The sequence below is a fragment of the Lacerta agilis genome, chromosome 9 (genome assembly GCF_009819535.1).
Source record: "Lacerta agilis isolate rLacAgi1 chromosome 9, rLacAgi1.pri, whole genome shotgun sequence".
Classification (NCBI taxonomy): domain Eukaryota; kingdom Metazoa; phylum Chordata; class Lepidosauria; order Squamata; family Lacertidae; genus Lacerta; species Lacerta agilis.
Genome location: NC_046320.1, coordinates 33,731,580 through 33,875,758, shown reverse-complemented (window position 1 = coordinate 33,875,758; position 144,179 = coordinate 33,731,580). Strand labels below are relative to the sequence as shown.

Below are 144,179 nucleotides of genomic sequence, written 5' to 3'. Positions count from 1 at the left end.
CCATGGGAATGCTTGTTCTGCACTGAACCTGGAACCTCTAGCCAACCTCCCATCATCCCACCATTTTGACTCTCCATTTCCATTAGAAAAACCATGCAGCATATGGATCACACAGAGCTCATAGGAACATAGGAAGAAGCTGCCTTATACCGAGTCAGTCATTGGTCCATCTAGCTCAGTACACCAACTAGCAGTGACTCACACAGTGACACATAGGATTTCTCAGCCCTACCCGATGTTAGGGATTGAAGCTAGGGCCATCTGCACAACAGATGATCTAACTCTTGTCCTGTAAGTAGCTAAGCAAGAAATAAAACTATGGAGAGAAGGAGGGGAGGGAGAACAAGGGAGAGCAAGAGCAAAAGCGAGAGCGCAATGCAGAATCACTAGCTTGGTGATAAACACAGCATTGGTAACATACCAGCTATTTTTACCTAACTTGGTTTCCATCTCCATAGCAACTTAGTGCCTCGCCTACACTAATGTATCCTCCAGATTTCCTAATGTAAGAATTGCAGTTTTGTTACATTCTGCTACATAGTCAGCACATGAAAAAAAAAAACACATTAGAGAACTCTTGCCTGGCTATTTTCCCTTAAAGGCTTCAATTCCCTTAAAGGCTTTTCCCTTAAAGCCATGTTCTCTTCTGCAAGTTCAGTCACCTGGTTCTTCAAACACAACTCATTAAACCACAGACTATAAAACCTCTGAAGGATTCAGAACTAAAGTTGGTCTCAGAGGTCCGTGCATGCACTTGTAAAGGATGGCAACGCATCAGTAAGATTTTGGGAGTGGCCTAAGCAAAGTAAAAAGGCAAGAGGTACCGAAAAGCCCTTGCCAAAACCCCAGAGTTGCTGCCATAGACATTTCCATTGTAAAACTATAACAGTATTCCTCACATCCCCTGTTAAGTTCGCAGGCAGGGAACGACATAAACTGTAGCCTTTCTGTAGCTAGCTATACATTCAAAAATTATTTCTTCTGTAATAGTAGACCCCTGCCTTCCCTTGCATCTGGACACATTTTAAAAAATTGCAGCTGAGAAACAGTCACTAATACAGACAACCGTCTCCCAGGATATCAATCCTAGACCTGCAAGTCTATGCAAGTAAAGATGGGGGCATGAATCAAGGGTGCCATATTGACTTCTCTAGTTACTGCAGAGTGTAATACCACTTGCATGGCAAATGTGAATCACAGGATGTTGGCTGCATATTTCGGAGCTGGAAAGGGGAAATTCTATGAAGTTCAGACAAACAAACAAATAAATAAATGGCATGGGAAATCTGTTGTACGAAGCAGGTTTTCCAACTTAAGGAGGAGTGATATTGTAACCCAGACCTGCACAATATTGTGACCCACCAAACTAAGCACAGCTCATTCGCAATTCATGTATTGTGAAGGTTTATCAAAATCCTGGAAGCTCACAATTTGGGATGGGAGAGAAATTCATTTCCATTTGAATTTATAGATAAATCTATGTCATCCACACTTTCAAATCAATATGCAAACTGAAACAGCCATCTTTGGAAATCCACACATACTGTCTCTGAATTTTGCAATGTAATTCTTGTGCCAAGAAATATGTACAAAATGCAGATGCCAGGGTTAGGTATGCATACAAAAAGTATGTATTCATGAAAAACGGTATTCAAATATGCACTATATCAGGTGAAATTGTTTTGCAAACTTTTGTAGATTAGGCAAAATTGCACACAAAGATGCGTACTATATATTGGGAGAAAATCGCATCAAAATACTGATGAATTTTCATGCAGACTTAGTTTTTAAAAATAAAATAAAATCACAAACTGATGTAGAAATATGGAGTGGGAAAATGAGAAACTGGGAAATATTGAAATTGACAGATTCACCCATCCCTTGTCACAATACAAAGCTGGCAGGGCCAGCCCAAGACATGCAGGAAGGGGAAAATAATCACCGATATGACCTATAGCTTGTACTGTGGGATACACAAATATAAGACTATAAGAAGAGCCCTGCTGGATCAGGTCAAAAGCCCATGTAATTCCATATCCTAGTCAACCAGTGGCCAACCAGATGCCTAAGGGAAGCTTGCAAGCAGGGCTGAGTGCAATAGCATTCTCCCCACTTGTGACTCCCAGCAATTGGCATTCAGGAACATAATGCCTCTCATAGTGGAGGGAGAACATAGCCATTGTGGCTAGAAGTCATTGATAGCCCTATCCTCCACTGATTTGTCCAATCCGCTTTTAAAGCTATCCAAGTTGGTGCCATCATTACATCTTCTGGATGCAAATTCCATTGTGTAGCTGTGCGGAGTGTGAAGCAGTACTGTCTCTTGTCTGTCCTGAATCTTCCAACATTCAGCTTCACTGCATGCCCTCAGGGTCTAGTATTGTGGGAGAGGGAGGGAAAACGTCTCCCTATCCATTTTCTCTACACCATGCGCAACCTTCCACACGTCTATCATTTCCTTCCTTACTCGTCTTTTTTTCTGAACTAAAAACCAACAAACATGTGCTGTGACCCAGTAGAAGCCAAGGTGGGACTCTCCAAATATTATTGGACTCCCAGCCTGCATGATCACTGGTCAGGAATGAGGAGAGACTGTCTCCGATAGCATCTAAAGAGTGCCAGGTTGGTTACCCCTGTTGTAACCATTCCTCAGAGGAGAGTGGTTCCAGTCCCTTGATCACTTTGGTTCCTCTCTTTTGAACCTTTTCCTGTTCTACAACATCCTTTTTAAGGTAAAGTGACCAGAATAGTACACACAGTATTACAGCACTTAAAAACAACAACAACCTCTACCTCAATCTTCCTTTGGCCCCTGGTAATTATGTTAAATATCAGGATATGAAAGCAAGCTGTGAACAAATGAAGTTAAATCTGATCCAGGGCATGCAATAAAACTGAATACTTCAGCAAGGACAGGGTTTCTCCTTGTCCTTTGCCCAAACATTAATCATAATGATGACGTCCAATTTTAAGTGGGGGGGGGGAGAGAGCATCATAAACACGTTGCTTGCCGGCGGCCACTGCTTCTTTTTTTAAAGGCGGCACTCTGACTACGCTTATCAGCATGTGGCGATTGCTAGAGTAACATGGTAAATGGAATCAATGGAGCTTCCCCTTCTGTCTGGGCCAAGTTCCCAGCCTCTGTTGGTATAAGACCAATTACGGAGTGAGCAAACACAATGAGGCTGAAAGTCAGTCAGATGCTCTTTCATACTAAGTATATTTCAGATGAAGGCAACTCTGCATATGAGCTCGTTCCTTAGCTAGCATTGCTGCAGTACTTTTGCCAGCAAAAACAAGGGTTAAAGTTCTGCTTCTCACTCGTCTGCAGAGGATGTGAACAGAGGCAATGTCTCTAAGAGAGCTTAAGATGTTTTGTTAGCCCTCGTCCAACAGGGCGTGTTCACATGTTACGCTGAACACAGATGCAAGCTGTTTCTACACACATACAAGTGTTTGTGTGATGGAAGGTACACGTGGTGATTTGCAGAGCTCAGTTGCTATGTACGCAGACTGGACAGTCGTTGAACATTAACGGGTGGATAACTGTCCATGAGTACAGCTCAACTAGTAGGTACATAAGACAGTACATTTGTCAAGTGTAATGTGTGAACATCCCTACAGCCAACTCTCTTCACAGGTTCAAAACCCTGCACAGCGCATTTGACTAGAGAGGATCACAAGGCAAGAGGATCTAGTGTGGCAATGAAGACTCTGCCATAGTTAATACCTTCCAATCTAAAAGTAATCACAGCTTGGAGCAAAACCTGCTGTTGAGCAAGTGGGTGGCTCTTCTACTCATTAATGGTGGCACTCAATTTCTGCCACTCCCCCTACCCCACAAAGTGCTACATCCCATACTGTCCCCCCAAAGTTCCCAAATATTAAGGAATGGAATTCAGGAATAGGGCCACGGGGTACTGCAGAGGAAGAGGAACTTGCTTGCAATTCCTTTGGATCCAACCTATTAGCTATTCCCAACTCTTGCCACCAGCTGTTTTTTTCTGACAACATTTGTGTTTCAACACCGCCAAAGAAACCTGCTTCTTCACCATTTCAGTGACTTGCTCTGTTTGTGGATAAAGAGACCTTTGCCAAATCAAGTCCATGTTGCAGAACATAGAACTACAAATAATAAAATACTCTGCATGTCAGGAATCTGATTGTGCCTTGGCATTCCTATCGTGTACAGCTTATTTTATTATTTGCTTTTAATTCCTCCATGTTAATTCCACTTTTCCGCCCCAGTGGCCCTCAGGATGGCTTCCCTCACATTTACACACACCCCATAGTTCTCCCCACACACCCATCATTTCCCTAATTATACATTTCACCATTAATAGAAAGCCCTCCTTTAGAGTGGAATCTTTTCCTTCCTTACGAATGAGTGGCTCTGCTAAGTAAAAGCATCAAACCTGGATGCTGGAATAGACCTGGGGAGAAGCAGGTTCAGACTTCTACTCAGTTTGACACTCCTTAGGTAACCTCAGGACAGCCCCCGTCTCTCAGCCTAACCCAGCACCCACAGGTTGCTGTGAGGAAGCAGCAAGATAAAAGAAAATATATAATGTATAAAAACTCCTGCTTTCATATTTCCTCAGGCTGAGATCCAAAGAACCATGTAACTAGTTCTGTTCATCTAAGGTTTGGACATTTTTATAGCTACGAAAACAATTTCCCCCATGCGCTCTCTTCTTTTAAAACGTAGAGGTTTGGGGCCAACCAACCAACCAACCAAATAAAGCCCCAAACAGATCTTTGACTCCTGGACCTATTCCACCCAAAGTATACATATATTAGAAACCTTTATTCTTATCTTTGCCACCGCTCACAATCCAGGCTCAGCAAACACAGATGGCTGAGGAACTGGATCTATGCACTTGCTGCAAGTTTGTCTCCCTTAATACATACCTATTTGTTCATCCTCCTCCACTGCCCCAGCCCCCCCCCCCCCCGCTTGGGATGAAGGGCCTTCATTCAACCAACATCACATGTGAGCTCAGGGACAAAAGCAGCAAGTTTGCAACTGACATTACGAATTATGGTTTGTTTGCTTTGCAAGTCAGAACTATGGGAGACTTCCCTCTCTTGCAGCCCCCATGCCTTTATAAATTTTGATCTGTCAACAGTAATGAATCTTGGGGGGGGAGTTGTCAGGAGTCAGCTTTCCCTTCTAATAATGCAGACGTGTCACAGAACAATGTGAATTAATTCTCTTGATTTAGAAAGGTTCACAATTCATTTGGGCAACTGCAAACAGAGTGCATTTTGTTAGCCTGTCAAATGTGAAAAGAACTTCAGGCAGGAGAGGGGTAAGGGGGGGAGCAAGGGGGAAGGCGAGCGAAAGTTGCTTTATATGAGCTTCCTAAGTGCATCTCTGAAAAAAAGGCTTCCACCAAATGAATGACAGCTTTGAGGAGCTTATTTTGTGAGATGTTAACATGGCAGCAAATTTGTCTTTATATATCACATCGGTGCTGAGGCAGGCTGAAACGGAGACATTGTGTGGAGATGTCAGCCCCAAAGCTGGATTTCAACAGACAGAGAAAGTCACTGGGTACAAATGTTTGTGTAACTTCACCTGGAAATACATTTGCTGAATAAGAGAGAACTGAAGAGTCCAAATGAGAATTTATTGATTATCTCATGTGCTTGATTTTCTTGATTTATATGTACTCATTTGTGAGGGAGTTTTGTATATATTGCTTTTCTATCACAGAGATGTGGGGGTCCAAGAGAGCTTGGTGAATAAAGCTAACTGACAGCTCAATCCTACGCATACTCAGAAAGAAATCCCATTGAGTTCAGTGAGGCTTAGCCCCAGGCTAAGTGAGTACAGGAGAAGAAGAAGAAGAAGAAGAAGAAGAAGAAGAAGAAGAAGAGGAGGAGGAGGAGGAGGAGGAGGAGGAGGAGTTTGGATTTGATATCCCGATTTTCACTACCTGAAGGAGTCTCAAAGTGGCTAACATTCTCCTTTCCCTTCCTCCCCCACAACAAACACTCTGTGAGGTGTGTGGGGCTGAGAGACTTCAAAGAAGTGTGACTAGCCCAAGGTCACCCAGCAGCTGCATGTGGAGGAGCGGAGATGCGAACCCGGTTCCCCAGATAACGAGTCTACCGCTCTTAACCACTACACCACACTGGCTCTCAGGTTTGCTTCTGACCCCAAAATAACAATAGTCTATTTCCACTTCGCCACAAAAGATTCTCCAACACAAGGCCCATTAGATAACATTGGAATAACTCCATTCATTTGAGTGGGACTTGTGTTGCGTGGATAAAGTCCACAGTAACTATTGTTGGTTAAAAGGGGATGCTTCAAAACCAGAACATTTCTGGGGAAAGTGGTGAGCTGTGGCTGTCCCGCATTCTGATCTCATCTATAGCTAAGAAACTGCCTGTCGAGAAATAACCAAAATGAAAACTGGCTATTCACTTCCTCCTGCTCATTGCATAACAACAGCTCTTCATGTCTGGAACATCACCAAAGACAGAACACGAGAATGAGAAAGGGAAAAAGAAAGAGAAACTCAGTCTGACAATCTAGAATAATCATGCAGACAGAAAGCAATGCTTCCTAACGTTAGGCTAAGAGCTGTCCACAAGGGGCCTGCAGTCAATCATCTGTGTGATCACACTATCCAGGATCCCTAAAATGGATTACCTCATTCCTTCTGAAAGCTCTGCAGCAGTAAAAGCTCTCACTAAAAATAACATATGCATAATGTGCCTTCTATGCTCTGCTAACCTGAATATCTCTCGGAAGCAAGCAAAGAAACCACATCGCTGCTCCGAGAAATCTATTGACACTCTCGTAGGGTCTGCCACTGGGAAAGCTTACAAAATGTAGATAAACCAGAGACTGTTATTTTATCTGCTTTCTGCAGCCTGCTGCCAGTGAATTTTTATTTTATTTTTTCCTTTACTCGTCTTTTAATGCCGGTAACAGATTTTGTATGAAATAAAGTAACGATTGCTCTAGGTCAAAAATAGAACATAAACAGCAAGCCTGTTTTAGCATTGATTCATTAAAAATGCAGTGCTACCTTTTCTGGCTATCACTACCATACTGTGCTATATTACATTATTCGGACTGAAACTTCTGCCCAAGCCATAGTTTAGCGCAAGTGTGGCCTATGAGATACATATACCGAGGTGGTTCTATTTTGGTCTCATTTTCATTTCATTTCAGATTCCCCTAATATAAGCAGTCTTGAAGTTCAATGCCTAAAATATTCAGCATCTTTCCTTGGCACACTGAGAAACACACAAAAATGAGTTAAAAGCAAAGTCATCATTATATTTTTTCATTGTTTGAATTTTGGGGACTTTGCTACTCTTCCCCCCCTCCCCTTTTTCCCCTTTTCTCATTGATAGTAGGAATCGAGACTAGATAAAAATGGCTGATTGTCCTCTAGTCTGCCTGTGACAGAAAATGTCGGTGCTATGCATCTGTGATAACCAGTGGTGTTGGAAGATATCTAGCTTTTATCATATTAAGGGCCCCACAGTTCACCTTAGTCAGTCTGAAGAATTGCCTGATGTTTCTTAAATTAAACTCTGGGCACAAACCACCAGGCACTGCTGTTTCACATCTTCCATTAAATCCACAAGTTTGCCCACAGAAGTGAACAGATATTGCACAGCTCCATCAGGGACACTATCTTTGGCTCATAAAGTTTTCTAGTATAAAAAAAACCAAAATCCAATCAAGGCCTCCTGTCCAAAACCTGATGTGGTTTGCTATATCTGATGACAATTTCAAAGCTCTGCCACACTATCAATTTTCCCTTCTCATCACTTTCTGCAACTTTTTATATTAACTATGGATAATGAATCTAAATAAAAATACCCACCCCCTCTGCTTTACATTAATTACTATACAAGCAAAATTGGGGTCTCTCTCCTCCCACATTTTATATGCATGCTGGTACCTGGAATATTTATACATTCCAAAGAGGGAAAGTTTATCTGGAAACCTGAAATCCTATTTTCGCTTATCTGAAGGATTTTCTGTTTATCTTTTGACTCTACTCTTCAGGGTAATTGCACTGCATTTATTTCTGGTTACTGAACACACATGCCCAATAGTTGGGCTGGGGGTGGGGATAGGAATGCCCTGGGTTCCTATCCATTATGTAAACCAATTACCTTGTACAAATTCTGATTTCCTGCTTATTGTAGGCAAGGTCCGGTTCAGCCCCAGGATCCTGTCCAAATGGAAGGCAAACACTTCGCTCATGTCAAGAGGTCTCTTCATGAGGCCACAGTGCCCTTGGCTGCAAACACCTCCTATGGCTGACCTGTTAACCGTAGCAGCCCCCTCAAGTACCAAAAGTACTCCATACTGAGAAGGTGCCTCTTGTATATTCTCTATTTTGGAATCTGCCAGAAGACGCATACTTAAGATATCATCTTTGCTCAGCCAAGATGGTGGGCTTTCGCTGTACATCCTGATATTGCTCTCCAGAGCACTGGGCTGAACATTTGCTCCTCTTACCAGAGGTCTCCAATGTCTCTTGTCTTTCTTGGGTGTTTCTTTCTCTTTGAACTTCTCCTGGTGGTCCCTTGCTTTCTCTGGGACTGCTCCTGCTCTCCTCTTATTCATAGAATTATTAGTCCCATGAAGTGGCTTTTGGATCAAACTCTTCTCCTGGCCAGCGACAGCCAATGGGTCCTTATTTTCATGGTGCAAAGGTACTGCTTGTTTCTTCCTTCGCTTGGGCTTCACGGTGCCTCGGATGTTGGCAGGTTTGCTGCGCTTGGACCGCAGGGTGATATACACCACATTGGGCAGTGCTGAAGTATCATTTGTTCCTATCTGGGGTCTTTCCAGATCAGAAAGCAACAAGGTGCCATCCAATGGGATTTCGAGGGAAAGAGTCTGGGCAGCATCCTGGAGATTCTGGGAATTTGCTTTCGAGGGTCTCACTCTGTGCTGTGGGACAATGTGACCTACTTGGCTGACAAGGAACCCCAGATATATCACAAAGGCTGTGCCCAACAACAAATTCCTTCTGGTCCTTGGGCACCTGCCACTCCAGAGTCTCAGAAACTGGGGTGCGCACAGAGAGCAAATGAACCAGTTTAAAATTTGGCATGTCTGATCCAGGAAGCTCATTTCTCCAATGAATCAACATGATGAATGCCGCTTAGGAATTCACTGGTTGCCTGCTAGGATGATGATGATGATGATACATGCCTTCTAAATTATCGGATTTCTCCTCCTCTTTTTCCAGCTGTGTGTGTGTGTGTGTGTGTGGTGTACACACACACAAACACACACACACTGGAAATGCCCAAGGAATGTGAATGTTCAGTTGTAATTAATCTGACAGGCTGCCCCAACAAGCTGTTAAAATCTTATCTGCCACCACAGAGGGTGTGAGCTTTTTTTCAGAGAATGAATGGAGTCGGCTGTGTAAACACAGTTAACTGAGTCACAGTAGGAAAAGTCTGGGAGTCCCTTCTGGGCTGGCGCACAGCTAGAGAGGAGAGAATTATAAATACCATTTTATAGTCATCATCATTCACAGAGTTATTTTTAAATCCATGTAAATCTTTATATTTTAAACCTACAGCTAAGGAATATGTATACATATATACATATATTATGCACACCGAAAGGAAAAAGATATTAAAATGCCCCATATTATGTGTATCAAATTAATAGAAACCCATGAAAATACCCTTCTAAACACAGCACAAAATGAATTTATTATCCACAATAACTGAACATGCAATAACAATTGTGAAAAGGAGACATCTTTCCGTAACTCAGTGAAATCAGAGTTTCCTCTTCCCATGCTAATGATAGGGAAGATGTTTTATAAAACCATTTTTGCCTCCTATAATTATGCTGATGTTGCATTAGCTACCCTACCTTCCCCCAATCAGGCATGCTTACATTATTTTATAATTCTCTTAGGCCTAACTTGAGCTAGACATACCCGCCAACTATTAAAATGCTTCCTGGCCCAGCATTAAAGGTACATTGCTATTAATTGCATACATAGGTGGTGTCTCCAAAAATGGTATGGATGTATACACAAAACTATGATACTGCAAGTAACAACTGTAAGCTGTTTCTTGTTGCAGCAGATTGGTGTGAGTGCTCGCAAGACAACAGTTATATTGGCAATAAACAAATGTGTACAAGTCTGTGAACTTTATCACACAAGCACACACACCCCTTGCAGTGGAACAAGAAATCACTTATGTTCAATTATAATAAGTTCATTATTTTGAAAAAGCATCTTACCTACACAGCTTGTCTCAGTCTTTGTCTAGTAAAACTTCTTTTAAAAACACAAAAGAAACTGTGCTGATCCATGCAAAGAAGAATTTAAAAAAATCCAAAATCCACAGTTGGGCAGTATCTTTCTTAGGACCATCGAAGCTGTCACAAAATAGGGAGCAAGCTTTCAAGTTATCCAAACCTGTATTTCTGTGTTCAAAGTCCTGGAACACACGAGTCATACATGACTCTACAGCTCATGTTTGGGAGATTTCACTGCAAACTCTACAGACGTTCAGAATGCTCTGGCTGTACAGGGCGGCTGTTTCCAGATAACTGCTACACACTTACATGAACTTTTCGTCATTATTTGTTAAGCTATTTTAAATTCTGCATTGGAAAACCCCAGTGTGATGTCTTGTTTCCAAAAAGAACAGCCTTCTGTCTGTCTGTTTCTTTCTAACTCCTGGGAGCCCCCTAGTGCAAAAAACAGTTAAGAAATATATACCAACCCTCTTTACTGAGAAGAAACATCTGGGAAGTCTTGACAATTTACAGCAGCGCACCTCAGCATATCGAACTAGGCAGTCATTTCCACTGAACTGAGTGAGGCTAGCTGTGATTCATTCATTATATTGGGTCATCAATGCCTCAAGAAGATTGTAATCAAAAACGCATGACAGAAAGAGGCAAGAGGGAGGAGGTGATGAGGGTCACAGGAGAACAATATATGTTCAGTTCTTCAATTCAATCCATCCTAACCTTGAAGATGGGCACTAAAGGATTAAGCCAAAGATGGGGTAACAGCAGCCGTCCGAGTGTTGTTAGGCTCCATCAGTCCAAGCCAAGCAGGGACAAGTGTCAGCGATGGTGGAAGTTGTAGTCTAGCAATGCATGCAGGGCTATAGGTTCCCCATCTGTAGGTTAAACCAACACCACCCTGTTTGAGGAGAGTGTTGCAAGTTTCTGAGGCCCAGAGGAGGAGCCCACCTGCCATGACATAGCTTTTTTATTACTGATGCTCCGTAATGTTGTACACAGCCCTGGGATCTTTCGATAAAGAGTGGTATATACAATGAATAAATAATAATAATAATAATAATAATAATAAACTGAACTGGGGTGTGTGTGTGTGTGTGTGTGTGTGTGTGTGTGTGTGTGCTGTCTGAACAGCCCTCTAGTTGGTCTCTATGAAGAAAACCTGACTGAAGACATAAGATAAAATTCTTCAAACTGACAGGATTAATGGTGAGGTGTATTAACAACCTTGCATTAATCTTCTTAGCATATTTTTAATATTCCTCCCTGCTTGACAAAGTATTTTCTTTTCTGGTGAAAGATGCTCTGGAGGCTGCTTTAAAATGTTGATAACAAGAGCCGTACGGAGGAGCCAGAGTCCTGGTACTCTTCTTCCCTAAGTGGAGAAATTCACTTCTGACAAATCCCATAAGCTTCCCCCATGTATGAAATTCAACCTGATTACATTATGATCAGCCTCTGCTGCAATTTTCTGTTTTGATGAAAATGCAAAAAAAAAAAAAAAAGCTACTGATATTTTAGTGGGTGCTTTTGTACTCAAGTTTGTTTTAGGCCAGGCTTGGAATGAATTCATTCCGTTGAACAAAGAAGAAAATGTCTTGTGCCTTTTTAACAGCTGTATGGCTGGCACAAATTAAGCAGGGCAAGCCTTTTTCAGTATGGAAATACAATGATGAGCAAGCTTCCCCAGTTGACATTCTGTATGCCAGGCATCTAATTATAAGTCTGTGGCGTCTGATTTAATTTTGGGCCCTAAACTTCAGCTTGTACCATTCTGAATGACGGGGAAGATGACTGAGGACAGACTTTTTATGAAAAGGTTCATTTGGGTAAACTTGAACTAAACTAGTTCGCTTTCTAAAACAGCAAACTTGAACTGGTTTCCTTTCAAGTTAGATCAAAGGGTCAATTATACCGATGGGGATGAAGGTTTTTTTAAGGATACCTGAAAAGAAGTACAACTTCCCATCCCACCTTAAATACTGTAACCTGGTAACTGGAATCCATGTGAGAACTCCTTAACAGCTTCCTGCATGGTGTCAGTAACACTAGGAAAAGGCAATTGCCTGTATTCTTCATGCACAAGATGAAGCCCTGCTTTACCACCTCTTTGCTTCAAGATTACATGGTGGCCATACGGGTATGGGAACAGCAGGTTGGCGGCTGCAGGAGACCCAACCACCAACAAGTCAGAGGCGCTGCATGATTCCCAGTCATGAAAAATCAATCCTCTGTATATTTAAAACTACATGAAATAATAACAATAGAAAGCAACATCTCATCTAAACAGAATGCCCGCTAGTTGTAATCACTCTAGGACTGCAGAAACAAGTAGGGTGTTTTGTTGTTGTTTAGTCGTTCACTCGTGTCCGACTTTTTGTGACCCCATGGACCAGAGCATGCCAGGCACTCCTGTCTTCCACTGCCTCCCGCAGTTTGGTCAGACTCATGTTGGTAGCTTTGAGAACACTGTCCAACCATATTGTCATCTGTCGTCCCCTTCTCCTTGTGCCCTCCATCTTTCCCAACATCAGGGTCTTTTCCAGGGAGTCTGCTCTTCTCATGAGGTGGCCAAAGTATTGGAGCCTCAGCTTCAGGATCTGTCCTTCCAGTAAGCACTCAGGGCTGATTTCCTTCAGAATGGATAGGTTTGATCTTCTTGCAGTCCATGGGACTCTCAAGAGTCTCCTCCAGCACCATAATTCAAAAGCATCAATTCTTCGGCAATCAGCCTTCTTTATGGAAAATAAGGTCAGTTGCTCTAGACTGCATAAGGGAATGGAAGCAATGGTCTGGGAAGAAAGCTGCACTAGGCCTCCTCGTTCCTAATATTTTTAAACTGACCTGCACTGCAATCTCAGAAATCAGTCAAATTGTACTCTTTGGGGCTTACTTGCAGGGAACTGGATAAAGACTACAGCCCTAGTGTGAGTGGACTGTTATGGCATAAGCTTTCCAATGCCTAAATCTGTAAGCCTCAAGACTGTTGTTTTTGCTACTACCTGTACATTTCTTGCCAACTTGAGTCTGAGCATTGTTTCATCAGGACCGCCAGAGGGCAGTCAAGACATTCAATTATGATTTAGTTTCTTCAGAACCACAATAAATATGTAGCCATGCAATCCAACCACGACTGCTCAGAAGTAAATTCAACTGAACTGAGTGGAGTTAGGATTGCATAGGCCACTGTTTTGGAACAAAACCACAAATCTAGCCTACTGTACATCATCCTGGATCCAAAAGAGCAGTCGATTCATCCAGCCAGCCAGCGTAATCAAACTGTTCACCCGCACGAGATAACATTCCACATTCCAATGCAGCCGAGTTCTCATGTGCTACTTGCTTCCCCTATACCCACCTCTCTTGTCGCTACAGACACTGGAATTCCCTCTTCCTCATATCTATTAAAAGCACAGGAAATTGAAAAGCCTTGAAAGAACAGTACTCAGTTAACTGAGGTTCTGCCCCCCACCCACCAAAGCCTTCCCCTTGTAATGTCCCATTTTGGGGGGTACTTTTTACTCAAGATTTCCCCCCCCCAAAAAAAAGCTGAACAACTTTAGGGGGAGATCTCCTTTTTAAAAAGCTGATCAACTTTGGTGGATCCCATTTAAAAAGTTGAACAACTTGGGCAGATCCCCTAAAAAAAGCTTTAAAACTTTGGTGACACCCCCCTAACAAAAATTCTGGCTTCGTCCATGTTGCACCCCCTACTCTGTGGTGGCCTGCAGGTGACTCAAGGGGGATCACGAGTTGCTAAAAACAGCAGAACGTTGGAGACATCAGTGGTACCTTAGTTCTCAAACTTAATCCGTTCCGGAAGTCTGTTCCAAAAAACCAAAGCGTTCCAAAACCAAGGCACATTTTCCCATAGAAAGTAATGCAAAATAAATTAATCCATTCCAGACTTTTAAAAACAAACCCTAAAACAGCAATTTAACATGAATTTTACTATCTAACAAGACCATTAATCCATAAAATGAAAGCAATAAACAATGTACTGCAGTCACACAATCAATCAACCAGTAGCTGAACTGGGTTCCACACAGTCACAAAAACAAAACAAAAAAGCAGTAAAAACAAAAACACAAAATAAATAGCAAAAAAAAAGACAGACCTCAGCCAAACACTCAAAATGGAAGTGTGGTGCTCAGAACGGAAGTGTGGCACTCAAAATGGAGCACATTTGGCTTCTGAAAAAAGGAACACTTACTTCTGGGTTTGCAGTGTTTGGGTTCCAAGTTGTTTGAGTACCAAGGCGTTTGAGACCCAAGGTACCACTGCATACCAGACAAGTAGTCTTGCTTGCTGTTTGATAATCATAACCATCATCACCCCCTACCTCTCAATTTAGTTGCGGCGAGGGAACAAAAAGAAGAGGCCTACCTAGTCCCTCGTGGGCTGGGTTTGGCACAAATTTCTTCAAAAAAACAGAATGGGGTCAATAGCAGCAGAACTTGTGGATTTACCGATGCATGAACATAATGGCTTGGATCCTAACTTCCCTTCCAGAACAGAAGTGAGGTTTCCTACCTTCCCCTTTCTTCTGCAGCCCCTGAATATCTGTTTCTAGGGTAAGGGGATCATTAGTAATGGTGGATCATGATGCAGCAGGCTGAAAGTGGAGGGAAGTGTGTGATTCACTTCCAAGTAAACGTGATTAAGGGTCGGTTGAGAAGCACAGCTATAATGGCTGTTGCAATCACAAGAAAGGAAACTGACATGTTAGTAGAAGAATTTTGGGCAGAATATAGTCCCAGCTCAGTTGTAAGCAAGGTTAGGTAGAAGGGGTTCTAATAATAGAAAGACAATTCTAATTAATTGCAGGAAACCAAAGCTGTCAGAGGAAAGTTAAAAGAGGCGAATCGTTAAGGAAATCAAGGCTGGCTGACTCAAGTTTGAGTCAGCAAGACTGTCAAGAACATCTGACAGCGCTTTAAAAGTCACCTGAAGCTACAGACTGCAATGCAAAATGCCAAGTTCTTCTGTATTTTAAGAATTTCGGAATAAGCCTATTTCTGGGGGAAAGCCAAAGCCTCGGGAAAGAGCCATAGCTCAGTGGCTGCCACTTGTGCCTAAGAAAACATGACCATCCTTTTTTGGAGAAGAGTGTCCCCTGTCCTGTTTGGACTTCAAACAGGACGCCTTTTTTCACGTAGCTCATCCTCATTCTCAAAATTGCATGGGCAGAGGGTAGGGTGGGTTGTTGTCAGCCAGCTGCCTATAAAAGCAGGCCGGCTGAGCTGTTTGTGTTCAGTTCAGTTCCAGCTTAAGAATAAAGAGCTGCTTGGAGAAATCTCTGTGTCGTCTGCTTTGCCCACCCACTACTTAATAGGCAGAGGGTGCGTCACAGAGAGTGTGAGAGGGAGTTTGCAATTCACGGGCCTGTTACAGCTGAGTCTTGGGTTTTGCACAGGCAAGGGACAGCAGGTGGATCAGAGAGTGAGAGAGGGGATTTGCTGGGGCCTGTGCAGGAGAGAGGGTTTTTGCATGCACAGAGGGGGCAGAGTGGGTCAGACTCAGAGAGCGAGAGAGGGAGTTTGTCAAACCAATTCACATTACAAAGCCCAGCTATGCAGGTAATGTGCAATATTTTTCTTGCGGTTGTAAATCATAGTGCTTTTGTTGTTGTTTTCACTGAATAAGGCACTGCAAACCCCGTGTGCCACTGTAATGGATTGAAGCCATTTCTGCAAAAGGGAAAGTGATTTTCAGTCCCCCAATCCCCACCCCAACCTGTCCCACATATTTTGGCGGAAGCCTTCCCTCTATGAGACAAAACATTTCCCCTCATAGGCCTGGTCACAACCACTCTCCCACACAATTTATTGAATGAGCACCAACACATGATCCCCCCCCCAGGCGTAGCAAGGGGGGGTGAGGGGGCGGGCCGCCCCGAGTTCCATAATGGAGGGGGTGACAAATTACCAAGAAACAAAAAAAAAAAAATGATTTTTTTAAAAATTATTTTTTAATGCCTGCTCCGAAGGTCTTATTTTACTATACTAGGGATTATATAGCTATATATGAAATTTCATGCATATCGGTTAGTATCTTGACCCTCCTCCACCAAAATAGCTGTTCACTTGGCTGTTTTCCTATGTCATGAATGCTGAAATTTCAGTTCAGAGAACACTTACTGTTCCCAACCCTAACCCTGTGGAAAGCCATCTAATTAGACTTTAATTTGATTTTGAGATGTTTTTAGGAGGTAATTTAATTATTGTTTGATTTTATACCAATGTTATGTATCTGATGTTAGCCACCCTAAGCCCGACTTCGGCCGGGGAGGGCGGGATATAAATAAAAGTTTTTTATTATTACTTGTTATTATTCCTTTGTAAGAAAATATGAAATAACATAAAACAATTTTTGCGGGGGGGGGATCAATGGGGGGGTTGACACAAAATTTTCTGCACTGGGTACCACCTGACCTTCCCATGCCTGGGGGGGGGGCAATTTTTTTTTTTGCCCCCGGGTACCAATTTACAGTGATAAAGAATTGCTTGCACTACATATTTCAGTATGGTTGGATAGCCCAGGACACAGACACACCTGTCTGCTTATTTATCACCATCTAGAGATGCACATTTACATGAATCTTATCCATGCCTTGGCAGAACTGTCCATTTGGGGATACAGCTGCATGCATACCCCCGATATTATTGCACTGGATCTCATTACCTTAGAGACACCCAATGTCACATAGCTCACTGTTGGAGAAATTAGCCCCAATACGTTTCAATCTTTCCTTGTTTAATTAGATATATGCAGATTCCTGCCTGAAATCTTGGAGAGCAGGGGCAAGGCAGTGCAGACTAGACCTAGACGCTGCAGGGTCGTATGTTGTTTGACTGCAACTCCCATCATCCCCAGCCAGTTTACCTGGCGACCAAGAATGATGGGAAATGAAGTCCACCAAAATCTGGGGACTCCGTGTAGCAATATGGACCAATGATCTGACTTGGTATAAAGCTATCACCTGACTATGGCCCTATGTGTATTGCATCTAGCCCACAAAGGCTGATACATCTTTTAAGTCTTCAAGGGTGTGTGGATGTGTGGGTGCGCGCGCGTGGGTGTGGGTGTTTGTGTGTGTAAGCTGCAAGGGCACACACACGATTACCATTCAGGAATTTCTCTTCTGGTCGACTCCAAAAGAGGAAAACTTTTTAACAACCTTAGCAAGTCTGCCTTAAATAAAAGCCACGTCTTCCTCTTTCCCTTAGCTCCTAATCTCGTGATCACGACGAAGCGCACACGTGGCATTAAATCCATGGCACAGAAAAGAAGGGGGTGCAGAATTGGGTTTAAACCCAGCAGTTTCTCTCGCCCGCCGTCTCTCTTCGGCTTTCCAACGTACCCAAAACCCAAAACTGGCCGGCCAGCCTGCAAAACGTCTCCCAAATGAGCGTATCCCTGGAGGCACATAGTGGGAGGGAAGGTGGGTTGATCACATGAGGACAGGGTGGAGCTCCTCGTTCCCACCCGCAGTTTAGCGTTGACCAGGAAGCAGGATCCGCAAGGGAAGCTTTGTAAGCAAATTCAGGAGGCAGGTTTGCATTTCTGATTGAGAGCACTTGAGCAACTTCTCGGCGAAAGAGGCTGAAGGGCAGAGGAGCAAGTAGGAGCTAAATTCCTTCCGCGTTGCAGGTTTGCAAAGCAAGACTTGGGAGAAGGAGGACCCTGCGGCTGAACTACAGCTCCCATCATCCTTTGCCACCGGCCGTGCTACTGGGAACGGTGGGAGTTGGAGTCCGGCAAGGTCTGTAGGGCCGCGGCTGCCCCATCCCTCCTTTTGGGGGTGGTGAATGGTATAAAATCTGAGGATTTTAGTTCAGTGGCTACTGTGGTGGTTTGTTGTGTGGAAACAACAAATATCAGATTGGGGATTAAATGAAATGTTCTTGTCTAAATGAGTAGACACTGGTGGAACAACTCTGCATGCGAACAGGTTTTGAGACCTGCTCTTGCTCAGTCATGCAATTCACTCCCACAGCATTGACAGGTTTAAAAAAAAAATCGCATGTTTGGACAGGCTTTTCCTGACTCGCAATTTTATGATCACACACTGCTTTTTCATATTATGTATTTACTTTTTGTTTGTAATTTTATTACTGCAGTTTGTGCGAACCGCTTAGAGATTTTGTGGCACTGAGTGATGGCTTTCCACTCTCCATAGCGGCTATTTATTATTTCATTTTTGTGTGTCCGCAAAACACTGTAGCCCCTTTCAGACGTTATGAATGGGGGGGGTGGCATTGCATTGAGCTGCCCTCTCTCCCAGAGCCAGCTCCATATTTTAGGCAGCGCCATGCAAAGTGCCCCCTCCTGGTGTGTGTGTGTGCGGGGGGGGGGTCATTTGTCAGTAGTTCACGGCAAGCTTACCTGGCTTCACTTGGAGGCTTGATCTAACCACCCTTTAAATTCCCACAATGCCTCAGAATGATGCTAAGCTTGGGGCATTGTGGGAAATTCAAAGGGTGACTAAATACAGCTGCCTGATGTTCCATGGAGTAAACCCCCCCCCTTTTATGGGTGCTCAGAGCAGGGATCAGCAATTGGCCCTGCCAGCCCTCTGGAGCTCTGACAGGTGCCTGAGGGTTCATGTGCTGGCTCCAGCCCTCCCCTCCTGAATGCATTTGTTATAAGATGTTAATATTGCCCTCCATCTGTTTGTTTGTTTGTTCGTTTGTTTGTCTAAAGGTGAAAGCAGATCTGATCCCAACATTGCTGTGCCCATGGCACTGTCCCACCATGCAGAACTTCTGAAAGATGAGTCTGTGATGTGTACAACTGCATAAACTTAGGGTTAGGAACCCTGCACTTCTGCAGTTCATGGTGGCATGGAACGCCTGTGCACACACAACTGTCACTGTGTAGGCAATCACCATGATGTTCAATGCATGACAATCAGGAGTGAGACTGCCTGGTGCATCAATGTTGAGGACAAGACTGATGGGCAGAGTTCCACTAACCCCTGCATTCATTGAATATATGCAGTGTGTGTGTGTGTGTGTGTGTGTGTTAGAGAGGGAGAGAGAAGTTGTGTATTACCCTAAATATTAGTGTTAATTATATACTATATATACTATATATATATGAAACCTTCATATTATACATTGCTACAACTCATGCTGCACTTAGATTTATTGTTCAATATCCATAGTAACATGATACTGGAACACAGATCATAGAAGAATTCTAGAATGATTCTTGCATATAGCCATTGGGAATACTTTGCTGAAATGTGTTATTTGTTCAATTTATTTCTCTGGTTCCAGAGCTGCCAGAAACAGGATCCAAGTAGCTCCTTAAAGACTTCTGAGTCTCTCTTGAAGAACAGAGATGGACAGCTGGCAAGGAACCACCAGCCCTGTCAGCAGCAACGTGACAGATCTAACAATTGGTTTCACCTCCTCAGCAATAGCTGTCATCTTGTTTGGAACAAACTTTGTACCAGTTAAGAAATTTGACACTGGTGATGGTAAATGTTTGTGCTTAAACTGAATTGCTATTGTTATACATGGTACATGTTGCAAAATTTCCATACTCTTTAAAACAACAGCCACTTTATATTAGGTTGATGATAGAATCACAGAGTTGGAATATTTATATAACTAAATAAACATTGTTATAAATGGGATTTAGTATTTGACTAATCCTCTAAACAAGCTGAGTAGCTGGTGTTTTCTAGAAGTTATCACACCATCAGCTCAGTTGGTAGAGCATGAGACTCTTAATCTCAGGGTTGTGGGTTCAAGCCCCATGTTGGGCAAAAGATTCCTGCATTGCAGGTATGTGGAGAGTCAATGCAAATGAATTTCCCCTGCTTCTGTTTGCAACAGACGCCAAGCTTTTTTTATAAAATCCAACAAAGCATGCTTTGAATGTTGTTTTTCAGTAAACTACATGTTAAGGTAAACACATGGGTTAAAAAAAAAAAAAAAAAAAAAGCATGCTAAAGCTGGCCACATACGTTCTGAATGCAAAAATAGCCATGGGGCTCTGCACTAAAGTGGGGTCCTTTGCCAGTTTTCCAACTGAAAGTCCTACTCTCTACTGCTTGCTACTGATGGGCTGTGGAAGGTGCTGTTTATTAGCAGCCAGAGCCGTGAGTCAAGTGAAGAGTTCATTCTGGGTTATGAGTTCGAAATAAGGAAAACACATTTATTGCAATATATAGTTTGGTTCCCACAGTTCAGTGGTCTTGATACACTGAAGGGCCATCACTCAGGGGAAGGGCTGTAACTCAGGGATAGAGGGTCCCAGGTTCCATCTGTCAATGTCCAGGTTGTGTAGGGAGTGCCCTATACCTGAATGATTTCCCTCTATCTAAAGATTTGATTCAGTCTAAGGCAGCTTCCTATATTTCTGTGCTCTGCCTTATCATGTTCTCAGTCTATCCACATCTTTTTTTCTAATTAGGCCCTATCTACCTGCTTTTCCCTTAGATCAGTGTTTTTCAACCACTGTTCTGCGGCACACTAGTGTGCCGCGAGATGTTGCCTGGTGTGCCGTGGGAAAAATTGTGTTTATTTGATTCCTATTCAAGAGAATTACTTTATATATAGTCAATATAGGCACAGAGTTAAAAATTTTAACATTTTCTAATGGTGGTGTGCCTCGTGATTTTTTTCATAAAACAAGTGTGCCCTTGCCCAAAAAAGGTTGAAAAACACTGCCTTAGATTATTGTTCTTAATCTATTGCCCACTACTGTGCATTCTCTTCCCCACTTTCAGAGACCCCTTATAACTCAGTTTTCTGACTTCCGCTTCCATACTTTTCCATATTGTTGCCAAGGTGAGGTTTAACACCAGCCAAAGTGATGTTTTCCTTCTGTTTCTGACATCTTCATTTCCCAAATAGTTTGGAAACATTCCGTGATATTGCAGCTGCTCAGCCAAAGACGTCACCACCACCCCCAAATCTCCCAACGCTTCTTATGATGTAGACTAAAACTAAACAGCCATGACTGCAGAATGATCTGTTGTGCTTAATTATTCTTGGGTTTATTTGTTTTCTAGGAATGTTCTTCCAGTGGATTCTCTGTGCCGCTATCTGGATAGTTTCTTTGATTGTTAACCTTATTCAGAACAGCCCTAGATTTTGGCCTCTTGCCATGGTTGGCGGCTCTTTATGGGCTACAGGTATGGCTGAAATAATGCTTACCTTGTCACAATTTAACACCCATGCACATGTGAATCTATGCACCATTTGCAGATTACAGGAATGTTGTAAAATGCAATTGTTAATACTGAGACATATGCACATATTGGCGTCCTTCAAACACTTTTTGTCTTAAGGCAGGATGGGTGGGGCTTTAATGATAACAAGAACAATAGTAATGTTATTATTTATACCCCACTTTCCTGGCTGGGTTGCCACAGCCACTGTGGACGGCTTCCAACACATATACCGTATTTCCCGGCGTATAAGACGACTGGGCGTATAAGACGACCCCCAACCTTTCCAGTTAAAATATAGAGTTTGAGATATACTCGACCGCAGATTCTCCAGCCGGGGTATAAGATGACCCCCGACTTTTGAGAAGATTTTCCTGGATTAAAAAGTAGTCTTATACGCCAGAATATACAGTACTTTACAAGTATTTTTTATTACAAGAAAATAGAACACAGTTAACATTTGCTTTTCATTTTGAAGTAAAACCTGCACTGCCAGCTACTCTGCAGTGTAAACATGCCACTGATTTGACCTTAAGGTGTGCGTCGTGGTTTCAAATAAAAAGCAAGATACCAGGGCAACACTTCGGCAAAGCTTCGTAATAAGCAACGGGGGGGGGGGGATAACACTCCGCATATTACAAGCATATTAGCTCTGCCCACATCCACACCTTGGTTTGCATTCTGATCACCCTCCACAGGCTGAAAAGCGATATTCTGCAGCACAGCGCCACCTGTGCTCTGGGAGGCTTCCTGCACATTTTAGAATCGGGGGGGGGGGGACGACGACTCATGGAGGGTGATCAGAAGGGCAAAGCCAGAGCACTTGTCCTCATGCTCTCTTCCCACCTGTTTACTTAACATGACGAGAGAATGTCTGAAGAGGGCTATTAATTTTGTCTCACATCCATTGCTATGTAATTCAGCATGACGAGAATAATAAATGCTATTGCGTGGTAGAGTGCTTGATCCTACAAGGACTTTCAGGGTTCTTCCAGCTGTGATTTGTGTCTGTTCAGTAGTCATTTTTCCCCCTCTCTGAGATTTCATGTCAAATCACTTAAAGCAGGGGTCCCCAAACTAAGGCCCGGGGGCTGGATGCGGCCCAATTGCCTTCTAAATGCGGCCCGCGGATGGTCCGGGAATCAGCGTGTTTTTACATGAGTAGAATGTGTGCTTTTATTTAAAATGCATCTCTGGGTTATTTGTGGGGCATAGGAATTCGTTCATATTTTTTTTCAAAATATAGTCCCGCCCCCCACAAGGTCTGAGGGACAGCGGACCGGCCCCCTGCTGAAAAAGTTTGCTGACCCCTGACTTAAAGGCTGGTAGAGCTTTAGTATGACTGCTTCAGAAAATAGTGCCAAGTGTGGCATTCAGTTACTGTATTGAAAACACAGGGCTGACCCAGACTTAAGTCTGAATTCAACCCACGGGAAATATTTTAAGTATGTTCAGGAGACTGTAGTGATGTTGCTATGGGATTGTACTGGGCTAAAATCCCCACCTGCCAGCTGCAAAGTCATCAGTCACATGAAAGAGACCTTTGTGCATATGGGGTGCAGAGGTGCATATACATTTGTATGTATTAAGGCCTATTCTGTGAAGCAGGGGCATGGCCAAAAAGAGTAGTGGCAGATATGGCTGCTCAAGGTGGTTTCACAATCTCCAAACACATCGGGTGAATGTGTGGTGGAAGTAATTTGTACCTCCAGCATGTAAACATATGTGAGTACGAAGGAATGACAAATTGTTATCCTCCAGTTCCTTATATATGTTAAGTGGCATGTAATTTGAACAGTTAATGTACCGTACATAAGAGTTGGACACTGTGCACATTCACCAACCCTCATGGCAAATGTGCACATCATCCATCCACAGCGAGGGAATTGTGCGCAATTCCTGGTCAATATACAAAATCCTCAACGGGTTTCGGGAAACGTGTATATATCTTGGTTGAGTTTTGTACATTCTCTGGCCATGATGCATAATCTAGCGCACTAAATGTACAGTGGTACCTCGGGTTACAGACGCTTCAGGTTACAGACTCCGCTACCCCAGAAATAGTACCTCGGGTTAAGAACTTTGCTTCAGGATGAGAACAGAAATTGTGCTGCAGCGGCAGCAGGAGGCCCCATTAGCTGAAGTGGTACCTCAGGTTAAGAACAGTTTCAGGTTAAGAACAGACCTCCAGAACGAATTAAGTTCTTAACCCAAGGTACCACTGTAGTGATTTATTGTAGATTGTGCTTATTAGCAGTTGCATTAATAAAACTGATATAGAGCTACTGTAATAAGATTATACTCTATTAATAATCTGCTAATTTTGCTTTTGTTCTTTTCATACTGTGCAGGTAATATAACAGTTGTCCCCATTGTCAAAACCATTGGGTTGGGCCTTGGTCTCTTAATCTGGGCTTCTTTTAACTTGCTAACTGGCTGGGCAAGTTCAAGGTAAGCACCCTGCATACTTCACCTATAGTATGAGTCATCATTTATGTATTTGTAACATTTAATTAAAAACTACCATTAACAAGACCAATGTCATGACAAAAGCACACACACACCCCCACATACTTCATCGTAATATACAATCTTGCCCCAAAGATCAGGCTCAAAATATTGTCTGGATACTTCCATCCTGATGCAATTTCCTCCCTGATGTAATTTCTCAATATACATTCACAAGTTGACTTCAAGATGTTATTATGTGTATGTCAGATATAATGTCCGCTAGACCCTATAAATCATATGAGGATCCTTAATAGGTTGAATTAAATGTTTCCATGAGCAATTAATAGTTGCTTATATTTTTAAAGTGTTGTTAAAATTTTTGCAGTGTACAAGACTAGCCTCAACTACTAAATATTTTTCAAGACAGTATTTTTATTGTTCAGATGGTACATGAGATCGAGACATCTTTACTTCCAGGAATGGACTCGTTTATATTTTTATATACATCCTTTCAACATGTACAAGAACAAGTCAAACTGCAATGCTGTGACCCTGGGGGAAAAAATCAATGTTCTTTGCCAAGCTATCATCCCCTTGTACTTGTGATTGCCACACACAATTTATTTATGCAAGCTAGATAGCTTTCCCTGCACTTTTCTATGCCCATCTCATTTTGGAAACAATTTAAAAAGAGTTTTTAACCTTTCTGTTCACAGGTTTGGCTGGTTTGGGATTGACCCAGAAGAAGTAGCAAAACCAGCTTTAAACTACATTGGAGCTGGACTTTCAGTATTAAGGTATGCATAATCTAACTATATTTCTATTTTGAAACACTACTTATTCATATAAGAGTGTGTGGGTGCGGGTGCATATATGCAAGTGAATCAGAATTTAAAAACGACTGAGGCAAAGTGAAACTTTTATTCTTTTGAGTCTGCAGGTAAGCATGTGTGTTGAAGGCTGCAATTCCTAACCACATACTAGGTAGGAAGGAAGTCCCATTGGTCCAGTGGAATTTACTTCTCAGTAAATATGCATAGGATAGTACCATTTATGAAGCAATGTTGTCCCTCAGCCAGAGATATTAAAGGATAATGTCTTAACAAATGATTTTAAAAATCAGCAAAATGAAGTAAGGAAGACTAAATCATGTATGATTTAGCAGAGATTCCTGCAATGCAAGGGGTTGGATTAAATAATCACAATTCTATGATTCTTTAAGACACATGCATATATATACACAGAGAGAGAGAGAGAGAGAGCGCATTGGAAGCTGAATGGAATCCATTCCGGAAGCCTGTTCGACTTCCAAAACGTTCAGAAACCAAAGCGTGACTTCCAATTGGCTGCAGGAAGCTCCTGTAGCCAACCAGAAGCCCCGTCAGATGTTCGACTTCCAAAAATAGTTTGCAAACCGGAACACTCACTTCCAGGTTTTCGGCATTCAGGATCCAAAACATTCGAGAACTAAGCTGTCGAAAACCAGGGTACATCTGTGTGTGTGTGTATGTTTGTGTGTGTGTGTACTTACATGCATAAAATGCTACAACATGATGGTGTTTAGTTCATGATGATATTTCATTTGCAGTGCCATCCTGTTTCTTTTCATAAAAAGTGATGTTGAGAGCTCTTCTCCGTCATCTGAGAGCACCCCACTATTAAGACATGTAAGTTTTTGCTTTTGTTCATGGTACACTTCCGTACTAGAAAAAAAGCATTATAACACAGAACTTATTCCAACCGCTTCCTCTTTGTCGTAGCCCCTATGAGGCCTCCTACATTTTTTCACAACTGTAAAGGATATTGGAAAGAAGAGAAAGTACACTTATTTGTGCCCTCTAAGGTTAGGAAGCAAGGAAGATTTAGCAAGACAAACGTATCAGGATATAGCTTCCAATGTTGTTCAATTATCAGTTCAAAAATAAAAATAACTGGGGAGTTGAGAAATCTCTTTCCTTGGACATCCCAGTGTGTGTGAGTGCATTTACATGGTTTTCTGTGTTATCGGTGCATTTTTTTAATAGGGTTACTTACTTGTTTTTTAATATCTATATTTATTGTGTATTTTTGTACCTGCATTAATTTATGCTGTGAGCATCCTTGGGTCCTGTACTAGGAGAAAGCAGGGATGCTGTATTGTTTTAACACTCGATTGTGAGCCGCCCAGAGTGGCTGGGGATACTCAGCCAGATGGGCAGGGTACAAATAATAAATTATTATTATTATTATAAATTATTATAAAGAAAAGAAGAGCGATGAAATGAAATGAATAATATCCGCAGGGGCACCAGCTGCGAATTCTTTAGTTATCAGCTCCTATCAGCTTCTCATCCCCAAGTGAATGAGCATACCTAGCACAATCCAGGTCTGAATGTTTTCAGAAATATTAGCCTTAATAGCTTTCCTTTTCACCAACAGTCAATCAACAGCTCTGAACATAGCACTGAAAACAGGACTGATGCTTCATGGGTAGACCATCTTTCTCCATTGGGAAAGAGAATGATGTAAGTCGGCCTACCTGGCTTCCTGTTTCATGGTTCCTTTGGTGAACTTCACAAGGCAATAAAGACGACAAACTGTAACCATTCTGTGGCAGTGATGAGTGCTCCAGCATCTCTTTCAAGACAGCAATTTCTAGAAAACTACTGGCAGTTCTCCAGCATGTTTTCTGCTGCAGCCCTGCAAACCTTGTAGTGCAATGGGTGTCTTTGAGTTTGTAATATCTTAATCTTTCTTTCTTTTTCCTGGAAGAGGCTGCTCCCTGGCTGTGATAGCTGGAATGTTTTATGGCTCGAGTTTTGTGCCAGTGCTTTACATCAAGGACCACGGCAGAAGGAATGGAACTAAATATACTGGAGCAAGTCAGTTTGGTAAAGGCAGATGAATTGTTTCAATATCAAATCCAAACCAGCAAGAAATTTTGCTCATTCACGTTGTTTGTTTGTTTGTTTTTTTGTTTGTTATAAGTATTAATCACCTCATAATATAGTTTCTCTAGGTCATTGATGAGGCGTTTCTAGCTTGCAGGACTAATTTGGCCCATGACATGGTTTGGCCCAAGCCACAACCACCTGTCCATCACTTGATGTCATATGACATCAGGTGCCAGTCAGATAAAGTCATGGCAGCAAATTTAAAAGAAGGAATTAGGAGCACACTTTCCCAGCCCTAGGATACTGTGCCTTTAAAGCACAGTCTTTCCCTCAAAGAATTCTGGGAACTGTAGTTCACCCCTGACAGAGTTACTGTTCCCAGCAATCCTTAACAAACTGCAGTAGTTCATGCATTGGTGACATCAACATTGAATTACAGCAGTGCACTCTGTGTTGGGCTTCTCTTGCGCTTGACATGAGAACTGCGGTTAGTGCAGAATGCTAGTGCAGTTGCTGATTTCTTACTGGGTAAAGTTTTAAGTTGGTACTATTGTTATATCAAGCCATTAATGGCTTGGGACCCGTTTACTTGCAGAATCACCTTATCCCATACGTACCCACTCAAAGGTTTTGATCTGTGAAACTGTTACCTTCACTGTATTCTTTCCAGCGCTTACAGTCGTACCTCGGGAGTAGATCATCTTGCTAGACTAACGTTTTGGCTCCCGAATGCCGCAAACCCGGAAGTGATTGTTCCAGTTTGCGAACGTTCTTTGGAACCCGAAGGTCCATCGCAGCTTCCGCAGCTTCCAATTGGATGCAGGAGCTTCCAGCAGCCAATCGGAAGCCTTGGTTCCCGAATGCTTTGGAAGTCAAATGGACTTCCAGAACAGATTCTGTTTGACTTCCGAGGTACCACTGTACTTGAAAACCTTTTTCGTTTTGGCAAGCCTATCCAGACACCAGATGCACAGGTGTTGATGTGTTTACATATTTTCTACTGTTATTTTTAATTGCTTTAAAATGTTTTAGAATGGTTTTTAACTATTTCTGTTGATGCTTTTAATATTTGTTGTAAACCACAAAGAAATCATTTAGTTTAAATCAGTGAGACATTTAGTATAGTATTTACAGTCACGTTTACATCGCACATATACACTGAGCAAAGCCTCTTGATCAGCTAAAACTGGGGAAGGCGTTGAAGGCCTTATATGAACAAACGTGTGGCTAAGGTATGAGCAAGACCTTACCAGAAGTAATTGCTGCTTTTCTAGAATATTGTTAACTTCCTAAACATTTTCTACATATGCGTATGCCTCCCATTTTTGTTTCAGATTTAGATTACGTCTTTGCCCACTTCAGTGGCATCTTCCTTACAAGTACCATCTACTTCCTGATCTATTGTGTAGTAATGAAAAATAGACCTAAGGTTTATCCTGAAGCCATCATCCCAGGTAGAATTCTGAAATACATATGCATTGCAGATCACTATTAAACATACTTCGTTCTGTTGCTATTAGACAGATGTAGGCAATGTTTGAGTATGCCACTCTGGGTGCCTTCAAGAGTGCTGAGGTTTCTATCCTGCACACAGTCTTTAAGAGCCCTTTTATTTTTTAAAAAAACCGGAAGGTATTTTGGGAAGGTATTATATTAATAATGTAGTAGTGGCAAAGTAGCCAACACGGTGCTCTCTAGAAGTTGTTGAACGCCAACTCACATCATCTGGACAGCATCTGGAGAGCACTGCACTGGCTCCTCGTGAAAAGAAACCTGTTACATATGGAAGAATACATCTGATCAGCCCATTCAACAAAGAATATGTTTGCATTTGCAAGGATACATACAGCTGTGCCTGCATACAGAAGCAGGTGGGGCGTTTCTGCTGCAGGGAAAGATCAGTGCCCCACCGACTTAGTGCCCCTTAGCTCCTTGAGGGACACAAAGGCTAGTGTTACATAATGGCTTTCACCCCAGGCTAAAAATCAGGTAGTCCCTGCTTCGTATTCATTTCTGACATGAACTCCTGGCAAATTTATGGTGAGCTGTTCTCCTTCAGCCTCAGTTCTGCCCATTTACATTAACCATTACAGGATTGTTGTTAAGAATAGGAAAGTAGCCAGTGCAGGCTAAGAGCTTTGAGCCCTTGAAAGCCCTTTGCAAATGCTGCATGGCCTTAAGATTCGAGCTGGGCAATATATTGGTAATTTGTCTGAAACCCGTATGCCATTCAGATCGCAATGCCCGTTTCAGACATTTTGGGCTGGCAATACATCACACCAGCTCAAATTGCTTGCAGACGGCTCCTTCCTTGGAGGTTTTTAAGCAGAGGTTGGATGGCCATCTGTCATACATGATTTAGCTGATATTCCTGCGTGGCAGGGGGTTGGACTAGATCAGCAATCAGCAACCTTTTCCAGCCGTGGGTTGGTCAACCATGTGGTGGGCCGGACTATATGGGGGGGGGGGTGAACAAAATCCTATGCCCCACAAATAACCCAGAGATGCATTTTAAATAAAAGGACACATTCTACTCATGTAAAAACACGCTGATTCCTGGACCGTCCATGGGCCGGATTGAGAAGGCGATTGGGCCGCATCCAGCCCATGGTTCTTAGGTTGCCTATCCCTGTACTAGATGGCTCCCGGGGTCCCTTCCAAGTCTGTATTGCTATGATTTCTATGGGTAATAATATATGCTTATTTGTTGTCAGGATTTGTTTCTGGTGTATTGTGGGCGATCGCCACTTCCTGCTGGTTCCTAGCAAATCATTACCTCAGTGCTGTGGTCAGCTTTCCAATAATCACAGCGGTAAGTACCAAAGAAGGACCTGCTCATGAACTTAGGTTGCAAAGGGTGGGCTCTTTTGCATATCAAACCACATATACACCCCACTCCTGCCTTTTTGTGGAGGTTTCACGTACAATAGAGTGTCATGAAATTCTACTCAATATTGATCCAAAGCAGAACTCCGACGTATAGTTAGCAGATTTAAAAAAACAAAACAAAACAAAACCGTTGCAGGATTCCCAAAAAAATAGATCAGAGGCAATTATATTTCATCCAGCAGAGCTTTACTGCTACTGAAGGCAAATGAGCATAATGGTCACAAATCCAATACATTCAGGATTGGCACTGTCCATAAGAAATCCAGTCGCAGCACACCCAACTTAAACTTACAATAACTTGTAAAAAGTCTAAAACCTTAACACTATATACAGAACACCACATCAGAAGGAAAAGAGAGAGAAAGAGAAAGAGAAACCTAGGCTCCTTCTGGCCTTACTTTTATAGTAAGCATGACCTTGACTGAAACAGAACCAGTTTAAGCCAGCTGTTCTCAGTTTCTCTGAAGGAATAACCCAGACATCATGAACCTTCTGCTTGATTCTTTCACACAGAGAAGCTTCCAAACCCTCTTGAATTAATTGGAAAAGGAAAGATCTCTATACATCAGATCAATACTTTCCAACCTAAGAAATGCAAACTGACACAGAGGTGGGCAGACGTCAGGCTTGTGGGATCTACTTTTGCTTTTTACTGTAACCACAAGATCTGCCAATCAGGCATGGTGCAAAAGAATTCTGAGCCCTGGAATTTGGTTTGGGCACCAACTCTGAATAGCCTGAACCCATATAGCCTGAATATCTCGGTTGACTAGAGTGTGGTGCTGACAGTGCCAAGGTTGCAGGTTCAATCTCTGTACAGGACAGCTGCATATTCCTGCATTGCAGGGGGTTGGACTAGATGATCCTCAGGGTCCCTTCCAACACCTACAATTCTATAATCCTAACTGAACTGAGCCCCCACAAAAAATACACTCCTGGTTACACGCATTTTTCAATTTCAGTTGTATGATTTAGGGTTGGGGAAGTCATTTTGTTTCTGCCATTGTTAAATCATTAGCAGTCAGGAATCCTAATATATCTACTGCAAATCACCCAGAAATACACATCTGCCCTCTTCCAGCTCTGACATACAACAACCATTACGTTCCTCTCATTTGCCTTTTCTTTTAAGGGAATGTGCTTTCATCTCTCTAGCATCTGTTGCATTCTGCTTGACCATGCTCATTCTGATGGAAAGCAAGGTGGTCGGAATCTTCATGCTGTTAGAGAAGGCTCCCCGACCTGCACACCTATGAGGAACCCCTAAATGGGAAAGGAAGCAGTAGGCATTACTTTCTATGGGGAAGCGCGCCTTGGTTTTGGAATGCTTTGTTTTTGGAACAGACTTTCAGAACAGATTGTTGCTGTTGTTCAGTCGTTCAGTCATGTCCGACTCTTCGTGACCCCATGGACCAGAGCACGCCAGGCACCCCTATCCTCCACTGCCTCCCGCACTTTGGCCAAACTCATGCCAGTCGCTTCGAGAACCCTGTCCAACCATCTCATCCTCTGTTGTCCCCTTCTCCTTGTGCCCTCCATCTTTCCCAACATCAGGGTCTTTTCCAGGGAGTCTTCTCTTCTCATGAGGTGGCCAAAGTATTGGAGCCTCAACTTCAGGATCTGCCCTTCCAGTGAGCACTCAGGACTGATTTCTTTAAGGATGGATATGTTTGATCTTTTTGCAGTTCATGGGACTCTCAAGAGTCTCCTCTTCAGAACAGATTAAGTTTGAGAACAACACACAATTGTAACATAAAGTCTCCTTGCAGTGTTCCAACACACACTAGGCTCTGGCCAAGGGCAAATTGACTTCAAACACATGTGCATTTATACTTTAGATTGTGCTGAATCACTCTCACTTGCTTAGCTAGTTGCAGGTGCAGGAGAAACACACCCAGAATTAACCAGCACACCTAACTTAACCCCTTTTTGTCCCTTTTCTCTTCATTCATAAACCCTGGTACGTACATTACAGAACTCCTCAAAATAGCTCTCTCAAGCAAATACAGAGATGGGGGAGCTCAGAGAAGAGTGTGCTGTTTCATAGCCCATTGACCCCTTTAGGGATGAAGGAAAAGTTCAAAGCAGCCATTGAGAGGAACTGTGTTAGGGATTGTGTCAGGGGAGGGGCAAGCTGCTCTCTTTATTCTCCAACCCCCTCCCCAGTTGAGAAGAGGGAAGGGATAAAAAGTCCTTCCCTCCACAAGCACCACTTTTCATCATGGCAGTCTGCAGTTGCACCTGTCCTATTGACTTATAGGATGCAGTAAATTATAACAAGCTGCAGAGATGAGGATCACTCAGCACATATATCTTGTCCTTTTCCAGAAGGAGGAAATTGGAGATACTTCTGAGCCATTTTGAGATAAAATGTGCAGGGGCAGCTGAGGTCAAAGCTGGCAATAGAAAAGAAATTCCAATAAATTTTCTGGCTGCCGCACAGCAAGGTACTAAAAATAGGAACCTTTGTACTTCATTTATGGAAATGGATGTCTGGGATGAGCAGCAAGGTAACTAAGATTGGAAACACCTTGAAAAGCAGTGGGGAAATTGTGCTCTAGACATGGGCGGGGAGGCAGGGGGGAGAAGGAAAGCCACTTTCAGAGCAAAGCCTATTATAGATGTTGTGCATGGGCATCTTTCAGCCTGGATGTCTGTGACCCGGATGTCTGTTAAATGTGCAAAGAGTAACCTGGCAAGCTTGGAGTAAATCCACTTTAATTCAGTGGTGCTTGCATCTGAGTAGACATATATAGGATTGCAACTGTAAATGTGTCTTTGCATATAGAAAAAACAAAAAAATAAATAAATAAATTCCTGCCAGTAGCATCTTAGAGACCAACTAAATTTGTTCTTGGTGTGAGCTTTCGTGTGCATGCACACTTCTTCATATACATGCACACGAAAGCTCATACCAAGAACAAATTTAGTTGGTCTCTAAGGTGCTACTGGAAGGTATTTTTTATTTTATTTTGTTTTGACTATGGCAGACCAACACGGCTACCTACCTGTATTTGAATATAGAGTCATAGAACTGTAGAGTTGGAAGGGACCACGAGGGTCATCTAGCTCAACCCCCCTGCAAAGGAGCCTCCAGATTGTTTCTAGTATGGAATTCAGTTAAATATCAGCATAATCTGGTTTTGCCATTGCAGCTAATTTGGAGCTCTCGCCAAACAAACCCGCTCCCCCACTCAAAAAAGGGGGGGCTTTGTGATAAGAAAAGTGACAGAGAAGCATACTGGAAAATGTGGGATAACACTTGGTTGATGCAACATCCTCTATCCTCCCGACAACAAACAAATCCGAATGGATTCTCAATAAAACACAGGCATCTAACCTCCCTGCAAACATATCAGGATGATGGCTCAATAAAGCAGGTAATCTGGAAGTGCCCCCCAGAGGTTTGTTTTGTTTTTGCGGGATTGGCATGCCTTTTATTAAAGGCCATTATCTTCTCACATGCTTCCTTCTGTCGTCATCATGAGCAACAATTTAGCACACGGTTAGGTTTTAGTGAAGGAAAGATTGAATTTAAGTAAGATAATTGGGCTCTAGCAAATCCTCATGAACAAATGCTATTATGATTATTCATCGTGTATTAAACTTGTTCTCTAGGGTCCTGGCTTTATAGCTGCAATGTGGGGAGTCCTGGTATTTAAAGAAATAAAGGTAAGGGCTGCAACGTGTTCCTCTCATCTTTGATGTATCTGCATCTGAAAAATGACGCTTGGGAACTTCTAAGTAGCTGGGGGGAAAGAGGCAGGCAAATCTAGAGATTTCTTTCTTTCTTTCTCCCTAGTAATACTAGATCCCGAGGTCATCCATTGAAGCTGCAACGTTGGAGGTTCAGAATGATTCTTCCCACAGCACATAGATAAACTATGGTGTTTGCTGCTATGTGACCACCAACCATCATGGCTTAAAAAGACCCCATTTAGACAAATTTATGGTGGATAAGTCTTCTCATAGCTACTAGTTTTTTCGTGGCTACGTGCGTAACAAAATTCCCAGTGACAGCTTCCGCTAAGGAAAGGAATTTCCTTATGTTATGCATTTATATTATATTGTTTGTTGTGTTCTATGTTGTGAATCACCCTCTGGTCCTTTAAATGAAGGATGGCATATGCATTTTAAACATTAAAATAAATAAATCCAAGCTTTTGAGAAGGGCAGCTTGTAGTGAGGCAGCATACATACATACATACATACACTCACACACTAATACACCACTATTCTCCTTACTGGGACGTGGGTGTCGCTGTGGTCTAAACCACAGAACATAGGACTTACCAACCAGAAGGTCGGCGGTTTGAAACCCCGCGATGGGGTGAGCTCCCGTTGTTCGGTCCCAGCTTCTTCCCACCTAGCAGTTCAAAAGCACGTCAAGTGCAATTAGATAAATGGGTACCGCTTTGGCGGGAAGGTAAACAGCGTTTTTGTGCACTGCTCTGGTTCGCCAGAAGCAGCTTAGCCATGCTGGCCACATGATCCGGAAGCTGTCTGCGGACAAACGCCGGCTCCCTTGGCCTATAGAGCGAGATGAGTGCCACAACCCCAGAGTCGTCCGCGACTGGACCTACTGGTCAGGGGTACCTTTACCTTTACTTATTCTCCTTACTGGTTCCGGGTTTGAAAGAATAAACCCCCACCTGAAACACTGTGGGAGACTACTGGGAAATGTCCCCAAGAAGGACGTTGTGGCAGCATAATGGGGAGAGGCAAGGACCTCCTCCTCTGCACCCCTTTCCAGTGCTTCAGTTTTCCTAGAATGAGCAGCTGTTGGAATTTGTTGCCCCATGTCCGTGTATAACGTCTAGTCCTGTCTTTCCTTGCTGCATTGAACCAGCCTATTTTCCCTACATGGGTGTGTTTGTTTACATTCAGGAATGGCTCATCCAGTGGGGCAGAGACAAAGCAATAGTCTCCTGGCAGCAGCATTGCTACAACTCACCCAGCAAAGTTGGGTGGATGGGTATGTACCGGTAGGAGTGCCAGATGGGCTCTACCATTGTGCCCACCCAGTCCTGACCTTTCTGCCACCTTGATTCTCTACCTCTGGATGAGTGTCTGCAGCTGATACTGCTGCTGCTGCTGCGAGGCTGTTAGTGGCACTCCACCCTGCTGGATGAGCTGCCCCTCCACACGTTACTATCACATTTATATCTCACCCATGCTCCAAGGAGCTCAAGGCAGTATATGTTAGGCCGAGAGATAATGACTGGCCCACCAAGATCACTCTGTATAAGAAAGGGACCCAGGTGTCTGCAGTTCAAGTTCAACACTCAAACTGATGTTACATACTGTTTCATACAGGTAATTTGGCCAGATAAATTTGACTAAGCAAACATTATCTGACCGCTACCATTTGTATAATGTGTTCCGACAAACGCATATCTTACCATACAGTAAAGTTGTCGGTGTGCAGCATTTTGCAAATAATGCAATACCAAGTCTGACTCCTGGAAAATAATGCCACTTCTCTTTCTTCCCCCACATCCCAGGGGGGTAGTCTGAAGGTACATGAGGGCACCACCTTGCTGAAACCAGGCAGGTCTGGGTCTGGTGAGGCTGGGACCCCCTAGGAACCAGAGTAGGCCGTCTTGGAGGTCATAATGGTCGAAAGGCAAGATACAAATGTAATAACATTTGGAAAATAACAAATAATCCCTTTCTATGTCTATGCAGGGGCTGAAAAACTATCTGTTGCTTCTAATAGCATTTTGTGTTATTTTGGCTGGGTCGCTCTCGACAGCTTTTTCTAAAGTCTGAAGAACCACTGCCTGAACCAGCAGGTGGAGCTGTGGCTTAAGACACGAAAGAGAAGATAATTTTCTTGGATCACTAATATCATCACTCTCTCCAGAGAGCCAAGGGGCAAAAGTCCATAGAGCAAGAACTTTTTGTGGGAAATGCGAGGCATTCATCATGTTTTCCACATTTGAGAAGATAAGGGGAAACCTTTTCATGTTCTCTCAGCTGGATGATTATGGGCTGAAATCCAGGTCAGAGGTTTTAATGATCCCATAATGTTTTGTGTTACGGTTTGTTGTTTATTGGGGTGAGGGTAACGTATAAAAGGAAGAGCTCAGTGAAGTGTAAGTGCTGATTACTATGCAGAGGAGTAATGCCTGTGTTGGGGCATTGCATCTTGCTTTTATTTCTAATACAGGACCTGTTAATAAAGACCATCACCCAGATACTCCACCTTTAGAAAAAGACACACAGAGTTTGCTCAGCAAACAGACTGATGAAGAGTTCTGGAGAACTCTAAAGCTTCCTCACCACTTTATACAACATTTTGATATACCCTTGTAGATTTTGTTTTGCTTTCTTTTTACTGAACCCAGCATAGCTACCAAAAAATTTCTGGACCATCCTGTTGAGGGAGCACAATGCACCAACCCTGTTGAAGCCAAGCAGGTATGGCTTTGGTCATTGCTTGGATGAGAGACCATCTGGGAATCTTGTGTAAGCCATGTTGAGTTCCATAATGGAAAAAAAGATGGGAGATAAATGTACTGAACAAATAAAGAATTTTAAGCGTGCCCAAGGGCCTGCACTGGAGGCCATTCCCAAAGTTTGGGCAATTTCAGGGGAATTGACCAGCTTCAAACATTAGGATGGGCAATCATCCTAATGGTTTGAGATGTTTGGCAGTGGAAGAATCTGCCTCGAGAGATTTTGGGCTGTCCTTCACTGGAGTTATTTAAGCTGAGTCCGGACAGTCATCTACAGTGGTGCTGCAATGAGATTGAACCCTGCTTCCCCTCCAAAATGGGATCACCTCTATACATTCCTCCTCCTATCAGCAAAGCTGTTATGATATATATGTTTACTGTCAAGATGTGGAACGTTGTAAATAAATAGGTGGAGATGGGTGAAAATAATATTTCTAATTTGATGAGGCTGACTAAAAGGATTAAGAATGTTTATCCAAGTACTGATGTGGTGAGAAAGATGAACAGGTATACTCTTGGCTTGGAAGAGTAACAGAACATGGCAGAACAAGGGCAATTGACCACACCCTTGGACTGGACTGAGAATTACATTTTGCTAACCAGAAGGAAAAATTAGGATTAAAAACACTTAGCAGGGCCTTGGATCCGGTCGAGCGGTTTTTATCTGATTTTTAGCTTATCCTTAATTTTAATTAATTTTTGGATATTTTATATGGCTATTTTGAAACAGTTTTTTTACTGATAATTTCATTTTCTAAATGACCTTGAGGTTTCATTACAACCAAACAGTATAGAAACCTTGTGAAAATAAAACCATAGCACCATTTCCAGTGAAATTACTGAGTTTGCCAGTTTAGACCATGAAACTGCCCAGCCTTGATTGACAGGCCTAGAGAAGGAAGAAGATGAAAGGTATACCGGTAATAAAGATGCTTTCATTCCTTGTGCATTACCTGTTCTGTTTCCAATTCTAGTCCATCTGCTGCCCTTAATTATTATGTTCCAGGCAATTTCTAGGTAGCAAACATACCATCTGTTGTGTCTGTCACCCCGCTGACTTTCTGTATCAGTGGTTTAACTAACAAAGGTCTAGCTGTAATTAATTTTGGCTCCATGAGACAGAAAAGCATTTCCTTATGGAATCCCATTCCCTCTATAAACAGCTTGATATTGGCCTGTATCCAGGCCTCCCTTTGGGTAGCATGTGTTGACAGAACAATCCCTGATAATCATGGATTAAAAAAAAAAAAAGCATCCTTCCTCAAACCTTTGAATCCCGGTTTTTGACTTGGTTATGGGATGAATATGCTTTTTGTAATTAGGGTGAATTATCTGGGCTTGGAGATTGACAGGGGGAAATACATCATCCAAGTTGTTTCTGTTATATCTGTAGCTTATTTTGGATCATCTGGTGGAAGCATCTTCATTTTAAATGAAGCTCATGCACTTGAGAAAGATGCAGAATAAAGTGGACGGGGGGGGGAATCCACATTTGCTTGTACAAGGGGTGTATTTTGGTTTTTTGAAAATCATTTTTATTTGATTTTACTAGTGCAACTTAGTTACAATACCAAATGCATATCCATAAAATGAGATTTCTCCGAATCTCGCAACTCCCCCCCCATCCCCTCCATGGCTCCTATTGTCAACATTTCCAACTCCATATTATTTCATAGTCTATATTTTGTATCTATCCATATTATCCATAATATTTGTTACATTACAAGTGGTATTAAAATCCTGCTAATGTTTTCATCTGCTTACAGTGGTCTCCTAAATAAATTACAAACTTTAACCATTCTTTCTTGAATTTCTTGTCTTCTTGGTCTCTGAGTTTCCTGGTTAGTTTTGCCATTTCAGCATAGTCTAACAGCTTAGTTTGCCATTCCTCTCTGGTGGGCCTCTTTCTTCTTTCCATCTCTGGGCTAGCAGCATCCATGCTGCTGTTGTCACATATATAAAAAGCCTTTTCTGTTCCTTTGGGTATGTCGGTTTTTTTAATAAATGCTATTTTAAACATTTCCCCCCCAATTCATATATCATTTCCCAGAAAGCCTTTATTACTTTACAAGACCACCACATATTATAAAGGATACCTTCTTTTTCTTTACACTGCCAGCAGGTATTTGTACTTGTTTTATACATTTTTGCTAATTTACTAGGAGTTAAATACCACCGGTACATCAGTTACAAGTGTTTTTAAGGTCTGCGCTGCCAGTCTCCTTTGAGACCATGACAGCATGCTTGCAAACCACACACTTCTGGGCAGTGAATGATTGAGGTCAAGCAAGAGGGAGGATATGCACATACACCACCTCAGTGGTGTTGGGAATCCTGTTCAATCAGGGTTCACTTCCCTATGGCAGGAGCCCTATGCACATACTGTATATCTTACCTGTTTGTCGGTCCCAGCCAACTAGCTCCAGTTGGCCCCAGCCATCTACCAATCATCATCTAGCATATCTGTTATCAAATGCTGTTTATCTTACTACTTTTATGCTTCACTTCAAATCTAACTCAAGCAGAAAGAATAGGAGATGCAGCATGGCAAAATAAGTCGGTTTATGAGCTGAGAGCAACTCTGTTCTTCATAGGAGCCTTTACTGAAAGGTTAAATAATTTTTGTTATATTATTATTATTACCATCCTGCTCCTCCACTGTATTTTGTAAACTGAATTTTGCCTTCACTGTTTTACTCATTCCATTACTCAGTAGCCCAAGCATTGTTCTAAAATTGGAGCAATCAATACTCATTCAGTTGCAGGACTGCCTCAAGCTGCATGTTGCTTTTTCCCCTCTAAAAGCATACTTATACAAAAATGAATGCTGCTGATCATCTGATTTATTTTGTTATTATATTCTGTCCCTCTTGTCTAACCGTTCACGCCGAGGGTGGGTCTTTGACCTTTGTGTCTATGAATATATGCTGCTACATCTCATTTGTGCTTACTTTGAATATTGTGGGATTGCCTTCTTAAACCACCTTTTTAAGCAGATCTGAGGGCTGATTCATAGAATCTTGGAGTTGAAAGGGACCCAAGGGTCATCTAGTCCAACCCCCTGCAATGCAGGAATTTCAGCTAAATTGGCCATTCACACACTTGCATCATTTCATGATTCAGAACTGAATGTTTGGATCCTATTGTCGGGTCATGTGAGCTAGTGAAAGTTCTGCCTAGTGATACTTGGTTTGTGATGGCCATGTCTCACAGTGTTTCAGCCCTGTTGTGATAAAAGACACCTGTGAGAACTCACCATTTATTTGCTTGTCATCAAAAGCCAAAATTCTGCAGCCAAATGCAAGTCAATCATAAAATCTGCAAATTACTGAAGTTTTGTTTTAAGCCTTCATTTTCTAAACCATGAATAGTTCATGGAATATATTTCAGAATAGAAACAGCAGGAATTCATTCTAAATTATGACATGACATATATGATTTCTGTTTCCACCGGTGCCATTTTTTAAATAATACTCATAAAGCAAATAATAAAGCAAATATTTGAAAAGGGGGGAAATGTTTATGTCACTGCTGTTGGTTTCATTGGATTGAAACCAACAGCAGTGACATCAGTGTCACAGGGCCAGAAATGTAGGAACCAATGAGGCAGAAAAGCATCCCTCTTATCTTTAAATGTGCAACCTTTAGATAATGGGAAAGAACTAGAATGGTTATGCTACTAAAATGCATAATGGAATAGGCTTGGTTTTTTTAAAAGATAAACAGAAGTTTATCAGAAAGGGTTGACTCATCTACCAGGTTACTAGCAAAGTTAATCAGGGAATTTGTATTTATTCTAGCCTTTTTTAGCATTTACTTACAAAATCTTAGACCAGTTTTATTCCATTTTCCCTGTACTTGGAGACCAAAACACATCGCCAAATACCAGATACGTATCAGCTTCAAGTTTAATTGTAAATCCTGCCTTAAAATTAAGGTCACTTAAGGCAGAGATGCAGAACTGTGGCCCTTTATCTATTGGACTCCTTTCACCCCTGACCATTGGCTGGGTCCAAAAACATCTGGAGGGTCACAGCTTCCCAGTCACTGATTTAAAGGCATAGTGAACCTAGTCCTAGCCTAGGAATTGAGGTGCTGCAAGCAACTTTCTCTGGACCAAGTTGAGCTGGGTTCTTGTGCAGTTCGTTCAGCCACAGAATGCATTGTATGTATAAGCTAGTGTATGTATGTATATGCTATGGCCAACTCTACTACAGATACCCTTTTCTTTCAATAGAAATAGCCAACAACGTAAGCACAACAAAGCATTTTATCTGTAAGGACTCAGCTATACAGCTGCAAATAAAACGTTTTAAGTTTGTTTTAAGTGTAATATACACTGTGAGACAAGATGGTGATGGTGAGCCTTATGGAAAATTCAATGTATTTTTTTTAAAAAAAAACACTTTAAAAAAAAAATTAAAAGCATTTTCAGAATGATTTTTATATGTGTGTAGATTCCACCTAAGATTGTAAAGCAATTTTATTTATACATCAACCTAACTAAACATATCACCAAGCTTCTTGGAGGAAACCACAGAAATCACTGTTGCCTCATAGTGAACTGGGAATTTGGTTGTCTTACAAATTAGAAAATACTGTGTTTCTTTAACTGTAAGGAAGATCCTACATTTGGCAAAGTTGAACGTTTGTTCCTTAAGCACTGAGACAAATAGCCAACTAGATAGGGCAAAGGCAGTAAGTAAGACGTGGAAATGAAACAGACATATTCCTCATGTTGTTGAAGAATCCTTGGAAAGCAAATTAATTAACCAGCTACCACCCTTCTGAAGCAGGGATGGGGAATCGGTGGCCTTGGATACCCAAGTCCCAGCCATTGGCCACGTGGACTAGGGCTGATTGGAGCTGGAGTCCAACAACATATGGAGGGCACCATGTTGGTGGTAAGGTGTCTGTCATTATGAAGGATAAAAGGCACTGTGTGTCTTAAGTTTACTTTTACTGGGGGGGGGGGGACAACTCACAAGTGTTTTTTAGGACCTGTCCTTTTACATACAGCACTGCTAGTTTCCTTTGAGTTTGGAGGGTTAGGTGCCCCAGAAGAGAAAAGATGTAAACACCTGGCGACTGTCCTGACATCTACTGGCAGGTGAAAGGGAACCATCTGGGATGAAGGCCATTGCCTAACTGTTTTCATTCTGTAGTTCCAGAGGCACTCGAGCACATTCCCGTTAGCTTCCCTGGTCATTTGCCCAAGCAAAATATTTTTTTTGAAGTCCCTTTCTATGATTTAGTCTGAATTTGAAATATCTCATTTAATCTTGAAAAGCAGAAGATAGAGGCAAAAACATTTCCTTTTCAGCACTGATTTGTGTTGAAGGGAAAACATTTAAGCGCATTATTAATTATAATGTGCCAATGAAGCACATTAAAGCATTAAGCAATGTCCTATATTGCAGCAGGTGTGAGTTTAGCAGTTAACCTTGGTTACGTGACCTAAAATTAAACTGCTCAGGAAGAATACATTCACACCGTTGGATTGACTTTTCCTAATAAAATTCAATTTGTTCCTAATCTAATTAACCCCAACTCAGAATTGCCACTTTTAATTCACAAAAAGGAGAGGTGAATGCAACGCACCAAGCAGATAGGTTAGGGAACTCCCTTTCATTCTAAAAATGAAGCCCATGATGAGCAAAGACACCATGGTGTTTTTTTTCCTGAGTGCCATACAGACATCAAAATGAGCACAGACCTGGAAGAAATCACCTTTGAATCAATGGCCAAGACTTCAGTTAGTGGATATGTTCCGATTTATATTTATGATGTTCTGTCCCCTGATGGTTGCCCCAAATAACCAGATCGTATCTTCCCATAGTCTTCCAAATATCTTGGAAGAACTGTGATCACTGTACTGCCAGTAATCAAATGTTCTTGATGTAGGTTTCATACAGCATCCGAATCATGCTCTGCCACTCAGCTATGGCCCTTCCTCATACCTGGGACTTGGCAAAACAATTATGGAATTGTCTATTGGTTGCTAGCTAGCAAAGAAGGCTGGCTATAGCTTTGATTCCACTTACAAGTTTCTGCGACAGAAAAATCATTAAATTGTACAACTGAAATAAATGGTAGTGTAAATCTACACATTTATTTATAACTTGAGAAAGTATCAAATATTCCATCTATTCCAATAATCATTCTGAAAAGCGTGATATTCTTGCTGCATGTATATTGGAATCTCTTTCCAAATATTTTGTTTCATTGCTTTGTTTGTTACTGGTTGATGAAAGGAATCATTTTAAAATTGAATGCCTAATGTAATGATACATTTCAGCCAACATAATCTTGGTGCCCGAATTTAAAATAAATAAAATGGTTTAAAACATTCTTCCAGCTTCAGAAGCAAAGGATCATATTTTTAGAAAGTGTGAAATTATTCCTTTCAGTATTTTCCATGCTCTCATCTCTAAACACAACATGTACCAAAAGTACAATCAGACAATGTGTCTGGAGGAACCTCTCCAAATTGACACTACGCATGGACCTTAAATAAATCTTTTTGGACTTTTATAAGATCATGACCTGGCTAAACTAAATAAAAATAGGTCTAAAAACAAGCAATCAGTGCTGGAGATGCAAAACTTCAAATGCAAAATGTATTTCACAAACTGAGCTAGCTAAGCCAAGAGGGTCAAGCCCTTCAGACAAATTAATAAGCTTTTGTCCTTATTTGAACCAGTGTTATTACATGAATTCCTTATTACAGGCAACCACTATGTGGTTGTTGAGTGGCCATTTTGTGAAAGACCCTACAACACCATAACAGTAAACATAAACAGAGCTGTTGAAATATTTTACAGGGTCAATTGTTATATTGTCAGGGGGCAAGTTCTAATCAGTACAATTATAAAGACTTGTAAAAGAGATGAGCCCTCAGCTGTTCTTTCTGTGAGAGGAGAAAGTCTCAGAACCCAAGTATTCATTTGAGAAGACAGATAATCCTCAAATAATCCTCCTTTTATTTTTCAAGGCACCTCCATTTGCCTTGCTTCCTCTCTGTTTTTTTGCTCATTTGTCTAGTTTTCCACTTTCCTGGGATAGCTCAGTCGGTAGAATATGAGACACTTAATCTCAGGGTTGTGGGTTCGAGCCCCATGTTGGGAAAAAGATTCCTGCATTGCAGAAGTTGGACTTGGTGAACTCTGTGGTCTCTTCCAACTAGTCAACTGTGGTCTCTTCCAACTAGTCTCTTCCAACTAGTTCCAACTATTCCTTTCTTTCTTCCTTCCTGCCTGCCTGCTTGCCTGCCTGCCTGTCTCTTCTCTTTCTCTCTGTTACTAAAAGTTTGGGGAGGTTGTGAGAGTTGGCTCCTTGGTGGTGGTGGGGAGTTTAGAATAAACCCTGCTCTGGAGAGATTCAACACCTGCATATTCATCACTCACTATCTAATTTCTTGAAGTCTTAACTGAAGAGTGGCAGCTGAAGAGTGTGCTAACAGCCCCCACTGTTATTGTGGTACACAACTTATGTGAATGGTGGCCTGTTTCTCACACACAGGAGGCATCACTTGATCTTGTAGTCAGTGAGTGATGAACATGAATGTGGTTAACACTTTACTCCAAGGATTTCCGTATGATATGAGTCCCTTTGGTTCTCTTCAACCTTTATCCCTCTGTGCATTTTGCCATGCTTCTTTGTATCCTTGAACATGCTTCTCATTATTTTCCAAAAGGCCCTTCATTCTCAAGCCCTCTTAATTTAAATCCAGCTTTTGCACAAAACATTTCATAGGCAGCTGCATTAAACTGAATCATAGAAACATAGAATTCTAGTGTTGGAAGGGACCATGAGGATCATCTAGTCCAGGGGTAGGCAACCTAAGGCCCGGGGGCCGGATGCGGCCCAATCGCTTCCTAAATCTGGCCCGCGGATGGTCCGGGAATCAGCGTGTTTTTTACATGAGTAGAATGTGTCCTTTTATTTAAAATGCATCTCTGGGTTACTTGTGGGGCATAGGAATTCGTTCTCCCCCCCCAAAAAAAAAAAATAGTCCGGCCCACGGCTAAAGAAGGTTGCTGACTCCTGATCTAGTCCAACCCCCTGCAATGCAGGAATCTTTTGTGGGGCTCGAACCCACGACCTTGAGATTAAGAGTCTCATGCTCTACAAACTGAGCTCTCCCAGCACAAATGAGTTAAATCCAATCCAGCCTGTCTGTACTGACAGCAATTCATATCTGAGACAATGGGTGCTTCCACCTGCAACTTAATATGGCCCCATTAAACTCAATAGGAAAAATTCCAGTGGCTTTAAGATAAAGTTTCATGTACACAGGTTCCAAGTCTTTGTAAAGACTTTTTAAAATGGTGTTGGGGTGACAGAGGAAATTCTTCACATTCCTGCTGTTGTTGTGTATAATGCAAGAAAAACATTGTTTTCCGCTCTGAACCAGAAGTTCAAGCATGCACATAAATAGCCAGAGCTAGTTATTGTGTGTACAATATAATATTAATTGTCAAGGAAACAGCATTCTTTCAAATCCTTCCACTGATATTATCATAGAAACCCCCCCCTTGCTTTTAGATAGAAAGTCTCTAAAATCTCATCATTCATTACATTTTATTAAACACCCCCCCCCCCCCCGTTTTTAAATCTTTCAGCATGGGTATCACTTAAACAAAAGAGCAGAACACTTAAGCCTGTGTTGCAACTTCATAACATTGTGAGTTTCCTTGTTCTTGCCACTGGCAGCCAAGGCTGTGGAGGCAAGTGTGAGAGAACAAAAGGTGATGACTTCATAATGTGGATTAAAATTCATAAATGTCATAGGGAAGCAAGAGAGAATCTGACATGGGACATGTCTTCCCATATACATAAAAATGTGAGGGCATCATTTGTCTCCAAAGGAAACTGACAGCACAATTCTATGCATGGGTACTCAAAAGTCCTATGGAATATTAAATTATTGCACAAATCAGCCAGTGTTGATTAGAATTGGGGAACTAGGATGTGAGTGTATGCAAAGTTAATTATACTGTACGTCACAATTTTAGTTGCCTTTGATTATTAGTTTATGGAAATTAATAGGGTATAATTTTTTAAAAAAAAAAATTCTTGCATAAGCCCTTATGTTATTTAATTCCATTGCTTGAACAATTCCTTGGGCCTTTGGTTGTACTTTTATAGATCAATAGCAGACCTCTTCTCCGCCCCTTAGGGTGTCCCTGCTACATATATCATAAATTAACTTTTCCTGATCTAGGTGGCTGGGGAGAGAGAGAGAGAATCTCTTCATCTTTTTATACAACATCCAGAGCAAGCAAAGGCACGAAGGCTGCAAACTCAGTTTTGCAAAGATCCCCCTTCCTTCAAAGAAGCTTCAAAGAAACAGAACCCATCAAAACTCCAATGGTGGTATTGCAAGTCCATCTGTCCAATCCAATTAACTTTTCGGCCACATTTTTTTATCAACAGGAGGCCCAAATTAAAAAATGTATCCAGTCTTTCCTTTTTTAAGCCAGGAAGATAAAATGAAGCCAGCTGCTGAAACTTGGAAGCTCTGTACTGTATGCAGCAATTTCTTCAAAGATTAAGTGCATGCAGAAATTTTGCTGGGCTTCATAATTTATCCCTTTTAGATATAGGGCAAAGGCACACAGACCATTTTCTGGTTAGCTGCTGGGTTTTGTAGGTTAAAGCAGGACAGTAATGATGATGTCTGATTCTTAGCAGCTTCTCAGTAGCTTATTAAAAAAAAAAAAAAAAAAAACTTTGTTCAGTCCTCATCAATGGCTTGGAATAACACAACCCCACATGGCTTCCAGCTAGCATAAAGAAGCAGATTGCACTGGCTACCAATTAGTTTCTGGTCCCAATTCAAAGTGCTGTTTTTGACCTATAAAACCTTAAGCAGCTCAGGACCATAACACCTCAAGAACCGCTTCTTTCCATATGAACCTACCTAGACCCTGAGATCATCCTCTGAGGCCCTTCTACGTGTGCCTCCCCCTTGAGAGTTCCAGAGGGTGGCAACATGAGAACGGACCTTCTTTGCAGTGGCTCCCCATCTGTGGAATGCTCTCCCCTGGGAAATACGCCTGGCGCCTTCATTATACACCTTTAGGCACCAGGCAAAAATGTTCCTTTTTAACCAGGCCTTTGGTTGATCTGATTTACCAGTACATCCTATACCCTTTTAAAATGTGGTGTTGGGGGGTATTGGGTTGTTGTTGTTTTTGTTTTTATTATGTATTTTGTGGTTTTATGTCCTGATTTTATTCTGTGAACCGCCTTGAGACCCCCAGGTATAGGGCGGTATATAAATTCAATAAATAAATAAATAAATAAATATTGTGATCTCCCCCCTGTGCTGCTATGAGACTGAAATGGCTAAGAAACACATGAATTCTGAGTGATCATGGTTTGATGCCTGTGGAGCAACAGTGGAAAGACCTCTGGTTGGTGCAAAACCTCCAGCTCAATCCATGCCAAATTAGTCACAACTAATCTGCTATTAATCCATCCTTAAAGAAATCAGCCCTGAGTGCTCACTGGAAGGACAGATCCTGAAGTTGAGGCTCCAGTACTTTGGCCACCTCATGAGAAGAGAAGACTCCCTGGAAAAGACCCTGATGTTGGGAAAGATGGAGGGCACAAGGAGAAGGGGACGACAGAGGATGAGATGGTTGGACAGTGTTCTCGAAGCTACTAACATGAGTTTGGCCAAACTGCAGGAGGCAGTGAAGGATAGGCGTGTGTGGCGTGCTCTGGTCCATGGGGTCACGAAGAGTCGGACACGACTGAACAACAACAACAATCTGCTATTAAAATAATGAAATGAACCTCATTTGTGACCATTTTAGGACTGATTTAATTTAGCAGCATGAGTAATTATTCCTGGATAGTACTCCACAAGCTTTCTTACAACTTGATTGTAATTCTATATTTCTCCCCGTGCTTTTCTCCTCCTGCTGTGTGAGCTTCTCCACACTGTCGATTAAAAACAAAATAATCATATAGCTATTGCACTGGATCCAGGCAGTGACTTTCCCTAAGGTAATGCTTCTGTGGGAGAGATCACATTTTCTTTGCATTCAAAGACTGCAAAATATAATCCTGGCGCAGTACTGTATATTCATTATTCTCTTCCTCCTTATAATTCTATAGCATTGCCAAGCTCAGACTCTAGAAGAAGTCAGTCTGCAACTCAGGAGGATGACAACAAATCATACCTCTTAATGAAAGACCCATTGCCTTCCAATTGTCATTGATTTTCTTAGGATGAAAGGGAATTTTAAAAAAACAAGCAGCAGCTTGTATGCAGACCTGCAAGAAGTCCAAATGGCATTCTGAAATAATAATGCCTCCCTGTTATTGCTGCCCTGTGTTAAATGGTGCATTTAAATTCCCATTCAGCTACTTGGCAGGAGGGAGTTGTCAAAATAAGTTTCACCTAACAGGAAGCCCCTGTTCAGAAGTCAGCCCAGTGTTAAGCAGCATTATTACGGAATGTTTTCCACCTGATTTCTGGCATTCATCTCTTAGGTCCATATTGTATTTGTCAAGTCACTGGAAATCTATGCTATTTGGCGTCTCAGGCTCTTGAAATCGCAACTGGCGGATCAGCCACTTTTTCAACTTGTACTGTTGTTGCTTCAAAGAAAAGTTTACCATGTTTACAAACCACAGATCAGGTATAATGGGACTCAAAGCAGAAATTATTATTTATTAAGGAATTAGAAGATATCGGTTTAAGGGTGCTTTCAAATACAGTGGTACCTCGGCTTACTTACACTTCAGGTTACATACTCTTCAGGTTACATACTCTGCTATTCCAGAAATAACGCTTCAAGTTAAGAACTTTGCTTCAGGATAAGAACAGAAATCGTGCTCTGGCGGCGCAGCGGCAGCAGGAGGTCCCATTAGCTAAAGTGGTGCTTCAGGTTAATAACAGTTTCAGGTTAAGAACGGACCTCCGGAACGAATTAAGTACGTAACCAGAGGTACCACTGTAGAGGTTTATTGTGGGCAGGGCCAGGCCAAAACATTTTGGCACCTGAGGGGATCCCAAAATGGTGTCCCCCTCCCCTCCAGAGAAGAACAGGTGAGGTGAAATCTACCTCAGGGACAAGGGGAAAAGGAAGAGCTACATCAGGACCTGCTGCTCCCATAGGCACTGCAGCCTGGGGTGCTCGCCCCACCTTGCCTCATGGGTTGGCCAGCCCTGATGGTGAGATCAAAGCTGCTCATGCATGCAGGTTTGGTTTTTTGTTGCATCCACACAACATTGAAACCTGGATCCATCTGCCTGCTTTCCAATATGATCTGTACACCATATTAAGCCCCCATCTGGCAGTACATTAAAATTACTTGCATTACTGAAAATTCATCATTTAATTCCATTTTTTTTAAAAACCAAAACACTTGAAAGCAAAAGCAGAGGTGCCTACTTTTTCTGATTCCTCCCGCTATTCTGTCCATTTCTCCACCTATAGGTTTCAAGTTTACTTTGATGTTTTCTAGACCTTAAATTGTCCACAAAGCACATTGCAGAGCTGTTTCCTGGTAACGAAAAGAAGCATTTCACACCATCATTTATTGCTATAAATGCATCGCCCCAAGGATGAGTTTTGTAAAAGGGATTTCAATGCCACAACTATGGCTCGCAAAATATGTGGGTCCCAAATTCAGAACAGGGTGCAGTATTTCCAGTTCTGCCATGAAAATAAAAAACACTAATTACAGGAGAGCACAACTCAGCTAAGGTATCATATTTTCTGGAGGGTTTTATTGACCAATGTGACTGTTGCATCCTTCAGGTGTAACATATATGCTTCTATAATTTTTTCTGACTTTTATGTGTTAATATGCTCAGTGTAATCCCCAGATGATAAATTTTAAAAGCCTTATTAAAATAAATAATCTAGCAGGTAGTGTAATTTTAATGCAAGTTTAAATCATTGTTTTATAGTTTGTTCTGTGCCCTCTAGCAATCTGCCTTGGTGATATATGTGTGCATTCCTGAAACATGCCACTGACCCAAATGGTGTCTGCTATAAACCTTGCCTATCTTTCATCATAACGAGGAAACTCTAACTGCATAATTCAGTTTGTGCTCAAGGGACATACAGTACTGGACATCTAGAATGCCTGGCTAATCAATTCACATACAATCTCTCACTAGACAGTGATGGAAAACTAACCTAATCTGGCTTGTTTTTACAAACTTAACATTGGCCAGATTTTCTCCTAAAAATGTGCCTGTAGGCATAAGCATTATCACTTATTACAATAACAATAACAAATTGTTATTGATGACTTTTGACATGTAGATACACAATTCCATTATATCATTCAGCTAATGGCTGAAGCATAACCAGTATGTTATCCCACCTGATTTTTAAACATATGCCTGTGATACCTCAGTAATTAGAATTTAAGACTTATTCAAGCCATGCCCATGGTTAACACCAACATATAAGCAGGAAACAAGTAGCTCCACCAGAGAATGCAGATGACCAAAGGGCTTCCACACAATCTGGAACCCCGATCACTCAGGGCTCTCGATTATATGGAAGCCTGTACCTGTAACAGCTCCCCGCTTCAGATGTTTGCATTGAACAGGTGAATGTCAGGGATAAGGGCTGCTCAACACAGACCTGTCTCTCTCTCATGTCAAAACAGGGCTAAAATATGGTTCCACCAAATACAATTCTGTGTAGGCAAGTGATAATGAGTGAGTGCATATTGCATTAAGAGGCACCCTCACAAATTGAAAAGGTGCCATGCTTTTCTTGCTCTGTTCCCAGAGGGGTTTCTGTACTTCATAGTCCTTGCTTAACAAAGTCCACACGCAACAGCTTATGAGTTTTCTAAGTCTTCTCAGACAAGCTCTTCTCAGAGTGTTCAGTTAACTTCACAGTTTCCCCATTAGTGGGTTAGGAGAACTGAAGATAATGCCAATATATTCACATCTGGCAACCAATGTGCCCCTTTGTTTTCAGATAGTACATGGGTAAAGGTAAAGGGACCCTTGACCATTCGGTCCAGTTGCGGACGACTCTGGGGTTGCGGCACTCATCTCGCTTTACTGGCCGAGGGAGCCGGCGTACAGCTTCTGGGTCATGTGGCTAGCATGACTAAGCCATTTCTGGCGAACCAGAGCAGCACACGGAAATGCCATTTACCTTCCCACCGGAGTGGTACCTATTTATCTACTTGCACTTCGTGCTTTCAAACTGCTAGGTGGGCAAGAGCAGGGAACGAGCAACGGGAGCTCACCCCATCATGGGGATTCAAACCGTGGGGATTCAAACCACCGCCCTTCTGATTGGCAAGTCCTAGGCTCAGTGGTTTAACCCACAGAGCCACCCGTGTCCCTAGTACATGGGTAGACAAGTCTAAAAAGCCTGGGACACAAATTTTCACAGCCCTCTAGCAGCTATGGTGGCTCATTTACCAGAAGTAATGTATTTAGTGTTAACTCTGGAAGTTTATACTCGATACTGACCAAACTAAGCCACCTAGGAGGCTGTTTTTGTAACTAGCTAATTTTAGAAAATGAATGGTATATATCACAATTCTGGTGGTATGATATAAACTGCCTCCTAGTTAATACAGTGTAGGAGTTTCTTGCCTTTAACTATTGCTTGAGCTCCCTGTGGTTACTTAAACCAACATAATCAGCAGAGGAATGCCTTGACTTTTGGCTGACAATGAAGCCATTTAACCAGCAAAGAATTTTTGACACAGTACATCTTGTGATAGCATCAGGCTGATTGCTCAAACGACCCGATCTTTCTGTCCAGTTGAGTTCAGTTGGATTCACTTTAAAAGTTCTGTACAACCTAGGCCAATATGTCCTGTTGCAGAGACAGGAAATTATTTGTCCCAAATATTAGATATACTGAAACAAGGCTGGACAAAAAAGGCATGCATTATGCATACCGTAATAACCAGGACTGGTGCCAAAACAGGTTCCCAAGGAAATTATCTACATTGGCGAGAAGGCAAAATCCCCACAAGTCTTCACAACAGTTTCTATTATTAACATTAATAAAACCATTTAAATATTTGATATTCTGCGGATACATTGTCGTGGTTATTTCCCCTCTTCCCCTGCCTACCCAAAGTAAGTTGTTTCTTCTCTCTATTTATAAAAAAAGTAAAACGGAACAATTTAAGTTCTCAAGAAAGTAGACATTTACAACAGAATGTGCGAGAGGCTTCAGAGCAAACCACTTATGCCAGTTTTGGTTTGGACATCTGACCTGTGATTATTCACAAAATATGAGAGATTTATAATTGCATAAGCTTTCCTTTTGTTTTATTAAGCAGTTTATACACTGAAATGATTGATTACTGTTCAGTCCAATACAATCCTTGATTTCCCTAGTTTCTGTTTGCCCATGCAAATACATGCCAAATTTACCCGTTCCTCTGTTGTGTCCCTCAGGAAGGGCTCCAGGTCCTCTTCTGAAGAAAACTCCCTCTGGGGCATGACACAAAGGGAAATAAGGCATCATAAACAACATCAACTGATACTTCTCTGAAACCTTGAACATTTTTTTTTAATTGTGGCATTTTGTGTTGAAATTATCAGTCTTATTAATATAAAAAAAATGAAACTACTCCATTCTGCAAGAAAGGCTTTGATTTTATTTGTCTCTTAATGACATGGATTTGATGTGAAAGCTTCACTGCAATAGCACTTTTCCGTAGCTTACTGTAGCAGAGATCTTAGGTTGGAATCCTATTGTTCTTCCATGGTTGCAATGTCACAAGTCTGGCAGGAACTAACATGTATCTAATAAGTCCTTAAATACTATGTGTCACCCCACCCCTGCAATCATAAAGCGAAAGTAGCATTAATAGAGATGTTTTCATAGTTTGCCTGACTGAAAGTACCCGATCCCAAATTTCATTTCTGCACCACAGCTGAATATAAGTGGCCCCCATGAACCGCCACCCCCTCCAATAGTCTGGAGACATTGTACTTGCTGGGGTATAGCTGGATTGACTACAGTTCAGTTTATTCTCATCAAGCTTCTCACTTAAATGCTAATGCCATTGTAATTTTATGATTCAGTATAATTCCTACTGCAGTTTGATTTTATGGTAAAGTATATTTTTAATATATAAAATAATGAGAAGTACTTATAAATGGCCTGATTATTATGGGGTTCATCTAATCAATACAAAAGCTTAGTCGGGGTGCATTTTAAATTTTTACTTTGAAAAGTATCTTCAAAGCAACTACTTAGGGAACAGCAGATAGGTGGAGCTTTTTATCCATCTTTCACACTCCTTTCTGCTGCAATTAGAAATTAATTGTAAAAAATGAACACACGTTGCACAAGAAAATCACTTGCAGTCTTAGTCCTGGATAACAACCCAGTTTAAGTGTTTTGTGCATTTTTAAAATAATAACACATTAGCAACTTTGAACCACAAGAAAAAGTAACAGCTAAGTCTTTGGAGTTGACCCAAAGGATTATAGAATATAATTGTAAGGGACCTCGGAGGTCGTCCAATGCAACCTGTTTCTCTGTGTAGGATCTGCAATGCAGGATACAGCTATAGGACCACTGGCAGATAGTTATTCAGCCTCTGTCCAAATATATTCACTTACCATTGTGAAGCATCTCTTCATGTTTAAGTGAAATCTGCTTCCCCACCATTGCCACCCATTGATTCTAATCATGTCCTCTGGAGAAGCAGAAAACAAGCCTGCCCCATCTTCTGGGTGGTAGACCATCAGATATTTGAAGTCATTGGACCATGTCATCCTTTCATCTTCTCTTCTCTAGGCTAAATGTATTGCATTTATATTTCAGCTTTTCTCCATGGGAGACAAGGTGACATGTATGGTTCTCTTCCCATTTTATCCTCACAACAACCCTGGTAGGTTAGGTTGAGAGACTATGCCTGGCCCAAGGTCAACCAGTGAGCTTTGTGGCAAAGTGAGGGATTTGAACCTTGGTCCGCCAAGTCCCAGTCCAACACTCAAACCACCACACTGCACTGGTTCTCATGCTCCTCCTCATAGGTTTCCAGGTTAACATGCCACCTTGACCCACTCAGAAATCACAAGGCAACAGGCTCGTCTTCAACAACACAGACTTTATTAATCAAGAAGGCAGATATAGGACTAAAAAGGGGTTTGTTCAAATTTGTAGACGCAAAGGTTTATTAAAAATTTGTACTTTTAAGGATACTCCCCACAATGACCTAAACGTCAGAGAAACACAAAATATCATTAGCAATATAAATCCTTCTCCTCATCTGTATCTGGGATCTGGTGTCATCATGCAAGGCTACACTGTTTAATTGTGTTTGTACTGTATGTGCTGTTTTGGAAAATCCTGGGTTTTGGAAGGATACAACTAGGAGTATGAGGTGTGTGTGTGTGTGTGTGTGTGTGTGTGTGTAAAAGTGCTATTGCAGTGCCTCAGAGTTCTACAGCCCTTCAAATCTCCAACTGGGCTTGTCCAGTAGATTGCCCACTAGATCTTATCAGATGGTAATTTACCTGTGTGTTTGGAGTTTTAATTTTATGTCACTATTTCCAAGCAGATAAGGAATATACAACTGTGGGTGTATTGATACCTAACTTAGATTATATATCTCTGACAGAGGACAATGCCAAAGAGCAAGTTACATTAAATGCACTATTGTATTTAACATGACTGCTTTAAAAAACAAAAACAAAAAAACAAAAATAGCCTCCAGGTTCTGTGATAAGAGCTCCTGAAAAAGAAACAACAGAGGCAACAAATGTCATTCTATATTACCCTTTTCACAAAACTTATCTATTGTCACATTAGCCACCGTAAATAGCCTAAATCTAATTTTATGGAAGAGACCATTTTAAAGAATAGAATGTTATCAAAACTAAAGACAAACTCGGTTTTAAAAAAAAAGTTTTAGTACGCGATGATCTAGCCTCCTGTCATTCTAATAAAAAATTGTCCGATGTTCTTACTCCTTGTCATTTGTCAACAACGAATTGGCTAGTATCTGTGCCAGCAACTTCAAGCGCTGTTTAATGTGTGTTAGAATTTCCATCTTAGTAACAGTTTTCCGTTGCCAGGTTGCTACAAAGCAGCTCCCCAAAAGCCACTATTATTCAGTACCTTGTCAAAGATCTCATATCTACATTAGGTGTTATTATCAGCAGTGGTGTGTTTTCTATGCACTCAAAGCAACTTTTTCTTTCAAAATAGAGGTGTAAAATTGAAGCTTCAAATGCAAAGGAGAATAAATTGCCAAGAATTCAGTGGATAACCAGTTGAGAACCTCCGTGGGGACAACACCAGCTAAAGATGGAATCAGAGATGCTGTTTGAAGAGGTCACGGTTTAGGCAATGATGGGGAATGTGTGACTCTCCAGATGTTGTTGGACTCCCAACTCCCATCATCTCTGATCATTGACCATGCTAGCTAATGTTGTTGAGAGGTGGAATCCAACAATATTTGAAGAGCATAGACTCCTCACTCCTAGTGGAGGTGGATACTGTACACAATTCTTGGACTGTGAGTGTATTTACCATGGGTAGGCAAACTAAGGCCCAGGGGCTGGATTTGGCCCAATCGCCTTCTAAATCTGGCTCGCCGACGGCCTGGGAATCAGCGTGTTTTTACATGAGTAGAATGTGTGCTTTTATTCAAAATGCATCTCTGGGTTATTTGTGGGGCATAGGAATTTGTTCATTTATTTTTTTCAAAATATAGTCTGGCCCCCCACAAGGTCTGAGGGACAGTGGACCTGCCCCCGGCTGAAAAAGTTTGCTGACCCTGGTATATACCAATCCAAGATTTGTGTCCAGCTTGATAGGGTTTCTGGGCTAGGACACACTTATTGGGATGCAGCTGCTTAACCAGCCTATTGCTTAGTTTCCAAGCTTGTCCACATCAGAACAGAATGTAGATTTTCAGCATGCTATCTACCCCATTAATGTAGGATTATCCACATGATGTCCGTCCCTCCCCCCCCCCTTATCCCAATCATTCTCCTGGATCTTTTTCCTTTTAAAGGGGTTTTTCAATCCTTGGGAAGTTCGAAATGACCAGGGTTGAAAAACTCCACACAATGAAATGGGGGGAAGGACTGGGACAGCACTGGGATGGAGAAGATGTCATGGGGATGCCCCAAAATTTATGGAGAGAGGGGCAGGTGCAATCCACACTTCAATTGTAATTTAAGTACAAACTGACAGTGCATTTTCATACAACCTAGCACAAACGATTTTCTTTGTAGTAGAGTATATTTTCCCCTAAGTCATTTTATCCTGTTATTCATAGAAAAACATGGCTGTATTTTTTAATTATATTTTTATGCATCCAAGGAGCTCAAAGTGGCATACGTGTTTCTCGCTCTCTCCATTTCCTTCTCACAACAACCTTGCGAGGTAGGTCAGACTAAGGGATAGCAACTGGCTGAAGGTTTCCCAGTGGGCATCATGACTGAATGGGAATTTGAACTCTGGTCTCCCAGGTCCTAGACCAACCATCTAACCACAGCACCACACTGAGCCTGGAGCACACATTGGATTACACCTTAAATGAACTACAGAACACACTGATTAAAAGAGCTCAGCCCTTCATCTGTGCAATGCTGAGTGGGATGTTGAACATTCAAGCCAATAAATCATTCTTTAAAAGCAAACGTTTTATTCAAAGTGTAAGCAGGAATAAATGATTTATAGTTGTGACTTGCCAGACATCCTGTGCAATCAGGCATGCTCAACCCCTTCCATATCTGAACCATTTTCCTTACTAGTCATTAATCTATGGCTTTCATTTAGTTTCCTACAGGTCACAGCAAAGGGAATACAGTGACTTTTTATCAGGGAAAGAACAAAATCCATAGAGAGTGAAATATCAGACATGCATTGGACAATTGGAGTGAGCCAATACCTTTTCGCCTATTAGACACCACCATTGTGAAGCAAACTGGGATAGCTCAGTCAGTAGAGCATAGCACTTTTGGCAAGCCCTCACCATGATCAACTCCCACCCGAAAACCTATGTCCCCACCGTGGAAGGACGTGTGGATCCCGAATTGGCCTCCACAGTCACTTATGGACTCACTGTTAAGACAGTGTTCATGGAAGACAATCTTACTCAGATATGAGTGATCACCAAAGAAGAAGAAGAATCTCAGGGTCATGGGTTCGAGTCTTATACTGGACAAAAGATTCCTGCATTGCAGGGGGTTGGAATAGATGGCCCTTGTGAACCCTTCCAACTCTATTCTATATGGAGAGTCAACTTACAATTCTATGATTCTATGAATGCTGCCCTTTCTTTCTTTCTTTTTTTCCTTTCTTTTTCTTAGTAGTTAACAGCAGAAGTTAATCATGTAGGTGTCTTTCATTTCTATGGAACTTGAAAAGCAAAAATCAAAGGCAGCCATTTTCACCCATAAGAAAAAACCTCTCATTAGAGCAATACCATCCTTAGGCCAGCCAATCAAAATGTTAGAAAATGAAGGAGAGGTAAATGGGAAGGGGAAAGTTTGGCTGATGTTGAAACCATAGGTGGAGTCTGCATTTTTGCACAGTCTTAAGGAAGAATGTGAGAGGGACGCGGGTGGTGCTGTGGGTTAAACCACAGAGCCTAGGGCTTGCCTATCAGAAGGTCAGCGGTTCGAGTCAAAGTGCAAGTAGATAAATAGGTACCGCTCCGGCGGGAAGGTAAACGGCATATCTGTGCACTGCTCTGGTTTGCCAGAAGCAGCTTCCTTGGCCAGTAAAGAGAGATGAGCGCTGCAACCCCAGAGTCATCCACGACTGGACCTAACAATCAGGGGTACCTTTACCTTTACCTTTAAGGAAGAATGTGGGAAGAGGTATCAGACATTCAGATGAGGCTTCACTAGGTGATTTGCAGATTTCCTATTGCACCTAGGGTTGCTGAGGCAAAGAAACATACAATGGTTGAGCCTCCATTCGCAGAAATATAAAATCCAGCTGTTTCTCAGCTCAGTCTCCATCCTTAGTTGAAATGCACAAGTTCCTTGGTTGGTGGAAAGCAGAGAAGTGAGCTGTAACACCTCCAGAGCTTTTTGGTACTTACAGGAACACATGCCTCCTAGTAGCTTTCATCATTTTAGACATGTAAGTTTAGCTGCTCTTAATAAAGTAGTGTCTCTTTTCCATCAAACATTTAAAAGATGGACATGCAGCACCCAATATAATGGGTTCATTTGAATGATCTTATCCCTGTTAAAGAAGTCAGTCCTGAATTGGCAAGGCCTGTCAAGAGCACCATCTCTCCAATCTACAGCAAGATTCATAGGCTTTATATAGAAAATGTTGTTTACTATGCTTCTAAAAGTTTGACGTGAGAACTTTCTAGATTGCTTTTCTGCTTCTAGGAAAGCTGTAGCTCATCATAAGGAATATAATGTCACCTTGGAAACCAAGCATTGATTCCAAATTCAGTGACTCGCTGACTCTCTAATGCAATTGAGTTGTGCTGAGAATTCAACTGCTACGGTGGGCAAATTTTTTTGCATTAAAGATTCCTCAGAGGTTTGGAACAGAGATTAGTAAAATGTATTAAAGTAACCAATGTGAAGTTAGAAAAATTAAATTGGTATCGTCAAAGTCCACCTTGCCTACAGCTAGCCTATGGCATCATGCCCCCATTCAAGGCTAGTTTCTCAATTACAAGCAAGATGCTGTCAGCAATTTGCTATTTTGTTTTATACAAATAGGTGCAAATGATCAGTCACTATAGTATTCATCGGCCTGCTGTATAGAAAAATATATCTAATGCAAAGCAGAGAATCTAATTTCAGGCAGCATGGTTATTTTCTCTAGGCTGAAGCAAACGCATCTTAGTATAACTCTTATTCTGAAAAGATTTGATATCCAAATGAGTTCTGTGGGGTGGGGTGGGGGTAGATAAATAGGTATTGCTCCGGCGGGAAGGTAAATGGCTTTTCCGTGCGCTGCTCTGGTTCGCCAGACGCGGCTTAGTCATGCTGGCCACATGACCTGGAAGCTGTCTGCAGACAAACGCCGGCTCCCTCAGCCAGTAAAGTGAGATGAGCGCCACAACCCCAGAGTCATCCGCGACTGGACCTAATGGTCAGGGGTCCCTTTACCTTTACCTTATAAAAATATATAAATAAAATTTCAGAAGCTACTTTCCTCTCATGTTGGTGAACCTAATACCAGAAACTGTTGGCTTTGTTACAGAATATTTGGAGCTGTCCTAAGAGCCAGCAAAAAGAAAGGGGGGATTATATATCCTGCAGAAGCAGTAGGGGTGAAAAGGAATGATGTTTTACATAGAAGTAAGAATTTTGTGTGCAATTACATTGAGCAAAAGTTTCATAAAGAAAAGGAAACAGTCTGTTGCTGATTAAAACAAAAATCACAAAAATAGGAAGCAAGGCTGTCAATTTCTCTTCAGGAAAAATAACAGCACAAAAAAAATCCTGTTGTTTGGCTTAAGGAATACAGTATATGACAGGCGGGGAAAGTTATCCCTTGTCTCAGTTTAAGAGAGAACCAAGACATTAAACAGGCTTGCTTGAATGAAAAAATCTTTGATTAAAAGTTTTACTGCTCTTGTCCAGATTCATATTACTTTGCAGTAAACTTAATCTGTCATAGGGGATTCGAGAGTTTGAAAGTGGTTTAGTAGAAAGGTTAAGTAGAGAAAATGCAGTCCAGGTAAAGGAACAGAATCTGGACAAAAAGAAGATCTGGATATTATCTGAAGTTTTTAAGGCCGTGCCTGAACTTTATGTTGTACACTGCCCTGGTATCAATGGCTGCAATTTTGTTATACACACACACACACACTCATAATAAGCATGCAGCCTCATACCTAGGGATCAGCATTCCCACAACATCTTCTGGACCTTGTTACAAAATGTTACCTTGTGCTCTTATGATGATAGTATTGTACCTCAAATATACTTCACATCAGGCTTCCCTCCCAGCTCCAACCCCCAAGACATTTTGCATCTGGTCTACATATCCAAGTGATCATTTTGTTCCCTTTTAATAGAAGGCCCCTTTGATTTATTTTAATGAACTTTGAAACCAAATTAGGTTTTTTATTTCCTTAATTACATTGAGAAGAAAGGCAGCCAAATGAGCCATCATTAGCATCAGGCACGGTTTCCTGGACTATTTTCCAAAATGTCTGAATGATCTTTTATCCTCTCTTCAAATTGTTTCATGGAGCCAATAAATAAATTGTTCGGGGCAAAGATAAAGGGCACATTATTATTTAAATGCAAATTGCTTCCAACAGAAAGAAATCTATGAGTTAGGGATTTGAAATTCTGCACACACACAAAATCTTGAGATTTGTGCTTGGAATGCTTAGGCTGTACACATGATATACCTTTAAAGCACATTCAGAGTATATTTTCCCCCTCAGAGAATTCTGGGGGCTGTAGTTTGTTAAGTATTGTTGGGAATTGTAATTCTTTCAGGGGTACCTACAGTTCCCAGAATTCTTTGAGAGGGAAAATGTGCTCTGAATGTGCATTAAAGGTATATTATATATGCCACCTTAGTGTCTGCAACTGGCTATGTTATGTAAACTGGACACATTTGCATTGATTCTGATTTTTTTTTTTTTTAGTTATAGGTCCTATAACCCATGTTGGAATAATATAGGAGATGGCCGAATTTTATATTTTTGTTTCAGTCTTTCTTAGGATCAGGCTATGTCAAAGTAACAGAACATAGGAAATGTAAATAAAGGTCAGGTTTTGCTCCTACAGAAAGCTGCTTAAATAACAGGTGGCAGCAAAGGGAACTAACTGAACGGACTAAGTTCTTATAAATCCAGAGCTCTCTTCCATTCAGGTAGCAGGTGAGTGTAGCAGTGCCAGGCCAGGACTTTGGGGCAGAAGTCAAGGCCCACACACAGCAAAACAAGCACAGGGTTGGTTTGAAGAAGATAGAAAAGTTTAGCAAAAAAAAAAAAAAAAGCAGTGGGAACAAATTACTGATGTGTGTGTGTTAATTTGGCTCAGTTGGTAGAGCATCGGTTGCTTAGGGTTGTGGGTTCAAGCCCCATGATGGGCAAAAGATTCCTGCAATGCAGGGGGCTGGACTAGATGACTCTTGTGGTCCCTTCCAATGCTAAAAGTCTATGATCCTATGTGTAAAAAGAGTGAGAAAGAAGAAATAGAATCCTGAGAGTGGGCACGGCTGGTTGGCTGGGACCCTAAACAGGAGCACCACACTCTGCAATGTTTTGTTGGAGGTTCCACTTGTGCTCATATAAATCTGATGCAAGTTTTTTCTGTAGATATATATTTGCCCTGTAGCCTGAGATTTCTTTCTGGTCTAGACCAGCAAAGCTGAAATGAAGCTTTGAATCTGCTTCTTGTCATTGATCCAGTTGCAAAAGGAACCTGAGGGACATATAAAACTTGCTGGGAATTTGGCAATGTTCTCTTGAATCAGACTCCAGGAGAGCTGCGTTCCTGAATGAGAAAACCATTCCTTGCACAATTTCTGCTGGTTCCTGTATCTGTCTGCAATATTGCTTACCAATTCAAACGCATTAGCCCCTGCGTATCCTATATTCTAGGTTTGACACAAAGCAGATTCTGGGGATAAGCCCCAATGGAATCTGGCTCAAATTAATCTTTAAGAGGTATCGGCTGCTTTTTCATCTCAGTCATGTTAATACAGTTTCTGCAGTTCTGCTGTTCATCTCCATATATTTTCTTCTGCTGACAAAGCATGAAGGATCACAGGGAAAGCTATGCCAAAGTATCTGAATACATTTGGTCAGTCATCCTGACTCTGTGTCCCTAGATATTAGTACTTTCCATGCTTTGCAAAGCAAACAAGTTGAACAGTGGTACTCTTGTACTAGAGTCAATTAATTTGGATTAAACTATTTTGTGGATTTAACTATTCAAGCATTGCTTTCGGTGGCTTCTACAGAAGTAACAAAATCATGGTTGAATGTTGGTCATTGGCATTAGAAATTATTCTTGTAGAATCCATAAGTGCTGCCTATCCCAAGCAGGTTTCTAAGCCTCTGAATATAAAAAAGGCTCTGAATATAGTGTGCCCTCATAATTGACAGGACCAGTCGATTTACAGGTGGGCAGGGATGGAAGAGAATTTTATTTCACCCACCTTCCTATGCAAACCTACCTAATTCACACCTCCCAGGTGAATGCATGAATCAAAATAAAATTATCCTCTGGATTGCACACTAATCTGAATTTGTTGATACAGTTCATGGCTCAAAACATATACCCAAATGTGAGCAAATTATGTATTGTAGGATGAAATACAGTTAGAAATGTGTACATTGGTATAAAATGTGCATTTAAGTATGGTTTATAAAATGCATATTTAAGTTCAAATTATTTTTTTTAAAAAAATTAAAAATTATTGATACTTGTCTAAAGATATACAAAAGTTCATACCCAATACAAAGTATATTTTTATTCCAAACTGAAGTAAAATAAATACTTAATCTAAGAAGGAACAGAGGTAGAAAGAAGAAGGAAATAGAGGAACAATGAAAAAGAAAAAAAGAAAAAGAAAAAATACATTTTATTTTAAATTATTATTATTAAGCTTTCAGCAGGCATCTAAAACAACACAGCAAGTTTACATGCCTAATGTCAACAGGCAGGGAGCTGCCAGATTAAAAGAGTCATTGCATACCATTAATCGGTGCTTGTAAACACACAAGTTCTGCAGATCGAAAGCAGAAGTATTACAGAGAATGGTGATGGGTGTCATCAGCATAACACTGAAAGTGAAATGAGTCACAATAATAGAAGATCAAGCACAGCATAATCACATGTTCTTAATGTCCCCCAGAACATCCAGCTTACTCAGATTTATTTTCAAAAGAAGGAACTTCTAAAAAGTTAAAAGGAAGTTGAAAAGGTCAAACCACTTCAAGTTAAGGGGGCCAAATTGCTACAAGGGGCTTGGATGGTACTGGAAATCAGAATAATAGAGGTTTAGTTACATCAGAAGCAGAAAACCAGCCACTGATCTGTTTATGGGAGACAGGGGAGAGAGTAATTTCATTTGTGTTTTATCTAAAAGGTTTTGGTTTTGTTCCTTGTCCAGATTTTGGAGTTCTGCTGGTGCCTCCTTCTTAGGGTATGGATGTTGCCATTCTGGCTCTATAGGGGTCAGCACTTGGGAAGGAGTTCAGCATTTGCCAGCCTGGTGCTGTCCAGATGTTTTGGACTACACCTTCCATCAGTCCCAGCCACTACATTCTGGCAGGGTCTGATGGTATTTCAGTCCAAAACATCTGGTTGGCACCAAGCTGGTTAAGACTGGTTGAGGATCAAGGGGAAGGGGATAGAATGTAATTAATAATGCCAGTTGAAAAGAGCTATGCACAAGCTTAAGGAACTGCTGGATGAGATCCCAGAAGAACTCAAAGAGAAGGGAACCCAAGATGGATGGGAGTTTATAAAAAAATAAAATATTGAAGGCACAAAAGAGGACAATTCCAACAAAAAATAAAAGTGGGAGGCATCTAAAGAAATCAGTGTGGCTGCATAAGGAGATTACAAATGAGCTGGTATCTAATAAGGGCATATTTAAGAAACAGAAGAAAGGGAAAATCATTAAGTAGGAGTATATATGAGTAGCCAACAGCTGCAGAGTAAAGGTCAGGCAAGCCATAGTTCAGAATGAGCTCAGGTTTGCAAAGTAGGATAAATTAATTTAAAATGTTTCTTCAGCTATGTTCAAAGCAAGAGGAGGAACAAGCAAGCACCGGTAGTAGGTCCTCTGTGTGGAAAAGACAGAGAAATGCTATTGGGTGGCAGAGAGAAGGTGGAACTGCTCAACACCTACTTTAGCTCTGTCTTCATCCAAAAGGAAAGGAATGCCCAACCTGGTGATAACAGAATAAATGATGCAATGAGGGAGCTGCAGCCCAAGATAAGAGAAGAGGTAGTAAGGAAACACGGAGTTACTTTAAATGAATTCAAATCTCCAGGGCCTGGTGAGCTCTACCTGTACCCAAGGGTACTAAAGGAGTTTGTAATCTCAGAGCCTCTGTCTATAATCTTGTAGAATTCTTGGAGAACAGGAGAGGTCTCTGCAGACTGCAGGTGAGCAAATGTTGTCCCCATCTTCAAAAAGGGAGAAAAAGAAGACCCAGGTAGCTACCGACCAGGGACCTTGGCATCAATACCAGGAAAGGTCATAGAACAGATAATTCAACAGTCGGTCTGTGAGCGCTTAGAAAAAGGATACTGTAATGTCATGCTAGACGAATCTCATTTCTTTTTTTGGTGGAGTTATAAACTTGGTGGATTAGAGGAATGCTGTGGGTGTAGTGTATCTTGAATACAGTAAAGGTTTTAAGTCCCTCATGATATTCTTGTGAGGAAGCTGGTAAAATGTGGGTTGAACAAGGTAACTGGCAATATGATAGCCATCTTCAAATATATAAAGGGCTGTTGCATGGAATATGGAGCAAGCTTGTTTTCTCCTGCTCTGGGGAGTAGGATCCAAACCAATGGATTCACGTTACAAGAAAGGAGATTCTGACTAAACATCAGGAATAACTTTCTGACAGTAAGAGCTGTTTGACAGTAGAACAGACTCCTTCAGGAGGTTGTGGTGGTTTTTAAGCAGGTGGTGGATGGCCATCTCTCATGGATGCTTTAGTTGAGATTCCTGCATTGCCGGGGGTTGGACTAGATGACCGTCATGTCCCTTCCGATTCTATAATTCTAGGATTCTAAGTGGCTTAAAGGACATGCACAAGGTGGCAATCATCAGATATGTCTAAACATTTGACTATCTATTTGTTTTATACTCTGCGTTTAATTTAAAATCCACGGCGCTTTTTCTAAGAGGTCCCAATGCCCTAAGTAAACACGAACCAACTATATTCCTGTATAAATAGCAGTCTTGCTACAAAACTTAAAATATTTATATCTGGATTGTGAAGTATTTGTCAAACATTTCAATGCCGCCCTCACAGCTAGGGTGAATTCCTTCTTGTTCAAATACGGCAAAGTGGCTCAACTGCAGATACAGTAAAAAAACATTTTCCCCCTCAGAGTGCAAATATTACCCACCATATTGTTAGGATGATTGGCAGTTGTTTGTTTTGTGTAATGGTAACAGGCACTTCTTTTTAGGTATATTAGAGCTCAAATTAAGGTAGGGGCAATTTTAACCTCAAATACAAATGCAAATAGTTGGGTATTAGCCTTTAGTCATTTTCTTTTCTTTTTTTTCCTTTGCAGGTTCACAGGAACTGAAAGTTCCAACAGTTATAAGCAGCCGTTAGATAAAATCCAAAAGTCATTGTAGTAATGATCCCAAATGTCACAAATTAGCAAACAAGTTACAGGTGCCCAGAACTATTTTTCAAGCCAGATGTTGGGCAAAACACCCACATGAGCATGTTTTTGGGTTATGCTACAGGTTGCCTCAGGGCACTAGTCTATCTCCAATGTTATTTAATATCCAAATGAAGCCACTGGGAGTGGCAATTAGAGTTGAGGGGTCAAGGTGCCATCAGTATTCTGGTGACACACAACTCTATTTCTCCATAACATGTTATTCAGAAAAGGTTGTGTGGACCCTGGGATTGGTCAACTGCCTTCTCTGGTCAGGGTTGCACTCCCACTGAAGGAGCAGGTCTGTCACTATAGGCCCAGTGGCTAGAAGCATCTTTTCCCTGCTGGGACTGGTGCAACAACTATAGCCATTCCTGTTCTATCATTTTGCAACCAATGAGCTAAGAGAGAGGAGCAAAATGCACCCATGACCTCCAGCTCACGTCTCAGATATTTTAGGGCAAGCCTATAAGCTATAGCATTAGGAGGGTGTTCAGCACAGTGAGTTCACATCCACGTAAACAATCACACATATTTATTTATTCAATTAATTACTCCAGCACTTTTGACTGAACAGTTCTTGTAATTCTTATTTGTCTTCAGAGCAGCGTAACAGGAAAAGATTAGGGTGAACATAATGCTCTCAAGCTTCTTCAGTGGCCTTTGCAGTGGAGAAGAAATTCCAACCTATTATTTCTCATGTCAAAAACTAAAGTGCACTCCATGGGCCCTCAAGCAAGAATACTGTTGCATGCACCCCCAATCTCTGAGTGGTGTGAGATTCTAGGTCAGGGGTAGGCAACCTAAGGCCCGTGGGCCAGATGCGGCCCAATTGCCTTCTCAATCCGGCCCATGGACGGTCCAGCAATCAGCATGTTTTTACATGAGTAGAATGTGTCCTTTTATTTAAAATGCATCTCTGGGTTATTTGTGGGGCCTGCCTGGTGTTTTTACATGAGTACAATGTGGGCTTTTTATTTAAAATGCATCTCTGGGTTATTTGTGGGGCATAGGAATTCATTCATTTCCCCCAAAAAAACACAGTCTGGCCCACCACATGGTCTGAGGGACGGTTGACCAGCCCACGGCTGAAAAAGGTTGCTGACCCCTGTTCTAGGTGTTCCAGGTGCGCTTACCTAGGGTTTGTGGTTCCTTTCAGGAATGAGGTAGAGTGAAGACTGTGCTATCTTTATTATATATGGTTTAGTTACACATATATACAACATGAGCCTACAATGGAGGGGTTCACAGCATTAACACCCCAAAAGGGTCTTGTTTTTCCCATAGCTTCAGCCTTGGATTCAAGCATGCTCTCCATCTGCCTTTTCTAGCCTGCAACCTTTTCCCTCCTGGCTCACATCCCACATTCTTTCAACTCCAAAACTCTGGCTTTTTGATCTTCTAACTATCTCAGAGCTGAAGGAAGGGCCCTACCAACTTGCTATCTAACACAGAGCTCCCTCTCATTAGCTTTCTTCATAGCCTATCATATTACTTAATGGCCCATCTCCCAGGTGATTACCTCATCAGGGAACTGGCCTAGCTTATATGTTAACACTTGCTGAATACAGGGGTTCAGTGTCTGGCACCCAGTTTAATACTCCAAGCATTGATTAAATTCTAACACTTACTAGGTCTGGGGATTATAGGCACTGGCGGAGGACCGGGGGTGTGGAGGGAGTGGACCGCCCCTGGCACCACTATTCTGGTAGGGTGCCATCGCAGCGCCCCCCGACACGTGCCGTGCACTCACCACACCCCCAGAACACGCACCGTGCCCCCGCGGGTGGCATGCCATGCCCCCAGGATGTGTGCCATGCCCCCCGGGGCGTGCATCACGTCCCCGGGGGGATGCCATCCACGCCCACACTTGCTCTCCACCCCCAGTAGCGGAGCATGCAGCTTCGCCAATGGTTATAGGTGTCTGGCACCCACAAACTCATAGCACTACTAATATTGATAAAATATTGAACATTAAATCAATGGTAGTGATTACTGCGCTATGTTGGAACTCATAGAAACTCAGGAGGCTGAGATACTTTAACAATCAATATTAATTACATGTTAATGCCCCATGGTAGCTCAAATAACAAGTTCCTTTATATATATATTTAAAAATCCTATTATTTCTCGATAGAATGTCTTTCTTTTTTCCTGTCCTGTCCGAAGAACTCATGAATTTATGAATCACTGCTCTGTTATAGGAAATGAATTCACGATTGCACATTTCTATTGCCAGATGAACATTTTCCTATTATGAAGTTGTTTGTTGTGAGTTTTCTTTTTTTTTAAGGAAACGAGGAGAAAAATCTCTCCTATGAAAGTTAGTTCATGCTTTTGGTTAGAAAAGACCTACTTAAATGAGATTATGCTTGTCTAATCACTTCCCAGTCAGTAATTTAAAATAAATCCATTTTAGCTGTATTGATAAAATGATTATTTTGGTCCTAATAGGTTTGATCAAAGCACATGTTTCCCAACTTTAGTCTGTAACAGACACAGAAACGGGAGCCTGGAGTAAAGAAGGAGAGACAGTCTGTTCTTTGAAACTTCCCACACACACCCCTCTTTTTTCTGAGTTGGATGGCTCTGCTCAGACAGAGAGAGAGAGAGGTTGCAAAGGAGAATTAGAGACAGAAAGCAAGGAATGCAATGGAAAGGAAGCTTCTTCTAACCAGAAATAGAGACTGTTGAGGTTTTGTATGAAATCTGCGGGACAACACTAGCTCTTTATTTCTCTGAAGCAAGACAGAGATGCCATCTAGTTCCTTCTTCTTCTTCTTAGCTATTGAAGTGAATGGTGAGTACATTTACTATTTTCTATGTTAAAACAAAATCAAAAATTCTTTCTAGTAGCACCTTAGAGACCAACTGAGTTTGTTCCTGGTATGAGCTTTCGTGTGCATGCACACTTCTTCAGATACCAATCTGAATTCTTCAGATATTTTCTATGTTAACACTGATAGGTGGGAAACTCCAGCAACTGACTTTTTTGTTAGTTAGCCATTATGATTTTCTTTTTTAAAAAAAAAGAAGAGAAAAGAAACCCCGCACAAAGATTGCCACAATTCTCTGGTGTATATCTGGAATTTTGAGAGACTGACATTTCAGATATATTAGAAATACAAACGTTAGGTTTGTTCAGCAGCTGTTAGCACACCAGCATGCCAATACACACCGTCTTTTTAATGATCTGTAAGTGTATGCTTAGCTCTGAATTCTAGAATCCCAGCACTGATATTAAATACAGCTTCAGACTGGCTGCAGAGCTGGATTCAGAATTCAGTGCTGCTGCTAAGAATTACAGTATACCATGGTATCTGTGGCTGATTTTGCTTTTTAGAAGTTTTCAGGTGTTTTAACATTCTGTTTCAAAGTAGTGTGTATGTCCAGTTGGCTGAAGCTTACCACAAGATTTTTATTCCTGCCATGAATAATGAGAAAACTGGCAAAGTTTTGATCATCAATCACTTCTGTGTGGCTTCGTTGATTTAAGTTATGCTAGCAGGGAGAGTGCCTTGCAGGTCCTCTAAGAAATGTCTAATTGCTTTGAAGATTTGTGGGATGGTTGTGCCGCATGATAATATTAGCTCTGGCTTATATTTGGCATAGCAAATAACTGGTAAATGTGACTGTGCCTGTGGCTGAGATAGTATACATAAAATTCTATAATATTCTGGCTTGTTTTTGACCAATATATTCAATATATTTTATTTTACTTTTCTTAAACTTTAGATAGATGGATAGATGGATGGATGGATAGATAGATAGATAGATAGATAGATAGATAGATAGAGCTATAGTTGAAATACTTATCTATGGGGAGGGAGGAGAATACCTTTCCTAAACAAAATTATGGTCCTGTATAATGCAAAAGCAACTTTGAAAGAACATCTTAATCGACTGACTTGTCTCTTTAATCATATGCCTTTGAAAATTTCCAAATGACCTGTGCTGTCCATTCACCTGCTTAGAGACATGGGTTGGATACAAAGACTTCTTCCGTTACAGAAAGGTTTCCTCTGGTGAAGAAGGGAACCTCTGGAGCCAATCCAAGTCTTCCTCACAGACATCTAAACAATATTGGGCTCCCCCGTGGCAGTGAGGCTGCAGCCTCCCTCTCCCTTCAGTTGCCTCAGGCGTCAAATGCTGTGGGCTGCAGGATCTTTGGCCCTTCCTCCCAAGCTCTCTGGTTCTGCTCAGCTGGGTGTATCATACAGCCTGTCAGGAACCCCTTAAACTAGCTTGCTGTCCTCAGGCATGGTGGAAGATGCTGTCTTAGTGCCAGTGTTGAATTAAGATTCTTCAGCCAGTCCCGTCAGCTTCTATACATGTAGTATGAAGTGCAATGTTGTCCTTTGCCTCAGGCAGCAAAAAAATGGAAGGCATAGGGCGGTGATGGCAGGCACTGTGCCTGCTTTGGCCGTATACCTTAGGCCAAGTAACTGTAGATGGAGGAAGTTGGCAAAGCATTTTGAACACCAGAGTGTTGCTTAAGCGATGGCGTTATGGATAACAGCAGTGCACCTTTTTGGGCAGCTGAAAATGCACAATGGAGCATTGGTCCAACGTAAGGCATCCATCCATAATCCTAATCATGCTGCCAGCACGCTAGCTTCAGTAGTCTGTGAGCAGCATGTATTAATGAGCACACTGTTGTCCTTGAGTTGCATGCTCTGTTGCACAGAAAACGTTGTTAGAGTGCAAACAACAATAGGGGAAGAAGGGGAACTAACATCAGACTGTAAGAAGAAGAAGGACTTAGGTTGTTTATTAGAAAAGCAAGCAGTTAGGCAGCTATTTGCTGTGGAATTTGAGTCTCCTGCTTCTCTTCATACATATCCACAATGACTAAGATATTAGAGAATGCCCTCTAATATTATGCAATAGAGCCGGGGAGGGAGGGAAATAAAAGTTTTATCCTTCCCTGCAAAATAAGTTATTCCTGATTCGTGTCAGGCTATTATTATTAACATCATTTAATTATATTTATTTATATCCTGCCTTCTCCCCATACTGGGACTCAAGGCTGCCTACAGATAAAAAGAGAGAAACATAGAAAAGATAGTCATTAAAGAGGAAGTCAACACTAATAGATTTAAACCAATATAAAATATGTTAAAAATACAGATAATAACAACAACAATAAAAGCATCACAGCAGTAGCCATTCCCTTTCATTTCTTAAAAGCCTGTTGGAATAAAAAGGTTGTCACCTGCCAGCTAAGATCAACAAGGAGGGAGCCAGTCCAACTTCCCTAGGAATGGCATCCCAAAGTCTCTGTTCAACGTTTCCAAACTGCATTTCTTATTAATTGCACTGTTGTTTCAATTTTCCTCTTGGTCTTTCCATGTATACACCTTTCATTAGTTAGTTAGTTAGTTAGTTACATTTCTATCATACTTCTTCCTCTTGCCACCCCCCCCCACCCACAACCCTGTGAGGTAGGCTAGACTAAGAGGCAGTGACTGGCCCAAGGTCACCCAATGGATTTCATGGCTGAGTGGGGATTCAAACCCTGGTCTCCCAGGTCCTAGTCCAACACTCCAACCACTACAGCATTGTGACTTCAGTATCAAAGCGATTCACATGCAAAAGTTTGCAGCAGCTAACACTGAACATCTTTTTATAAGATGATATTGTATGTTATCTCAAGACAGCCCAATGAACATCAGATGATCACAGATTATTGAGGGTTCTTATATTTTTAACCTTTTTGGAGAAGCGATCTTGGGGTATGAGGTCCAAAACCTGCTTGCGCTCTTTTCTGTGACAGTTTGATTTCCATATTCTCTGTCTTATCCTTTGGCAATTTCCAGTATTGTCTTAGATGACTCACCTAGCATATTTTTAACTTTGGGAAATCTTGTTTTAAGCCCTAAAGCTCCAGAGACATGATTGTTATTATAAATGAAGTGCCAGCATGATCAATGTCACATATATAAAGCTGGTGGCTGAACAAAAAGTCTGCATCTAAAGTGACATTAAAAGAGGGACAAGGAAATGTCACTTTTGCACACAGAAATACACGGCAAAGGCTCTATTTCCTCAGGAAAGGCATTTTTAATAAGGCTGGGATGAATTCTCTCCCCTGTTTCTCAAAATTCTCTACAAAACAGGAGCCAGTTTTCTGCTGCTTCCGTAGAGGAGGTGGAGAGATTTCTCTTAAAAAATCAGGTGTCAGTTACTGCTTAGTTTACTGGGCCTCACCAGGAAGTGCAGTGCCAACAATGGGAAGCTGTGGAGAATGTGGTGCCCTGACAGGAATGCCTTGTGATGCAACAAAACATGGTATAAAAGATGCTACGTTAATGTTTTTCAGTTCTGTTTATGAGCAACATTTTGTTTAAAAGTGTGCCAGAAGGGAAGGAGCAAAGCCGTTCCCAAATGATTGTGAAAACGCAAAGGTTATGTTCCAGATGTTTATTTCAGGAGTCAAAGTCTCATTTCTGTGCTTTCACCCAGAACTTTTATCTCTGGAATGAAACAAAAACAGTGAATACTAAATATGTGAATAAACACAAATGACCACCCAAATACAGGAAGGACACAAGCTGTTATGTTATAAGAGTATTCCTCTAAAAGTGTATAGTTCTGAACATAGCTAGCTGAATGAACACTTTTTATTCACTCGGCACTGGCTATGAACTCTCTCCATGTGGTAGAAGAGGAAACAGGATTGCTAACAAGATTTTCTGCAACCAGCATATCGTTTAGGGATGGAGACCTCTGCCCCACTCACAAAAGAAGACACAAAGTTGCATATGCTTTGTGTCGCATCTATATTTGTATCCTCTTTTGCACATGGGGTGGAGGGCCTAAGAGTAAATCAGGGGCCACACATGAGTAATAAGATGTCCAACAGACAGCATGTCAACAGGTGAAGCTCTTCTCATCATTGTATTTCAGTACTGCCCCCAGAAATGCTCAACCTGCTGAATTTCTTTCTGCCCACACAGCTGTAAAAAACATGAACCCTGCTGTTCTCCAAAGCAAACCTACACCAGGCAAAGAATTCAAGTTACATGAGTTGCAAATCAGTTGTGTTGCCGCAGGGCAGGCATGTCCAAAGTCCGTTTCGGGGGCCTAATCCAGCCCGCTAGTCAGTCTAATCCAGCCCCTGTGGCAGTTTATTAATATCCCCAAAAGCTCAACAACTTCAATCCTAAAAAAGCTGAACAAAATTGGGGTAAAATTGGGAAGAAGAAAAAAAAAAGCTCAACAACTTTTGCCGGCCCTCACACATGTTCACTTCATCAAATCTGGCCTTCTTTGGAAACAGTTTGGGCACCCCTGCCATAGGGCTTTCGTCAATGGATCTTAAGCTGACAAAACTATGTTCAGCCTAAGATTAGACATGGTATTTCAAGAGGGGTGGTGGTAATCAAGAGAGATTTAACAGCCACAGAAGCAAGGTTCAGGTGCCCATGCTTGGATAAATGCAAGATTAAATTGTGAAAAAGCGAGCAGTATACATTTAAAGAGCATTTGTTGCTGTTTTTCATTATGTGTACTTAAATGTTTATTAAGTAAATATTAAGTAAATGTTTATTATTAAGTAAATGTTTTTAGAAAGCGCCAAAAATTGTACTGTGAAGGCACTGGCCTGATGTCGATAATCAAGGAGTCCCAAAGTAAGAGTGCCTAAAAAGAAGGAACAAAAGACTACTTTGCTGTGCATGCACCATAAATGTGAAAAATTAAAGGATTGCTCTTGCAGTGCTGCAACTGCCCTTGCACAATGAGACCCAGTGTGGTGTAGTGGTTAAGAGTGGTATACTCGTAATCTGGGGAACCGGGTGCGTGTCTCCACTCCTCCACATGCAGCTGCTGGGTGACCTTGGGCTAGTCACACTTTTTTGAAGTCTCTCAGCCCCACTCACCTCACAGAGTGTTTGTTGTGGGGGAGGAAGGGAAAGGAGAATGTTAGCCGCTTTGAGACTTCTTAGGGTAGTGAAAAGCAGGATATCAAATCCAAACTCTTCTTCTTCTTCTTCTTCTTCTTCTTCTTCTTCTTCTTCTTCAATATGTGCATATCAAGGCTGTTTTCAGAAGTGATATGAAGAACACGTGCTATTATTGCATCTGTTCTGCGTGTCATTCATGTGATCAGGGAGAACAGCAACAGAAGCTGCTGGCAGTTATGTGGGATGTGCACAGAACTTTTTGCTCCTTAGCCTGGAGAACCTGCTTTTCCTTCCTCTGACCAGCATTTGATGTAATAATAATAATAATAAAAATAATAATTTATTATTTGTACCCCGCCCATCTGGCTGAGTTTCCCCAGCCACTCTGGGGACTAGGAAACCAGCACCTGAACCTGCATCAAGAAGGCAGATCAGTTCTAAGATAGTAAAATCAATTTGGTTTCTCAACTGGAAACTAAGGAGGAAGTTCATGAAGTAAGGTACAGTGTGTTCAGTTGTGACCCCATTTGAATCAGAGTTTCATGCATTACTGAAACAACTTTGGGTGTAATCACAGGGGAATGGAAAGTCTGCATTTGTTCTAGAGTGTTCTGAAGAGCTATTGCAAAAACAGGCATGCACATTTTGTTTGTGTGTATATATTATACAAAAACTAACAAAAAGTATGCATAATAACATTTTAAATTCTATAAATTCAGTTGTGCACTCACATTTGCAACAAATAAGCATGATTTTAGGACATTTACTCTTAGAAGAAGGTTTCAGTGATTACTTTAAGTTAAACTTACTTTTATATAAATGTTTGCAAGAGTGCAGGCTGAGGATCACTACAAATATAGCGTGGGAAATTAAAAGAACTGGTGCAAAATTATAAGTAACCCCAGCTGTGACACAGTCTTAATTCAATGCATTTGAACAGTTCAACAATGTAACCTAAACATTGAAAACCTTTCAGTAAAGCCTAGCCTCTTTCTGGTGTTGTTGTTGTTGTTTTTAATAGCTCTTCATGCTGCTTCAGGAACTCAGGATTTTGGATTTGGAATTGCGTGTCCTCTTGGCTATTTCCCTTGCGGGAATATCACAAAATGTTTGCCTCAGCCCCTTCACTGCAATGGGATAGATGACTGTGGGAATCACGCAGATGAAGAGAACTGTGGTAAGTTGACAGTTTTTCCACAGTGGCTCTCAGTGTGAGTTAACAAAGACTGTGGTATTGCATCACAATTCTTGTTTTCTCGGGACTACTCTGACAAAAAAACTTGGTATTGGGTTGGGTGTTTTTTCTAAGTATTTTTTTAAGCATTCTTTTAGCATCAGTCTGGTATAAGAAGCTTAATTAGCAAGACTCTAAAATCACCTCATGTGCTAAGAACAACAACAAACTGATTTTGTATATATTGAACCTTTCCTATCTATCTATCTATCTATCTATCTATCTATCTATCTAGACAATATTTTCCCCCACTTTTTCCACTAAGTGGTGTACAAAGAATACAACACAACAAAAATGAAAGTAAGTTAAAACAGAATTCAGTTAAATGCCTGCTGGAATGATGGTGATGAGGATGATGATGAGGATGTCTTAAGTATGTGCTGGAATTTCAACAAAAAGGAGGCCTATCTGACCTCAACTAGAAGGAAGTTCATAAAATTGGGCCCATAATACTGATCACACAATACTGATCTATGGTGGATACAAGCGATGCATCCGAGCCATGAAGGACCACAAACGTTGACTCCACCGAAGACCTCAGTGATGAGGCAGAGCTGTAAGGGATCAGGAGGCCCTAAGGTATCCTGTACCCAAGTTGTTAAGGGCCTTGTAAATTAATACACAAACCTTGAACCTGGCCCAGTAGTGTATGGGCAGCCATGGTACAAGCTTTTGAGCATGGAGCTATATAATGGGATTATGATACAGAAAAGATGGGAATTCGCTAATGTGAATGTAATAGGACATATGTCAAGGAACTGGAACAATAAACAATATAGGAACTACATATGGATGTATATTAGTATATATGTAAAGCACACTGTTCTGCATGTTCAAGTGATGATTAAACAGTGGATAGATATCATTTGCTAATGAAAATCGCATTAAGGCTGGAATCCTAAACATATTTCATGGGCCTTGTTGAACATTGCAGGACTTCCAAGTAAACATGCCAAATTACTTGGTAAACTGAATTGACTTCACTAGCACTAATGCCTGAATCAGTGCAAGATCATAACCATAGTGGGGAAACAACCAGGATTTTTTAGGGTGGGTGTGGGTGTGTACAGGGGCGTAGCAAGGGGGAGCATAGGGGGCGGATCGCCCCAGTTTCCATAACGGAGGGGGTGACAAATTATCAAGGAACAGTTACTGCCCTAATAGGGCGGTTTATTAAAAAAAAAAAACTTTTTTTGAAAATGCCTGCTCCAAAGGTCTTATCTTACTATACTAGGGATTATATAGCTATATATGAAATTTCATGCATATCGGTTAATATCTTGACCCTCCTCCACCAAAATAGCTGTTTACTTGGCTGTTTTCCTATGTTGTGAAGGCTGAAATTTCAGTTCAGTGGAGCACTTACTGTTCCCTACCCTAACCCTGTGGAAAGCCATCTAATTAGACTTTAATTTGATTTTGAGATGTTTTTAGGAGGTAATTTAATTATTGTTTGATTTTATACCAATATTAGGTATCTGATGTTAGCCACCCTGAGCCCGACTTCGGCCGGGAAGGGCGGGATATAAATAAAAGTTTTTTATTATTATTACTTGTTATTATTCCTTTGTAAGAAAATATGAAATAACGTAAAACCATTTTTGCGGGGGGGGGGGGTGACAAGAAATTTTCTGCACCGGGTACCACCTGACCTTCCTACGCCTCTGGGTGTGTAAGCAGCCTTGGAGGGGAAAATAGTGGTCCAAAATGGTCCCGGTTGTGGTGATTAGAAACATTGCTTCTATCCTATCTTTTATTGTAATTCTTCAAAATTGCTTCTTGGCAGAGAACAAACTGTTTCTGGCAGAGTGCACACTCTCCCCTTTGAATAATTGTGTCATAGCAGAGGAACATGGTTAGAACAAGAAGGAGAGAAATACAAATGGTTTTCCCTAGTGCAGTGTGTCCAGACTTTTAACTGAGCAGAAAGATTTGTGTCTAATAAGTAGCAAATCCATAGCTGAATAATTTTATTGTTTTTGACAGTGACAACACCCTAAAGGGCCTTCCTGCCCTCTAGTAGTAGCTGGAAAGGAGGCACAGTGCAAATGGGGGAAATGGAGGGGAGCATCATCAATGGCATATCATTTGTGAACTAAAAAAAAGCAGCAGTAAATACCAATCACATTCACTGGATTCCAGACATGGGACAAATAAATGAACACATGCAATTTCCATTGGAATTCTCTGAGACATGTTTAGAAATAGTAAATGATGATGATGATACTTCTACTGTGTAACTTCTATTAGGTGATAACAGTGGATGGTCTCAGCAGCTGGATGCAATTTATGATAAAAAGGCTTTCCAATATTCCTTGGACTTGGAAACAGATGAATGCTGTAAGTAGGAAGAGAAATAAATTGTTTACTTGTAGAATTTGAAGGGAAAGCATCCCACAGATCTGGTGACTGTGGAACCAAGTTTCAGTGGGCATGTGGACATTTCAGTTCTGTTTTAGAAAGACACTGGGACACAAAGCTTTAAAAGAATATAACTTAAAATTGCTTTAAATCACATTGATCAAGTGAAAGATGGAATGTGTGGCCTCAACAATCCTGAATTAAGCCAGGATCATGACGTAATAATAAATCATGGTTAATGCAAGCAACAGTTCATAAATTATTTCAAACCATGGTTTCAAATTCTAGATTGTTGGCCACAGACAAGCCATAGTGAGTTGGCTGAAATCAAACATATGATCCTACATCTACAATAAGCTAAGCAAACCACAGCCTAAGTGTTACACATGGACCAGGCCAGTAAATTTTGAAGTTTACAGCATGGCACAAATGGTTATTTGAAAACACTGCTGATTTCCACAGGACTTGCAGAGTGAAGAAAGAAGCATCCCTCAAGTTTTATGCTTATTGCAGCAATGTTTTCAGTGAAAATTGCCCGACATGTTTTAACGAAAAGTCTTCTTTGTAAAAAGGTCTTCAGGTGCCTTATTCTGCTTCATTCATTGAGGCAACTTATTTATAGGTCAATGCACATTTAGCAATATTTACATAACAAATTATTGCTTTCAGGCACTGGCTTGCCTCTTCCTTTGCCCTTCTACATTTGCACCTAACTGTGACCCTTTTCAAAAGTTTAAAAAACCATTTCCTGTCATCTTCAGAATATGTGAAAATAGAAAGCTGCAATATACTAAGTCAGACAATTAGTCCATCTAGTTCAGTATTGTCTACACTGAGTGGCAGTAACTCTTCAATATTTGAGACAACTTCCTATCAGGAGATGCCAGGAATTGGACCTGGACGTTTTTGTGTGCAAAACATGTGATCTCCCACTGAGCCGCATCTCTTCCTAACTTGTGAATGGGGAGCAGAATCTTGTCAACAGCCCTCACCTTGTCCTCCATGCAATCCATGTCATTGTAGCCCATTGGCTACAATGGATGAAGTATGAGTTAATTGTCCTAAGCCAGCGCTTGGGAACTAGTGGTCTTCCAGATATTGTTTGCCTATAACACATCGTCCTTGATGGCTGTGTTCTAGGTGGGGCTGCTGGGAGTTGTGGAGTCCAACAACCTCTGGAGGGCCACATATTCCCCACCCCTAGATTAATCAATGAGTTGATTTTACCACCTCTCTCTTTTCTCTCCTCATCATCATGCCAACATCTGCCTCATCTATGGCATTGTCTTTATCCAGTGGTTGGTTCTGTGCCAATAGAATGTTTGTGCCGTGGTTTAGAGCTTGACTGCGATGGTGCTGGTTTGCTCGTCATTCCTTCGGTCTCTTCTAATGTAACTATGATGTAAGTAAAAAAAAAGTGGTAAATTCTGGGTATAGCCTTGGATCTCTGTTCAGCAGGTGGTAAAAAGTTATCAGGGCTAGGTTACAACTGGTATGTAACCCACAAGGTGTTACTGGCAAAGCATGCAAACATGCTCCTAAGCCAGTTTCTGAGATCCAGCTTGAAAGTGGATGTGAACAGAAAGTCTAGGATACTGCTATCACCCTCAGATGAGATTCTTATTTAGTGCGCACACTGTACCATTTTGGAAAAGGGCAAAAAAGGAATAATAAACATCAATGCCCTCTAGTGAGAAATAGGAATTATTTTTAAATTTTAAACATGGTTTTTTTATGCTGGCACATGACTGCAAGACCAATCTCTGATCATTAGCCATGCTGGCTGTAGGCTTATGGGAGTTGATGTTCAACAACATCTGGAAAGCTGGGTTACCCAGCTCTGTTACATGCATTAAAAATACATTTTGTAGGGACTCTTACAATAATGAAGGAATTTAGAGAGTTGGGGAGAAATAAAAGTTGTGCAAGTATTGCTTCAGGAATAACCTCATCCTACCTACAACAAATGGAAATACCCCTTTTAACACATTGTTAATTTGATGCTGCATGATGTGCTGATGGGTACCAACTTTGATGACTTTAAAAGTCTGGCAAGTAAGGATATAAGTGCTACTATAATCCCAGGGATGCGGGTGGCGCTGTGGGTTAAACCACAGAGCCTAGGGCTTGCTGATCAGAAGGTCGGTGGTTCGAATCCCCACGACAGGGTGAGCTCCTGTTGTTTGGTCCCTGCTCCTGCCAACCTAGCACTTTGAAAGCACATCAAAGTGCAAGTAGATAAATAGGTACCGCTTCAATGGGAAGGTAAATGGTGTTTCCGTGCACTGCTCTGGTTTGCCAGAAGCAGCTTAGTCATGCTGGCCACATGACCCGGAAGCTGTACGCCAGCTCCCTCAGCCAATAAAGCGAGAGGAGTGCCGCAACCCCAGAGTCGTCTGCTACTGGACCTAATGGTCAGGGGTCCCTTTACCTTTACCTATAGCCCTAGGATACTTGAATTCTTATTGCTGGGCAATAACCATGGGAAAGTGGCTATTGTGCTGCTGAAGGGATTCCCATAGGCACCTTCTTGGCAATTGCGAGAAAGAGGATAAAGGGCCAGTTGAGGGTTTGGGTCTGATCAAGCAAGGCTCTTATTATGTGCCTCTGTTCTTAATTATAGATTTATTATTAGTGTTGAAATTTCTGGACCCATTTTCAAAGTTGATGATGCTTATTTATTTATGAATTTGTGAATAACGTTTGTTTGAAAATGGCCATCTTCGCTGCTCAGGGTGCTTAAACTGAGCAGTGCTGAAGGAGAGAAAAATTGTCTAATTTAAGGGCCATATCACCACTACATTAAGAATCAACCTGAGCTTTCTAAATTGAGGCTTATTCTGTGTGTTTGCAAGTTTTCAGCCTGCAGTTGTCTATCTGTGACTTGATATGTCCTTTTTGCAAAGAACCGAGTTTAAATTTTTATGCCCATTAGGTTGCTTAGTGAAAGGTGTGCTGAAGATCTGTTCCAATCACGGGAAGAGTAATTGTCTCATACGGCACAATTAACCATAGGAAAATCCTTTGCTGAGTTCTGTGACTAAAGTATTTCCTGTATTGCGAGGACCTCTAGGGTTTATACTGTTAAGTGCAGAAAAACTAAAGAAAGGCTCTTTTTCATGAACTGCTCTGTGTGGCGAATGTCCTTATAAAAGGTTAACTAAAGATCTTCACAATTAACTATGTTTATGCTATGAACTAATTGAAGGAAGTTATTAAGGACATAAGACGGTCCCTACTAGATCAAGCCAAATATCTAGTCCAGGATCTGTACTCTTAGTGGCCAATCATATGCTTATAAGAAGCAACACTGCTTTCCTCACTTGCCATTCTCAACAACCATCCAGAGACATTTTGCCCCTGAAATAGGACATAGTACTGTACATAGCCACTTCAGCTAGTAGCCACTAATAGCTTGATGAATTCATCTAAAACTGCAGTTGTTGAAAAAACCGGCTGTTAGCAAATAATGCTCATGCACATATATACTGTACATTTATTTACATGCTGATTGATTTATTCTGATCACTTGTCTCCCATCCTTCGGTGTTTCCACTAACAAGGTGGCTTACACTAATACTGAGCAAGCAATAAAATCAACCTACATAGAACAATTTCATTTGTGGAAATGTTTGTCAGCTGTATAACCTGGTATCATTAAAATGTGCATGTACTGCGTAGTGGTTTGATGTATGCTGTGAGTCATTCATCTTTTGTCTGTTTGTTGTTGTGCTACAGGTCCCTACAAGGGAATCAGCTGAGAAAGCTTATTGCCAATGTTTTCAAAAAATATCAGGATCTTCAATACCTGTAAGACAACATTTAAACTTCAAATTACCAACCTATTGCAACATAATTGTTTTGTGATGTAGTGGCCAAGGATGAGTTCACACCTTGCATTTATCATGGGAAGTGTTTGTTGAACTATGGTTTGATCACTTGACTGCCTAACATGCTACCATCATGGATCTGCTGGCTGTACAATTAACTGACATTGGGAGGCAAGTTGAGAGGTGATAATTGTATCAGGTGTTTGTGTGAACTCAACCTGAAGCTACAATCCTAGCCACATTTCCTTGGGAGCATGCCCCATTGCATCGCCTCTTATATGACCTATATAAGATTGCAAACACAAGGTTATGCTTCCAATTATGTCATGTACATGTAAACTGTTGAAACTGGTGGAGTATACTCACAGGTATATGTTTTCAAGATCCAGAGTAGAAAGGCTCCTATATGAACTACAAGCTCTAATATGAACATATTTATGTTGTTCATCCAGGCTGTTCATTGGAGCCTAACCAATTGTTTTATTCATATTTGAGCCTAACCAATGGATGGTCAAAAATAACCACTCAGATTCTTACTGGCAGTAAACGTATCCTAACGTCGATCTTACTGTCTGTCATATTATAAAGAAGTATAGTTTAGAACAGAGCAATACGACAAAGAACCAAAAGTAAACTTAGCAAAACAGTTTGAGATTCTACATATGGGTGGGTATTCTTTGTTCTTTAAATAATTTTTCATTGTAATCATGATTAATATGTTGTTTAAATGTGATGATTTCTGAAATAATCTTGTACTGATTGAAATTTAGTTTTTTGGACAGAAAGAGAACAAGCATGTTGATTATTTTACTTTCCTTTTACAATATTTCTTCAAATGCCATATAGTTCAACCATTCTTGTATCTTGCACCCTTTTCTGGTCACACATTTAAGGACAGTTATGACTGTAAATTCTGTAGGAAAATATAGTACTGTACTGTCATTAAAGGAGGCAAATAGTGGAAATACAGAATACAGTTGTTTGATTTGCTTTGGTCATCTGCTCAGTTCTCTATCGAAAGCCACAGTCACACTTCCCATATTTTAATTATAGGAGAGATACATTTTTAACATAAAAATATTAAAATGTTGAGGTCCCTGAGAAGCTGGACTAAATTATTATTATTAACATTTTATTGGTGGCCACCTATATCATTCAGGCTCTGTAAATATTTTTTTAATGATCTTCTATTGTCATTATCTTCACAGGTACCTTCAAAATAATAACATAAGTTTTGTGTCAGGACATGCTTTCAGAGGACTCTATAATCTGACAAAGCTGTAAGTGCTTCCCCTGCAGTTCTATAGTATATTCAATATATTCCCACATTAATAATTGTAATAATGACTTCAGTAGGTTCGTTGTCACGTACATAAACAAAAAGTGTCATCCGACATCCCAGTAAGAGTCTCTAAAATTGCCCAACTAATCTACAACCAGAAGCTGTCAATGGAAAACACAGGGTGTACTGCTGCAGACAAATAACGTTTACAAACTCCGTGTGATATATGCCTAAATCTGACTGGTAGGGCGGCAGATCCTAAACTCCCCACCTCACCCCTGCAGGCCATTTTGACAGGTGGGCAGGACAGTCAACCACCTGATGATACCTGGTGTCACATGAGTCAACATCAAAGGAATAATTGGCTTCTCACTTAATATGTGATCCTGATACTTTGATTGCTTGCAGTCAATGCATGCCAGCCAAGGAAGAATTGGGAGGCCACTCCTGTGTGCTCCTGATTCTTCTTTTTTAGCTGTAGGTCAAGGCTATACAATGTTAGGCAGGGATGTAGAAAACCCAGTTGGAAATCCCACTCAACTACGTACTTAACTGTTATGGCGCATTCCCACACACAAAATCATGCTGAAAGTGGCCATTCTGAAAGGCCCTAGGGTTTCAAACACCACTCTGAACAATTCAATAGGATAGAAAAAAATGAATGGATGGAAAACCAAACATTGCTCAATGACCTTCTATTATGTTTTATTGGTCTTGTTTCAGATATCTGAGTCACAACAAGATAACCTTTTTGAAACCCCATGTCTTTGAAGATCTACATAAACTTGAATGGCTGTATGTACTGCCTTTGTGTCTCCATTAAGGCTACAACCCTGAACATACTTACTGGGGAATAAGGCCCATTGGATTCAATGGGGCTATAAATGATAAAGTGAGAAGAGGTGCTGTTTTAAGGATTAAATCCTAGATAACTGTATGGAACATATCTGACTAGATAGACATGCATAAGATTGTTCTATATACAATGCACATCACAACCTCTTCCCTATCTCTTGGCAAACACTTTGCCAAGAGAATGAGAAGGGTCTCAGTTTTGCAGGGGGGGAAACTGTTTGCTTTTTTCCTAAGGGAAAACTACTGTTTTGGAGAGAACTTTGCACCTCATGAAATGGAGGGAAAAGGAAAAACCATTGAGATTTGCTGTTAAATCCAAACAAAGATTGTTGCTTTTCTGGAAGTATTATTTGCTTTTCTGGAGAAAAAGATTATTTGCTTTTCTGGAAGTATCCTCGGTGGGGGAAATGTTCACTCACATTTTTATTCCTTTAAGAAACAGATCTAAATCCGTCTGTTTGGAAGATGTGTTTTGACAGGGTCATCTCCCTTCCCCATTCCTGATTTTAGCTTGGACAGAAACCTGTAACTAGACTTCTTAACACTATTACCATTTTTTAAAAAATAGAACAGTTTCATTGTTACTGGTAGTTGTGATTTAAAAGCAAACAATACTGAGCAGAGGACATTAGTGACATAGCTGTCAGTATTCTGAAGAATTAACTGCATGACAACTTTTTCTACTGCACCTTTTCAAAGGAAGTACTGCATTGTCTTATGGGATCTGTGATATACAGCAGCTTCAAAATAATGTTCTGTGAAGTGTCAAAGTGCTCATCAAGCACTGCAGAAGCTGACAAGAAAATTGTTCACTTAAATTCCTTTCCCTCCCACCCCCAACCTATTTTTAATCTCCGGGGGGGGGGGAATAGTTTCTGTCATCATTTTGAGATAAGAACACACTTACCTAGAAGTGAAAGCCACCAAATTCAGCAGGACTTACTCTTGGGTAGACATGCATAGAATTGTGCTGAGGATCACCTGTTTTAATTGTATTTTTAAAAGTTTTACTCGTAAGGTTATTTCCAGCAAGCTTTTTCTCCTGAAAGGCAGTGGTTTCAGAAAAATTGCCTCTTAAATCATAGTCACCCTCAGTGTGGTCACGGCGTTTGTGTGCCCATCTGAACCACAAACTGAGATGATTGTGTTGATTTCATACCAATAACTCTGTGTGAATTGGCTTTCTGTGCTGCAGAGGTCCCCAGAGCCTCATTTGCAGTGGTTTGAATGAAATGGGTCTATCATTTAGTAGCTACATAAGAACCTGAGTTCACAGTGTATGGACTAGAACATGAAATGATTGGCACATTTTAAGTGGTTGTATGATGCCATGATAGCAATCCATTTTTAACTACTGAATATAGCTTATAAATCTGGGGAAATAGGTTGCTATGACTTAGCAGTATTTTTAACCTAATTACACCATTTTCTGTTTTACAGCATAATTGAAAACAATACAATAAAATGTGTCTCACCACTAACCTTTTATGGGCTGAACTCACTAATTCTCCTGTAAGTATTGAGAAATTGATGTAAAATACCATTTATAATTTTAAAAATTACAAAAGCAAGGAGCTATGTTGAACAGGATAGTATCTCCAACCTCTTCCCCACTCCCATTCCACCCCCACTCCACATGAGAGAATAACAGTTAATGTACTCAGGGGCGTAGCAAGCCTCTGCGCTGCCGGGGGCGGTGGCGGTGCAGAGGCACCCCCTGGGGGAGGGGCACGACGAATGCGTCGTGACGTCGTTGTGACGTCACGACGCATGTGGATGCCGCTGAAAGGGGATTTTCCCATTTCCACGGCTTTTTTGGCGCGAGGGGTGGGCCAGTGAGGAGGGGGCGTCACGCTTGTCCCTGGCATGATGCCCCCTCCTTGCTGGCCCACCCCCCGCTGAAAAAAAATGGTGGAAAAGGGAAAAAGGGGAAGCAGAGCAGGCGCTTAAGGCTTTGCCTCCCACTTTCCCCCTTCCAGCGGCTTTTTTTCGGCGGGGGGGTGGGCCAGCGAGGAGAGGGCATCACGCTTGTCGCTGGCATGACACCCCCTCCTCGCTGGCCCACCCCCGCTGAAAAAAAACCGCGGGGGGGGGGGAAGGGAAGCAGAGCAGGCGCATTCAAGCACCTGTTTTGCCTCCCCCTTTCCCACTTCCAGCGGCTTTTTTCTGTGCGAGGGGCAGGTCAGTGAGGAGGGGGTGTCATGCCAGCTTTCCCCAGTTACACTGGCCTCTTTAGGTTGTTCAGAAAGATTGAGAGAAGAGGGAGCTTTGTCAGAGCTTTATGTCCAATAGTGAAGTGGTACTACCACCCTCTTACAGTGACAATACTGTACCATATTACTCATATTTCTAAGTGGAGCATTGGGTTCTGAAACATCTCTACAAGGGGATCAAACACGTGAAAAACCTACTACTCTTGAAGGTTATTTTAAAATAACTGCTGAAACCCAGATAACCATCTTTCCATTACCATCAACCTAATAATATTATTTTTCTTTCTCTAGAGTTCTGATGAACAATTCTCTTGCCCAGTTGCCTGATAAACATCTTTGTCAACATATGCCAAGGATAAACTGGCTGTGAGTCCACATCTTCCTATGTTACTTCATCATTAGATTTGGTTTGAATCAAATGTGTCCCATTTCTTGTTCATAAAGATTCTCTACCAGAAAAGGTTTAGCAATTATGTGTTGAAAACAAGAAAGAATAGTTATTTCTTATCACAAGAAAGGCAGGTTTGGGCTTCTGCCGTGACTATTTATTGGACTGCATTTTCTGTTGATTCCAGTGAAGTTTGTTTGTTTGCACTGAAATGTGGTTTCTACTACAATAGTTCTGGAAGACAGAGTGAAAAGTACAACATGCATGCAGAGTCCTAACATATTATCAGTCTGTATAGAAGTATCTGAGGAATATTTGCTGTTAAGAATTAGCAGGATATTTCCTTTTCTTTCCCCAGGGACTTTGAAGGCAACCATATCCACAATTTCGGGAACGTCACTTTCATCTCCTGTAGGAGTTTAACAGTCCTGTGAGTTTGAAGCATTAGTATTGAGCCAGAATGAGACCTTAATGGTCCTAACAACTTACCTGCATGGGCATTGCTGGAGAAGGAATTACATACAGCTATGGAAGAATCCATGTAACCATTAAGTCAGCCTTGATTTCTCGAGGCATATGGAGCAGAGCCTGATCTGAAGATCTTAGTGAGCCAGAGAAGGGATGGGGAACCTGTGACCTGTGTCCCTCCAGATGTGGCTGAACTCCCATCTGTCTCAGTTAGCATGGCAAGTGGTATGGGATGATGGGAGTTGCAGTCCAACAACATCTGGACAGTAAATTGTAGTCCAAAAATATCTAGTTCCCCATTCCTAGGCCAGAGACTACAAAGTATTAGAAGTCTCACTTTAAAACCCACTAAAATAACTTTTATCATTTCAGTGTTTTGAGAAGAAACAAAATCAGCTCTGTAAATGAAAATAGCTTCTCTGCTCTTCGGAGATTAGCTGAACTGTAAGTAAACATTTTGCCTGAGAGCAGATTAACCACTTTTTTGTGATCACGTTCAGTAAGCAAGCATATATTTTAAATTATTGTGACAGTGTGTGTTTAGTCCTTCAAGCACTAGAGTCAAAATGTCTAAAAAATGGGGAAAGGGGTCAGTCAGGACTGGGACAGTGGCACAAGGAGAAGGGGGAGTTAAAGAAGACAGAATTAGGGTGCTTCTTAAGTTTTGAATCATTGATGGCAATATAATCAATCTGTTTACTAAATTCTGGGGATTTCCCCCCACAGAGACTTGGCTAACAACAAGATCAAATCACTTCCTCAACACCTATTTAAGGATCTGAAAGAACTCTCACAGCTGTAAGATCTTTAATAAGTCCATTGTTCTTTGAATGTAAATCATTAGATGTTTTTAATTGATTTTCTCTGGTTTGAAATCGTGTTAGAATGAAAAGGTGCGCCTGCATGGTATATGGTTTTCTTTTTGAGATAGCTGTCCCCAAAATTTTTGCTTTGATGTCTGTTATGCTTAATTAAGATCGCTTTCCAAGATTATACTGTATTAGTATTGCCCATTGCTTGTAATTTTAGGCTGCAATGTTGTACGTACCTGCTTACCTAGAAGCGAGACCCATTGAACTCAATGGTATTTACTTCTAAGCAGACATTTATATTAGGACATACTGTCCCATAACTCCAGGACTTACAAAGTGAGATCTTCTAAGTGAGAGGCTTCAGTAAGAGTTTTCAATATAATTTCAAATCCCAAAGCAGAAGACAAAGCAAAGATTATTTACTTCAGTTAGGTCACTGCCAGTTTGTTTGCTTTTTTAAAGGAAGCAACTACTCTTTTATCTACAACTCAATATACTGAGTAAGACAAACTTTCTTATAGAAATGCTACTTTAATTACATTTTCTGGGTAAGTTGTGGGTTTTGTTGTTTTTGGCAATTGTTATTTGTTGAATCTGTTTAGTCACAATTTACACTCAACTGCACAATCAATATTAATATGCACATATTTTCATTTTTTGGTAATTGAGTCATGATAACATCAAGTACACATGACAGAACAATAAAATTGCCATTTAAGCTATGACTTACTTTGTTCTTTTGACAGAAATCTTTCATACAATCCAATCCAGAAAATAGAAGCAAACCAGTTCGATTATCTTATTAAACTCAATTCACTGTAAGTGTGTGTCTTCCTTCTGAACAATCTTTCATCAGCTAAGTCAATGCGTTCTAGTATTTAGCTATTCTGTTTTAGAACAAGGTAATTTTAAATTATGGGACGCTGGTGGTGCTGTAGTCTAAACCACAGAGCCTAGGGCTTGCAGATCAGAAGGTTGGCGGTTTGAATCCCCGTGCTATTGGACTATTTAACAGTCAAATGGCGAATTTGATTATAAACAGTGAGATGACTGACTATTTTCCAATACGGAAGGGAACAAGGCAGGGGGGCCCACTCTCCCCCCTTTTATTTATTTTAACCCTTGAGGTCTTGAACAAAGTAATAAGGAAAGATAATGAAATAAAAGGTAAAAATTAGGAAAGAATTCATATAAAATCAGGGCCTTTGCTGACGATGGTAGAGGAGCCAATAGATAGTATAGAGAAATTACAGTGGTACCCCAGGTTACGTACCGTATTTTTCACTCCATAGGGTGCACCGGACCATAGGGTGCACCTCGTTTTTAGAGGAGGAAACAAGATAAAAAAATATGTTTTTCTGGTTTTCCTCCTCTAAAAGCCCTGTTTTTTTGAGGATTAGCTAAAAGTTTTGCAGCTTTTTTGCAAAGGGAAAAGCCCTGGTTTTTTTAGGATCAGCTAAAAGTTTTGCAGCTTTTTTGCAAAGGGAAAAGCCCTGTTTTTTTGAGGATCAGCTAAAAGTTTTGCAGCTTTTTTTGCAAAGGGGGAAAGGCAAAGCTCCTTTTGCAAAGGGGGAAAAATAAAGAAGAAAAGTCCCATTTTTATGGGGTTCAACACACATTTCTGCAGCTTCTAAAGGAAAGGGAGCCGTTTCTACAGTTTCCAGACAGATAGTCTAATCAGCCAGTCACATGTCGCTGGGGAAACAAACAACCTCCCTCTGCAGCACATTCAACAAAGGAGGGCGGGGCTGAAAGGGAGCCGGGACTCTTATCTCTCTCCCGATCTCTTGCTGATCAATTGCTGAGCGGGGTCTTTTCAACACCCCCTTTTCTCTTTGTAAAATAAAAAGCATGATCCTCTTTTGGCCCCTGGGAAATTCAGCTCCAGGGACCACCATTCGCTCCACAACACGCACAGATATTTCCCCTTACTTTTTAGGAGGAAAAAAGTGCGTCTTATAAAGCGAAAAATATGGTACTTAATTCGTTCCAGGTTACAGTACGTAACCCGAAAAGGACATAACCTGAACAATTCGTTCTGCACATGCGCAGACCGAAAAAACCCTAAAAACTGCAAAAAACGCTCTGCGCATGCGCAAATCGTGTACACGTCGGGTTGCGCTTCCAGGTTAGCGGAGTTCATAACCCGAAAAGTACGCAACCCAAAGCGTACGTAACCCGAGGTACCACTATACTAGTAAGGATGGAAGAATTTGTATAATATGATAAGAGATGTGTATATTAAGAATAAAAACAAATAACACAACAGAATAGGATAATATAAGTTTTAATAAGATTGCATGTGGGTGAGGGAAGCAGGGAGGGAGGGAGGAGGGTGGGGGACCATAAGTAATATAACAAGTAATATTGGAAGAAGTATTAAGGAATACTAAAATGTGATACAAAATGCTTTAACATATGTAACAAGAAATATGTAACAGGGGTTGTAAGATTTTTGTTCCTATTTTCTTTTTATTCTTTTTCTTTTTTTCTTTTCCCTCTTTGTATTGCATTAGTGAAATAAAAATAAAAATTTTAAAAAATAAAAAGTCCAATAAACAATAACAGCCTTCTCTCGAATATTTAGGATTCTCATGCAGCTGCTAGCCTACTGTGTGCCTTCAATTAAGTCAAAATACTTGGACATAATTTTGACATCACAGACTTTAGTGTGCTTTGAGCTGAAAGCACTGTATTCAGTAAACTTTGCATTACCATTAATTAACTTGCCAACAAAATACATTTTTAAAGATACATAGGTTATGCTGAAGGAGCAAATTTATTTTTCAGTAAGTTCTCTATTAATAAGACATAAACTCTGTTTCTAATGTTTATAGAAGCCTAGAAGGCATTGAAATTACAAATATCCAAAGAAGAATGTTCAGCCCACTTAAAGATCTTTCCCATATGTAAGTATCATCTACAAAAAGACTTAACAAATAACAAGGATATGTACCGTAACTCACCTATCATCTCCCATAGAAAGGTAGCAGGGAGACCTGCTAAGACAATTCTTTGAGGTCTTCTGTGTGCTAGATAGACCAGTCGATTTTATTTGATTCCATTAGCAAGCTTGCATAAGGATTTTTTTATTACGTAATTGTGCCCTTCTACACTTCATGCTGCACAATTTCTTGTGCAAAGCCTTATGCATCACTGTACATAAATATGATAACTGTTTAGTGCTTGGACACACTGTCATCAGGCTTGTTGCCATAGCTAATGCCAATTTCTACAACAAAATACAAAATCCTATATATAGAGGTTACCTAATATTCATGTACTGTACATAAATATGCAATGTGTATTTATCAAGCATCAACTAAATAAAATTCAGGTCATTTTTCCAACCAGTTCTATTCTTAATCTCAGGGTCATGGGTTTGAGCCCAACATTGGGCAAAAAGATTCCTGCATTGCAAGGGGTTGGACTAGATGATCTATGTGGTCCCTTCCAACTCTATGATTTTCTTTAGATTATTATAGTTTGTACTAGTTCAAGGAATATATGCATTGTATTATAAGGCATACAATCACGTACACCAAAGATTGATATGCAAATTCCCTGTTTTTTTACCCTCCAGATATTTCAAAAAATTTCAGTATTGTGGCTATGCTCCCCATGTACGCAGCTGCAAACCAAATACTGATGGAATCTCCTCCTTTGAGAACCTCTTGGCCAGCATTATACAGAGAGTATTTGTCTGGGTTGTGTCTGCTGTCACTTGCTTCGGAAACATCTTTGTCATCTGCATGCGTCCTTACATTCAGTCGGAGAACAAACTCCACGCTCTGTCAATAATGTCACTCTGCTGTAAGTATCTAGGCATGCCCTGCTCTTTGCTAGATTTTCACCAGAGGTTATTTAAAGAAAGTGTAAATGAGGCTAGTATAACACTCGCACGTTTTCTCCATAGGTGCAGATTGCCTCATGGGAATATACTTGTTTATGATTGGAGCCTTTGACCTGAAATATCGTGGGGAGTACAATAAGCATGCTCAGTTGTGGATGGACAGTATCCACTGTCAGCTGGTGGGATCTCTGGCTGTCTTATCTACAGAAGTATCCGTTTTATTGCTAACCTACCTGACTTTGGAAAAATACATCTGCATAGTTTACCCATTTAGATTCTTGAAGCCAGGAAAATATAGGACAATTTCCATATTAGTTCTCATCTGGATGATAGGGTTTGTAGTTGCTTTTATTCCACTCAGCAATAAGGATTTTTTCCATAACTACTATGGCACTAATGGTGTCTGTTTCCCTCTCCACTCTGAGCAGTCTGAAAGTACTGGAGGTCAGATTTATTCTGTCATAATTTTCCTAGGTAAGTAAACTCCAAGTTCATTTCTCCCCAAAGCAAGTCCTTTATGTTCATGACTGCCCTGATCCTGTAATTATCAGTGCCTCCCTCATGCCATCTGAAGTAATTTGCATTTTTAAAAAACCTGTGTATTAAATTCATGTCAGATTATGCATAATTTGGCCAGAAGACCCTATTCTAATCTGCTCATACTCTGAATATGGATGCTCATCTTAATGCCTGCTTTCATCTATGAAACACAATTTTATATAGTTTTTTTTTAAAAAAATCTCGTTTTACAGCACTGAATTGTGAAATAATGAATTTATAGGTTAAATCACATATATTACTGTGAAGAACAGCTGTAACCTACAAACTGCTGAAGTTAGCAAGACTAAACAAGAGTCAATTAGTCTGCATACATTATTGTTAATGGCGTTTTAATGCTGCAATCTAAAAAGCAGTTACGTCCAGCAAATGTGAACTTACAGATATATTTCTGAACCTTTTACATTTGCACACCATACATACTAGTCATCAGATTTTGAATTTTAACCTGGCAAAGAGACTCCTAAATAGAATTAAAACTGTTTATATTTTGCAACAGGTGTAAATTTGGTAGCGTTTATCATCATAGTATTCTCCTATGGAAGTATGTTTTATAGCGTTCATCAGACAGCGATTACTGCAATGGAAATCCAGAATCATGTGAAGAAAGAGATGACCCTTGCCAAACGCTTTTTCTTCATCGTATTTACTGATGCACTATGCTGGATACCCATATTTACACTAAAATTGCTTTCCTTACTTCAAGTAGAAATTCCAGGTATTGCCAATTTCCTTCCCAATTGCTCTGTTGTTGTTGTTTTCAGTCTGCAATGGGGAATTCAAGGGCAACTTACTTCTCCTGGACCATAGAAGAGGGCAAGTGGGCAAATCTAAAATAGTGTGGGCCCTGCATTTTAAAAAATGCACCATCCTCATCCTTTAAACATTTCTGTTCAGAGTTCCAACCAGCTATGCCTGCTTCCAAGACACTCTAAGATGTAAGCTCAATAATGCCAGCCACTGTATCCTTCTCCTGCTCTCCCTTGTGATATTTTCCTTTCCAAATGATGCTCAACATTCTGTTTAACTTACTCAGTGCTCATTGCACAGGGATGGGCTTTTTGCCCCCTTTGTTTTTTGTGAGGTGTTAAAATTGTACTTTCTTGGGCTTGCTAACAGCATGCTAACACCTCCCTCTTGTTTCTCAGTTGCTCTGTTTGGCTTCAGCCCTTTGTACTGAGCCACCCAATTTTGCTGTTGGAGGAAGTGATGCCTATTTGCTCTAATGCATGTTAGAATATCAATCAACATGTTCAAATGTTTGGCAAGATTTGAAATTTTGCATGTATCCACAGTAATAATATCTGGTCTAGTAACATCCTATAGAACAGGTGGGGAAAACCTTTGGCCCTCCAGATATTGAACTACAACTCCCATCATCCCTGACAATTGGTCCTGCTTGCCGGGGTGGATGGGCTCTGTAGTTCAGCAACATCTGGAGAATCAAAGGTTCCCCACACCTGCCACAACATATACATTTGTTAAAAATACAGAGGCAAAATTAAGTGAATATTGTTTTTGTTCCTCCCTTTAGGTTCTATAACTTCCTGGGTTGTGATTTTTATATTACCAATAAATAGTGCCTTGAACCCTCTTCTCTATACATTAACCACTAGGCCGTTCAAGGAAATGATTAATCATGTTTGGCACAATTACAAACAAAGAAGGTCCTTGGGAGGCAAAAACAGCCAGAAAATGTATGGTCCATCATTTATCTGGGTAGAGATGTGGCCTACGGAAGATACCTCACCAGAGTTGACAAATCCTGCCAATTTTACAGATTCCTCTGAGAGTTAAATAAGTTGACATTCAGCAAGCCTGAATATATGCACATGAAAATGATTCAGAACAAGTTAAGTGCATTAAGACTTGCACACTCAGCACTGTTATCTTGAAAATCCTGCCACATAAAGCTGCAAAGAAACAGACCCCTTGCTCCAGGCCATGGAATCATTTTTAAGCATGACAGAAGACAAACTACTGAGCTACCATGACGTGCATCTATTAACAACTTTTAAAAGAACTAGCCATATGGAGCAGAGGTTGGAATTAATGGGGGAAATGCTTGTCCTGGTGAAACTGCATTGTGGAATTGATGAGGAAATAGAAAGTGAAAGAAACTTGGTCAGAATCTAAGGACCACTTTATTTCTTTTGACAATTCTAAAACACTTTTTAATTTGCAAGGTTTGTGGTAACAGTTCTTCTCAGTGACCAGTATTATATCTAACTTGTAGGCAGTATTATCTAAAACACCAACACAAAAACTGAAGTGTCACAAATTATTTAATATTTATAAATAGAACTGGGCTACTTTAGTTCTGCAAGTCTGAAAACTGTCAATTTCCTTGCAGTACAGTTTAATATGGGAGACAGCATTTTCTATTTCCAAGTTTGCAAGGTGAAGGAGCAAATAAATATAGGAATGGCAATGAGAGATTTCATAGATGTTTGCACTGGTTTTCTTAAAGGATTAAAGAATAGAAATTGTATAGTTACACTTTAATGTTTACAGATTTTTGGATTATCTTGAACTTGGCTGAAAAGAATGTTATTTTATATCTAGTTTCTACTAATATGTACATACGTTGTGTTTGCAAATGAAGCACTGCCTGAGGAAACATGATTCAATAATATTTAAAACGTGTTTAAACTATATATTCATACACAGCTATTTATGCTTAGCTTTACTACTGTATATGTGGAGATTTGGAGTTCATTAATGTAAAATAGAGTTGTATTTCTAAGTAACACTGTCTTATTCATTCATTAAATACATATCTATTCAACCCTTCATCAAAAAACGATGTAACAAGGCATAGTGCAGTAATGAACAGGAAAACAATATCTACTATAAAACCATCAAAGCTATAAAAATATCACAATAAAACCAACATAAAATAAAATAAGGAAACAGACCTTAAGTCTCATCAGTTTGTAGATGATCTGCTTAACAGTCCGCTACAAAAGCCTGATTGAAGAGGTATGTTTTCAGCTGGCTCCAATCAGTAACCACTGTTAGCACTAGCACAGAACAAGCGTCGCCACAGAAAACGTCCAATTCCAGCTCATGACACAGTGTCCTTGTGCAATCAGCTCGACCACAATGTCCTCTCCTATAGATTTTAATGCACAGGCAGGTTGGTATAAGGACAGGTGCTCTTCAACTATTTGGATCCCCAGTCATCAGGGCCTTTTAATGTTAAAGTCAACACCTTGAATTGGACCAAGTAACATACAGGCTGCCACTGAAGCACCTTCCTGGGTTCTGGGTGGCTGCATTTTGCAGACCACAGAATGCATTAAAATAGTCCAAACGTAATTACTGGGGCTAGGCTAACAGTCCAAGAACAGTCATAGCTGGTGAGTGAGCCACTCAAGGCCACTTAAGTCACCTGAACAACCAAGTGACAATGCTGGATCCAGGCTATATATCTAATCCTTCGGGGGAGTGGTTTTCAGTTGCCCATGCCTTAAAATCTGTGTAAGAGCCACTTCAAAGCCCTGCTTAGATGCTCACCTACAATGAGTTATGTCAATAGACAGTGGTCTGTTATGAAACTCAAATCTGCATGAAGCTAGGCAGGTTCCATCCCCAAACACCTCTAAATTATTATATTTTTACTGCTGCTTTGAATGGCTAGTTTTTGTCTGTTTTTTAGATATGGGTGTTAGCTGATGCTGGTTTTAATAATTTTTTTTACTATTTTAAAGCATTTGTTTTTAAAAGTGTACAACAGTTTATTTGTGTATATTTTTGTAAGTTGCCTTGGGAAACATTTTGTTGGAAAATCAGTCTATTTTTTAAAATAAAAAAATAAAGCTTGTTGAGTTACCGTAACTAGAAGTGAAAGTATTCAGAGCAAGTTATTCAAAACAGAAAATTGTGAAAGAATTTTGTATCTTTCCCTTCTGAAAGCAATAAATTCTGGATTTTTTCCATGATGTTGGTAAAGTGATGGAGAGACAAAGAATAATGTGAATATGTGCATCTTCATCTAGGACTTGATAGCCACAAATTCTGATCCTCTTGCCCAATAATATGGAAACCTAAAGGCTAAGTATATACAGAGGGTACATATGGGTAATAAGGTCACTCATTAAACCCTCCAATAACATTACTTCTGTAACATTCCCATTAATCTGGGAGATAAGTTTAACTATTTCAAGTGTCATAAGACTTCTTCACACATTACTTACGTGTGTGGCATGCACTGTTTGAAGCCAGAGCAGGGCTACATTTAGCTCTACCTTCCAACAATTATACATTAAACGATTGTCTGCAGAGAAACACACGTGTGAGCAGCTGCTTGTGCTGAAATGTTTCCTTACAGACAGCTATACTAATGTAGTACTGGTAAGATCTAGGTGGAAGAGTGACCCTGCTCTAACTTGAAACTGAGTATCCTACATCCAGGTAACACGTGACTAGGGCTGTAGCAATCACACACACCCACACCCACACCCTAGAAGATTGCAGAAGCTCTGGGTGGATGACTTCATATTTTTTTCTGTTGTAGCAATTGTAATGCACTGTACTGGGCGATGTATGATCTTTAATTGTATTTTTGTTGCTTCTTTTGTGTTATTGTATTACAATCCAGGAGAAACAAAAGAAGCAATAAAAATTTAATTTAAAATAAATACAAATATTTAATGCAATAGATGTACCATCTCCCATCTCCAACCAAAAATCCACAGAAACAGCAGAGCACCTACAGTAAATGGTTTTGGGAAACCTCAGGTTATACTGTATCTTCTGTAGAATTTGATTTGGCATTTCTTCCACAAACTATAGGAGTCATTAATATATTTGAGTTATCATTAGCACAGGTTTTTTGTTCAGCTGGATCAATTTATTCTGCTACTAAAGTTTTGATTGGAGCAGTTTTTCTAATTGTCTGGCCTGCTATTTTCAGCAAAGTCTCCATATCCATAGGCCTAATAACCCACTTCAAGGCTCTAGAGCCACAAGTAACCCATATTCAGATACAGGCAAACTTTAAGGTATACTGGCTACTTAATCTGAAATGCTAGAGAAAAGATGAGTCTTTTCAACCTTATACCAATATACTTTTATTAATATAGTAACACTTAGATACACTGAATTTATTTGGAAATGTAATTATTTGTTTTCCTGTTATTTAACTTACTTAAATGCTGTTTCCAGCATGAAAACAAAAGGCAGGTAATTGGGTTGGATTCAGAATGTTACCTGCATTTACCCAGTGATTTCAATAGGTACAAAGTACTAATTAAATCATCATATTGCTTTCAATGGGTCTTAATGCAACTAAATTATTTTGCATACAGTCCTTGTTTACAAATAACATTGTTTCCTCAATTTATATTCAAAGTATCAGATTTACAATATGCTGATAAAAGATTACACACTGTCATATATATTTGCACCCTGTATGTAATCAGAACTGCACAATAAATAAGAGAACTTGCATCTTTTAGCAGGAGATAAAATTCTATGATCTATCATGCATAAGGCTCTATACTCAGTTTATTTTGTCAAAACATACTCTGATCACATGTTCAAGATAGAAAAATATGATTTAAAAACTTCTTAAGAACATATTGAAGCTGTCAAGAGACAAAGTAAAACAGCAACCAGTTTCCAGACAGCAATAGTCACACCTCTTTAGGGCAGAAAGTGTTGGATGTTACTTAGTTTAAGAGGATTAAACACTGCTGTTTTCCGTAATATTTTAGCCTAACAGTCCATAGGCCTTATACAATGAATTCTATAGGTGTTACAGTCATCCACAACTAGTAAAATTCCAAGTAACAGTCAAATGAAACTCTTAATCACTATTTCAGTCTGATCTCCAGACCTTTAAGGAAAAATTTTTTACAGCACATATTCCTTCAGTTGTTCCCTAGGAACAAATTATCCAGTATGGTGAGCATGCTTCAAGGTATTTAAGGGAGCTGCTTTGCTTGTGTTATGAAGTTAAAAACCACCGTTCTGTTTTCTCTTTACAGATTTAAAATGAAGGCTTGTTGAAGTAGTTCTATCTCTCCATATGAAAAGTGTTATATGATGTTGGCCAGTCTTGCCTTTGGTTTCCTTAAACAGTTAAAACAGCGACATTGTATGGGTGTTCAAATCACTCAGTGGGTTTCAGGGAATCATATCCTTCTTTTAGAAGGCTCCGCCATGTTTTAAGAAATCTAGCATGTTCAGTACATTTGGTTTCAAGTTCTTCTACCTGGGCTGACACTGCAGATGTGGCCTCCAAAAGCTTGGTGAGTGAAAATGCTGCCTGCAATAAAAAGAAATTTTCAGTTTCCGCAGCAATTATTATTAGAGTTTACTTTTTGTCCAAGATAAAATTCAGTCCATTAAAATGTCATTTTCTAGCTACCATATCTAAAAGCAACTACTATACCTTCCTTCCAAGGACACATATTTGATGGTGGAGGAAAGGCCCTCTTTCTATTGGAAGAAATGCCCTCTTTAATATTTTCTTTGTTTAATCCCTACTAGTGCAATAAATCAGAAAACAAATAGCCTTAAAATCTAAAGAAATATGCCCAACTGATTAAAACTGCGAGAACTCGAAAAGCTTCAGTAAGTTAATTCATCTGTTGTATTCTTTTATTTATAAAAGTATTTCTATACCAACGTATCATAAAATATCAGGATGGTATACAATGTTGAAACATAAAACATCATCAAAACAATACAGTTTATCAAAAATGACTGGCTCAACAAAAATTACACAGCTGCAAAGACCTGTTAGTACACCTGAAAGTCAAAAGCAAGTATGGATGTCTGCCAAACCTCTGATGGATGAGTTTTGCAGAGCACAGAACTATCAACAGTAAATGTCTAACTTCTAGTTGAGTTGGTGATCAAGCTGGGGTATAAGGATTCATATAGCCCTTAAAATGTCCTAGACCCATGTTGTTCGGGGCTTTGTAAAAAAAAAAAAAAAACAGCCATGAACCTGGCCCAGTAGCATATGGGCAGCCAGAGCAGATTTTCTGGCACAAGTGTCACATGCTGTCACCCATCTGCTCCCATCAGCAGTCTAAATGTTACATTCTGCACCAACTGGAGTTTCTGGACCAAACCCACGTAGAGCACATTGTAGTAATCCAGTCTCATGGTTACCAGTGTGCATGGACTACAGTGGTCAAGTGATCCCCATTCAGATGCAGCTGTCAGTAACATACCAAAGCCACAGAGGTTGCTTGAGCCTCTAGTGGCAGCTATATTTCCAGGAGTAGCCCCAACCTAAAGGAGCACCTGCTCCTTTAGAGGAACTGCAACTCCGTACACAATGGTCAAGTGGTCCACAACCACTTCACCACCCATCTCATGCCAGACATTTAAAAAATTGCAACATCTCTAGCAAGATCCAGTCCTAGACAGTTCAGTTCACTTTACTCCTCTTTGCTTACTGAAGTTGGAGATAATCCTCTTCTGTGCAGAGCTCTTCTCCAAGAGGTGGAGGCAACTGCTAATACTTACCTTATATACTGATCAACCAGGTTCAGTTTCTCTGCAGTGGGGTCCCAGGGATGTTTATTAGGAGACAGCCCCCCTCCCTCCCAAACGATGCTTTAAAAAATTAATGCTATGTTGAATTGTTACCTCCAATAATGATGATGATTGAGTTTTGCCATTTTAGTTCTTCTGCACTCTTTTTATCTATGCAGGATTTTTATATCTGATCGTGTTTCCCTCCCCTTTTGCAAGCCATTTTATTATTTATTTATTTATTTATTTTTATTTACTGAATTTATATACCGCCCTATACCCGGGGCTCTCAGGGCGGTTCACAGAATAAAATCAAGATATAAAACCACAAAATACCTAATAAAAACAAATAGCCGCCCCCAGCAACAAGAAATGGGGGTAGTAAGAAAGATACAGTATAGGATTGCACACAGAAAAGGGAAAAGTTGACAGCTATGGAGCAGCAACCCCATATACTGTGTGATAGGAGAATCCCAACGGCCTTTAAGGGAGGCCCTGAAAGGGCGGCACAGGACAGACCCCGCCGCGTCCCAGCAGAACAAAAGCCCCGAAGGGGGAAAAAGACTCACGTCTCCCAGCTGCATCTCCACCACTTCCAGTAGCCCGCGAGGCGGCTCTGCCAGCTGCTCCAAGGGTGGCGTGGCTCGGCCGAGAGCGCTCCTGGCCGCGGAAGAGGTCACAGTCGGCGGCTCCGCCATCCCGTAGGACTCAAAATAACCGCCAACCGCTTCTTCGCCAACTGCCGCTGGCTGAGTGGGTGACGCGAGTCCAAAGCCGCGCCCACTCGCCCGTGACGACACAGCTGAGTCTCCGCCTACAAAAATGGAAATAAGGACTCGCCTCAAGGAACCTGTCACCGTTGCCTGTCACTGACGTAAGGAGTTCAACATCCGTCGATCCATCTCGGTTACCTCACCCTTGGCTCCTTGGAGAAAGGAAAAAGTAGAAGTGACCGAGAGCAGGGCTAACTGCGCAAAAAAAGAAAAGAAAAAGAAATTCGCTACTGACTATGATGTCCCATAGCTGCAAGCGTGTGGTCAGTGCATTGCATATGCGTGACTGCTAGGAGGAGAACGCGGGAAAGCAGTTCAATACCTATGCCCTTTTAAAATGTGTTACTTTTGGGAGGGGCTATTGGGTTGTTGTTTTAATTTTTATTATGTATTGTGTGAACCGCCCTGAGACCCCCGGATATAGGGCGATATATTAATCAGTCAACCAATCAATCAAAATATTTTGAACCGGAAGTCAACAAGAACTGCAATCGCGTGTCACTCTTCTCTCTTTTCTCTACGAACTCGTCATGAAGTAAAGCGGAAGCCCAGAACTACTTTTCCCGGCGTGCATTTCGCCACTCCCGTCGCCCTCAAGTCCGGCGGAGACAGAATCGTGAATATGGCCGCAGCTCTTTCCTGAGGGGCATCCTGGGAATTATAGTTTTTTAAAAAAAGTTTGTTTGTTAATGGGATGTCACTCTGAGAGGCCGCGCCCATTTCCCAACGTGTGTCCTGCCAGCGCAAGTTAACTTCGACGCCAGTGAATTCTGCTCGTGGCTTCTGCAGCTGCTAGAGGACCCGGAGGAGCATGGAGGCCGAGCTGTAAGATCCCTGTGAGACTCTGCGAAGCAAGCGAGGGAGACATAGGAGAGCGCCTGTGGGAGACCTCCCCCCCAAAGGCTGGTCGCCCACCCACTCCTTCGGATTGCCAGGAGCCCTCTCGCTAAGCGCCATGCTGCTTCCTGCCTGCAGAGTTTCCCGTCAAGGTAAAGTGCATTTAAATCTTGCTTTCCGGACGTGCCGTGGCGAGTAAGTTTCGCCCTGAATCTCCGTAATTTTTGCACGCTTGTGTTTTGTTCGTCGATAAGCCATCTCTTTCTTTCACGAAGAGCATTGGTTCAGGGTCAATGCTCTTGTGCATGCGAGTCCAGCACATTAGGAATAAATGTGCATTCAATCCTGGTGTAAGTCTTGGCTCCCATCATTAGAAGTGGGAAGTGGAAAAACGAAAGCAGTGGCTTTTCTCTGAGTGAGCGTTGTCTTCCTCAGCTTGATTCTGGACCCACCTTGCTCCTTGGCCCCTGACGAAATGTGCTTAGGCTCGATGGCAGCTGTCAGGGGATTAAGTAGCAATGCTGTGCTGATTTGTGTCTGTGTAAAGGAAGGGGGAGTATCCAACAGTGTAAATGTGCATGGAGCAGCTCTGTGGGTCAGAGGTGTTGTCGGGGTTTGGTTTTGAACCCCACCCCGTCAAGCCTAGGAAAAGGTGAGACCATGACCTTAGTATGTGCAAACAGAGGTCAACAGAATGGGGTTGACAACAAAGTGACAAGAAAGAAGTCGCCTTTTCACGTGGGATTGCTGACCCACACCAAATATTTATTTCTCTCAGAGCTGACCCTGGGTATTTCTCCTCTTTCATCTCCCCCTACTGGCCAGAAGTAAAATCAGGGTAAAGGTCACCTGTAGGATCTCTTACAAAACAGATTTGTTTGGACCGAAACCAGTCCTTTTGTGGAAGGGAGACTCTTAAAAAAAGCCCCGCTCATTTCTCGGCAGTGATTGTTATGAATCCTTTGCAAGAATATTAAGAACCAGCTTGGAAGGACAGAAATGGAGGCTTGAATGTTCTTGCTGGTATGTTTTGCTCTCCTTCCTCCACTTTTCTTTCATCTCTGCCTGGTAGAAGTCTACCTGAAAATCATAGCCTCTGACTTGAAAGATCTTACTCCAATGAGTGGTTGCTGCTGGTTAAGGAGTAAGAGGATGCGATGGTCAGCTACGTAGAGCACCAGAGATGAGGGGAAACCGGCTTCCTACCACCTTCAGAAACCTACCACTATCAGTTCTTTAGGCACCAGTGATGAATGGTCATCTGGAATTTTGCATCATGCGGTATTACATAGCAATGATAATAGCTTGCTACAATTGGCAAGCATAAGAAAAGCAGGGCAGAGGTAGAATAGCTTGGTTCTCCTTTGCATACTAATAATGTTAAGTGCAAATAATTGTTTGCTTGTGTGTTTTACTTAGAAGTCCTTTGTGAAGTAGAAAGCATTGTGAATAGTAGCATGGGGGGGGGGGTTGATGAATTGTTCAAGTAGATATTATCAAGGGACTGACTGCTGTCAAACATTGCCAGATAGTCCATATAGCCTGCTTTCAGACAAGTGGCTCCTAGTGTTAATAAGCAATGCTCTTTTACTGTATACTACAAGTGCAATTGATTTTCCACACTGCTGGGAATGTTGCACTTATTCTGTATGTTCTTCCTGCTATGTTCTGCCTACACAAGTGGATGTGACATAGCTGCAGTGGGTAGAAAATGGGGAAAGGCCAGTTCACGTAAATGCTATTTTAGTAAAGTGGCTATTGTTAATAACAAGAAAGGAATGTTTAATGAATTTTTTAAAAAATAACTTTGTTGAATTAAGAGATTAAGCACTGTAAAGCCTTCAGTTTAGTTGAATTTAAAACATAATTTGAAAAACATTGTAGTGCAAAAATTTGGAGTGATAAAATGGTGCCCCTGCAGTAGTTATTATGAATGCGTACTGAGCTGATTCACGTAACCATCATGGTGGTGCGCATGTCAAAGTCCTGTCATTTTGAAAGGATAGAAGAGTAGCACCAATAACATCTATACTGGTGATGATTATGCTACTCGTCTGTTCTCTGGGGAAAGTCAGACTGTTGAATGAGAAAAGATGGAAGTACAACAGGGAAAGAGCAGGATGATGGTGTTGTGTGAGGGCTTTGTAAACAGAAGTTTGAAAATTCCACGCTGAACAACTAGTCAAACATGTCCTTGTATAAGTAGCAGCTCAACTCTTTTGTTACGTCATGCTGTTGATTACAGTGGCAGGAGTTGCTTGCTCAGTTCTCCAGTAGCCCGGGATATAAATGTACACACCTCTCATTTAGGAACAGTCACTTCCTGCTCTACAACTCCAGAGAGTTTCTGTCCAAATCCCCTCTTCACTACATTGCATGGCCTAGCTTTTGGTGCTGGCCTTGTATTGTAACAGTCATATCTGAATAGACACCCAAATTGCAAAGATCTAGGTTGCTAGCAAGCCAGAACAGTAGTTACTTGGTCAAAACTTTAGCTGTTGGGTAAGTTGCCAAAATGGAATAGACAAAATCAGAAGAGTTCATGTTGAGCTGTCTGCTGCTTACGTAGAAGTGTGTGTTGGTATAGAACTTACCCATGCACTATGAAATTGTGCGTGCGTGCACACACACACACACACACACACACACACATGCATATAGGTAAGTCGCCTATTGAGTTCATTTGTGAGCATTAAATAAATTTTGAGTTTATTGGTTGTAGACCCTGTAAAGCTCATTATGTTTTATATATGCTAATCACTTAAGTTTATTATGGCTGTGCTCCACACAGATTTGTTATATATAGATGACAGCAGATATTCAGAGGTGTGGGAAACCTGTACGGCCATGGTTTTTAACCAATGTGCCGTGGTACCCTGGGGTGCTTTGAATGGTGGTCAGGGGTGTCATGAGCAACACTAGCCTCTTTCCCTCTTTCTTTCCTTCCCTCTCTCCTCTGATGCCCTCTCGCATCTCTGCCTCCCAAATGCTTGCACAGCTGTTTGTTGCAGCAGCCCTGGCTACAAGCTCCCCAGGCAAATGGTGCCTCTGGGGTTGGCCAGGGGGTGTTGGTTGCCATGAGCTGAGGCGGCCTCAGAGTAAGCAAGCAAGTGGGCAAGGGAGCCCAGCCAGCCAGTCCATCAACCCTTGCTGTTGGGAACGAATGGACGAGCCCTATGCCCCTATGGGGCAGTGTGAGGAGGCACTTCTCTTTGAGGCAGGGGGTAGGGCAGCTCAGAGACCAGGAGCGGCAGCAGCGGCTGCCTGAATGGCTCCCAAGGAGAGGGGAAAGGAGGCTGAGGGAACACTCCACAAGGGAGGGTGTTCGAAAAAGGGTGAGAAGCTGCCAGCTCTGCAGGCAAGGAGTGATATAACTGGGCTCCTGAGCCCTCGGGGGTGCTGCAGAAAGAATGTAGTTGTTTAAGGGGGCCGTGGACTCAAAAAGGTTGAAAACCTCTACTGTAAGGCATAATTGAGATCTGCAGCGATGCGTGGCTTGTCTTTGATGATCAACTTTTTAACACTGCACTAGACAACTAAAAGGAGATGGGGAAAACATCTGGAACTGATATGGGACCCAATATTAATGTAACTGTTACATCTAAGACTGCTTCTCTAAATGGTATGGTATTTATGTAAATCATACAGTATGCATATAAACTGTCCTAATATAGTAGCAGAATATTTGTGTCCTTGTTGTCAAAGTTACAGAGCTGAATGCTCAAAACGGTTTTATTTCTTTGCAACAGCACATCGTTGTCTGTATGCCTTGAGGTCATCAGGAAAAGATTGTCACCTGCCTTTGTGCACAGCACGATGGGCTTCTTCCACTGTGCCACGTATCACCACCCACTATACTATCCACCCCCGGGACAAAGACAACCGATGGGAAGGTAAGTGACAAACTTTTAAGTACAATTCATTTTTGTAGCATAATCAGGCTTGTAAATAGCTATTTGCCTAGTCGCCTGTGGTGACGAAGAGTCAATTGCTGATCAACAAACAGCAAAGGTAGCCCCCCCCACTTTAAAGAACACTTAGATAGATGGAAGATAGCACGTGGGCAGCTATATTTTTGGTGGGAAACCCTGTAAATCTGTATCTGTATTTGTAATTATATTTAACAATTAGCTTTGCAATTGTTTATTACTTCAGTGTAGTGTATTACTTTAGGGTGTATGGGGTGTTAGGGGAGGGGTAGTACCTTTGGTGGGGGACATGTGGTGCTCCTTTTGGGGTAGTTTGTCCTACTTTGGTCCCCACCATGCACTCAGCTCTCACCTGCTGCTCCCAAAAGCTGTCAGCGTGCGACTGCAGCAGCCACACCCCGGGAAGAGCTTCAAGTTGCCGTCTAGCTGTGCTGTGGGACAATGCCAGTAAAAGGTCATGGAATTGCATCCTAGCAAACCCACATTTGAAAGATACCTATAAGTTCTATTCCATTTTTTATTTTATTTTTTTTAGTCTTGATCCAACACTTTTTTTTTCACCTGAGGCTGCAAGATTGGACTTCAAGAAGGGGAGGGACAGCTGATTTTGACAGCAAGGGCCTAGCCTCCATTTGACTTTCCGGTATATGGCTCTCTGTTAAAGGGATAAGCATGGAAAGATTTGCAGAAGAAGCGGATGTTGTTGTAGTTGGAGCAGGCCCTGCAGGACTCGCTGCAGCTATCCGACTCAAGCAGTTAGCTAGCGAACATGGCAAAGAGATCCGCGTGTGCCTTGTGGAGAAAGCTGCTCAGATTGGTGCACATACACTTTCTGGAGCTTGCCTTGAACCACGTGCCTTAAACGAACTTTTCCCAGATTGGAAAGAACGAGGGGTAAGAGCTTAACTTCTGTATTACAACTTTTTCAGTTGTATCTTAATTCTGTTTAGAATGCCTGCTAGTGATTTTAAAGGAAATTACTAAAATAGTTATATACAATATGTTTCCTCTGAATGCTATGATATAGAAAGTATCCGGGGAAATAACGAGCATTATAAAGATATTTGGTAAAGTATCTTTTGCCAAAGAATAAATAAAATTCTGCCAAATACCTTTATCTGTTAAATCCTTTAGCTTGCTGCCTTTAATGATCAGAACCTGCAGTAGAATACAAGTGCCTTTCTTGCACTTCATTCTTTTATTTGTGCTTAATCTGACATCTATTACCATCCTTGAAACTACTGTATACACATGTCTGCTCCAATTTTATGTGAATCTATAATGCTAATGGTATTCAAATGTCTTATGAAGGGGGTTGGAAGTTTTGTAAAATATTTCTACTTATTTTTATTTCATTTATCTTAGGCTCCACTGCATACCTCTGTAACAGAAGACAAATTTGGAATATTAACAAAGAACTCTAGAATCCCAGTTCCTATTCTTCCAGGTATAGTTATTGATTAAGACGAAAAACCTCTTATGTGTAAATCTTTTGTTTTGAGCTGAGGTATAAAGTGCTTGTATGAGCTATTCTTTTGCTTAAAAGTATTAAATTTATTACCTGCCCTTCACCCTGTGGTCTCAGGGTGGGTTAAAGGTAAAGGGGCCCCTGACCGTTAGGTCCAGTTGCAGACGACTCTGGGGTTGCAGCAGTCATCTCGCTTTACTGGCCGAGGGAGCCGGCGTACAGCTTCCGGGTCATGTGGCCAGCATGACTAAGCCACTTCTGGTGAACCAGAGCAGCGCACGGAAATGCTGTTTACCTTCCCGCCGGAGCGGTACCTATTTATCTACTTGCACTTTTTGGGGTGCTTTTGAACTGCTAGGTTGGCAGGAGCTGGGACTGAGCAACAGGAGCTCATCCCGTCACGGGGATTCGAACCGCCAACCTTCTGATCAGCAAGCCCTATGCTCTGTGGTTTAACCCACAGCACCACCCGCGTCCTCTCAGGGTGGGTTATAACAGTTTAAAAAACAAAATTAAAAACAACTTGAACCAACTTAAATAGTGCCTCTGCAGTTGGAGTGGTTAAACTGGTTGACCTGTGGCCCTTCAAATGTTGCTGGAATGGAGCTCCTATTCATCCCTGACAACTGGCTATGTTGGTTGGACCTGATGGGAGTTCAGTAACTTCCGGAGGGCTGCAGGTTAGCTACCACTGCTTTATAGTGAAGAAATGTCATATCACTTTGTTCCAGTACATACGCTGTAGTTTATAAGTTGTGTTGAGGACAAGCTTGTAAGTCAGTCGATTTGGTGTCTGAGGCAATTAAGAATCTCCTGCACTGAACCTGAGAAAAATGTTTTGTAAACTATGAGAGACTTTATGTTTACTAACACATAGACTGAAAAATAGGTACAGCAGGCAGACTAGGAACACATTTTGTGCAGTGAATTGCTATGTGTTTCATCCTTTTATCTAGGCCTTCCGATGACTAATCATGGGAATTACATAGTTCGTCTAGGGCATTTTGTGAGCTGGCTGGGTGAACAAGCAGAAGCGCTTGGTGTTGAAGTCTACCCAGGCTATGCTGCAGCTGAGGTAATGGCAGAGCTGTTGCCATTCATGTTTGTGTGCATGTATGAGATTTGTCAGACTTTCATACGATACCTAAGATAGGTTTTCACCTATTAGAATGAATGCATTCAGTTTACACAAATAATCACTACAATACAGTATATTGTTTGCAGAATTGTGTAAGGACATAAGAGCCCTCCTGGAGCAGAACAAAGGTCTGTCTAATCCAGCATGCTGTCTCCTACAGAGGCCAACTTGATGCCTTTTGACAAGCTCAGATGCAGAACAGGTGCATCTTGCTGCATCTAATCTGCATCCTTAGATTTTTGAAAACTTCCAGGATATTCCATGCAGATACTGTACTAGAATGGGCTTTTCCTGCAGTGGCTCCCCATTTGTGGAATGCTCTCCCCAGGGAGACTCGCCTGGTGCTTTCATTACATATCTTTAGATGCCAGGCAAAAATGTTTCTCTATAACCAGGGCGGATTAACATTCTATGGCCTTTTAACTGTGTTTGCGGGAGGAGGGTTATTCAGTTTTTTCATTATGTATTTTGTGTTCTTTTGTGCTTTTAATGTTGTGAACAGCCCTATGATCTTTGGACGAAGGCTGGTATACAAATTTAATTAATAATAATAAAAATATTTACTGAGTGACTACAGCTAGGTGCTGTACAAACAATAAAATTACACAACTGCCTGCAGCTTCATGTTAAGAATGTTGGAAATAATAGATCTTTATTTGATTTCCTCCCCATAGGTTCTTTTCCATGAAGATGGCAGTGTGAAAGGGATTGCCACAAACGATGTTGGCATCCAAAAGGATGGGGCACCCAAGGTAAATGCCCCTTTACTTTTTTTATTAACATCATGCTTTTCACTTGGATGGCTCCTCATAAAAATGGATATTGTAAAACTGCTGTGTGGTGGTAAAAAGATGGTCTTGGACTTGCAGCTTAATGTAGGCATTTAAGTAAACACAAAGGTAGTATACTCGAAAAATATGGCACAAAGTTCCAGGGCTGAGACGAGCACAGGCATTATTGTATTATTGCCACAGAGGTTGTATAATGGACGACACTGGTTGAACAGCATTTTGAAGGACATGTGGCTACGGGATGGGGCATTCTGCATCAAGACTTGTACCAAGAGAGTCAGTAGATTTAAAACTATGCAGAGAAAAAAGCAGCTTCATGGGCAGCCCCGCATAAAGCGAATTACAATAATCGAGCCTGGAGGTGACCATCGCATGAATCACAGTGGCTAGATCAGGGCGGGAAAGCTGCTTAGCACGGCGGAGTTAGAAAAATGCCGCCTTTGCTGTAGCTGCAACCTGCGCCTCCATAGAGAGGGAGGCGTCGAAGGTTACACCCAGACTCTTGACACAGGGTGCTGGCACTAATGGCGCCTCCATAACTCATTATCAGCCTAGCATCAAGGGTCAGTTTATATTGTTTGTGCCAAGTGTGCTTCCTACAATTATAGTGGTGTTTCTAATTGTACGTCTCAGACTGTATGAAGTAAATATGCTGCAGGGCACTTGAACTGTGTCCCCTACATCTTACTAAGTGCTGGGAATGAGCATCAGCCTTTAACATTTTAGTATATGCAGCATACACCCACACCAGTGTGCATCAGCTTGCTGCCTACAGTTTAAATTGGCTCTAACGTAAGTAGGAAAAGAACTGCTGATTTGCAATGTTTCCTACCAGTTTTCCTTTCTAATGTTTAAAGCAGAACCAGAGTCTGTATTCCCTCCTTGGGAACTTCCTAGCGTCCAGTTCCCAGTGATGGGTAGAGCATAGAGGCAAGAGAGCTAACACACACCCTTCCCTATTCAGACAAGCAATAGACATTGTCACAGTTCAAGGACATATTTCTGCCAGGCAAAAGGATTTAAGCAGGGCATGGAGAAGCACCAGTGAGGGGCACGCTCCTAGGAGAACCCTAACAGCTAGATAGAGAGGCTTGGAGGGGTGGTATTTCGGACAGAGCACTATCCCAGCCCTCCCTCAAGATGCTGGGGATTGAAGCTGGGATCTCTGCATTCAGAGCAGGTGCTCCGAAGATTCTCTGCCACATGGCATAATGAAAGCATGTTACACAACTGCTTGCAGCGTATCTTGCCAAACAGACTTCACTTTCAAATACGTATTATGTGTGTAATGATGGTATATATTATCTTCTGTGGCAGGCTACATTTGAAAGAGGCTTGGAGCTGCATGCCAAAATCACAGTGTTTGCAGAAGGTTGTCATGGACATCTTGCAAAGCAGTTGTACAACAAATACAATCTAAGGCAGAACTGCCAACCCCAGACTTACGGCATTGGGCTTAAGGAGGTATCACTGTATTATTGATTGGTTACAATCCAAGGTTTGCTCTCTGCATCCCACAACACAGGCGTATTTGACATTGTCTCAGGATACATTTTAAAGCCTTTTCAGAATAGAAATGGTATGAAAATTTGGGAAAGGTTAGCTAATCTTACTGTTAGCTAATGCTTACTGTGTAGTACCTTGATCCGTTCTTTAGTTTGTTAGTTCTAGATCTAAAGGATTACTACTGTCACTTTCCTCACCTTACAATAACTGCTTGTGGCTTTCTTGGGTAGAAGTCACTATATTCCAATTTTATTCATAGCATTCTTATTCATGCAAGCTTTTAATTTTAGGACAAACAGATTTCACATGTTAAATAGTTCTGGCTTGTAAACAATGCACAAGTGAAGTGTCTCAATGTTTCTTTTTAAGGTCAACATTTAGCCTTTATGGCTAATTGTCTTTGTCCCTGAATTAAAGGGAGATCCAAGGCACAGCCAAGTTGGAAAGATTTTCCAGGTATTACAGGGCTGCAGGCCCCATCTCTGTATTATGGCTGTTTTATTTCACTGTTGCAGGCTATCTTGTGTTCGGAACGATGGCTAAAACCTCTAGTTTCCAAAATAGTGTTGGCTACATAAACTGGTCCTGTCGTTCATGGCAGTAGTTCTATCCATCCCGAGCCATTCTAGAAAAGTCATATTATTAGCAGTGCTTTAAATGGTTCTAATGCAAGTGTGCACATGGATCAGGTTATGCTATGTTCACTTTTAAATATAGAAGCTTAAAAAGAAAGCATACCAAAGATAGAACATGGATATTAATCCAGGTAATTGGTCCCGAGTTACCTGTTCTGCACTGCTGATCGCTGTCTTAAACCTCTTTATTGAAAACTGTTTTTAATAGGTGTGGTCATGATTTGGGACTTAAGTGAAGAAAAACTTTTCTGCCTCAGATTCAGAAAATTCATTGTAAGCAATCAGTATGTTTTAAAAGAAGTGAGACTACCAATGGGAGTGAATTTCCCACACTTCCAAGATTGGGTTGAGCCTTTTTGTGTGGCAGGACCTGTCCTGTGAAAGGTTTATTTCAAATGACTTTTGAAAACTTTATACATGGCTTTATAATATGAATTTTACTTTTTAACCAACGAGTATTTATTGATGTCCTTTTGGATACTTTTGTTTTTTATTCTCTTATGTTGTAAAACTGAGATATATATCTATATCTATCTATCTATCTATCTATCTATCTATCTATCTATATATATATATATATATGGATTATAAATAAACAAACAAACACACAGTTGTGTCAGGCAGAGGGGTCATAAGTGAGAAGAAATTATATTTTCCCCCATCCCCCCCCACTTACAAAGACCTGCCACTGCAGCATTATTTGACAGCTCATTCACTCAAGCCAATAGCTTATAGACTGAATGTGAAAGTTTCAAAGATGGAGACTTCTATTATATTTGCTTTCAGCACTGAGTTCAATTGTGTAGTATGGAAAGTTACACATAGCACTTTCACTTTGGTTTAAAGTCTAGTAACGTCTTTGCTGAACTGCATTGCCTGGATTTTCCCCATTTCTAGCTGTGGCTTATTGATGAAAAGAAATGGAAAGCAGGAAGAGTGGAACACACTGTTGGCTGGCCTTTGGACAGACATACATACGGAGGATCATTTCTTTATCATCTAGATGAGGGTGAACCGCTGGTAGCTTTGGGGTTTGTGGTAAGTATTTTGTACTTGCAGTGAAACTTAACTTTTTGAACATTTTTTGCTTCTGACGTTAGTCTGCTCATGGATGGCACTGAGATAGAGAATCCTAATGTTAGTGTTGCTTGCATACATCATATCTTTTTAACTTTTACTTATGATGTTCAGTACGGAAGACTGTCAGTACTGAACTTCTACAAGGTTAGCAGGGTTCAAGAACTACTACCTTGAAAACACTTCTTTTTTTAATTGAAGATTTTCTTGGTTGAAAACACTTCTCCCTGGTGTGTAAGGTTTGGTTAGTCCCCAAGTATTGGCCACATGCTTTTCAAATTGGAGCTTTTCTCAGAGGAAGAATATGTATATGAGCTATTATACCTGTATACAGAATTCTTGAATCACTTATTCACACAAAAGAGCTGCATGGCCGTACATTTCATAGGGACAGAATTACTTCTAGTAACACTGAAATTCAAAGTAAGCTAAATATATCCAGCAAGTAGCATAATAGGGAAATGAGGTGTGTGTTTGAAGCTTTGTATGCCTTATTAGTAATAGCCTGCAGGTACTGTAAGTATTTTCGCGTTGTGTCTTATAGGTCGGTTTGGATTATCAAAATCCTTACTTGAACCCATTTAAGGAATTTCAGAGGTGGAAGCACCATCCAACTGTACAGCCTACTTTAGAAGGTGGAAAGAGAATCGCCTATGGTGCCCGAGCTCTTAATGAAGGTGGCTTCCAGGTGATGTTTTAGTAATACGAGGTTATTTCCTCAAATGTCTCAATTGTGTTTTGTTTTTTAAAAAGCTGCCATCTGATAGAAGCAGTCTTAATAAATCATGAATTTAGTCGCTTGACTAAATTTGTATTTGAGAAAAACACTAGTTCTGTGGGGGCAAATGCTTTGTTTCTAGGTGTTGGACAGACTTGTCACAGCAGGCATCATCCTGCAAGAGGCAGGAAGAAGTGAGCCTCCTTGCATCTGAGATTTTTAAAAGCTCTTTGTATTAAACTTTGCTAGCTACCCTATTGACCTGTAATATATTTTTGTTCATTTGATCTAACCAATCAATTAAATACAGCAGCATTAGTAAAGACAAAACACTCTAGTTGGACTGTTGTTGAAGTTAATAAATGTCTCTGGTTGTCCTCTTTAAATGTCAAAATAAGAGATATTACAAACTGTCCCAGGAAATGTTGCACCACGATATCATCCATGGGCAAGATTAGCAGGCCTCATCCTGGAGCAATAACTTGCATGCACACAAAAGCTCATACCAAGAACAAACTTAGTTGGTCTCTAAGGTGCTACTGGAAGGATTTTTTTATTTTGTTTTGACTATGGCAGACCAACACGTCTCTTCTCATGAGGTGGCCAAAGTACCTTTTTATAGGTATTCCCATTTTATGACTATTTTTCTGGACCACTGCATTTGCACTTTAATGCCTTGTTTGAGCTAAAGGTTTCCCTGATTCAAAGTTAATTTATTTGAAGACGGTGTTCTTTAAACACTGGAAGAGGGAAACAGGCAGAGGTACTTTTGAATGTCTGGGCTGGCCTTTTAAAAACAACAACCCTGAAACAACGCTCCTGGCTTCCTTGTGGAGTGGATTGTAATGCTAATGGAGTTTAGAATGGCAAATGTTTTACTGCAGTAGCTCCAGTTACATCAGACAGAAAATGAAGAGATAAAGAGTTGGTTTTGCTTAACCTTTATTTGGGATATAATATGGATCTGCTTTATAGCAATTATTGTTACCAGCAAGACTAGTGATAGCTACATATGGGAAACTTCTGGAGGGTGCCACGCTGACTTCATGGTACAAGAAAAATCTGACAACTAGCTTTGACAGACAAGCTAACAAATAAAACAAAATCAGCAAAGGGGATGAAAACAAAAGACACATTTTCAGGAGGCTGGTACCCTTTTATTATGCACACAGCAGAAAGCGAAAGGTTGGGACACCCTCGCATTTTGACTTTTTTGGCTAGTATGAATATATACTGTAATTGATGTTACCACATAACTGGAAATATGATGTTATGAGATATACCTACTTGGAGTAATCCAGATTTGTAATCTCTGAGGGTGGGATTAAATTTTTAAAAAGAAATGGAGAGATGAGTACTGTAGATAGATACTGATGTAAAGGTTGAAGTAGTGCTGGGAAATTGGAGACAAGCAGCTGAACCTTCTAGTTTAAGGTAGAAGGATATACAGGTGAAACTCGAAAAATTAGAATATTGTGGAAAAGTCCATTTATGTAAGCAATTGTTTTCATTAGTTTAATATATGAGATAGACTCATGACATGCAAAGTGAGATATGTCAAGCCTTTATTTGTTATAATTGTGATGATTATGGTGTACAGCTGATGAAAACCCCAAAGTTGAGATTGTGAATTTGGGGTTCTAATCAGCTGTACGCCATAATCATCACAATTATAACAAATAAAGCTTTGACATATTTCGCTTTGCGTGTCATAAGTCTATCTCATCTATTAGTTTCACCTTTTAAGTTGAATTACTGAAAGAAATGAGCCTTTCCATTCTTTCCATTCTAATTTTTCGAGTTTCACCTGTAGGTCTAGTAGGCTTTGAAGAATTTCAGGAAGAATGAGGAATAGTAAGTCTGAAAAACAGTGCATGATGAATCTACAGTCCAAATAGATTATGCCACACTATATAGCTGGTTCTAGCTTCGAATGTACACATAATGGCTTGAGATATGCTAAAGAGAATGCAAGCATGCTGTAAGATAGTATGCTTTAATCCGCTTAATGCAATCAAATTTAAAATGTGACCGTTTGATTCCAAAAAAAAATCTTTCTTACTTTGCATGAATAGTTAATAAATTAATTGATGTTAATATATCTCCACAGTCCATACCTAAACTCACTTTTCCTGGTGGACTCCTTATTGGCTGTAGTCCAGGTTTCATGAATGTTCCCAAGATTAAAGGCACACACACTGCAATGAAAAGTGGTATGCTGGCTTCGGAAGCCATTTTCAACCAACTAACGAATGAGAATCTCCAATCAAAAACACTGGGTAAGATGGCATGATATGAACATTTATCACTGATGCTTTCTGATCAATGACAGTTCTAAATATCAAGGAGCTCTTAAGCCAAGTTAATTGTGACTGGTGTATTGACCTAAAACAGCGTTGTAGGCACAATTCACTAGCATGCACTCAGGGTTCATCAGACTTCCTTTTGCACAACACTTTTCAGACACAGGTCTGTGTTCTAGGTCTTTTTTGTTTTTGTTTTGTTTCCCCCCCGACACTTTCCCTGGGGAAACCTGTTTACCACTAAATTGGAAGAAACAGCAATAGGCTTTTCTGCAGATTGCCGTTTGTTCTGATTTAGTGGTAAACAGCGGGTTTTCCCAGGTGAAGCAGTGGGATAAAAAAAAAAGCCGCTGACACAGACCTTGGAAGCATGGATCTGTGCCTGGAAAGCACCATGCAAAAGAAAGTCTGGATGAGCCCTCAGAGGAAGGATAGAATGCTCCCCTCTTCTTCCACCACCCTACTGACTCACCTGTGTCCAGATCACCTGTGGATAATGGACTAGTACAATACAAGCCTGTCCTAAAGTCTCATCACTATATTGCAGATATAATGGAAGGAATTTATGAGTGGAGCCTAATTATAATACCTTGCCTAGTCCTGACAATTGAGTCTCTGCTCTGGCACGTCACACCCCTCAAGTATGGGTGAGATTAATCTGAAGTTTACATTGGAAATTACAGGATGAAAATTTATATGATGTGTATTTGCATTGCTTTACAACTTTTTTTAAATAGTATTTCCACTAAAGCTGCTGTCTAAAATCACTTTTGTTTTCATCTTAAATGCAAGTTGTTTTTTTTCCATTTTCAATGCAGATTCTTTTTTTCAAGTTAGCACCTTGTACATGGGGAAATGCCTACGTTTAGCTGTTAAACGGTTAATCATGTGCCATGCAATCCTGTGCATTTAGTCAAAGGTGGATCCCACTGAATTCAATTAGGCTTACCCTCGAGTGTGCACAGAATTGCAGCCTCTGTGTTATAATTCTGTAGTGTATAATTTTACTACTTTTAGATAGAAACAAATGTTATTATCCTTCAACAGCCTTCAAACATGTTAATTTTTGGTCTTATTAGTGTAAAACTCAAAGAGTAAACAATGATATATACATACTGTATTCAAAGTTGTCTTCCACTCTGCTTTTTCAGTATCCATTCAAATATAAAATTATTGAAGTATAGCTCTCCCAAGCAATTTATATTTTCTCAAATGTAAACTACTGCTTTGTTGCAAAATATAGAAAGCCTGGCTCTTATCAGTAGCACTAGTTATCTCCTTGGAAGTGGAACTGTAAGATGCTACTGACTTTCTAAACATTTAATAAACAGCCCCTTGTTTCTAGGACTTGATGTGCCTGAATATGAAGACAATCTGAAAAAATCCTGGGTATGGAAAGAACTGTATGCAGTCAGAAATATCCGTCCTTCATGCCACGGAGCCTTGGGTGTATATGGTGGAATGATTTACACAGGCATATTTTACTGGATACTAAGAGGAATGGAACCTTGGACCCTAAAGCATCCAGGTAGGTTTCCAAACTAACAGCATCTGAACAGCAGCCATGAGACTTTCCCTTCTTCTTTCCTTTTCAAACCACCATGCCCCTAAATCTGTTGGACAGTCCAGTGCTCTGTTGATTTGGGGGATCCACTAGGAACAGACTGCAAAGGGAAGGAGAGGAAGTGTAACTATTGTGCAAGGAAGCTCACTCTTTCCTGTCAAGATCTTTTCCACAAACAGGCCAATAACATAGAAAAGGGGTGGATACCTTGCATCATTTATATGACTCCCACAAGTTCTTTATGGCTCTCAGAATCCCAAATTTGTCATTTTTTTAAAAAAGTTTTTAACCACTCCTGAGTGCCCTTCTGTGATACCATGCCTATAGGAATTTTTTTACCCAAGATTTGTCTTTTTTTAAAAAAAACCAACAAAAAAAACCCTACTCTACGTTCACCACCACCCCCTTTCCAGTTGTGGATCACAGCAGTAGAGGAATTTCTTTCAGAGAAGCAAAGTTACTTAGAAGATGGTACTGATATGCTCCTTTACTAGAGTATGGTGACACCAATATAATTTAAGTTTCGCTTATATTTGAGTTTTTCCCTGTGCTTATATTTTAGGGACAGATGCAATGCGGCTAAAGCCAGCCAAAGACTGCACACCTATTGAATACCCCAAACCTGATGGGAAAATCAGTTTTGACTTGCTTTCATCAGTGGCTCTGAGTGGCACGAATCACGAACATGACCAGCCAGCTCATTTGACTCTGAAAGATGATAGTGTTCCTGTCAATAATAACTTAGCTATATATGATGGACCTGAGCAACGATTCTGCCCTGCAGGTACCTAGCACAATTTGTAGTGTGTGGAATTGCAGGTTTGCTCCCCCCCGCTTCCTCCACTTTTTGTTCTCCTACATACCATAACTTCACTTATCAGCTTGACCCCTTGGTTTTTGATGGGGGCGTTTTCTGGCTGAATTCTACTGTACTTTTACAATTAGGTTATTTCTTCCACTAAACTCAATTTTCCTTTTTACAGGAGTTTATGAATATGTTCCTGTGGAAACTGGAGATGGATTGCGGTTACAGATAAATGCTCAGAACTGTGTCCATTGCAAGACATGTGATATTAAAGATCCCAGCCAAAATATTAATTGGGTTGTACCTGAAGGTGGAGGTGGACCAGCTTATAATGGAATGTAGTCTTGATCAAAACTAAAAGAACACCCTAGCTGCAGAACCATATAACTTTGGGTTTGCCACATTTTTCTCAAGAGCTGCTATCAATGGTCCTCTGTGAAGTTAGCATTCTATTGAAGGCTGAACTTGGTAGTACGTGAAGCAGCAAATGCAACTGTCAGCGTGTTCAGATGCAATAGAAAAGTACACTCAAATAAGCCTTGGTCTATCAAAGTGGAACAAGAACAGTTTGAATACAATCTGGTATGATTTGCCCAACCTCTCTAGACTTAAACACTAATAATGGATGTGACCCAGAGTAGAATATATGAAAGCTGAAGGCTAAATTTCAGTGGATTTTGATTGTAAAGATTAGTCAGACATCAATCATATGTAACATGAGGTACAGAGCACTGCTAGCTAGGGGTAGTTTGATGTTCAAGTAATAAAGAATTCTTTCCCTACATGATTACAAATGCAGTTTATTTCTTCAACACCATTCTAACAGCATTTGAATCTTCAATAATGAGAATTACAGGTGAGGGATAAAAGGGATGGAAATAGCTTGTTGAATCTAAGCCTCTGGTATGCAACCTAACTTTGCTCAAATTCTTTGCTCTCGATCATTCTGAAGTTTTACAAAGTAGCCTTTCATACACTTTTTAGGTTAAAATACAACTACTGTTAAGTGCCTTACCATTTAACTTAATAATGAAAGATGTTTGAAATTATATGCAACCTTTAAAAAAGCCAAGATGTAAACATGTGAAACAGCATCAGTATTAGTGACAGTCAATAACACACTGTCACTACTACTCATACTAATCCTGCCTTTATCAGTGCACAAGTTAAGGAGGAGAAACTATCTTGATTTAAGCAAACATCTTTGCATAAGCTGCCTTCTCTTTTTCTTTCTCATTCTTTATCTTCTGCTTAACTTTTTGTACTTCCATTTGGATAGCTGTGGAAGTAAACAAACAAAAAGTGGTTAAAATTGCTGTTTTATGCTTTTGCAGAAAACTTTCACACCTTTTTCCAAAAGTAACCTGTTTAGAATACAACTTCCCATTCCAAAAATTCATTTTCCCCGAGAGAGGGTTGATTTAAGAATAAGGTAGTCAAAACGCAGCAGGAGAGAAAATAGTGTGAATATAGCTTGTGTAACTTAAAGTCATGCATGTTCATTTCAGAGTACGTAACATAACACTCTCTTCCCTTACTTTTCTCCCCACCCTCACTGGGATATATATACTGGCTCAAGTAGTAAGAAAATGTTTTCAGTCTGTGGTGAAGCTAGTCCAGCTTATTCAAAAGGCTACCTAGTCAATGGTACTAAGCAGAATGGCACTATACCTTTGTCTTGAGGTGCTATGCCTTGAGCCTTCTGAAGCTCAGCCTTTAAAGAAAAAGAAAAGAAATAAGCAATATGTTTATGTATATCTTACTTTAACATTGTTAGTCAAACCAAGTACTTGTAATTACCAATGCCTGATCATAATCTTTTGTTCCTTCCCAAGCTTGAGCCCTTCTGTAAAGTGCTTTGGTGTTTGTAGGATCTATGGCCAGAGCCTGCAAAATAATAACAATATTCCTGATATTTCTTAAGATTCAGTAAACAAAACCAGCTACTGCAATAATTTCAGCAGCAGCATCTCATGAGAAGTTTTTAGTGAGGAAACAAATGATGCAACCACTTCCTAGGTTTATTTCAAGCAAAAGCTAGTTCTCCTTATCAGCCTAATTCAAGTCGCTAACCTGATAAGCAACAAAACCTTCCTGTGTGCCCAAGTAATAGAAAACATAAACGGCTGTTTTATTTTCCTCTAAACAGTCTTTTGTGGACATTCTGGTATCTATCAATTTAAGTAGCCACTGAACCATGCTGAGCAATCAGTATGAAATAAGACTGAAAAAGATCTGGACAGTATACCAACACCTTGTGGCTACTCAGATAATCAATTTACATCACCTAGAGATCAATGGCTATTAAGTACCAAAATATTTTAATCACAAAATTACCAAGAATTCAATCAAGCTGCACTAAAGCAATTTCTTCTTATAGCCATATACTGAATCTCAGCTTGTGGGGACACACAGAAATGGGCTCCTATTGATTTTCTTGGGGCATATGTACACAATGGGGCATATGTACACATATAACACAATGTAGGTCTGCATAAATTTTGCATGCTTCGCCTATTCATTGCGTTTATATCTCTTAAGGCATGTGTTGGCCTACAGGTGTGTTACTGATCAGTGGCCCAAGCAATACATCCCAACATGCAGGTGCTAAACATGAATGGATCAAGGCACATGGAAAGAACATATAAATATGACAGAGTTGTAGAACACTAAATTGGGCTTGAAAAATGCCTCAATAGAATTTTATTGTGTAGGACAAAAAGGGAGATAGGGGGGAAATGCTGTTTGGGGGCCAAACAAGAAATGGCAGGTTATTGGTTTTAAAATTTTCATCAATGCTGACCTAATGCAATGAATTCAGAAACTGGACAGATAAAAATAAGAATGCTTTGCTATGCCTATGCATACTGTTTTAAATAAAATTGTGTCATAAACTGTTTGCTGGATTCTACTTTATCCATTTTTCTGAGCCAAAATATAAGCAATATACCTTAGTACAGTTTTCAAGTGCATCTTGCCACTCCAACAGTTTCAGTCTGCAAGCAGCGATATTTAGGTAGCAGCTCAATGCTACAGCATTCAACTTTGCTAAATCTTCCTTGTCTACTATAGCTTTAGAAGCTTCAATATACCTGTACAAAATAAAATGACAGAATTAGTATTATTGTATTACCACATGTCTAACTTGCAACACTAGCTAAAGCAGATAAATGGGGGGGGGGGGAATGGCCTATTTATGCTTCGGAGCAGTCCCAGAATATCTGGACCATGTTAGTTTCGAATCCCAAATTTCATTACCTTAAAGACTTGCTGTATTTCTTGACTGCCATTGCCCAGTTTTGGGTTTTGAAAAAAGTGTTACCTATATTTTTTACATCTTCAGCTATAGACACAACCTGGTGAATCTACCAAAAACAGAGAGAGAGAGAGAGAGAGAGAGAGAGATCGTATCATTCTGTAATTTGCAAAACATTTTCCTGTTTTCTTAGGAGAAGGCCTGCAAGTTTAGAATCTGGGTAAAACCTCAGTGCAGCAGGATTTACAACCAACTATGTAATGACACATTGCTTTGTCATAGGTCGGAAGAACACTTTACTATATTGAATCTTTATTCAGTTGGTGCATTAAAAGATTATACAGTGGTACCCCGCAAGACGAAATTAATTCGTTCCGCAAGACTTTTCGTCTTGCGGAAATTTCGTCTTGCGAGGCACCGTTTCCCATAGGAACGCATTAAAATTTAATTAATGCGTTCCTATGGGAAAAAAAGTCCGGGGGCCCCTTCCGACCGTCACCGGAGCCTCGCCGCGCCGTGTTTTAAAGCTACAGGGAGCGAACAGCAGCACTGCTGTTCGCTCCTTGCAGCTTTAAAACGTGGCGCGATGAGGCTCCGGTGGGGAGAGGCGGCGTCGGATCGCGCACGGCCATCCAAAATGGCGGCGCGATCCCACTCCGCCCCCCCCCCCGCGCACCGGAGCCTCGCCGCGCCGTGTTTTAAAGCTACAGGGAGCGAACAGAAGCATTGCTGTTGGCTCCCTGCAGCTTTAAAATGCGGCGCGATGAGGCTCCGGTGCGCGGGGGGCGGCGTCGGATCGCGCACGGCCATCCAAAATGGCGGCGCGATCCCGCTCTGCCCCCCCGCGCACCGGAGCCTCGTCACGCCGTGTTTTAAAGCTGCAGGGAGCCAACAGCAGCACTCCTGTTCGCTCCCTGCAGCTTTAAAACGCGGTGCCGCGCCATTACAGGGAGCTGTAAAGGCTTACCTTTTTCTCCGGTCGGGAGGGGTGTTGTGCATCGCATCCATCTTGGATCGACTGTGCATGTCTGGAGATCGCAGACATGCACAGTCGATCCAAGATGGATCGGGTCCATCTTGGATCGACTGTGCATGTCTGGAGATCGCAGACATGCACAGTCGATCCAAGATGGACGCGATGCACAACACCCCTCCCGACCGGAGAAAAAGGTAAGCCTTTACAGCTCCCTGTAATGGCGCGGCACCGCGTTTTAAAGCTGCAGGGAGCGAACAGGAGTGCTGCTGTTGGCTCCCTGCAGCTTTAAAACACGGCGCGACGAGGCTCCGGTGCGCGGGGGGGCAGAGTGGGATCGCGCCGCCATTTTGGATGGCCGTGCGCGATCCGACGCCGCCCCCCCGCGCACCGGATCCGCGTCGCGCCGCGTTTTAAAGCTGCAAGGAGCGAACAGCAGCACTCCCTGCAGCTTTAAAACACGGCGGGGCAAGGCTCCGGGGGGCGGGGGGGATCGCGCCGCCATTTTGGATGGCCGTGCGCGATCCGACGCCGCCCCCCGCGCACCGGATCCGCGCCGCGCCGCGTTTTAAAGCTGCAAGGAGCGAACAGCAGCACTCCCTGCAGCTTTAAAACATGGCGGGGCAAGGCTCCGGGGGGCGGGGGGGATCGCGCCGCCATTTTGGATGGCCGTGCGCGATCCGACGCCGCCCCCCGCGCACCGGATCCGCGTCGCGCAGCGTTTTAAAGCTGCAAGGAGCGAACAGCAGCACTCCCTGCAGCTTTAAAACACGGCGGGGCGAGGATCCGGTGCTTACAGTGGTACCTCGCCAGACGAATTCGTCTTGCGAAAAAGAGCCATAGACGAATTCGTCTCGCGAGTCAACTAAAAACTCGCAAAACCCTTTCGTTGTGCGAGTTTTTCGTTGTGCGAGGCATTCGTCTTGCGGGGTACCACTGTACAGTGGAACCCTGGGTTACGTACCCCCTGTGTTGCGGACGTTTGAGCTGCGAACGCCTGCAACCCAGAAGTGTTTCCGGAGTGCACGCGACCCCCGGATGCACAGAAGCATTCTGTGCACTTCGTGCATGCGCAGAAGCGCTCAAATCGCGCTTCTTCCAGGTTTTTTGGTTGTTTTCGTGCGTTCGTGATACGCACACCCGCGTTATGTACCGCGACCCGGAACGGATCGCTTACATAACCCGGGGTATCACTGTATAGACTCTGCCTAGTGAAGAGCTTGGATTAAACCCATTTGGCACTTAAATTCTGAATGAGTTGAGATGAAGTATGGTTTTTGTTCTGTAGTATTCTTTCCTGATACAGGAGCCCATTACTATTTTGTTGTATGACCAATGCACCCTTTGCTATGCTGCTGTCTGTTGGTAGTACACTGATATTTTTTACTCCCTTGCCTATGACTCAGCTGAACATCAGGCCTTGTGAAGCCCCGTCCACAGCGCTCTGCAAGACCCAACGGTCAACAGTAGCTTGCAAAGCATCTTGCACATGGTTTTGCAGTCATTGCTGATCAGTGGTGCCTGAGCCAGATCTTCAGCAGCCTCACTTCTTTTATTACATTTAAATCTCACCTTTCCTCCAAGGAGTTCAGAGTGGCATACATTTGTTCTCCCCTTTCCCCATTTGACCCTCACAACAACCCTGTGCTGTCTTAATAAATGCTACTCTGTTTTTGGTAAGAGAGGTTCATTTTCTGTTTCCTTACAACTCCCACTGCATCACTAACATCTTTCCTCAGTGAGAAGAGATACTTACATCTTTTAAATCCACATCAGAATCTTCAGGAAAATCTGTGTGAGTATCTCCAGAACCATCCATAGGAGCCAGTCCCCAGTTATCCCCTTCCTTCAGTTCACCACACTCTGCAATAATGCATAACTGTAAAAATAATAAGAGTGCATGAAGGGCAACTTTGCCTGCCAAAGACAGCTTACTCTGAATTTTCAGAAAACATACAATATGTACTATTAATTTCAAGCCATTCAATGAAGCAGTTTTCCATTTGATATCATACAATTTGCTTGAATGCCAGTTAAATAATGGGAATTACTAGATACTTGTAACAATTACAATAGAAGATATTTTGCCACAAGTCCCAGCCAAATTCAGCCAACAACCCACCACCCAAGTTTATATGCACACCTTTGGTTTACCATTCAATAGCTTTCTGAAATCAGTAGGGCTTCCTTTTATAGTTCAGCTGTTTTTTACACTTCCAAAATAAAACTTGATTCATTTATAATACTGAAAAATGATTTCTTCTAAAGCTGTCATAGCTTACCTTAGCAGGTTCTTCTTCCTTTACTTCAACATTTTCTAGTAGCTTTACAACACCCATGCCTTTGATCACCTGGCCAAAGACGACATGTTTCCCATCAAGATGAGGAGTTGGCACAGTTGTGATAAAGAACTGGGAACCATTAGTGTTGCATCCTGAATTTGCCATGCTGAGTAACCCTGGCTGATCGTGCTATATAAAAATACACCGGTGTAATTCTGATTAGAATAATTCATGAATGAAGAATCAGAGACATCCTGCTAAGAAGACAAAAGGCTACAAGGAAATGGCTTGCAGTATCTTAATTAACGTAGTGAATATTTTCACATGATCTTGAAGCTGTTCCTGAAGCAGATACAATGCCAAGCAAGGCTTGTGCCTGTCCAAAGGAAATAATTAAATTGAGGGTAAAAAATAACCCAGACACTCAACGAACTTAATAATAAAGTTAAATAAGATATTCTAAGATAATATGCAGAATTTAATTTGAAGTATCTTATTCACATTTAACAGCTTTTATATTAGATCTCAAGAATTCATACTAAGTAGGGGTCTGAAACATTTCCCTCAAATGAGGTACTTGTTAAATGCCAGCTATATTTAAATTTACTTCAGCTAGAGTTGACCTTATACAGATATTTACTTAAAATGAATTGTGAAAAAGACTATGAATTGAAAGTGGAGACACTATGTGTACTTTTATTTGTTTATTTGCTTGTTTGTTACACAGAAAAAGCCTTAATAAAACTTTTTTTAAGGCAAAGTCACATTTCATTACGGTAAAAACGAAAAACATTCATAATACTATCAAGTGACAATTTTAATTATTAAGCCATTACCTTGTAATGGAAGTTTTCATCATCAAATTTTTCACCATATATGCTTTCTCCACCTGTTCCATTTTGATGTGAGAAGTCTCCACCCTGGATCATAAATTTCTTGATAACTACAATTTGAACAAAGAATGATGAAAGCTAGCATTAGGTTGGACAACATTCCAAAGTAACACCAAATCCTAACCTAAGTTAGTCATGTTTATTAATGGGTTTACTAGAACTGAATACCACCCCCAGTAAAAATCAGGTAAAAATGTAAGTTTAATAAACAGCTACAGTACTACAAAAACAACACAACTCTGATCCACAGCTGGCCAACTAAAGACACCATAAGCTTAAGTGAACATACCATATTTACTTGAATCTAATGCTCACCATTTTTGGCCAAATTATGTTGCAAAAATTAAGGCACACATTAGATTCAATAGCACATTTACATTCACCAGAAAATACTTCTTTTAGTTTCAAGGTTCTTAAAATTGAGGTGTGCATTAGACTTGATGGCGCAATAGACTTGAGTAAATATGGTACATTTCTTGAGTAGAAGACGGAAGGGACAGGGAGTTATGCATACTGGTATAGACACCAAGAAGACCCCATCTCATATCCCCACATAATAAGCAACACTTGTGTAAGATGTTAAAACGGGATATCAGAGCAAGCAAGGCTATGGCAAGGCTATCTTGGTCCAGGAATGGCTGTAGTTGGATAACCAAATGTAACTGGAAAAAGACACTTCTTTCCACTTAGGCACCCAATGACAGAGCGGGATCAAGGAGCACCCACAGACAACAAACCTGTTTCGTCCACAACAGAGCAAAGAACTGGGCCCACCCACCAACAGTGCCTACTTATTGTCAGGATTCAGCTTCTGTTTTCTTGTTTAATGATGATGCTGTTTTATCTTATATTTTTTGTCTGTTTTGTGGTTATTTATTGTTTCATTTATAAATTATACTTCACCAGGGAAGTTTTGGTTTAAACAGAAGAGTAGGACATCAAAATAAAGGAAAGGAATTAAAACAAGTATAATCTTTCTTTCAGCTAACCCAAGGAAACAAAAACAAAACAAACTTACTTCTATGGAAGGGGCATCCTTTGTAATGAAGAGGCTTTCCAGTGGCGGGTCCAATACCCTTTTCTCCAGTACACAATGCACGAAAGTTTTCAGCAGTTTTAGGTACAACATCTGCAAACAATTCTAATACGATTCGGCCAGCTGGAATGAAGAGAGGTCCAAAGTTTTATCATACCAGCATCCTGCATTCCTCCATGTACATTTGTGTAACGTAGCATTAATTCACCTACTGTATTTTCACAATACCCAAATAACTTCATGGCTATAAAGCCACTTGAACACAGGCTTTCCACAAGTCAATAAAACACTCTAGTTACTATGCCAAGTTTGAGCAATTCCACTGACAACCTAGGTAAAGCTCAAATTTATCTTATCTGGCACCCATGCACTTGACTCAGTGCCACTACTTGTTAATAACATGGGAAAGGCCCATTGTTCACCTTGGGTGCCGCTTGTTGGTGGTGTTACTAGTCCGTATGCATACGGTTAGAAAAATCCTAATCAACACGAATTTGATAGTCTGGTTTATACCATGTGTTTTGCCTTGACAAGTGCATTGAAGATTATACCGGTTTTGTTTTTTTTTAAAATACCAGCTTTTTCCATTCCAAAGTACTTCTGATCAGAATGGAAACACTGATTCTTGATTGCTGCCATTAATTTGAGGACATGCCTTGTTTCTGAAACCAGATATAGCTGTTACATGCCATGTTATTAATTAATTCAATTCTGCATCTGCCCAAGGACTGCACTTTAAGGAGCTCCAACCTCGATGTGATGGGGAAACTGTTACTTTGCACGGAAAGAGGTAAACAAAAATCACACCAAAAGGGAAATTTAATAGAAGGGAAGCAAAGTTGGCATTCAGATCGTTCACATCTGGTATAGCTCAAGTTGAGAGAGCATGTTGTGGGTTTGAGTGCCGCATTGGGCAAAAGATTCCTGCAGTGCAGGGGGTTGGAGTAGATGACCCTCATGGTCCCTTCTAACTCTACAATTCTATAGTTCTCTATTAAAGTATCCTGACCTCAGGCTTTCCACTCAGAAGAGCTGTTATGTGACAGTTTCCTCAAAAATCAGAATCTGTGCAGGCATGTTGTTGGGCGAAATGAAGCTATATGTAACACTAGAAGGCGAGGTATATATATATAGAGATAGATCGATAGATACCGGTAGATACACACACACACACACACACACACACACACTATTTCTGTAGTTCAAGCCATGAAAAAGAAATTACCTATGGAATTTAATAGCCCGCCTTAGCACTCCTTAAATCTGGAGAGTAGAGGTTTACACAAATACACGATAAAGCCATAAAAGCTTTTCCTCGAACATACCACTCCAGGTTGCTGATGAGGGAATCGCTTATTCTGAGGGGATTTTTATTTTTATTTTTACTTATTTTATATTTAACATATAAAGCAGGACAGGGCAGGACGTGTTTTTTTCCCTCGTGTCCTGTTTGTACAGTGAGGGATTTCGCGGGATTTATTCTAATTTGGGTTTGTTTGTTTTTTAATGATGGGGAAAGCGGGGGGGGGGGAGCCTTAAGTGGTCCCGTCTCCGCAAACCCGCTTCGCCAATATTTTACTATATATATATTCACCGCGCGCTACGGGCGCGCTGCGGCAGCGGCCTGAGGGAGAATTCTCACCCGGGCGAGGGGGAAACGATACAAAAGATCCGGGGGCAGCGGCGCTTCCTCCCGCTGCCCGTCCTGTTGGCTAAGGCAGAGCTTGCAGAACATTGGACAGCAGCGGCGGCGGCGGCGGCACCAGCAGCAGACGATCCTCCGGCCACCTGCTTGCCGGCCACCACCAAAGGGGCCTCGGCTAGGCCGGCAGCTCCCTCCCTCCCTCCTGCCCCTCGAGGCGGCCTCGCGCCCTTTCCGCCGCCCGAGAACCCTCCGCGCGCGCTTTCCCCCCGCCTCCTCTCCTCCCCGCCAGCCACCCCACGACCTCTCTGCCATTTCGCCTCTCCCCGCCCCCCGCACCTCGTTCTCCCCCAACGTCCACATCGAAAAACACCCGGGGGTTGCTCGGGCTGGAGGGCTTGCAGAGAGGAGACTCGTGAGACATGCCGGCGGCTGCTACTACTGCTGCTGCCGCCGCTGAACGAAACGTTGCCTCACGCCGCCGCCACCGCCGCCTCCTCCTCCTCTGCGGCTGGGGCTTCCGCTGCGGCCTGTGCTGGAGGCTCCGCCTTCCTGCTTCAAGAGAGGCGGGGGAAGCGTGCCGGCCGCCCTTCCTTCCCTGTAGCCCACAGGCGAGCTTCTAGAAGGAGCGCATGGCGGCGGAGGCTGTTGCTGCTGCTGCTGCTGTTGGGGACATAGAAGCCCGAGCGTGTTTTTTGGGCACGGTCAGGGCCGTCTTAAGCCTATCCTGCGCCGTGGTGCAGGGATCTCTCCGGTGCCCCCACGCCCCCCATCCTTTGGCAAACAGCGCCCGCTCGGGACCCCTCGTGTTCCTTCCCCCGCCCCGCGCCCTACTCCAGTCCTGCGCAGCGGCAGGCTGGAGAAGCGCTCAAAGGAGCGGCGGCAAGTGGCGTAGCGTGGGTTGTCAGCACCCGGGGCAAGGCAAGTAATTTGCGCCCCCTAACCCAACCAGATGCCTAAGGGAAATCTGCAAGCAGGATCAAAGCATAACATCACCCTCCCCTTCTGTGGATTGCAGGAAGCATTTCTGCTATTGAGGCCAAGCTGCTTAAAGCACAGGAACCCCTTTGAACCAGAATGGGAAATATTCTCTGCATGAGCAGGGACAAGTGAGGAGCAGAGAGCAGTCATTTTGTCATGTAGGAGGCCACTAGCCCTTTAAGACAAACCTTGGATGACCAATTGAGGAGCGGATCGAGGCCGCTTTTGTGTGCATGCACACTTCTTCAGATACACTGAAATAGAAATCACCAGACCCTTAGGTATAGTGAGAGGGTGGGGAGGGGTATTACTCAGAAGGGTGGTGGGAATGGGTGATTGGCTGATAGGTGTGGTAAACCTGTTGACAACTTAAGGACAGCAATTGGTCTTACAGGACCAATTTCAGTGTATCTGAAGTAGTGTGTGTTATTTTATGTGCATGCACACAATAGCTCATACCAAGAACAAACTTAGTTGGTCTCTAAGGTGCTACTGGAAGGAATTTTTTTAAATTTTGTTTTGACTACAGCAGACCAACATGGCTACCTACTGTAACTAGAACACAGAGGAGAATGCATTAATATAAGCTACTATTATTATCACAACAATTGAAACGCAATACTCAAAACGGTTTAAAGCAAGCAGAGAAACTCCCAGTTTGTCTTTTGGTTCCTTAGGGAAACGTGCAGAAGGAACAATTAACCAGAAACAGAATATCAGCAACAATAGGCAAAGTTAGAAAACACCACCTCTTTTCAGAGGCTCTCAGATTAGGAGCATCTCACTCACCTCAGTCTGAGAGAGAGAGAGAGAGAGAGAGAGAATTATCCTAACGTGGAAAGCTTTTCCTACACGGCTCCCTGCGTCATTTGCTGGTGGGGGGGGGGGAGAGCCTGGCTTTGTGCATTAATGCAGGCTGGGGGGGGGTGTTTTCTTAAAGGCGAACGTGTGCCCAAAGTTGGTGCGCCGTCTTTGGGGCGCGCGAGCCAAGGTGCCCTCCTCCTCTTTCTCCCGTCTCGGGAAGCCGAGGAGCTGGCCGGGTTGCAATCGGGAATGGACAGCACGGCAGGAAGGGGCTGGAGCCCAGCGCCCGAGTGGGAGGATCCGCTGCAGGAGCGGACGACGCGGGGGCGAGAGAGGGGTTGAGGAGCGGATCGAGGCCGCTGGGTTGCCGAGGTGCTGCTGGGGAGGTTGCGCGCATGGCGCACGGTCGGGTGCGCTCACCCAGCGCTGGGGCCGCTTTTGGAGAGGGGCCAAAAACAATATCCGTCCTTCCCAAAAGACCCCTTGGCTCCTCATCTGCTCATCTGCTCCCCCCCACCTCCACCCCTGGCTTTCCAGAGCGGCAGGGGCAGAGAGCTGTGGGGCTCTGCGCGCCCTTCCAGTGCTCCCGGGACAGGATGCGAGGGCGGCCAGCTCGCAGCCCGCCCGGGAGTGGCATGGGCGGCAGAGGCTGTGCTGCCGGCGCGCGAGCGCCCGGCCGCCAGCCCGCCCGTGGGGGCGGGGGCGGGTTGGGGAGGGGGGCGCCCGGTATGCCAGCGGGCTCACGGGGGCGCCCCTGGGGGGCCGGCGCCCTGGCGCGCCGCGCCACTAGCCCCTATGGGTGAGACGGCTCTGGGCACGGTCGTTTTGTTTTGGTTTCCCCCTTTCCCGTCTTCAGTGAAATTTGCTTACTGGCTCTCCCGTGTAAATTAAGGGTGGCAGGAGGCCGCGTCGTTGCGAAAGGACAACGTTGCGACGAGCTTCGTTTCCAGAGCTGCGTCCTCCTGTCCCTGGCGAACACTTTCGGTGTAGGCCTATATACACTCTCCAAAAGGACGATATTTCTGCGTTTTCAGTGCCTACGCCGCTTAACCACAGTTCTCCGACTCCATCATCTTTTAGTTTTTGAGGCAGGAGGGGCGGGATTTTGTAGTGACATGCGGCTTTAGTTGAACAGGACAGGAATGTCATTGCCACTATTATTATTATTATTATTATTATTATTATTATTATTATTATTATTATTATTATTAAAGTTCACCTGTGAGCTTTTGCAGAGTGCCTTATAGTGACAGGCCACATATTTAGGTATTCAACTGCGTGATGGCTTTGCGTTGGCAAGTTTTCAAGGCTGAAAAGAAGAGGGATGGTACGGTTGTGTGTGAAAATGAGTAACAGAAAATCAAAATACCTTAAAACGAAAAGATTAAAACCAACTACTCAACATGCCAGAGTTCCTGGGGAAATATAAAAGTTTTTGGTTCAGTTTCAGATAAGCTCCCTATGAAGGACATTCCATGTGCAGGAATCTGACTGAAAAAACTCCCCTCTGGTGGTTACAACCCTCCTCGCAACAGATGTTTGTGCAGCCCCATATAGAAGAAGGCTGATTTTAAGGTCCCAAGCCATTTAGGACTCTAAAGGCAAGCACCAACACTGGGAGGCCCAGGAGAGGCCCTGTCATTTGTCAGGCTGACTATTTTTCACTGTTGTCTGAAGCCAGACTGAAATAGATCCAGATTATCAGTCTGATTCAAGGGTCTGGTGTTGGACTGCAATTACCTGCTCCACCTCCATGCCCAAGAAAGGGATATTTGCAACTCACAAATGGTTGTTACAAATCCAAATAGGATTTTTTAAGGGACAGCACTTTCAAGGCATCTAGAAATCTGAACTACATTTATTAGGGAGTGAAGTCTCATTGAATTAAGTGACCATCGAACTTACTAAACATGCATAGGCTTGGGCTGCCAGCTTGAGTGTATATAGGCACAGCTATATACATTTTCCTATAAACAAACTGCACAGAAAACAGTGGCTTCTAAACAGGATAAGGCTGCATGTGAAAATGTTTAGAGCAAAGCCAAACTTCAGAAGATGCAGAAATGTATTTCAAGAAATACATCAGCCTTTATAGTGGCGATTGCCTAGAAAAAAACAGCTGTTCTCACCTGTGATATAATCTACTACTGTATATATTTTGGTAAACTGATTGTTTGCTATGGTTGGGGTTTTTTTTGGATACCCTAAGATAGCATAATCATATTTTGCATGATAATCATATTTTGTCTATATTTGGATACAATTGGACACTATTTTGAATCAAGATGGCAGACTGAACCATCCCAAACTGCACTGATTTAAACCACTGATGATGAAATCCACTTGTTTTCTTTTGGCAGGAAGCTGCTACTGATTCATAACTGAAAATCCAGCTACTTTTAACATCTGCAGGACAGTACTTCTATGTGTGTAGTACTTGTGTGTTGATTTCGTGAAACCGGAAATACTGCATTGTGCCATATATGAAACCACAGTGCATAGCTGTCAAGTCTCCCTTGTTTTGCAGGAAACTCCCTTATTCCAAGCCGTTTCCCGCTGCTATCCCTGATTTTTTATATCCCTTAAATTTCCCTTATTTCAAAGGGAATATTCCTCTCCCCAGGCACGTCTCTACCCTGTGGCGCCAGTGGCACGGGGAACCAGGGCCGGGCGGCAAGCTGAGTGTCCGGGAAGGAGAGTTGGAGTCCAGGGAGAGCAGAGCTTCTCCCCCTCTGCAATCCTAGAGTGCCGCTGAGGGAGAAGGAGGAGCCGGAGGAGAAGGAGAGTCCACCCACCCACCCACCTCCCCGCCCATGCAGCTGGAGGACCATGCTAGGGAAAGAGGCCACGCTTCCCGAACTTCCTGCCCCACGTTCCTCAACATCCAGCTGCTGAGAGCCGCGTCACGAGACCCTTAAAGGTTCTCCTGGATCTGAAAGCGAGCTATCGTGCAGTGCAGGAGGAAAACACTGAGAGGTGGGCTCCGTGGGTTGCCCGTGAAGCCGCCTGGACCTTTAACTCCCACCCCACAACACACGCACGCGCCTCTTTCTCACTCCATCGCCGCCATCATCTTCTCAGCGACAGCAAGAGCCGCGTCACTCGTCCGGGGAAGGAGGGGGGGCAAAGCAGGCAGAGAAGGAGGAGACAGCGAGGGAGGCTTTCTTATGGGGGTGACGTAGAGAGCTTTCTCTCCTTCCTCTGGTGGGTCTTTAACCCCCACCCCTAGATTTGTTCCTGGTAAGTTCTGGCACCTCTTTCTCTAGAAAAATAGCACTGGGAGGACATTAAGCATCATATTGTTTGGTCTACGTAGTAGGCAGAAGACCAGAGGCCTGCCTTAAAAGGAGTGGTGAGGGACTTTGTTGTCCCAGAGTGGTTGCAACTCAATGTTCTTCTCTGAGGGGTTGTCCACACGGGAGTTTAATGGGAATTTAAGGTTGCTTATGTCTCTGTTATTTAGCAATGCCCTCATGATGCCCTTCCCCACTCAGCCCCTATCTCACACATTCTCACTTGTAAATCGGGTTTTCCCAATCTGAGAATAAGCCTAAAAGGGGGAACAGTGAGCCCAGCCACCTTTTATTCACAGTCGCAAAAGCACTACACTACAGCATGGCCTGCACCCAATGTTGTTTTTGTACAATCTTGTTTGTCCTCAGTAACCAAAATTATATTATCAAAATATACAAGCAGAAAAGTTGTTTTCCTTCATTTGCAAGGAATCATACAAAACAAAGTGGCACTAATAAAGAAACGTTCCAGTGTGGTAACAAAGCAAACTAAAAATGCTTTTGCAGTTGATCAAAACTATCCAGCAATATCAAGTTATAGGAAAACTGGTGGTACTAACAGTAATCCTTCTGGTTGGTTAATTGGTTTGGCAACTTCCAGGCACATGATGTGTGATGCTAATTATTTCCCCCAAGAGTTAAATGATAACTGATCAGAGGCAGCTACCGAAGAGCTATGAGATTCAGGTGAGGGTCACATGACTTGTCAATCCCAGCAGGTATATAAGAGGACGGCCTTTGGCCTGCCCAGGCCTTTCTATTCCCGTACATTGTCGCCCACAGAGCACAACTATGCTCAAATTGACAAAGAGGCATATGCCATTCCCTCTGATGCAGATCTGATATATATATATTGGGGGGGTGCACATGTGCCCATCAAGCTGTGTGTGGGAATTATCCCTCCGTGTGTGGTGCTGTCAGGAGGGGGTCGTGCAAATGCACGTGGGGAGCGAAGCGCATTTCTTGCGCACGGGTGCCTGCCTGCAGAAAGGATTTGTGCTGCGGAGCTGTTGTGGAAAACACCTATGTGGTTGTGTTGACAGGTGTTCAAAGGAGGGGTGCAGAAGCTAAAGGTATCTGTCTATATGGCCTTTCCAAAGGCCAGGTTGTGCAGTCAGCTGGGGCCTGTAAAAAGCCAGGCCGGGAGCCACCTTAAGTTGAGGCTGCATAGGCCTTGTGGTGCATGTGATTCAGATTCTATTCAGTTGAACCTCTGGTTACAAAGTTGACATTTTTTTTTAGCAATGCCCCCCTAGTGAGCCTTCTTTTGTTCACTTCTTTTTATTTGGAGGCAGTGCACACCTATGTTTGTGGAACTGCAAACCTTTCCAGTCATGTGTTACTCCAGTCATATCCCACATATGAATGTGGGGAAAGATGATGGTGTGTAGCCTGGTGTAAATTAATTTGTAGCCTGGGGGGATTACCAAGGCGTGGACTGTCCCTGAGAACCGTAGACTGTCCCCGGGACAGGTGAGGGTGCTGACCCCTTATTTTCAAATCCGAAACTTGATTGCTATGCCACAGTGTGAAAAGGAGGCCATCCTCTCTTTCCCATCATCTTCTTGCATCCCTTTCGCTTCCATTCAAAGACAGCCCTTTCAAGGCCCTCTGAGACTGTTCGGGGAAAGAAGAGATAACCCGCGTCCCTTTCAGCGTGCCTCTTGCGGCGCACCCGGGGAAGGCTCGGAATCCCCGACTATCCAATGACAAAACACCAGGCGGGGATTGCGCGTTCGGGAAGCTCCCAGGCTTGGATTGCGGGGCTGCGGAACTCGAGCCGGCCGCAGGGGGGAGCTATGCATGCCGCCGGGCAAACCAGCTTGGCTCGCTCCCAGTCATATGACTGGCCGCCTCCATTAATGCCTGTCTGGGAAGAGAGGGAGGCGTCGACTCAGGGGGCGGCGGGCGAGGCGGAGCGCTAGAAGCGCAACTCGGGCTGGCCAGATCGTGGCTGGCATGGATGCTACTGCAGCAGCAGCAGCGAGCGTCTCGTGACCGCGGCCAGCGGAGCGACCTGACGCAGGTGTCTCCTGGCTCCCCACGCATGCTTCCGCAGCATGGCCCCCACGCTGCTCCAAAAGCTGTTTAACAAAAGGGGCGGCGGCGGCAGCAGCAACAATTCGGCTTCTCCTTGTGAGGCGCCTAAGGAAGGCTCTGCGTTCAGGTGAGTGAGCAAAGTGCATGCATTGTGCCCGGATCATTGAGGTGCCTGTGTGCGAGTTATTTTTCCTCTTATGCATCCAGGTTTTCTCTCTCCCTTTCTCCCCTCCCCTCTCTCTTCTTCTTTCTTTCTCTTTTTGCTTATGCAGCAGTCACCGGGGTTACCCGGCGATCACAGCGGGCGCATTGGTCGACTTGTTCTGCAGATGGAAAGGCGAGGGGATAAATTGCTTCTTTTGCATGTCCTACAGGTCGCTTTGGGACTCAGAGCGAATGCAACGCCCCGCGAGGAATGGAGTTGATCCTAATGTTTAAATGGCTCTGAAATGGTTAAGACGTGTTGCACATGTTCAGCAGCTGTTTCGTAACTGCCTCCCCTCATGTGCAAAGCGTTAGAGGCAGTTGGTGGGCCAGGCCTTTGGACTAGGATGCGCTCTCCCTTTTGAGGTGCCTCGGGCACCTCTCTCTGCTTTGAGGTGTCTTAGGCTGCAGTCCTGAATTCACTTACCCTGCATGTAAACCTCGTTGATCTCCATAGGACTTGATTCTTCATAGGCATGGTTAGGAATATGCTGTTGGTTTTTTGCTGCACTGAGTTTCAGGTTGGGGAAAGACTTTATTCAAGTTGATGTGCTGTAGAGAGGGGATGTAGGACTTGAACTGTACCCTGATTCAAATCTTCACTCAACCAAGAGGTCAGAAAAAGACACATGCAGCTCTGAGTGTCTTGAAAGATGCACGCAATACAAATATACACACAATACAAATATAATACTCTTGTCGAAACAAAATAAAAAAATTCCTTCCGGTAGCACCTTAGAGACCAACTAAGTTTGTTATTGGTATGCATAAGCACACGAAAGCTCATACCAATAACAAACTTAGTTGGTCTCTAAGGTGCTACTGGAATGAATTTTTTTATTTTGTTTCGACTATGACAAACCAACACGGCTACCTACCTGTAAATAATACTCTTGTGATATATGTGCTATGTGTTACAACACACTGCAGTACATTCCCCTTTTGACTTAAGCCCCACTGTGTTCACTCCTTGTAAGTGTGCACAGGATTTCGGTCCTCAGTAAGTAGTGTATGATGAATGGGAAACTTATGATCCTGGAGATCTTATTGAACTACAGTTCCTAATAGCTCTGACCATTGGACATGCTGATGATATATAATGAGAATTGAGAGTCCATTTGCACCCAGAGGGCTATTCCCAAATGTTTTAGGAGTTCGGAATGTAGCCTTACGTGAACTTGCTAGTGTGGCTTCAAAAACACTGCACCCTGTATCTTCTGATACAATGCATACATGTTTTCGATAGGAGTCTTAAACAACATCATTCATTCTAAGGACACCTCTTACGTTTGTTTCTTAACCCAATATAATATTTTTAAATCCTTCATTTTTAAAAGATGCACAACCTGTTGGGCTATATAACATGGGCTAAAAATCAACACAATGTTTATTTTCTGCTATTTGCTCTCCCCAGTACGTATATGTTTAAAATGAAGTCCTACGAAAACCTAGGCCCACTCTAGCCTAAAAGCTTACACACTGTGTTTTAAAACAATTGTATAATGTTAAGCATTTGTGATTCCTCTCTACAGTTTTCTTAGATGTTGCCATTTAAAGATGCGTTGTTGTGGCCAGAGAGGTAGTAAGTATTAAGGCTGTTTAGCACAAAACATTACAGACATGTGCTACTCATCTGTTGAGCAATAAAACGATGCCAGCCCCATGATGCGCTGACAGTTCTAATATTTATTTTTCTTGTATTGATATTCTGCTTTTCTTCCATCACAGAGCCATGTGATTCTCCTGTAGGTCATTTGTGAAAATAGGAGGGAGGGAGCATTCAGTATTAGGTTCTGAAGTTGTTTTCAAATGATGTTTAGACTACTTGGTTTTTTAATTTACTACTGTATGCCCTTAGTGTGTGTGTGTGCTAAATTTACACACATGCATACTGATGCAAGCAAAACAACCTCTGTTGCCTAGTATGACTATTTGTCAACTCCAGGGATGGAATAGCAACTGGTGTATTGCCTTGTGTTAATACTGCCAGAATGCTACTACATAAGGTGAGAATTACAGCTTCATGGAGATAGCTGCAGGTTTCATAGATCTCAGCCTTGTGGAAATGGTGCATGGTGTGGAATGAGCACTGCACCTGTAGTGGTAGAACGTAAGCAGGGATGTAGAAGGGAGAGACCTGTGGCCCACCAGGTGTCGCCGGGTTACAGGTCTCACCATCTCTGTGTATGAAGCGAGCCATGTACAAAGGGAAGCTTATAACAGCAGTTTTGGAGAGCAGAACAGGAAACCTTACTATATTAATGGAGGAATGCACCAGTGACCATCTCTGGTCTGGCTGCTCAGCGCTTATTTTCAGGGTAGCTCTGTATATTTAGGTGTGGACAGAAAGGATTGAGGTGACTCCATGATCACCAGAATCACTACACACCTTTGTACAGTGAAAGGATACCGGTATTTCTAAACCAAGTCCTCATTTCTGCTTCTAGAGATCTGAACAAGCTCAGTTATTCTATCTGCTTTGAACATGCAAGCAAAATAGAACAATTTGCTTGAGCGTTGCAGCCGATACCTTACTAAATCATACTCAGAGTAGACCCATTGAAAGCTAATCATTAAGCCCATTGATTTCAATGTGTACTTAACTCAGACACAACCCAGTGTTTTTGCACCATCATTTTCTTGCACCTGTGACTTTCTCCCCGGTAGACTTGCATTCATAAAAAGAGTTTTCCCGTTGCAGTTTGGGGTCATACTAGTTTTTGTTTCCTGTAATTAGTCTCATTGCTAACGTGGAGAACCAAATGGAGCAGCAATCTACAACCACAGAACCAAACTTCTCTGTGTTTGCTGTTCCCTTTTCCCTGTGTTTGCTGAATAATCAGAGGGTTCAGAAATCAGTCATTTCATAATCTGTTCACTTGTATTGTGAGAGAGGCTGGTCAAGGCCAAAGCGATTACATCACATGTGTAGACAGCACACTTTCACATGACATCCCATTCCATTCATTGTGACTGGTTAGGTCTTGTGACTGGGTAATGTCTGGATCTTTTGCCAGGTTCTATCCTTTTGAAATGCTAAATATGCTGCGGAAATAAAGACTGAAAGGGGGCGGGGAGAAGGACTGGCTTGGGGGCTTTGATTTTCGCTTTCTCCCCATTCAAAAACTAGTTCTTCTCATTTTAATGTTTATTTTCCAACTAAACAGCCACTCGAAGTAACATACCCTCCTCTTCAGATTACTCTTTTTCGTTAATCATGCTGAGTTAACACTGCAGTTCTTTTGCAGCCTCAGGTCAAATGGCCAACTTTTAACATAGGTGGAGAGGTCCTTCCTTCCTGGTTCCTTTTGATGTTTCCAGGTGGGAATCCTGTTGCATATATTAAAGCCCCATAACCGTTGCTGGGTCCTTGGAAGGTTATTGGAGTCAGTTGCACACGTTCTGGCTGCGGTTCTTATATAGCAGCTTTCCTTGGTCTAGTACCCTCCATATATCCGGAAGGCACTAGGCTAAGGAAGATGGATAAATGATGACTTCCATGCCACCTTTCTGTGTTTCCTGTGAAGTTGCCAGCATCCCCTACAGAACCACTTTGTGCATGCCATCTGTGCAGTTCTGAGTGCATAATTTCTAAAAGTTTTTTTGACTTAAGCTGATCTGGAAGCTCTTATCCCTCATCCCCTGTTACTTGACGGTGGATCACTGTTACTGTTATTTCTTTTCTATGCTCTGGAACTGAACCCTATCAGAGGCCAAGGTTATGCCCATTTTTTGCGCCTTCGGCTGCAGGAACCATATGTCAACCTGAAGTGGACATCTTGCACAGTCATGCCCTATAGGGGCAGATCAGCTGCTGTGCTGAGTGTTGTCTTTTTCTAGTGCAGTTGTGAAATCTTTTTGCTTTGCAATGAGCCTTTAGTAACAATAAGAGAGCTAAACACCTAGCCACATAGTACCTTTACTCCATAGTACCATGATTGTGTCATCGAGCTGGACTAGCTGAACTAGTTGAGAGTTCAAATGTAAAATATGCAATTTAGAAAAGTGTTGATGACCCACTTCCTAAGGGTGGGGGAATTGACATAGTTTGGCTTTTACTTTATGGCGTAAAGCTTTTTGCCTTCTGATACATTCACATGAGCTTAAAATTACTAGTAGGCTGGCAAGCAGGTGAAGGAGATCATCTCTATGCCTATGTGCTGTTATTAAAAAGCTCTCTTGGTATGATGCCATCACAATATACTACAGGCTGGTTGTGGTTAGCTGTTCAAACTGGTGATGGTGAGCATGGGCATAGGCAACATTTGCAGGATTGAAATGTATGGAATCGCATGGAGCTCTTGTATCCGATTTGAGAGTATCTCAGTGCCCTGAGTAAATCGGACGTACATCTGTGTTTTCTAGAATCTGGTCCCTCTTCCTTCAGCTGAATTGCCAGGCATGCAGTGCACGGGTAACAAAACTTGGTTGCATGTCCATAAAGAAATCCTTAATATTACTCAAGATCTCTCTTTTGGAGCTTGAGGTTGTCTTTGCTGTTGTCTTGAGCAGCCTGCGGGTGGAGAGAGGGTTAGTGAGACTTCCCCTTTTTTAAAGTGATCCCATGAGTGCCTGCTTATGGAATTATTTTGTGGGAATGTATCCTCCCACCCCTAGATTTTATACCCTGGTCCAGCACAGTTGATAAATTTGACTACGGGCATTTCCACCTTAGCAGCATCCTTATTTGGAAATGTGTGATATAAGTGGCAGAGTTGCGGTATAACTTATTTCCTGCTGAAAACCAAAATGAAAACATATTAAAACCAGTGTGCAATAATTTGCTAAAACTGCTGCATCTAAATAATACCTTGGGATGTGTGTTAGCAAGTTTTGAACACAGTAGGCTTCTGCTTTGAATACACTTATGCTTTGAATACTCCAGTTCTGTCCTTTCTAGGATTTGCAACTGAACACATGCTTTATTGCTGCTGTGCAGGATCCTTAGCTGGTAACAATATGCTTTGGTGAATGAGCTCATTCAGTTGGCAGTAGATTGCAAGCCATTCCTTTGGTCATGCTGCAATGCTTAGAGAGATTCTTCTACCAGTGTGAAATTTAAAAATTAGCAATACTCCGTTGGCTGTAAAAGGGAAGAAAGCATAAATGAATTTTGTTGCTTACTTGTTACTTACTTTAGTGGTGCCATAGAGGCTCTGGAACAACACTAAATGTAAGGCTGTGTGGATTTCTACTGTGTTCCTGTTATAAAGTATAACTTCTACACGTTGTGATTTTTCGTGTCAGTAATTTGGTATGAAGAAGCAGGTGTGCAACTTGCCAAATTTTTAGGAAAGGTAGGTGTTGGTCAAAACAACTGCTGGAAAATATAGTGAGAGGACACATGGCTGGAAGCAATTTGGTATTGTGTCAAGTATCTTCTTTATCTTCTTCCTTCATTGGCGATCACTCATAGCCGAGTAAGATTGTCTTCCATAAACACGGTTTTAACAATGAGTCCATAAGTGACTGTGGAGGCCAATTCTGGATCCGCACGTCCTTCCACAGTGGGGACATTGGTTTCCGGGCGGGATTTGATCACGGTGTGGATTTGCCAAGCGTGCCTTCCTCTTAGCACATTTCTCCCTTGTGTCCTGAGTTCGCTCAATGGTATCTTCTGTATATATCAAAGTGAGCTACTATATAAAGAGGAGAACAAAGTTTTGGTACCTAGGTAGGTGGTCACTGGGTTCATTGTGTGTTTTGCTTGAGTATTGGCCCTAACCTGAAAGACTAAGGGAAGGGAAGCGATGCTTGCATAAAGGCTAGGTTGCAAGAGAGTTCAGTATGTGAATCTATATAACATGTTTATTGCTTATGAAAAATTTGAGCTTAGGTAAGGGCTTTCCATTTTATTTTATTTTTAAAATGAGGTGCATGAGTGAATTCGTAAGTGTCATTAAGCTTCTGTAAGACTGAAAGGGTTTGAATGGGGTGTTTTTTGTTTTGTTTTTTGGTCCCAGAACTTTATTCAGAGGAGAGAGCTGCTTCTGGTTACCATGGAAACATATTTTTGGCAGAAAGCAGGAGGCCTTCAGGCAGGACTTCTCCCTGGATTTATTTCAGATAATTTCTAAACCACTTCAAGATAGGATCTCAGAGCGCCTTATGACAAGAAACACAACATAACAGCGGGAGTGTCTCAGTGAGAACAGTATGGTAAAACACTTCATTAAAACATCATCAGCTTAATTCAGGGGCAGTGAAAACTGGCAGCACCTGCCAGGAGATGCCTGGGCAAAGAGACATGCGGTTTGACTTCACCCCCTGAAGCACACTCCCTTGTCTGTTGAGGCAGACAGATGCCACCAACAACACAGTGCTAATGTTCCTATTTTCTTGATATAAGACTGCCACAAAATATTGCAGTGGGGAGTGCTTCTTCAGCTTGGTATAGCAGCAGTCACTTCATTCTATTCCTGCTCCACAGTTCCCCAGTTTCCGTTTATTTCTTTTCATTCTGCACCACACCAGAACCTTCTATATTCACTAAGCATGCTCAGCCTTAACTTGGCTGCCTCAGTTCTCCCTGCACCCTGCATCATACCAGAGGTTTTTGCACATGAGGTGCACCTACTTCTACTACATCAAACCTTTTATAGGCAGCTCTCGCTTCCATCCATAACCATCCCTGGTGACATTTACAAATCTGGCAATAAAGAGGTTGCCTCTCACAGAGCAAGAATTTCCAGGACCCTTGGCAAACTACAGTTCCCAGGAATATTTTTATTTGGGGGGGGGAGGGCATATGCTTTAAATGTATGGTGTGGATCTGACCTTGGAATGACATTTTACATGTCATACCAGAACGTTGTGCAAGAAAAGTGAAACTAAACTCAAACTCAAAACACGTTCTTTTGCAAGAGGTCACACAGGCGGAAGCACAGAGCTGCTATAGAACCTACCTATTATAACATTACACAAACGCGTCTGCAGACTCTTGCGTAAGTGTTTGCGGAACAATGCTAGAGGCAATTTCCCTACCGTTCATGGGGGGGGGGGAGTTGCATTCAACCTTTGATAGATATGTCTTGTCTCTCGAATCTATTGCCACTTTCGCTACAAGAGACAGCTTAAGGCCGTGTCATGGTTGTACACCTGGGATGAAACCATTTTAGCCTTTTAATGCCCCATTTCCAGTTTTAATATTAGATCAGAGAATGTTGCAATGTGATTGATAAATGTCCACTTATATTGTGAATTCTCATTAAGTCTAAATTGAAGTATCTTTCATTGTAGCAAAATCATTCTGTCTCATGCACAAGCTATAAAAATGAGCTCAATAAACCTTAAAAAAAATTCTCCTTTGAAATGAATATAGTAAGTTGACTCCAGCAATTTTACCAGCTCCCATATACCTTGACAAATGAGTATAGAAAACAGTGAAGCCATTTCCGGACTGCAGTTTATCATCTATCTCATCGGAGGCAGGATTTCCTAGCATTCATCACCAGTTGAATATGTAAACATCACTCGATAGTGGGGGGTTTAAAATGTTACATGCTGATAAAGTTATGATGGTAGACATTTTGCCTTTCTTCATTCTCCTTGCACAAAGACTTGTGTGCATTGTGCTAGTTATGACAGTCCTCTTCATACGTTAGGATAACACCTATATGAGCATGTTAACTTGAGGATGGTGCCAATGGGAGGCTATTATTATTATTATATAACTTAAATAATATAGCCCTTGTTCTTTTGATCTCGTCTAATTAACTAGCACAGCTGTTGCTGAGAGCCAGTGTGGTGTAGTGGTTAAGAGCGGTAGACTCGTTATCTGGGGAACCGGGTTCGCATCTCCGCTCCTCCACATGCAGCTGCTGGGTGACCTTGGGCTAGTCACACTTCTCTGAAGTCTCTCAGCCTCACTCACCTCACAGAGTGTTTGTTATGGGGGAGGAAAGGAAAGGAGAATGTTAGCCGCTTTGAGACTCCTTAGGGTAGTGATAAAGCGGGATATCAAATCCAAACTCTTCTTCTTCTTCTTCTTCAAATGGCAAGCCATGAAATAACATTTATTAAACAAATCAAAGATCTGGTTCATGTTATCTTCTGTGGCTACTTCTTTCCTTTCCTCAGAGTCTCCTAAATCCATTTTCACTCGTGCTGCTTTGATGTGGTGCATTAATGTTTGTGTTTTGTTCGGTGGGTGATGGCAGCTTTAACATTTTGATGCAAAAAGCAGTAGTGTAGTGGAAAATTCTGAAGTGCAGCCATGTTGGTGACAATGCATAGCCATGTCCCCAAAGCTATGCCAATTCTAGGATTATAGAACAAAAATGAACTTCTGACCATTGCAAACATTATAGCTTCTAAAGCAACCCCGCTTTTTTCGTGCTGTGATCTCCACTTTAACATCTAGCCTGATGAAGAGTTCTGGTGGATTCCAAAGCTTGCACACTATTCTTGTGACATTTGTGTTTATCATATTAAAGTGGTTTTGGAGTTTTGCAAAATAAAAGTGGTACTTTAAACCATAGTTTTTGCTGTGCATGGCTAATATATATATATATATATATATATATATATATATATATATATATATATATATATATATACTTCTGCTTGGCCATATAACTCTGGTCCTAAAGGATCTTCACTGGCTCCCAGTACATTTCCAAGCACAATTCAAAGTGTTGGTGCTGAACTTTAAAGCCCTAAACTGCCTCAGCCCAGTATACTTGAAGGAGCATCTCCACCCCCATCGCTCAGCCCAGACACTGAGGTCCTCCTCCTAGGGTCTTCTGCTGGTTCCCTCACTGCGAGAAGCGAAGTTACAGGGAACCAGGCAGAGGGCCTTCTCGGCAGTGGCGCCTGCCCTGTGGAATGCCCTCCCTTCAGATGTCAAGAAGATACAGAATTGCACAACTTTTAGAAGACATCTGAAGGCAGTCCTGTATCGGGAGGTTTTTAACACATGATGTTTTTATTATGTTTTTAGATATGCTGTAAGCCACCCAGATTGGCTGGGGGAACCCAGCCAGATGGGCGTGGTATAAATAATAAAATGTATTATTATTAGCTGACTACTTTCATTGAAGAGGTCTTTGAGCTGCATCACTGAAAAAACAGTTCTGAAGCAGCACTTTTAATCAAGGTGGTAATTTCTGGTCATTGAGCAGGTAACAGAAGCAACATTAATCTCCCTGTGTGTGTGTGTGTGTGTGTGAGAGAGAGAGAGAGAGAGAGAGAGAGAACCCCTAACACTCCTCCACAAACAGGAACATGGAAACTGCTGAACAAACTAGGAAGCACCAGTCAGAAAAAGTAGCCAAGCCCATGTATCAGGATGCCAAACCCAGGTGTGGTCAGGAAGACTCAGCTGACCTGTGCTTGCTGTACGGGAAATCTTGGGCAATGACATCAGTTAGTAATGAAGGGCAAAAAATGAAGCTGGTGCAATCGACGACCGTGGGTGCTAATTGTATCTATTACCTGGCCTCTCTGCCGTAACAGAAAGGCTTTGTTTTTTTTAAATGATACGTTTAAAATACATGGTAGAGGCTTGAGGGCAGGGTGTGTGGTGGGTTGGGAAGGTAAATGCAGGCACATTAAGGCATAAGGTAGATTTCTGTGTCTGGCAGAGAGCTTTTCAGTTGGCTATGTCCTGGCAGCCTCTCTGCTGAGCACTGTGTTCTTGGAAGTTGGATGCATCACATGGTTCCGTCTGGAACAAGTGCCCTGTGAAATGAGGCATCATCTGAGATGAGGAAGGATGAATGTGAAATCCAATGACTCTGGGCAGAACCCCACCCCTTGCTTGGAAAACGGCAAATGCTTTGGGGAAACAGCTTTGTGCACCAGCAAAGGTTAAATGGATGCGGAAAGTTTGGTGCTAGACCTTAATTGTGCTTGCGTTCCATATTGATCTTGCAATATATTAAGTCTTTCAAGACCTCCAGGTGTGTGTGACTGTGTGCTGTGTGGATGTAGGTGTGTGTGTTTAAAAACAAATCAGACTTGGAACTATAACTGTCACTTCCCTACTTAGAATCATAGAGTTGGAAGAGACCACAAGGGCCATCCAGTCCAACCCCCTGCCAAGCAGGAAACACCATCAAAGCATTCCTGACAGATGGCTGTCAAGCCTCTGCTTAAAGACCTCCAAAGAAGGAGACTCCACCACACTCCTTGGTAGCAAATTCCACTGCCGAACAGCTCTCACTGTCAGGAAGTTCTTCATAATGTTTAGGTGGAATCTTCTTTTACTTCTTGTGTAAAAGAATCAATTTGTTTTCATTTACTTGCATGGCTGCCAACCTACTTCTTAAAGAGCTCCTGCACCTTCTAAACCAGTGGTTCCAAACCTTTTTTTGTCCATACCCCACCTAAGCACCCCTAAAATCCTGATCCCCCCTCCCTGACGTATACCAGTAATTCTTATTATTCAAAAAGTGAACTCCTGTTCACGTGGAGGAAGCCTAAAAGGCCACTCACTGTTAATAACTCATTCTCAAATTGCCCCCCTGTGGGGTGTGTGCCCCACATTAGGAACCATGGTTCTAAACTATGATGTATTATTTATTGCATTTATATCCCTCATTTTTCTCCAAGGAGCTCAAAGTGGTATACATGGTTTCCCCCTCGTCATTTACAGGTAATCCCCACAACAACCCTGTGAGGTAGGTTAGATGAGATGCAGTGAGTGGCCTAAAATCACCCAATGAGTTTCATGGCTGAGTGGGGATTTGAACCTTGGTCTCCTGGGTCCTAGTCTGACCCTAGCCACTACATCACACTGGCTGTCTAAATATGTGTGTGATAACCCACCAAGTGGTTTTGCTTTTTCCCCATTGCTGCATCTTCATGCCAGGAAAATTTATGCCACTTCCATACACACACCCATTCCACAGCTGTTTAAAGGCACAGAAGTCCTGTAAGGTAGGGAAGGAAAGTTGCCAGTTGTCTGTGAGGGAGAGAAGGAAAATTTAACTGCTTCCTGGAGTTGAGCTGGCCACAATTAAATTGTTAGTATTTAATGTGTCACAAGGCTCTTTGTTTCTGTGCTGTGACCATTGTCCTCTTGCTGGTCAAGCTTAATCATCAGTGAGAGAGGGTTAATGGTTCTGTTGAGTCTTGGTTTGCAAAACTGGACCCTGTGATCCCATATTAATGTACTGGGATTCAAAGCACCAGTATTAACTATTCCAATATACATTACAGTTCAGTACACTTTAGAACTGGCAGTCTGCCTTGCGATCTTGAAGGCGTCCTGGTGTTGGATTTTTCCTCAGGATTTTCTCAGTTCCATTAGATCATAGGATTAACAGCATCCATTCCTCAGAAGCTTTATGGCATACAATGATCTACAAGCACTGTGTCACACAGATAAAGCTCAGGCGTTGTTTTTTTCTCCCCTCTTCCCACTCCCCACAAAGCTGGGAGGAATTTGGAAAATTTAGGATATGCCCTTCTTCTGAAGGTGATTTACACGTAAACAAAGGATCATGAAGGGTTCCTTGGCATTTCTGCAAGAGATGTGGTAACTGGGAGTACTATAAAGATGGAAGTGGACATAATTGGATTTTATAA

At 41.7% G+C, this 144,179-nt stretch overlaps 6 protein-coding genes across 6 annotated transcripts in view; 3 read left to right on the top strand and 3 right to left on the bottom strand.

Moving 5' to 3' along the window:
• GASK1B (golgi associated kinase 1B) overlaps positions 1-9,252 on the bottom strand; it is a 17,309-nt gene extending 8,057 nt beyond the window's left edge. The window contains exon 1 of the mRNA XM_033160262.1: positions 8,152-9,252. Coding sequence (XP_033016153.1) covers positions 8,152-9,121 — 970 coding nt within the window. The 5' untranslated portion in view covers positions 9,122-9,252. The remainder of the gene's footprint in view (positions 1-8,151) is intronic.
• Positions 9,253-17,747: 8,495 nt separating this feature from the next.
• On the top strand, positions 17,748-36,225 carry TMEM144 (transmembrane protein 144). The gene is made up of 12 exons (XM_033160583.1): positions 17,748-18,041; positions 19,561-19,763; positions 21,306-21,428; positions 23,816-23,915; positions 24,632-24,712; positions 25,504-25,582; positions 26,334-26,419; positions 26,667-26,785; positions 28,123-28,242; positions 29,503-29,600; positions 33,296-33,349; positions 35,366-36,225. Exons 2-12 carry the CDS (start codon positions 19,625-19,627, stop codon positions 35,447-35,449), a joined length of 1,083 nt encoding a protein of 360 aa, XP_033016474.1. The 5' UTR covers positions 17,748-18,041; positions 19,561-19,624; the 3' UTR covers positions 35,450-36,225.
• Positions 36,226-67,012: 30,787 nt separating this feature from the next.
• On the top strand, positions 67,013-92,024 carry RXFP1 (relaxin family peptide receptor 1). The gene is made up of 18 exons (XM_033160659.1): positions 67,013-67,241; positions 73,370-73,525; positions 75,833-75,922; positions 77,240-77,345; positions 79,682-79,753; positions 80,982-81,053; positions 81,779-81,850; positions 83,351-83,422; positions 84,415-84,489; positions 84,870-84,941; positions 85,352-85,423; positions 85,706-85,777; positions 86,538-86,609; positions 88,629-88,700; positions 89,375-89,604; positions 89,708-90,118; positions 90,702-90,920; positions 91,737-92,024. The coding sequence occupies exons 1-18, from the start codon at positions 67,196-67,198 to the stop codon at positions 91,997-91,999; spliced, it is 2,244 nt and encodes a 747-aa protein (XP_033016550.1). The 5' UTR covers positions 67,013-67,195; the 3' UTR covers positions 92,000-92,024.
• Positions 92,025-95,259: 3,235 nt separating this feature from the next.
• C9H4orf46 (chromosome 9 C4orf46 homolog) lies at positions 95,260-98,414 on the bottom strand. Its single transcript, XM_033161122.1, has 2 exons — positions 98,269-98,414; positions 95,260-96,476 (listed from the first exon to the last, which is right to left on the bottom strand). The coding sequence occupies exons 1-2, from the start codon at positions 98,395-98,397 to the stop codon at positions 96,321-96,323; spliced, it is 285 nt and encodes a 94-aa protein (XP_033017013.1). The 5' UTR covers positions 98,398-98,414; the 3' UTR covers positions 95,260-96,320.
• Positions 98,415-99,148: 734 nt separating this feature from the next.
• On the top strand, positions 99,149-115,881 carry ETFDH (electron transfer flavoprotein dehydrogenase). The gene is made up of 13 exons (XM_033161120.1): positions 99,149-99,461; positions 103,059-103,202; positions 103,903-104,132; positions 104,604-104,685; positions 105,663-105,781; positions 106,519-106,596; positions 107,953-108,099; positions 109,674-109,814; positions 110,398-110,541; positions 112,682-112,850; positions 114,220-114,402; positions 115,001-115,222; positions 115,422-115,881. Exons 1-13 carry the CDS (start codon positions 99,428-99,430, stop codon positions 115,583-115,585), a joined length of 1,857 nt encoding a protein of 618 aa, XP_033017011.1. The 5' UTR covers positions 99,149-99,427; the 3' UTR covers positions 115,586-115,881.
• Positions 115,882-116,025: 144 nt separating this feature from the next.
• On the bottom strand, positions 116,026-125,795 carry PPID (peptidylprolyl isomerase D). The gene is made up of 10 exons (XM_033161121.1): positions 125,665-125,795; positions 123,666-123,806; positions 122,591-122,697; positions 121,755-121,943; positions 121,229-121,351; positions 118,502-118,608; positions 118,194-118,335; positions 117,044-117,130; positions 116,915-116,957; positions 116,026-116,522 (listed from the first exon to the last, which is right to left on the bottom strand). Exons 1-10 carry the CDS (start codon positions 125,747-125,749, stop codon positions 116,434-116,436), a joined length of 1,113 nt encoding a protein of 370 aa, XP_033017012.1. The 5' UTR covers positions 125,750-125,795; the 3' UTR covers positions 116,026-116,433.
• Between the last annotated feature and the right edge of the window lie 18,384 nt (positions 125,796-144,179).

Excerpts from the sequence above, each read along its gene's own strand:
- TMEM144 (XM_033160583.1), top strand. The coding sequence starts at position 19,625 with ATGGACAGCTGGCAAGGAACCACCAGCCCTGTCAGCAGCAACGTGACA. Across the intron at positions 19,764-21,305 it reads GAAATTTGACACTGGTGATG|GAATGTTCTTCCAGTGGATT; the intron begins GTAAATGTTTGT and ends TTTGTTTTCTAG. Across the intron at positions 25,583-26,333 it reads GCACCCCACTATTAAGACAT|TCAATCAACAGCTCTGAACA; the intron begins GTAAGTTTTTGC and ends TTTCACCAACAG.
- RXFP1 (XM_033160659.1), top strand. The coding sequence starts at position 67,196 with ATGCCATCTAGTTCCTTCTTCTTCTTCTTAGCTATTGAAGTGAATG. Across the intron at positions 85,424-85,705 it reads CTTCGGAGATTAGCTGAACT|AGACTTGGCTAACAACAAGA; the intron begins GTAAGTAAACAT and ends TTCCCCCCACAG. Across the intron at positions 88,701-89,374 it reads CTTAAAGATCTTTCCCATAT|ATATTTCAAAAAATTTCAGT; the intron begins GTAAGTATCATC and ends TTTACCCTCCAG.
- C9H4orf46 (XM_033161122.1), bottom strand. The coding sequence starts at position 98,397 with ATGGCGGAGCCGCCGACTGTGACCTCTTCCGCGGCCAGGAGCGCTCTC. Across the intron at positions 96,477-98,268 it reads TGGAGATGCAGCTGGGAGAC|GCAGCATTTTCACTCACCAA; the intron begins GTGAGTCTTTTT and ends TTTTTATTGCAG.
- ETFDH (XM_033161120.1), top strand. The coding sequence starts at position 99,428 with ATGCTGCTTCCTGCCTGCAGAGTTTCCCGTCAAG. Across the intron at positions 106,597-107,952 it reads AAAAGGATGGGGCACCCAAG|GCTACATTTGAAAGAGGCTT; the intron begins GTAAATGCCCCT and ends CTTCTGTGGCAG. Across the intron at positions 110,542-112,681 it reads TTAATGAAGGTGGCTTCCAG|TCCATACCTAAACTCACTTT; the intron begins GTGATGTTTTAG and ends ATATCTCCACAG.
- PPID (XM_033161121.1), bottom strand. The coding sequence starts at position 125,749 with ATGTCTCACGAGTCTCCTCTCTGCAAGCCCTCCAGCCCGAGCAACCCC. Across the intron at positions 118,609-121,228 it reads CTGATGTGGATTTAAAAGAT|ATTCACCAGGTTGTGTCTAT; the intron begins GTAAGTATCTCT and ends TGTTTTTGGTAG. Across the intron at positions 118,336-118,501 it reads AAATACAGCAAGTCTTTAAG|GTATATTGAAGCTTCTAAAG; the intron begins GTAATGAAATTT and ends TATTTTGTACAG.